The sequence below is a fragment of the Argiope bruennichi genome, chromosome 4, assembly GCF_947563725.1.
Source record: "Argiope bruennichi chromosome 4, qqArgBrue1.1, whole genome shotgun sequence".
NCBI classification, from domain to species: Eukaryota; Metazoa; Arthropoda; class Arachnida; order Araneae; family Araneidae; genus Argiope; species Argiope bruennichi.
In genome coordinates this window covers 125,310,000-125,431,339 of record NC_079154.1, presented here as the reverse complement: position 1 = coordinate 125,431,339, position 121,340 = coordinate 125,310,000, and the positions used below count along the sequence as shown (strand labels likewise).

The following is a 121,340-nucleotide window of genomic DNA, read 5'->3' as shown; positions in this document are numbered from 1 at the left end:
TCTCAAACTTAATTGTCGTACTCAACAATGTAAAAAATTTAGAACAATGCAACAGCTGGATAGATTCTGAAATATTAATACGAAGTGAAATTCTAGAACATCAAAACTTTGTGGGCAAAAATTCTTGTGAGTATTAATTCAAATATTAATACATTTGTATTACATTGTTTTGTAGTACATTATATTCAGGCAAATATATTTTTAAAAGCAAAATTTTATTTAGTGTTTATATAATAATTGAACTGTTTTATTCTCAGTTTATCTAATTATCCATGAACAAAAAATTTCTCTTCTCACTACTGAAAAATTGTTTCAAGACGAAATACTATCGATTGCTAAATGCACCCATTATGGCTTTCATTTACATTATTTCCCGAAAAGATTGTAATTCTCCAATATTGATCATAAACAAACTGGAAAAAGATTACATTTGAGCTAGGTTTTATTTTTTACCGAAAGAGTACCGAATTTGAGAAAAATGTCTTCTGCATGAGTTTTTTCACCTCTTATGGAAAAATTTAAATTATTTATTTGTCGTTCAATATTTTTACCATTTAATAGTGGTTTAAAAAAATTTGCCTAAAACTCAAAAGTGGAAAAATAAACTTTTACTATTTCTATATTTATTTCCAAAATTCCTAACTTTTCAATATTAAGAGATTACTTTAACATTTAAAAGTTCAATTTAAATACATAATGAGTAATCCGTACGTCAGGAAAGTTCCAAACGCAGTCAAGAGGAAACTTTTTTGAAAATTAACCATTCCACCTGCTGAAAAGTAAATTAAATCTTTTTTTTCTATTCTTTCAAGAATGCGGATTTCTTTATCTCTATTTAACTCGCTGAGTTGACACTCTTCGATCATAAGCGCAGCTGTATTCTTGATTTCTGAAATGTAATATGGAATTTCTGAAGCAAATGCTGTTAATGAAGACAATAGAAAAACACCAGAAAAACCATTGCATCCCAGTTCTACCACCATATAAGGGCGAAATTTTTCATTCAAACAATATGACAGAACAGTATACAAAGCAAAAAAGCCGTTCAACAAAATTATGAACAGTGGTACAGATAAACTTCTTTTCAAAAGGCATATATTTTCTTCAATAATGTTGTAATTTCTTAATATCTCTTTGCAATTCGAAAATTTACCCTGTACATTCATATTTCTTAAGTAAGCAGTAAATTGTCGAAGGAGAAGACCATAGCGATGTATTAGAACACACAGCGATAAAGCAATAAGACAGGGAAACTGCAAGAATATTGTACAATAGATGTATTCACCAACAAAAAGTGCGATGTTAATAGTTCTTTTTTCTTGAAGTTTTTGCCCGAAGCTGTAGAAATCAATGACTTCTTGTACTTCTTGTGTAACGAATGTAAATACAGTTGCAAGAAACATGGGTGCGATAAAGTATAAGAAAAGCGTTAAATTGACCAGCGAAATGTGATTTCTCTTCAAAGAATGTGGTGTTAGAGTTGGATGAGATCCCAAAGATTGAACTAGATTTGTTAGATTTCTTTTCTGATGTAATACAGAATACCATAATGCAAATGAAAAGATATTTGTAAACATATAAGCAATTTTTAATTGAAAATTTCTTTCATAATATACGGACATAAGTCCACTCAAAAGCATATAAACTACGAATGGTATAAATGAGATTGCTAAATAGTAGGAAAAACACTTTATGATAATTCCACGCAGCCTTCCTTTCCCTATAGGATTGAGGGATGTAATAATCCACAATGGAATGTCAATAGAGGTTATTTTTGATGGCGTTTTCTTTTGCATTGTCAGATTTCAGTTGATTTAGTATTTGAATCAAATATATGTATTTATTTATTTTCAGTTTGGTTTTCAACATAAGAATTTATTCAGTCTTGATTCTTATCCGAACAAAACCTCTAATCTGTCTTTTAACAACTTTCGTTAGAAAATTCGAAGATTATTAAAAGTGTTGCGCATTTAAGAGTAATGATACAAGCCAATCTCCCCTGTTTCTATCAAAGAACTGCTTTTAGTTTCATAAGTTAGTCTGGAAATAAATATCACGGATGATTATGCGTAAATGCAATTTGGAACCTTTTATTGACATAGAACGAAAGCAAATGGTTCAGGTTACAACTCAATCAATATTGGATTTTGTGAAGAATCACCAAGCTATAATCCATTCAAGCAAGTCCATTATCATTATTTGATCTAAGAAAAAGGTTTTAGAAAAGCTGATAAACAAGATAGAAATTGCCTTTACTGGTGAAAATTATAGTGAAAATTGATCAATCAATGTTCAGAATGGAAATTTTTATTTAATTTAAGACTGGAAATTCAATACCTTTTAGAAAATTGCTAAAGTTTTGTCCTATTATATCATAACTATAGATAATATAAAACTATTATAAGGAAATAAAGTAGATAATATATAGACATTCTTGTTTTATTATTTGCTTCTAATGTGTTTTATTATTATAAGAGAAATATATAATTCAGAATAGCCTTAAAAAAGACCCAGAAAGGATTGAAAATATTCTGTTGTGTATCTGAATTATATTTGCGAACGCTTCTTCTGAGGACCTCATGTTTTGTCCAAATTAAAGAATTAATTTTAACAAAACTTATGACATTTTTTTCAAAAATTTGATAGAATAATTTTTTTTTATTTGATTCTGTATTCAGCAATTTAAATATTAATCCTTCTTATGAATTTAAAAAAAAATATATATATTGTTTTCAGTATATTAAGTGCAAGTTTTAAACTGAAAAATTGAAAAGAAACGTTACTCTCGATGACTTATCATCAAAGCGCACACAAATAAACCCACATCTCTAATTGAATATAATACTGCGAAAATAAAGACTAGACGTCTTTCAAGCTCTCATCCAAGCAATGTAATTTTTACTTTCTTTTATACAAAGCATAAAGAAAGTATTGTAATCTTCAAACAATTCGAACTCGAGATTTCGATGAATCTCTATGCTTTAAAACCACCTATTTGACATTATATCTGTCTAGCTGTGAAAACAATAATCCAAAAACACTTTAAGCCAGACGAATGAAATTTGGTATTTAATTTTTACGCCGTATTTGTAGTTTACTATCAAGTTTTGTCTGAAATCCCTTCTGATGTAGTTTGTGTGCATTGTTTCCGAATATAATTTAACATGATAACTATAAAATGATGAGAGCTAGATGGATAAAATTTGGTGCATAGATTTAACATTTAAGTGTAGATGTCTTTCAAATTTGGGATCAAATCCGTTAGGCGTTGACTTTCTATCTATCATGTAAACGCAATAACTAAAAAACGCTTTGACTTAAAAATATAAAATTTATTATGTGACTTTTTTAATCACAATTGTCAATTTAATCACTGTGTCAGATTTTAGTTTAATATTTCGGAAATTATTTTATTGTGTACTAGCGTCCTAAATAAAATTCTGTCAATTATTCTTTTGTTAAAGATTCTACTATTATTTAAAAAATAATCGAACTCTTGCTAAATGTAACTTATTGATCAAATTTCTTGGAAACTCTTCTTCTAACTTGTTTATTAAGGTATAGATATATGATTGCAACAGTCTTCTATTTATGATAACATTCACTTCATTTTTAAAACAGATTATGTTTTTCCGAATTCGTATGAATAAACTTTTTATTGGACTATTTTTTAAGAACTGTTTATAATGAACGATTGAAGAAGAGAAGACTTTTATAACTGATCAAACAGGACAGAAGATTCCTTTTGAAAAGATCTTTTTCTTTTCTTATTTGCATTAAATCGCCACTAATGTGTTATCAAAATGATCGAAGTCCATTTACATGGCAGGTTTGGAGTCACCACTTTATCAAATAAAATTTTGATAAAGCAGGCATCTCATAATTTAGCGGATCAATTTTTATCGAAACGATGTTTATTTATTCCTTCAGAATAAAACTTAACATTTTTATAGATATATAGGAAAACATATGAAAATGAATGTATATATGTTTTAATGTACCGAATGAATAATATTAGAACAATACTATAGTTTGTATACTTTTATGAAGTTAATATTGTGGAGTGAAATAAAAGGATATTTTGCTGTATAAAATCACGAGGTAATTTTGATAGATTTTTTAGTATTATTATACAAATCATAAGTTTAAAATGATAAGGAATGAAAATATAGTTAAAATTTTTGATTACACGCGCACAATAAATAAAAGCGCACAAAAACATTGATAAAAGAAAAAAAAATAAAGATATTTTGCTCTTTGGACAATTCTCTTTATTCAAAATAAGAAACTGAAATGTGGCTCACGAATTTCTTGCGTTTTCCTATCTATTTTTCCTTAATTACTTTCTCTTTAGCTTTAGGGTTCCTCTCATTTCTATATCTTCATTATTTCTTCGGTATCTTTTATTATTCCTATAAAAAATTCTTCCAATTTTGATATAGATATAAAACGGAATTTTTTTTGCCTTCGTTGTCAGCAAATTTAAGGTATATCGTTTTATCTTGATCTTAACTTGAAATGCTAAAAAGGCATTTTAGACAAAAGAACAATTGACTCTCTAATGTAGTATTAATTCTTATTTTTACCGTCCCTGTGGGTTTTGCAGATCTTTATGCATATCTTGTTTGCGCAATGGTTTTATATAAATGATATGAATGGTAAAAGATGTAGGATATAACTGTGAATTTCAATTATTCCAATTATTCTTCCTCATATTTTTCAAATTATGTACAATCCCTCTACTTCATAACTTGCTTTCTGATAAAACATTACGGCTGTTTAAGATCTACATGGCTTAAGAAAAAAAAACCATTAAAACTTTTTCTACTTTTTAATGTATCTATGCTGTACAAAAAGTTTTTGAAAGATTGAGCATAATGGAAGACAAATTTCATGTTTTTCGAGATTCCTTAAAATTGCCACTGCTTTTCCTATGGTCAGAATTTAACAGTCGTGTCGCTTTTGGTTTAAAATCACAGCTCATCATATATTTAACGATATAACAGTATTAATACGGATACCATCTTTTTACTTCCAATAGTCTTCTTTTGATTCAAAATACTAGATGGAAAGTTGCAAATAAAGGCAACACTTGTACTGATCTATATATCTCAATTTAGTGTACTTGAAAGGGGTAAGGCATATGTACTACTTTCTTTATCCAGTTGAAAAGAGATATTTCACTTATCTGCACCTTGAATAATTGATGTTAGACGATGTTTTTACCTTCTTATATTCAAGCTTTGTTCACTTGTTGCTTACTTTTTAATTAATTTTAAAGCTCATGCTATTGTATGTATTGTTATGAGCGAGGATCGAACCTAGGACCTTGTGGTTCGCAGCCGAGTAACAAGATCACAATACAAAAGCAATCGTCCGTGTTTCGTAGCTGTTAACTGGCTAATAAGAACTTCACCACAGTACTCTCCCTCCAGTGAGTCGGTGAGACGAACGATATGGTTGGTGAGTGGTGATGTATTAGCTGTTGAGTCTATGTGCCTGCACCCATTTGAGTAGCGCCAAGCGTTATGGCGAGCGTGTGTGAGTGAGTGGTTGCTGTTGCGCCAAATGAGTCCGACGACTTTGGGTTGTTGCGTCAAGTGAATCTGACGACTTGTGGGTTGCTGTGGGTAGATGGCGCCATAACAGCTGTACAAAGGTTGAAGGTTCATCGTCCGAGCTCACCAATGTAGAGGATTGTTATGAGCGAGGAAAGAACCTGGAACCTTGGGGTTCGCAGCCGAGTAACAAGACCACAAGACAAAAGTAATACTGTGGGGAAAGGCAATGACCAGAATTAATATGAAAATATATTTATTACAATTAAAGGACAAAACATTACTATATTAACATAAAACATATAAAGATACATGAGCGGGAGCTGTACGTTTTACCAGACTCACTACCCAACTCTCGCCTGCCAATAATGGCGGGAAAGCATTACGTGATTAATGACGTGACGCAACATGGCCAACATGGCGCCATACAGGGTACGGGATCTGTCAGCAGTTGCTACATCACTCATGTAACTGTTATCTGGCTTATAAGGTTCACCACACTATCAATCATTTGAGTATGATTATAAAAAATGCAATTTTAATCAATGAAAATAAACGCCTCTCGTTTGACATCACCTACATTTTAATCACTTCATAAATATGTAAATAAACAACTGTGTTAACTCGTTTCAAGATTAAAAGTAATAGAAAAGCATCTTATAAATTTTTCATAAGATTTAATAAAATGAGATTTTGAGATTTTTCTTAATCTTTTTAGTAGAGATATTTTATATATTGAATCAAAATATATCGAGAAATTTCTCGTTAAATATCAATTAATTATATATATACACTTATCTATTAAGATGGGTGAATGCATTGAAAAGCCGATTTTTCAGAAATTATGATTTCTTTTTAAATTTAATATTCTTAATGTTTGAGCGGGTTTCTTAATAAAATCGTTAGAATTTTGTTTATAAATCTATTTTTTTTTTTTTTTTGGCAAGATGCATTGATTCTTATATTTGAGAAGTATTTTCGGCAGTGGAAGGATCGGTGGGCTACTTGTGTGTAGGCGCAAGGGGCCTACTTTGAAGGAGATTAGGTTCCCAGTTTTTTTAACATAATTAGTTTTTTTTTTTTGGCCAAAGGTCGAATACTTTTTAGACAACGCCTCCACCCCCTCTCTCTGTCTATCTATCTATCTATCTATCTATCTATCTATCTCTCTATATATATATATAATAAAAGGAAATAAACAGAGACATCCTCGATGAAGGTCTCATTATGAATCTTTTTCATAATATATTTCAAATATGCATTTTTGTACGAATAATATATTTTGAGTGTTTATAAATACGAACAGTACAAATAGTACAAACAGTACAAATACGAATAATTTAGTACAAATAGTACGAATAATAGTACAAACAGTACAAATTTAGAAGTATTTTTTCTTCTTTTTATTTTCTTCGAGTACAAGTTTAAAAATAAAAATATATAAACAGCTCAGTATTTTGACACATTTTTTTAGTGTTTTTCGTAACGATCTCTCTGTATACGCGCAAGTGCCAAAAATACTTGCTCCAGCGATGTATCACTGATCAGATATTCCTCTAAATCGTATTCTTCTTTCATCCCTGACATAAATTTGAAGAGGTGGCTCAAGGTAATAGATGGATTTATCACATGATACTGTAATATACCCTGGAAATAGAGCATAGGTGAATATTCAAAGTTAATAGAGGAGAGAGATATACAATAGATATTAAAAATATATTTTGTAAATAACAAAGGCATTTTCCAAACAGAAAGAATGCATTCAGATGAATGAATTCTGAGCTTGCACTTTCTGTGTTTACGATTTGTGACAGCATGAATAAACATTCCACGGGTACATTCCATTTTCAAGCTAACTCCTTTCCAGATGCCTTCTTCTCACTCTGCTTTAGAGCATTGTCAATTAATATCTCCACTTTGAAGTACAGCTGACCACTCAAAATGCTTTATCATCAATACTCAAATATAATTTAAAATAATGTGATTGTAGTACAGTACATTCCCGAATATCCGGTTCGTGACTATTTTCTTTATCGTGATTAAATCAGGAAAGCAAGGCTTCGCATTGGAAACTTTGCCAAGGCATTGGAAGTGGGCTTCTATTACGATCTTCTTACGTGTCATGTACAAAATACAAATTGTGACAGGAAAAGAGCAGCGTTCTGCTCGTTGTTCATTGTTTCGTCAGTAGGTAACAGACGTCAGTTGTTGCCGTTGTTCTTTATTATAATTGCACAATACGTACAGCATTCGTAAGTTGTTCTTCGGGTATACTTAATGTTTTTTTAAGTGCACGACAATGAAGATTTCAAAATGCCTGATAAACAAACAAACAAAAAGAAGTTGTAGTGACTATGAAAGAGAAATTACGTGCTATATACCGACTAAACTCTGATATAATAGCAAAAAATATAACTTCGGAGTTAGGAGTTAGGAAAAGTATAGTGGGGAATTGAAAAAAAAAAAAAATCTAGCAGAAATTGAAAAGTGGTGTGTTGCGCATGAAAACTTTGTCTTCTGGTATTAATGGGCAAAGAAATATGTACATAGAACTACGGCCTATCCGGCGTTTTTGTTATCTGGCCTATCCTTCCGCCACATTAGCCTTGATATTCGGGTGTGTACTGTAATATGGCTTTTTTTTCTGTGATAAGATGTAAGTTATCAAAATTGATTTACATGACTAAACTAATCTAATTAATATTTGTTGCCTGTGGCGATTATTTCAGCGTTAATGTTGTGTCAGCTAATTTTGATGCAATAAATCTTATCATAACAAGGAAAAAGAAGTAAAATCAATTTTTGATTTTTGAACATCTTAGAGTTATATATTTTTGCTTTCTAACATTTACTTATATATCTCTCTGCTATGAGAAAATTTTGATTTCATAATTTGTTGATTCAGCTTTTAATAATTGATGAAAACTTAATGCTAGCAATTCATATAATTTAAATTATTTAACTTTACGTTTTAAAGCTTTTTATTATTACTAGCATAAATGCAAAATTATATGGCGAACTCAAAAGAATCACGACGTGATTCATGAGTATTGATAAGTGGAGTGAGCTTGGGGGAGGGAGACTACCCCTCCTAATATTTTTATATTCGCATAATTTATATTTTAAGTGCAGTCTTTCGCATACTTTTTACTGTCATTTATTTTTAATAGCTTGTGGTGGTTTGGATTGAGTGAGGATAGAACCTGGGACCTTGTGGTTCGCAGTTCAGTAACATGAGCATGATACAAAAGCAATTACTCGGGCAGCGTAGCAATTAACTGGCTTATATGCTATTCACCACAGACTCTCCCTCCAGTGAGTCGGAGGCGAGACGAACGATATTACGTTGAGTGGTGATGTATTAGCTGTTGATTCTAATGCGTCTGTACCCATTTGAGTAGCGCCAAGCGTTATGGCAAGCGTGCGTGGGTGAGTGCTCACTTGCTGCGTCAAGTGAGTCTGACGACTTTGGTTGCGGGTAGATGGCATCATAACAGCTGTACGAAGGTTGATCGTACGAGGTCACCAATGTGGCGGATTGAATTGAGCGAGGATAGAACCTGGGATCTTGTGGTTCGCAGTCCATTAACATGACCGTGATACAAAAGCAATTGCTCGTGCAGCGTAGCAGTTAACGGGCTTATATGCTATTCACCACAAGCTTAAAACACATAAACATTCATGAAATTTACCAAAGAACTTGTGAAAGATTAAAATTAATATAAAATTTTGATCGCGTGTCCGACCTAGTCTTATTGGTGACTGCATTCCGATATAAAAAAGCATTCAATTGTTGATATTAATCATAGAAATCGTAAAGGTTTTCCCAACGTAGTGCATAGTGTACTTTAAGTAATATATACATCTTTTTATAGAGCACATGAGAAAGGACCTGTAGGAACGCCTTATGCTTATGGATTCATAAGCATAAGACGTTTTCAAAATTTTCAATAAAATACTATATAGTCTTTTTAAAATTTCCAAAGTAAATGTGTTCAAATTTTCTAGCTACACAATCTAGCGATCGGCAATAAGAAAATGTCTGTTCCTCATCTTATGGCGCCTCATGGCAATTAAATTGGAAATAGTGTTTAAAAAAAAAGCTAAAAATATTACAAGAATTTCGCCATCTAGATTTATTATATATATATATATAAAATTTCAACGATTATTCGCTATCGTTGTCACTACTCTTATATTTCTCACCTTCCAGAAAACGCGTGATTTCACCGAATTAATGGCAAGAACAAATGTGTATATAGAGATGATTCAAAGAGGAAAAGAAATGCAATGATATGAAAGTTAATTCCTAAAATATCTCTGTGCTTATTTTAAACATTTTTATATTGCATTTCTAGTTGCCACAGGCGACCAACTGGTTTTCCAGGAATATTGATTGTATTTGTTGTCAGATAAATCGTTTAGATATAACTTTGTGCCCAGGATTCTACCAAATTATTTGACATCAAAGTTTCATTGTTTTTAAGTATCATTTGTTGTCTACATGAACTTTTCTAATGGTGACAGTCCCATAACATAACAGGACTATTAAAAACGTAAATGCGCAGTTCATCCTTCCTCTAAATTTCGCGATATTGTACATAGCTTCACTATTTTTTTTATCTGTTTTATAAGCTTCATAAACATTAAACAAAATCCTTCTTCTTTAGCTTTCAACAATGGAAGAAAATTATGTTATAAAATATTTAACAAAACAATGAAAGCATTTTGAATTTCTGACCAACAATGTAGAAATTAAATAAAAAAACATAAATAACATTTCTAAAACTCAGGAAAAATTCACACAACTATTAAACTGACAATATTGAAAATACAATTTTTTATATTAAAACCATTATATTGGTATCAAATTCGTTTTTGTACGGTAGTGTGTTTGGATTTTATCACGGCAAAATTCAGCTTAATGTTTAATTAATTAAAATTTCAAAAAAATAGTTCCGAGTTACATATTTCCACTCTTCTCCACACACACACACACACACACACACACACACACACACACACACATACACACACACACACACACATCTGTATTATTAATAGAGATTCCTTTTGTTTATTGCATCATTCTTAAACTAAACAACTTAGCTTATTCTTCCATCACTAATAAAGTGAATAGCAGGTCTACATCATTCTGAAATCATTTAGTATTTGGACTCCAATACGAATTTTTTTGGACCAACCCATGCATTATAAAACTATCTCCTTTACTTTACCTGATATTCGTCCTTCAACTTTGCTCCATTCAGGTTGGAGTCAATATACGTTTTGATTTCCTTGATGAACTCCACATCTTTCTGGTTTTTGCTTTTCACTTTAATTATGAGTGTGTATCCTTGGCCGAACTTGCTCTTCAATCGCCGAGTGGAACCGAGGCACCGAAGACGACCATTTACCATGATACCGAGCCGGCCGCACAGCTCCTCACATTCTTTTATGCTGGAAGCATATAAAAGTGAACAACGAAATTCTTTACTGTACAGTAGGACCCAATAAAGTGAAAAATTGTCCTATGATCTTCGGGCACTGGGGTTAGGCAACTATAGTACACATTGTCCTATTACAAAACCCTTTTTTAACCGGTTATTTTATAATTTTTATCGACTTTACTAGTTTCTGATGCTGTATAAATACATTTTCAATCATTTGTTAGTCGTATCTTGTATTCATAATTAAGATGTTAAATCTAACTATCGTTTACGAAGTATCACCGCTCTTGGAAATCATAAAATGGCTACGGTAAACCGAGGATGGAATAGTTTAATTCCGTGCTCTAAATTGCTGTGCGTTGATCTCAAAATGTATAACTTAAAACGAAGGGGAAATTACATTGATGGAGTTGTATCGGAATTAATTGGGGAAAAAAATAGCACTTCTAACCTGTTTCTTTTCCTATCTCATCTTGGTTTTTATTTTCATACGTTTATTCTGTGGCTTTTACAGGAAGAAAATATTTCAGACTCAGAAAATTCATCAAAGTACTTTTCGTTTTATATTTTTTTTGTCAAAAATTACAGGGTGTTTATAAAGTCCTGGACCCATTTTGATGTTTAATAACTCATAAAATAATAAAGATAGATTTAAATTAATAACATAAATGGTTAAATAGACTCAAAAAGTTTCATGACCCTTGTCAATGAACTTCCACGTGTGCCCACTTCGTCGCACGGAGAATATCAAGTCGATAGTCAATTTCACGCCAGGTAGCGACAAGCATGTCGGCATCCACAGAGCCATTTGCGCACATTATGGCGATTAACAATGCCAGAAACATGAAAGGATGCTTCATCGGAGAACATTATGCTCTTCAGAAAATCAGCAGCATCTTCTATCCTTCTTAGCATATCTGTTGCAAAGGCCATCCTCCTAGGCCTATCGTTCGGTTCCAAAACTTGAGCAATTTGAACTTTGTATGCATGCAGTCTTAATTTTTTCTTAATAACCTTGTACATCGTCGAAATTGGCATATCCAATTCTGTTGCCGCTGATCTCACAGATATTCTAGGATTGTGTAAAAATGTCTCTCTGACACGCTCAACATCAAAATCATTTGTGCAAGGACGTCTGGAACGTTTCTTATCTTCGATACTTCCAATTTCTAGAAAATTCTTTTTCCACCGCAAGATGCTGTTTTTGAATGGAGGATCTTTTTGGTAAATTCTTCTGAAATTTCTCTGTGCATGCACTATCGATTTCATTTCAATGAACCACCATAAAATCTGTGCTTTCTCTTGTGGTGTATGCATTCTCCTTAATATCCGCTCGAATAAAACATCACATACAAAAGTACTACATAGAACAAACACATCAAAAGTAAACATAACATTACAATAGTTGCCAAAAACAAAAGAGAGAAAAATGCAATTAATAAGCAGACAATATTTAGAAATGTACAGATATTTAGACTGGAAAATGAAATTATCTGAAATTAACCACACGCGCAGACGATATTTACAAAAGTAAAAATATTCAAACCTGAAAAGGAAAATATATGAGTTATTCCATCAATAAATGCCATAAGTTTGTTTATATCTTTATTATTTTATGAGTTATTAAACATCAAAATGGGTCCGGGACTTTATAAACACCCTGTATTTAGAATTGCTTTTTAAATTAAATAGAAATAAACCTATTATAGAGAAAAGACTGAATTGCCAGCCTTAACTTATTATATACTTGTGAGGATACACTGAAATATAATATTTTTAGCATAAATGGGTCGAATAGGCATTCCATGCTGCTTGTTTTATATTTTAAAATGCAGAACACTGAACAGATTACCTAAAAATACTATTAATAACATAATCTAATAAATGTAGTGAGTGAAGCTGAAAAATTAATAAAATGCATGTTTTGAAACATTACAGAAATACGTCACTCACCTTTGAGTAGTCAGTAAGATCGCAGCATCCGGCTTACTCCGAATTAAGGAGACAATGTTCCACATTTTTCTTCGAGAAATGGGATCTACACCAGCTGTGGGCTCATCTAATAAAATCACCGGCGGTGATCCAATCAGAGCAATAGCAAAGGACAATTTTCTCTTGTTTCCACCACTGGAACGTGAAGAGAATTTTTTAAAATCTGAATTTCACTAAACAAGTATCCTTAAGGAATGCTTAAGATCATAGGAATTCAATCAGAAAGCCACTCAGTACGATAAGAAATTTAAAATTCCCATATCTTTGTATAAACTAAATTTTGTTAGAGGTTTTAGTCTTTTCTATGATTCCTTCTATATAATGGAACCGCGGTCAGGGCCAAAAGTCCTCCCGCTGGTGTGGTGTGGAGACGGGGGTGACAGCTCAGGTGTCGTCCTCGTCATCTGACCGCGGTTCAAAATGACGAGGTCCGTCCCAAAATAGCCCTAGTGTTGCTTTACAACGGGATGTTAATATAACTAAACTAAACTAAACATTACATGTCTAGAGGTAATCGGGCCAAATATTAAAGGCGATATTTAAATGTAATTAGATTTTCTAGAGTATGTATGCTATATAATGACCAAAAACAAGGATTTTTCGAACACTTCGTGATTATTGCATAAAAAGAATAACTGTTCTTCGTTTTAAGATAAAGTAATAATTTCCTCCTTCACAGCTGTAAGCTGCAAATTTTTGCTCTATATCATCAATGCTCCTCTCTATCTGAACAATTATGAAGAGCATTTAATAAAGGGTTAAGAGGGGATGCTTTCAGTGTTTATGAAAAAAAAAATCTTACTTCAAACAAACTTTTTAAAGTAAATTCTTTTAATAAGCGTATCCTTCTCCTTTACACAGTAGTCAAAGAAGTAATTTCTGGTACCGCCAGTTACTGGATGTAGAGTTATGCTTCTAGAATGTTAGAATAACGGTCTAAATAAACTTGAAAACTTTCTATATAATAGGTAATCTCGTATTAACAGAAACATATGATGACAAACCTTCCACTATAGTTTACACACAGCATAATCCAGAATGTTGGACATTATTGTCACAAACACCATTCTTTGAATACATAGAATAGAAATTTCCAATTTGATCTTCGATTATTTTTAAATAGTACTGAAAGGTCTAATCAGTGGCCCCTTGAGAATTTTATCCATTTCCTAAATATGCTTTTATATAATAATAAAAATATAAATTTAACTTTTGACACACCTGTAAAACTGAGTCTCTTTATCGGCGTCGTCAACCAGATCGATTGTCTGTATCAGTTTGTTTACTTTCGTCTCCACGTCGGACTCACTGAGGCCCCTGAGGCGGCCGAAGAGGGACAGCATCTCTCTGCCAGTGAGACGGTCAATCAGTGCGTCAGTCTGCGGGCAATAACCGAGACGCGACTGGAACTGTAAAAAGAAAATGGAAGATCTTCAGTGAGGGATCGGCTCCGTTATATAGAGTGATTCTAAATTCATGGCACAAGCTTGGAGAGGAGGTAGAATTTTTTGCATAATATAAAATAAATTCATGGATTTTTGAATAAAGTACATAAACAATAGATCCAAAAGATAGTAAGCTTAATGAAATATGAAATAATTTGTAATTATTATTCTTTATATGGATTATATAAATGTCATTTTTCTTCTCCTCTTTGCTATGAACTGCTCAGTTATAGCTATATTTTTTTCTAGGCACTGAAATTTTGAAACAGTTTAAGCAATTAAAAATCTCAAGTTATATAATGAGCTTTTCCAATAGAGTTTGTATGTTAAAATTGCTGTCCGATTATCATTTTAAGTAATAAATGATTTAGTCATTTGCATCATGAATTTTGTTATTGTGTTTGCCATGAATAATAAAATGGAATGATTCACCATTGATAAATTAGCAACCTTTGATGACCAACTATTAATAGTACAGCAAACGTTTCTGGTTGCTATACTAATTATTAATACAAAATACATTAAAATTTCACCTTGTTTATTTAATAAAATTGAAATATATAAATTACATGGAATCTTATACAACAAATTAATATTTCGGTAAATTTATATATATATATATATATATATATATATATATATTAACTGTAATAGTCATTTTATTTCCTAAAATGTTTAGTTATTTTATGAAATATCAGTTCATAAATTGTCACTTGTCGGCGTCCTGGCATAGGGGTAGTGCGTCTTCCCCGTGACCTGGGCGTCCTGGGTTCGAGTCTTGTTCTTCATCTGTTCTATCTGTGAGATGCGTGAATGTGCCCCCCTATAAAAATGGGTTGCGCAAGCGTGTGTGTGTGCTATCTTCATTTGAGCTAGAAGTCAGACTTCTGCCCTCGGGTGCTCAGGGGTCTTTACCCTCAGAAGCTACTGCACAAAAATTTGACTTAAATAGTCACACGACCAAAAAAAAAAAAATAATCACTTATTTCATAGAATTTTTAAATATTTCATGGATTAACAGAATATTTATGAAATAACGGATTTAATGTTTTAATAATACAAATCATAGCAATTATCTGCCTAATGACTGATGATCCTAATTCCGCGCTAGATTAAAATTTCTATTTATGGCCTGAATCTTGCTTTCGTTTTTATTTCTTTCTTCTGGTTGAATAGAGGTTTGATGACCCACTGAATCCTTTTTCGGTCATTTTTACTTTCTCCTGTGCAAATTGTAGAGAAAAAAATTGGAATCGTCAAAAAATTCGAAACTTGAGATTTTGCCAGGTGTCCACGCTTCAGACCTACTAGATCCGAAAAATACATTTTTGACATCAGTGAACACGATAGCTCAAAAATGCTTCGATCTAGATGGCTGAAATTTAAAATATGCAATCCCGACCAAATTTATAGATTTTTTCAATTTTGAATGAAATCCATTCGCAGGAAGTCTGTCTTTCCGGCAGTTCGATTACAAGTGAACTCATTTACTATAAAACAGGGAGCTACACAGATAAAATTTAATATACAGGTTTAGTATCTAAGAGATATATATTTATTAACTTTTGAACCAATTTTATGAAAAAGCTGACCATCTGTCGGTCTGTACTTTCGCACGATTATAAATGCGATAACTCATAAATACAATGAAATTTGGTATGTTATCTTGTGACTACAACTATAGTTTTTTCTTTCAAATTTTGGTGTCAATGGGCTGGCAAAAAGATGTCGAAAATACATATACTGGCGACAAATACAGCAAAAATGCTAGATCAACGACAAAGACCTAGATTTTGCAGCTATCGTTCACCATTGCCATACAACAGTTAACGACACATGTTGCTACTTACTTATGGCACTTGCCACGGACAAGCCCGATGTTCGAAGCCGATTTAAGCCAGAAGGTGAGCGCCTCTTGTTTTTATCGTAGAGCCAACTACGGCCAAGGGTACGACTTAACTACGCACGCTACAACCCTTTTTACGGTGTGGACTTCATTCACGCATTTCATTCACTCATCCACAGACCGTAATTTAGACCTGAATCAGAGAACGATCACCCCTGATCCAGTACCCACAGTGGTATTACTTTCGACATGGAGGACTTTGCGACCACGACAGATTTATACACGCGTCAGCCACCAAACACGCGGGAAATCTTCGGCCGGCGGGGTTCGAACTCGCAACCTAAGGGACACGAATCCAACGCTCTACCAACCAGGCTATCCCGGCCCCTGAACGACTTTACAATTCTTGGCTGCACCTAAGAACCATAATTTTATGGAGGAAGGGAGATAAGATCTTTATTGGAAATTATGTAAGAAAATTTTGGAGCTGCCACTCCTGCTGGTTAATAATATTTTGGAACTCCGCTGATAAACTAAATGAAACACTGGATTAAGTTTAGCGGTAAAGGCATTCAATAAATTAACATCAATTAAAAGGCATCAATTCAATTAATCTAAAATTTCCTTACGATTGTTTATTTGGATTTGATCGTTGCCATTCTACAGTAAGCAATGACTGATTTTTATGCCACTTGCATTTGCATATTATATATGTAGATATACTTTTAAGAAGCAATTTTCATTAATTGGTCCATTTATTAAACATGTTCGATTTTTTTTCAAAAGAAAGAAAATGATAATTCAATAATTTTACCTCTTTCAAATTCTTCCTCAACGAAACTTCCTCTATGTACGCATTTCCCTTCGATGGTTGGATGTCTCCCGTCAGCATCCTGAAAGAAGTCGTTTTGCCGGCTCCGTTCACACCGAGAAGACCGAAGCACTCCTGCTTGCGTATACTGAACGATAACTGATTAACGGCACAGCACGGTTTGAACACTTTCGTCAGCACGCGCACTGACAATGCTTCTTCGCCAGAGCCTGACTTCTCCACAATCAAGTTATGCACCCTTTCTTCTTCTTGGAGAACATCAGAATCCTCGACGATGTCCCTTGGCAAATACTTGTCCACATATAGTTCACTTACCTTATACCTAATGGCACGGAAAATGTAGCTATTTACAAAATACTCTACTAAAAACAGGATGGCTAAATAGGCGAGCCCAGCTATAGCAAGGGCAAATACGTCACGGCCGCAGGCATTTCTGTCCCATGTAATAAGTGGTTTAAATTTCTTGCATTTGTTCTTGCAAATGTCTGGAAAATAAATGTGTCTAAGTTTAGAATTTAATGCAGGCTAAATATAGTTTATGAAAAGTACGAAATAATCTTATCGATAAATGAGCTTCTAGTGATCAAAGAATGAGAATGAAGTTCAAGATATTTCTTAGATTCCTGTCTGGAGTGAAAAAAAACAAAAATTCGAGCTTCCCAGACCGCTGCAACAGCAACGAAAGTTATAAAAATTATAAATCCCAACCCTCAATTTTAAGCATGACAAGCTAGACAAGATTGGCACTAGAATTGTATTTATCAATGGCATGCCATTGGAAAAAAAATTACTAAACAACAACTTATTAGTGTGCTATCTTCAGCGTTTAATGGCTGGAATACGATTAATACACAAATGCGTGAAAACCGAATGTGTTTTGTTTTAGCCAAAATGTAGCATAAAACTATGATTGTGAACTCAAATCACAAATCATATTTCATATATTTAATCATTGGCTTTTCTAGCTATCGTATTTACATGTATACGAAAGTACAGACCAAAAGTCGATAGCCCTTTAGCCTATTTGGTTCAAAATTGAATAAATATTTACACTTTAGATATTAAATATGTATATCAAATTATATCTGTTTAGCTTTTTAAGTTTTGTAGTGTCATGTTTACCTGTATTCGGATAGCTGGACATATAAATGCCCTCTGAATGGATTTAATTTAAAATTTGATGGAAAGTAATTTAATTTAAAATTTGATTTAGTAGAAAGGCCATATACCAAATTTCTTTCATCAAGCTTAATAAGTTTTTGAATTGTGATGTTCACAGATAGACAAACTTAATTCCGAAAATGTGTTTTTCTTACTCGGAGGGATCTGAAAAGTCGAAATTAGTTAAAATCTGGAGTTTGAATGTTTTGAAGGCAGCAATAGTTTCTCCATGTATATATCATACACGAGAAAGTAAAATCAGAAAAATACCTTCGCAACATCCAAAAACGGGATTTCTACTGTCGATGGTAGACTGATTGCAGCTCATTGCAAGAACTTCAGGAGACAAGCTTTCACACAGAGCATTATCGAAAGCAAGTCCATGAAGATTTGACATTCCTATGGTCAAGCTGAACATTGGGAAGACACGGAAAGCCCAGTTTGTTTTGTCTACTTTAATATTGTCTTGAGTAGGATTTTCTGAAACGAGTAGTGTGATCATCACTATGGAAATGGAACCTGCAATTAAGATTTGATAATTTTGAGAAATGCAATTTTAATGAAGGAATTAATAAAAAAAGAGATATTAAATTCGTTTCATAAAAATATGAAAACATAAAACTTTCCTAGAAATGGTTTGTTGTGTATCTAAGAATTAGTAAGAAACTATTACAGCTCCTCTCATCAAAAATTATTTTCTCACTTTTACCAACTCCTTAATCCTATAAGAGTAAAGATTATGTATTTTGTCTATATTTTTTATACTTTTCAGGACAATTCGACTATGTCTTTTGTGAGATTGTAAATTAAATGGATGTGAATCCAACTTAGATCATCAGACCATTTAATTTTGGAAACTATCAAGTTTCTAAAAGAAGAAAAAGAGACATAATCCAGTTGAATTGTCATAAAAAACTTTAAAGTATGGATAAAAAATGCATAACCGTAATTTTATAGGTTTCAGGTACTGAATTGGCTGTCTAAAAGATACCCAGTTTGTTTTCGGTTATGTTAACAAATAAGAAGATGACATAGATTTTCACATTTTAATAAAAAAAAAAGATTAATTTTAGAAGGAATTAATTTTAACTAATCAATAATTTTAATTAATTTTTGGAGGAAATTAATCTTAATTAATTAATTAGTTTTAGGTATTGAAAAGACTCATAAAAAACTGTCATAAAATAACTGTTTGTTAGCTTAATTTGGTTAGAAATAAATTTCAAAAGTAAAAATTCTGAAAAATCTTTTTTTCATCTTTTGAAAATTTGACCTGCTAATGTATGGGTTGTAAGAAATAACTGTTTAAAATTTCGTGTTGATATCTTTGAAGGGGAAAAAAACCCCAAGGTGTTGAAAAAGGGACTATAAGTCCTTTTTGATCAATCGGAATTGGCGGACAGAAAAATAATCATATTAAAACAATATTTTTTTTTATCATTTCAGATCATAATGGACAATTTTCTAGAAAAAATAAATTTGTAGAAAAGATAAATTTTGATTGTTTAAATACTTCTAACCTGATTAAATGCACATGGCATTTGAAAATTCACTTTATAAGTCTCTTTAACATCTTTTACTTTTTAATTTAAAATTTCTCTCTTCGATTAATAGTTTTTTTATTTTTTATTTTTTTAGGTGCAAACGTAGAGGTCTCAATAACTTTAGCCAGTAAAAAACTGCTGTTATGTATTTTTACATGTTAAAATATAATAGTGTCGAATAATATAGCTTCATATCACAGAATAAAGCGACATGCAATTAGATATCAAATAGAAAGGGTAGTTATATTTGTCCTGCGATCGCAAGGATGTATAAATTGATTCCATTGTTTAAAAAAATTGCCTGGTATATATGATTGAGACAATGAATCAATTATTTTAAATCATTAATTCTTCATGGTTTTATTTCGATTTTAACTAAGACGCTATTCAGGTGCAGTTTTTAATGGAACTTTTGATGGATATTTTCACGTATAATCTATTATTCAAAAGAAAAAGATTATGCCAATATAATTTAATCCAGTCAAGATTAGTTGTTTGGATTATCTATTAATACTTTTCAACAGACGATCATGTATAGGGTTTGTTTTTTCACTCTTTACCTAATATATTAGGTGCTTGCAGTATTTTAAACAGTGACATCTGTTGGTAAACATGCGAACTATCTATATAAACGATAATGGTTTTGGGTTTTACCAATTTACTATTATTTTATTGTTATCACTATGAAAGTTTTCCATTTAGTATTATTGAGTTATTCAGTGTATAAGGACCCCAATCGTGGAACGCTCCAAATTGTATTTTCGACAATCATCACTTTTTTTTTTTGTTTGCTTTGAAGAAATATGCTTCCGGAGCCCATCAGAGATTTTTAGAAGTTTATGATGCTGCTGCTTCGTCATATCCCAATAGTCGGTTTTGGTTTCAGCGATTTAAGAGTGACGATTTCGATGTCAATAACAAAGAGCGGCCTGGAGGACCCAAAAAAAATTCGAAGACAATCAATTGCAAGACTTATTGGACGAAAATGGAAAAAAGTTCTAGAAAAGGATGAAAAATATTTTTATTGATATATATTGTGCCAATTTTTCTCAATAAATGCCTTTTTAAAGTGAAAAAAAGATGATCAAAATACATGCAAGCAATATATATAGAGTGATATTCGATAAATCGGCAACTTTGAGCTGAATTAATCTTTGAATTATTACGTATAGAACTAGAGGTAACATAACAGCACAATATATCCAAAGATTTTTCAGACACAAATTTATGTGTCCCTTTTCTTGTTGTACTTGAAAAATGAATCAGTGATAACATTTCAAGCCAATAAGATCCTTTTTTTTTTTGTTCTTTTTCACATAATCTCAAAAATAGAAACCATATGAATAAATACCGGATAAGATAGTCAATCGAATGCTCCATGATTATTTCAGTATTCATAAGTAATAACTCTTCTTCCATATTTACTGCTACTAGGTTAAATCAGTTCTTGAATTTTGAAGACCACTTCCGTAAAATATTGTTTATAATGCGTTTTCCCCATATAAATACCAACTTTTAACAATAAAAGTCACATCTTCGTTTGAAAAACATTTTGAAAAAGAATGGAATGACATTTAACAATTTTTATGCCCCTTCCCACTGCATGCATTCATTGTAACATTTATCGAAGACAGAAATGATTTCTGTTCAACCCTTTTGGTTATTTAAAACTCACACGGCGAATGTTAATATTATTGTTGAATGTAGATACATCTATATACGTATTAAATATAAAAATTGTACTAAATTCATGAATATAAAATTATGAAATCTTTATTAAATATGAAAAAAAAAGAAAGTATAAGCAAATGCATAATTATTTTATATAATATTTTGCTTTTAAGTTAGGGTTTCTTCCTCTTTTAAAATAAGGCAATTCTTATTTAGGCTTGTTTCGCCTAATTTAATTATGCTTAACGAAATAGGATCAACAACATATTAATCGATTAATACTGACCGATAATTATGCAAATTCCTATAACAGCAAAGAAGCCGGAATTTCCTTTCCTAAACAAAAGCGAACACAGATAGCTGAAAGGTATGGCGGACACGCCGTAAAGCAACATCAGTAGAAAAGCTGTACCTAAAAGAGAAAAAATAAAATTCAGTAACAATGAATTAGATTCGGAAACGAATTTTTTTACTTTAATAGATTCTGCTCGGCATAAAACGATTCAATCTTTGTTAATAGTTATTGCTCAAATTCTGAAGCCTGAAATTTTATTTAAAGTTATAAAGATTTATATTTTCTTTTCAAAATTTGAGGTAGTCTTTATAGAGTCTCTAGTCATTTAAAATCGCATTATACTGAAATTCAGACAGAAAATATCAAATTTTGGCTTAAGACATTGATTAATGAAAACTATGATGAACTGACGTTTCTCCCAGTAACTCAAAATTTTCTCAAACGTTTTGCTCTATAAGGATAGTAAAATTGTGGTTTTATTTATGAAAGCATGGATCTACAATATAAAGCAGAAAATGTATATGTGGCTGTTTGTTTGTCTGTCGGAAAAAAGAGCTCTTTCTAAACATCGAACAATAGGAATGAAAAATTTACACATGTCTTTCTGGAAGCCATTTCTAGGTCAATGAAATTGATTTCAACTTTCAAAGTTAATAATTTATTAAAGTATTTAATTAAATAGGAGAAGTCAAACTATCTATAAATTCTGAAATAACTATCGCATGAAAGAGATTTATATATTATCTTAAATAGCAAATGATTATCTTTTTAATGATACTGCTATAATTGCCATGCAATATGTCTTTGATTGTAATACACGGTTGAATGTTCATTTTAAATATGATTTGTATTAATATTTTCTTTTATGTTAATCAAATTCAACCCAATTTTTATTGTTTAATCGATTTCTTCGCTCAAGCGTTTTTGCCTCTGTTTAAGTCATGATAAAAAATCTTAGTCTTTGGGAAAAAAAAAAAAGTAGAATTTTTACTTTTCTGTATGTAGCATGTATCCTTTTAATCAATTCGCGTAACAAACCGATGGCGACTCTCAAAATGTGATGTTCCAATTAATATTCACAGATTTTTAAACGGTCGTAATGAATTTATAAATTATTTAAGATTTTCGAATTCCATTCTATCAAAAGAAAAAGGGCTTAAGAAGATACCGCTTCAAAAAGATTTGGAAGGAAACTAAAATTCGAGATTTATTAGACCCATAGTAGAGGACTCAAAGCACAAAGATTTAAAGAAAAGTGAGGCTTATGAAAAGTGGCTGAAGTTTTATTAACAAGAAAGACGATGGACGAAAAAAATCAACGAAAAATGTTGAAGAATTTTAATTAAATTCAAAGTATTATTAGTACTTGAAAATATTTTTTTCTGAGCAATGTCTAGCATATCAACTAGTTTATAAAAATTAAAATATAAAAGAAGCCGATGAAATATCTCTGTTTTTAATTTTTAAGCTCAATCTTTTGTTGAACAAAGCTTTGTAAAGATTTTGATATTATTGTGGACGTAAAGTTAAAAAAAAATTAATCAAAATTAATCAAATCGTAAAGTTAAAACACTATTTTATCAAACATTTCCATATGTTTAACGCTATTTTTGCTTTCTTTAGAATACAGGACGATTGTAATCGTGAGTGACTTTGAATTGCAGATTCTGAAAAATATTCCCGTTTCAAGCATCTTTAAATTAAAAAAAACAAAAACATTTCTGTAATTATTTTGTGTTCGAGCATAATAATACAAAAACATTTTGAGTTTGACGGAAGAAATTTACTATATGGAATTACGACCAAATTTGTAGGTGTTTGCCCACTTATAAAATTTTGAACCAAATTCGTTGAACATTTGATCGGCTGCCAAAATGTACTTTCACAAACATGTAAATGCAATGACATAAGTAAATGAAATTCGGTATGTGATCTTTGGACTACAATGCAATTTTGTGTATAATTATCTCAAATTTTGGTGTCAGTCGGTCGACAAAAAAGGGCGCCAAAAATGCATATTTTCGAGATGGATTCATTATAAATGCTAAATTAATGCCAAAGATCTGTCATTATTAACTGTCATTCACCAATGCCATGCAAGGTATTCGTGGCCTTTCCCAATATCCATAATTTTATATGGAGGAAAGGAGATAAGAATTTTTCTGGAGAATACGCAAGAAAGTTCTGGCCAGACCACTTATTTCAGATAATGAAGTGGAAGAAAACATATTTGATTTCTCATTGCAGCAATCCATATCAATTTTTCATGCAACGTATCTTATTCCAAGTCGAACAGAAAATTCTTTCACTCACTCTTTCACACACGCACACTCAATACGTGCCAGCCTAACCAATGCGTGATGCGCCAACCTCAATATATCGCAAAGAATTTTCAGTAATTACCTATGGCATTCGAATGTATTCCAAAGAAAGCGTAGTGCACGAAGATAGCATAAGGTATTATCAACAACAGACAGACAACACAGTGTATCATAAAATCCCAGAAGAACATCGCACTCCAGTACAAGGCGCTCGGCACTCCACACATAAGTTGCAGCAATTTTGCCTTGGTTGCTCTCTCATGAATCGGCAATAAAGCGAAGCTGGCTGTCAGGAAGGCAAAAGTCAAGGGAACGAACACCGCAGCGACAACCCTGGGTGCGGCGGGAGCTTCAAAAGTAACCCAGTTTCTTTCCGGAAGGGGTGCATTGGTCAAATCGATTACTCCACTGTTCGTCACTTTTAGCAATAGAGCGGTGTGCATCAGTATGAGAGATAATGGTGCCGCGTGGTAGGGTTCTCCATTAAACCAGGCGGTGAGGTTCAAATTACGATTGGAATCTTCATCGATCGTCCCACCTACCATCAGTCTTTTAAGGTACTTAGCTATGTCTCCTTTGCCGTAATCCAGCACATACTTTACAGGGTCGGAAACATTTTCCAGTCTAATATTATTTGAAATGAAAACATTTTTGTATGCCTTTGTAAGAGCAGCAGTTCCTGGCTTCTCGCCGTAATAGAATCCGTCGGTGTCGCCGTAAACAGAGCTGATATCAAGTTTCAAGGGATCGTAGTCAGTGGCGAACTTGGAAATATTACTCCGTATCATGGAAAGACAGAAACACATTAGAATGAACGGAAGAGCAAGCTGGGCGACGAGGACGCTCCAGTGTCGCTTGAAATATTGGAAGCGTTTCAGCAACAAAGCGGAAAAAGACAGAAGATAAGGACGCAATGGATGTTCATTCAGCTTCACAGTAGATGAATCGCCGTAGACATCTGCAAACACAATGCATCCAGTAAGGAAAGCAAGCAATTCAAAATAAATCTTAATATATATAAATTACGTGTCACGTTGTTTGTCCGCGATGGACTCCTAAACTACTTAACCGATTTTAATCAAATTTGCACACCGTGTGCAGTTTGATCTAACTTAAAAGATAGAATAGCCCTTTTTTTGAATTTTTAATTAGAATTTTTTTTATTAATTAAAAACTAACTTTCCCGCCAAAAAAAATCTTTTCATTTTTTCCCATCGCCAAATGATACGGCTTCAGTTTTTTTTCCCAACAGTCATGAGGCTAGGCTTAAGATTTTTCGGCTGATTATTTGAAACGATTCTATTTATTTTCTTAATGTTTGATGCATTTAAAATTAAACATTGTTAATGAATCGATCTTTCAGATTCATTCTTAAGTACTTTTGAATTAAAATAAAACAGAATAAAGGAAATTAAAAATTTCTAATCTGCATAGCGTTACCCCAACTGGCGTAGAAAAACTCACGCATTTGCGTTACGTTTCGAATCCGAATATTCGAATTATTTAGGATTCTATCCGAAAACGTTTCTCAGGAATAAGATATCATTTTCCACAATTATTTTTTAATGCATACAATAAATTTGATACGTTGCAAAGGATAAAGTATCACGATCTTATGTTTGAATTTTGTATTACTGTGCACGGTGGCAATTCCCAGAAATAAGATATTTTATTTGAAAATGATTAATTACAAACGTTTTAACGGATCATTGATTAATATAAAATACTAAAATTCTGATTTTTTTAATTATAAAGAAGTTTGGAAAGATACTTGGAGGTGCACACGGATAATTATTACTTTTCGTTTTGAATGAATTCCGATTCTTTATCTGACTATTTACTAAGAAAAATGTTGCACGGCAATAACATTTGTTACCTTCATTGAATTTTCAATTAAATCATTTTATTTCTTTTGTTAAGGATATCGTAAAAAAGGTAAGTGAACGAGCCAATAATAAGTTCCTCTAATCGGATAATAAAAAAATATTAACTCATTTGTATGCTAAATGAAATTTAATCTTTTTTTATATAAATTATTGAAGATATGATAATAAAAAATGGTTACAATAATTGTTTCAGTTTTTCATTTCTTTACTAATAAACTGCATGTACGTATCAAGTTATGTCAGCTATCATCAACTCAGCTATCATTCACTTCAGCTACAATGCTTATCATTATTTAATAAATGTTTCTGAAACTGATTTCATTTTGTAAATGAATTTTGAATTATTGCAACAGACAAATGTATCAATGACGGAATAAATCTCATGGCAACTTCATGAGTGGAATATATAACTTTTTTTTTTTTTAATCTTTCCTTTAAGCTGAGGAAGCCAAAATCTGTATCATTGAAGTTAGAGGATTTATTATACATCATAAAGGGTTTATACTAAGAAAGAAGGTATTTTAGAAGGAACAAATTATTTGTTCATTATTTGACAGTCACAATTATCTGTTAGCTCCAAGCGATTCTAACAGACGGCCATATCTGTTAACTGGATTGAGTAAGTATTCTAACAGATGGCGCTGTGTTAAAAGTACCAACGTTTCACATAAGCTACAATTTAATGGCATAACCATCACGTGTTGCTGAGGCTAAAGTATAAGATAAATTTATTTCGTAGTAAACGCAATACAATGAAATTCAATTGTTCTTACTTTTTCAATTTTTGGTATTAGCATAGCCGACCACGTGTTATTTAGACTGAAGTATAAATTGAATTCATATTATAGTAAAAGTAATACAGTGGAATTCTTCTTGCTTTTTAATTATTAGTGCTTCATTGTTCAACAATCTTTAATTAAAATATATACATGTAAGTATTATCACATAGTTATATTATTATATATTTGCTATCCATCAAATCACACTGTATAATATATGTATTTTGATGGTTATGAGGTACTTAAGGCTTCAGGATCAAAAATTAATCTTAATATATATAAATTAAGTGTCACGTTGTTTGTCCGCGATGGACTCCTAAACTACTTAACCGATTTTAATCAAATTTGCACACCGTGTGCAGTTTGATCTAATTTAAAAGATAGGATAGCTTACATCTCATATACTTATAAATAAAGCTCAATGTGTGTGTGTGTGTGCGTTGGCTCTCTACAGGCCAGGTCATTTGACCTACAGCTACCAAATTTGGTACATGTATACCTTATAGTTCGGGAATTTTTCCCTTTTTTTGAATTTTTAATTAGAATTTTAATTATTAATTAAAAACTAACTTTCCCACCAAAAGAAATCTTCCATTTTTACTCACCGCCAAATGAGTAAGGCTTCAGTTTTCTTTTCCCAACAGCAATGAGGCTAGGGTTAACATTTTTCGGCCGATTATTTCAAACGATTCTGTTTATTTTCTTAATGTTTTGTGCATTTAAAATTAAACATTGTTAATTAATCCATCTTTCAGATTCATTCTGAAGTACTTTTGAATTAAAATAACACAGAATAAAGGAAATTAAAAATGTCTAATCTGCATAGCGTTACCCCAAAAATTCACGCATTTGCGTTACCGTAACTGGCGTTGAAAATTCACGCATGCACATTGTGTTCTGATTGTTGAAAATATTATCAACGGATGATTCTTGATTTAAATTATTTTTAGGTTAGGTGCATGCTTTTGTAATTAAATTGTATTTATGTTAGTTATATATTTTTTGTATATGCTTACAGTTTTAAGTACATCGTTTTTTAAGTAGTTTTTTTAAACCTGTTTTCGACCAATTATTTTAAACGATTCTGTTTATTTTCTTAGTGTTTGATGCATTTAAAATTAAACATTGTTAATTAATCGATCTGTTCAGGATGAATCTGAGAAAATTTTGTTGAGAAATTCTTGAGATATTACATAAATTAAGAAAGATATTCTTTAGTTCCCATAAAGTTTAAACTCTTAGTGACTCTGTTATCAGTAATCATATTATAAAAAAAATTCTTTGTTTCAGCAAAAAATATTATTATATTAATTCTTTCCACTTTATTTTAAAGCATAATTTCTACGGGATGTAACAGAAAATGAGAGAGATACATATTACGTTATGACTGAAGGCTTTTATAATATTATGAGTGAATTATATGACTATCAAAATTTGAAGTTTTAAAATATTTTGCTGAAGAATCTATTAAAGTAGGAATTGCGTAAAATATTTAATTATTAAAATTTAAACGAACATTAAGATTGGCGAACCAGCTGGTAGCCAAAGGCGGCTAGTAAAAACTTAAAAACCTCTTAGAAATAATAAGTTGCCAAATATTTTCAAAACCAATTATCTCGACTTATTTTCAGGACAACAGAGATGCTGTACTAATCATTTTTACTCCTGTTTGTGGACTGGTAAATGTTAATAAGTTATAAGATTTTCAGTTCCCTCTTTACTATAATCTAAGGAATTTCTAATGACCGTACATATAATATTATTATTACATTGTATTATTGTATTGTGACATGCCTGCACCACTTACAATTTAAGAGTATATATCACTTCTGGTCTAAAGGAGCAGTTATCTTTTAATGACATACAGAAGACAGAAATATTTTTTTAAAATTTCTATTTCACCAAATTTTAGGTGACTAGCAATTTTACCATGCATGTTTAAAGCGGTTGGAAACATTTCTATTGGTTATGTTAGGGCATACCGAGCAAAATAAAGATTCCTCTAACAGGAAGATTTCATTTTGTATCCATTGCTAATTTACAATGTAAAACGAAGCATACGTAAATAAATCACGTAAAGTTTAGCAAGAAAAACATATTGTAGTTCGTAGCAACCATTATGACAGCTACACTTCCTCAAGGAACGTATATGGAGAAAATATCAACTATCCCTTTTGAAACTAAAAAGGTATGTACGTTGTCATTTGTTATCACATTTGAGATACTGAGTTATTTCTTTTATTACACTAACTTTAAAAAACATTTACACACACACACACACACACACACACACACACACACACACACACACACACACACACACACACACACACACACACACATATATATATATATATATATATAAATTTAATTAAAATCCTAATTAATTTCCTAATTTTTATATTAATTAAGCTTCTATTAACTTCATTCTAAAATGATCTCTTTATTTTCTGATCCAGTTCCACTTTTTTTTATTTAATTAATCCAACGGGAGCTCTATATAACTGCTTTAATCAGCAAGTTCCCACGCTCCGAGTGAAAATCTGTCACGCTAAGCAAATTCTTTTAAAATATACCTATATTTCCCTGGCCTAAATCAACGCGTGTCAAAGAATCCCTATCAAAATCTTGTAGAATAAAATCACTGGGGAAAAACATTTCACTCGTTTGCTCTTCTCTTCTGCCAGTATCTCGTTGCTTCCTTCTTGTTCATAATTTATGCCTCCCGGGATAGAATAAATCGAGTTTAAAAATTCAACAATGTTTTCTATTCGATCATAAAAACTGCTTAAAAATATTTTTAACATTATATTTATATATATAAAATTCACCTTCAGTTTCTACATTTTCAACTTCTTCGTCGACATGCCCGTACTTTTTACCCGAAATTTCAGCAATTCTGTAATTATAAGTAATGTTAAAATATTAACAAAATGTAATGCAGCATAAATAAACAAATAAAAAAAACCATTGCAAATTATATTTTCACTCAAAACACACTGATCAGAAGTTGTTTACACGAATTTATATATTAATATATGGCATTATTTATTGAAAGAAAAAGCATCCTATAGAAATCCCAATTATAGTGTTACACAGCATACATTTTATTAAATGAACTGAGAATGCGCGGTGAAACTAGTCCAACAAACTGGATAATGAAAAGTGATGCTTCATTCCACGAATATTCCTGAAAGCACGAAGCGCAGATAATAAAGATGTAGATAATAAACAGGTCTTGTAGAAATTAACAACTCAAATAATTAGTGAATTATTAAATAAAGTTAACAGTAACAAATTTATACTGTTACAGTAACAAATTTATACAGTGAATTATTAAATAATGGTAACAGTTACCTTTATTAAATAATGGTAACAGTTACCTTTATTAAATAAAAGTAACAGTAACAATAACAGCTCAGCGTCTCCAGGGATGTTAGCTCCTTCGGACACTTTAGATTTATTTGATAGACACTTTAGATCTTATAAATTCTCCTTAGACACTTAGATTTTATGTCTTCCGGACAAAGCATGATGTCACACGCTGTCTGGACTTTGATTCTTGATAAATATAAGGCAATAATTCTTAAATTTTCCAGAACTTTTATTTTATCATTAATTTCCATTTCCAAACGTCGGAGGTTATTGGCTTAGCATCCATTAAGAATCTCCCCAAATCTCTCTTTCCTCCCATAAGATTAACACACACACACACACACACACACACACACACACACACACACACACACACACACACACACACACACACACACACACACACACACACACACACACACACACACACACACACACACACACACACACACACACACACACACACACACATTACCGAATGACATGTAAACAAACTATCGTACGAATTTCAGCAGATTGCTTCACTGACCTTTTTTACAGCTGTATTGAATTCAATGCTTCGATTAGAACTGCAAAATATCATTAGAAGTTTTCTAGAAGGATTTCGTCAAGTCTCCAAAAAGCCGATTTAGTCAAAGAAAAGAATATGCAAAAGAAATAAAAAAGAACAGACCTCGAACAGAAAGTTTAATCAAGCTTACTAATAGGCTGGATCGTCGCTAGATGAGGAATCGCTATGACTGTCTTACAGAAATAGAAGTTCAAATGTTTCAAAACAATTTTCTTTTTATTATCTTGCGATTCAAAAATTACCTTTCGAATAATATCAATTCTATTTCATACAATTTCCTCGTAAATTTTAATAATATATTTTAATTCAATTCGACACGCTATCTGTAACAAAGTTTTTAGATGTTATGATGGAATTCAAATTCATCCATCAAAACATTCAATCAGTACAACTAAGTTATAAGTTTTTCACTCCCGCTTTTATTTTGTAATATTACGCATTTTAATTTGCAGTAAACTAATTCTATTGAATTCATATTTTTCAGTCGTAGGAAATAACATGGTGAAATTTTTAAAAAATGCATTACATTACTAAATGGCCTAAAAAGTCAATAATCATGACGCACGAAATGGTCTCCAAAGACGGCTAGTATATAACATTTTCGAGTCGCATTGTATTTACAACCATGAATGAATCTTCAGAATTCAAGCTACCGAAGCATTTTTAAAATTGAATATTTGTTCTTACTTTAAGAAAACATCCTCCATGGTTGTAACTGTTACTCCAAATTTCACTTTTTTTTCTTCCAACTTTTCAAATAAATTTGCGAACTCACTTTCGGTGGTCTCGGTGAGGTGGAAAGAAACTTCTTCAGCTGTTTCGTTCGTGACTATGGCTTCGGGGATGTTTTTTGTGACGAGTGAGGATATATTTTTCAAACTTTCATCTTTCACGATATGTAGTTGGTATCCAATACCTAAATAAAGTTATAAAATTCTAAAAATGTATTGATATCAATATTTTTCATGTTTTGGCTGTTTTTACGGTCGTTTTATATTGGGCATTTACTTAACGATAGTAAATATTTTAAAATTGCTTATTTTCTGAGCAAAATTTTAAAAAATCATGATTCCAGTCACGAATTGCTGTTGCAATTCCAAATAAAATCTGAAATTTTTATTCATAAACTGAATTATTGATTTTTTCACCAATCTCCTCGATATCTGATTTTCTTAGAATAGCTTAGGAACTTATAGAGTTAATATTTTTCTTGATGACACTTTGTTTTTTGCAAGGAGGCCTTGCAAATCCCAACAACAGGTTAGCTACAAAGTTAAAAATCAGAGATTTTCACATCAAGATTGGCATCCCAACTGAGTCAAAATAAGAATTTTTTTTGGTGATTAATCTCTGGCATACGGTTAATAACACCTGTAAATATAATGTGTGCTTCAGACACGTTTTTCTCAATCGGTTGAAACAAAGATTTGACAAAAACTGCATTTGTAGTCACAAAATTCCATTCTTAATTTGATATATTTAAATCATTGCGTTTTTGAATTACTGTGTTGACATGTTTCTGGAAATACAGACCGACAGACAGTCATTGTTGCTTGTGGCCAAAAATTTGAAAGATGTCTACATTCAGATGTTAAATCTGTGTACCGAATCTTATCCATCCAGCTCTCTTCGTTTTGTAATTATTGTGTTAACTTATATTCGAACAGCCGGACTGAAGAATTTGCACTGAACAGATTTTTCTCACAGTTCGGAAGAAATCTCCAAATTTGGTGTAAAGATAATATTTTAGCCATCTAGTTCAAAGCGTTTTGGGGTTATCTTTATCACAGAAAGACGGACGGACATTTTTCAAAAATGTGTTTTTAGATTTCAGGGTCTAAAACTGGAGATTCGTCAAAATCTCGAGTTTGATTTTTTTTTTTTTTTTTTTTTGACGATTACTGTACTTTTGCCATACTACGTATACGAGAAAATAAAAGTGAGTTTCAATATACATTAATGGGAATTTTTAAACACTGTTTGTTAATAGAGCATCGAGCTAGAAGCACGTGCGGCCGGCGTCCTGGAATAGGGGTAGAGTGTCTTCCCCGTGATCTGGGCGTCCCGGGTTCGAGTCCCAGTTTGGCCATGGTTGTTTTTCCGTTGTTCTATCTGTGAGATGTGTGAATATGCCCTCCTGAAAAAAGGGGTCGTGCAAGTGAATGAGTGATGCGTGAGCAGCAAGATCGTACTCTTGGCCCTAATTAGCGCTACTATAAAAACAAGAGGCGCTCCCCCTCAGGCTTAAATCGGCTGTCTTCGAACAGCGGGCTTGTCCGTGGCTAGTGCCATAAGAAACAACAACAGTACATGCTTCTAGGAGAGTACTAACAATTTTTACGCCATTCTACGTCTGATCAAAGCGAATCTTACCGAATTTGCTTTTGAGAAACATAGGCGACCCGTAACACTGTAGCTCTCCACCTGCTATGATGGCAATGCGATCGGCTACTGCGTCCGCCTCCTCCATTTGGTTGGTGGTCAAAATGATGGTACGCTCCTGTTTTAACTCCATTAAGGCATTCCACACACTTCTTTTCACTTCCACGTCCATGAAAACAGTTGGTTCGTCCAGTAATAATATCTGAAAACAAAACAAAGGTTATTGCAGTGAACACCAGCCAGTCCCAATGAAAATAATGTACTTTCTCTTCCATTCAACTGTTCTCTATACGCTTTTAGTTACTTCTTTCATTTCATTAGCTGCAAAATTCGCATTTTACTGTGAAGCTAAATGTTAAATATGCAAATCTAAAAAGCTAAATTTGCAAATTAGACTCAGTATAAGGGGTGGGCATAAAGTCGATTGTGATAGACAGAGGGACCCCCAAGACATTTTGGGATGACCATCTTTACTAAGACTTAAGATGTGTATACTAAAAGAAACTTATTTATGGAATACCGATATAATATAATATATTCTCTTTATCCCTTGAAGAACAAAAAACGAAGTTTTCCTTCTTCAAAATGACATAATTTTAAAAGCACGCAGTTCAAAACCTAAAAATAACTTTTGGAATCTGACGGATGAAGTAAAGTATCATAATTTTTTTTAAAATTGCATATAATTTAACATCGTTCTTTGGCTCTACGTACCTGTGTGAATCTGCATTTTCAACGATGCATATAATTAAGGCAACATATCTTCCCGTCTTGCAGATGACCACTTAGAATCCAGTGCAAGATTAGCAGTTAGTAATTATATGCCGATATATTCAAAATTGGCGGACAATATGTAGACTAAGTCTTCTACCAACCATAACTATGAGAACTAACTTTAGATGAAAATATTTTTCGTATATATTGTATTTCGAATTGTTTGATATTAAATGCTTCATTTGATATTATTATATTTTTGGCTATTATTATTATTATGTTTGTATCTTGCTATTATTATTATGTTTGTAGTTATATAAATAAGTACATATTCCGTAATTAATTATTAAGCTATAATAAATATAGTAGACCATCTTTCTAGCTCACCAAATTTACACCAATGGGTGGACTGCAACACCTTGAAAAAATTAGAAGTAGCCCGTATCTTGGAAAAGTCTGCCCAGCCCTGTTGAATTTTATATTCCATCCAAAAAAAAAAAAAAAAAACCTTTCCGTTTTTCTTTACTGCATTCTTCATTACAAAACTCATGTTTCTTCTGCTGTATCGTTATTTTGAAGAATTCGGTGTAGTAGTTGGATAAAATAGTTTTTTAAAATACTAGGGGGTTTCAACCCTTGTTCTCTTATCCTCGATGATGTCCGATACTATATCCTATGTTCGTCAATTCTTGTTAGCAAGTTTTTAAATTCCACTGCCCATTCGTTCAACGTTGGAAGCTAAATCTTTCTTCAATAACAACATACCTTTGCTATTGTCCTCCTTCCGATTCAAAACTCAAAGCCCCACACTGAAAACATTCTTTGCTCATATCGCCAATACCCAAATATTGATTCAATTTTTCACGTCAATGTTTTTCATCTCATTTACTTAATTTAAATTATTATTTCATTTATTTTAAAAGTATTCAGAATATTATCAATAATTATATAAAATTAAATATTTTTCTGAAAATAAAATACACTAGTTATTTAATAAATTTTGACCATTTTAATATTTTTTTCAAGTAGCGTTTTTAAACTAAAAATAAGCAATGATGCTGCCATAAAATAAATATAAAGCGTGAATATGAGCGTAATAAATATAAAGCGCAGTATCAAGTCCTTATTTCTCCTTGGAGATGCGATGTGGATTTCCTTTCAATGCGATGAAATTTAAACGCCAGCCTAAAACATCTTTCTAACAATAGAATAAGTCCCTTTACCAATGCTTGTATCAAATCGTAATTGTTAACTTTATTTGTTACTCTAAGAATGCAATAAATCATTTCCTTTGTACAATTTTTTTTGGTGTGGTAATTTGCGTTTACGAAAAAGAATATAAAAACAGTAAGTGGTATAGGTGATATGCTGTGGCATAAATGCACAAAATAAAGAGATAATTTTTCTCCAAACATTTTTTACCAAATATTTCAAGATTATATTTTTAATACTTATGGATAAATATAGCTTACTTTTGATCCACCGACTAGTGCCATGCCGAGATTTAATTTCTTCTTCATTCCAATCGATAAATTTTTCGCCAGAACTTTTCTTTTGTGAGTCAGTTTCAGGATATCCAACACTGGATTCACCTCAGATTGAATATTCTTCCAAGGTGTTCCTTTCATCTGGTTTGGGAATAACAAACATTTTCAATAAGAGATTACTTTCATTGTAAAGAATGTTACGACATATAGGAAAATACTAAGTAAAAACTCCAATTCAATTAAATAAATTAAAAAATTCAATAACGCGAAATAAAGATTGCTCATTTAAGAAACTTAATTATAGGATTGAAGTTGCAGAACTTTTTTCAACAATAATAATAACTATTAATAGAATATTAGGTAATATTGTTATATTTGATGATATTCTGTAGTCAAAATTTTTGGACTTAAACGAAGTTTTCGAAAATTAATTTGAACACCGCAAATTTCTTTTATTAACAAATTCATAATTTTTTTCGAATTTGTTGAATAATTTATTAAAAATAAATCAATAACCGTTTCAAAATAAGAATCTATTGTATTTCAAATGACAACCATTCTAAACGTATTAATTTTTCTTTCGATTTTTTTTTACTTTTAACGTTAACAACAGATATAGAAGTATTCAATAACAATAAAAAAATATTAAGGTTTTGTAGCATTGAAAATATAAACAGCATATCAGCTTTTGAAAGTGGCAGAATGTTTTTCCAACTCTTTTTCTTATTTAAGCCGTGCCAGTATATTTTTCACGAAACGTATGCACAAAATAACTGATATGTACCTGACTGATATATACCAACTGAATCTGAATGATATTTCTAGGTTCAAAATACTTACAGCAGCATAAATTCTCAAATGTTCTTCCACTGTAATTGTATCAAACAAAACATTATGCTGAGGACACACGCCAAGACTTCTTCGTATTTTGCTTTTTTCTTTTAGGATATCTAAATTATTTACTAAAGCTGAACCACTGGTTGGAGCGTGAATGCCTAGAAAGAGATAGAAAAATTACCATAATGTAAATTAATTATTAATTTTAGTCTATGAATTTTATTTTTAATATGAATGTTGTGAAAGAGGGGTTCAAAAATGTTCAAGATTAGCTCCTTTGTATAGAAATTAATTCGTTCATCTATGCGAATGCATTGTCCTCTTCAAAATAGTTTTCTTGTACATTAATGCATCATTCTTACTATTTCTGGAATGTATCTTTGTAGTCTAGAATACTTTTCAAAGCTTCTTCAGCATGATTCGGGTTGGATCTTCGCTATGGATCTCTTATTATTTTTCCAATAACACTCTTCAATTTTTGAAATGAGTGGGATACTTAAAACATTTGGCACGTCTCATTGACAGCAGCATCGTAAATTTGCTGCGTCATATGTAGTATCGCTGTATGCAAAGTTTTACTTTCGCTATTTTTTCATGTAGAAATCATGTTCATGTTGAAGAAATGGTTAACATGTGTGTAAAAGCACGACTTACAAATACCGATGTACCACAATGCTGTGCTTGATGATGCATTGATTGTCGGTGTTGCCTGTAGATATGAATGTGTAACATGAGATGATATGTGTTATGATATCTATTGGCATGTTATAGAGCTAGTTTTTTGTTTTATAGAGCCCCAAAGTTTTTTGGTATCATCTCATGTATTAAGGTTATATGTATCATTTTAATAAATGAATAGTTTCCCGATTTCTTTAAGAAAATATTATGAAAAATTAAGAAATGTTGTATCATTTGTTGATTTTTAAAATTATATATTATTAATTTATTCAAATTAGTTGAAAATCATCTTTTTTAATTTGTAAAGTTGCACCTTCTTCAAATTTCTACATTTCTCTAGCGAGAAGATGCTTAGCCCCAACGAATTGAACTTGTATCGTAAAGCCCTGCGGTTCTGAAGCCGAGACTTTATCACTGGGATACTACAGCCAATAATATTATTAATAAAATTCAAAATTGCAAGCAAATTATGGAAGAAATACCAGCCTAGCTTTCTAAATGTAGAAATAAGGAAAAAATTGTGACAAGTTTCATATAGTGCTTTGATAGTGCTTAAAATGATAGAAAATGTTATGGACCCCGTTTGTATAACTTAGAAAAATCTTAAAAAGATGTATCAAAAAACAAATTTAAGGGGGGGGGACCTAGCAAAGAAAATTATTTAATACATACCTGTAAGCATATTGATAGTAGTAGTTTTTCCAGCTCCGTTGTGACCAAGAAGTACCGTGATTTGCCCTTCGTACACATTCAATGATACATTATTCACTGCCAGCTTCGAAGTAAGACCCGTATGGAATTTCTATGTTTTAAAAAAAGCGTTGAATGATTCCATTACAGTATTCCCTAAAAGTTTATCGTATACTAGATTATACATCCGGCATTATTCAGAGTCAAAATTTTGTCAAAGAGAAATTATTTTTTTTCTAAAATTGTCACTAGTTTTTAATATAAATACATTCATGTTGAAGACATACATTATGTATTTGTTATTTTTTAATCTTAACGTTTTAATGCTAGCCTGCTTATTTCCTACTATGGTATGCCGTGATTGAAGTAAAATTGATGAGAAATGATATTGAAGAAGTAGCATAAACGTTTTAAATTCTCAAACAATGTACATTACAATAGTACATGCTGCCAAATAATTTTGTACAATAAACTCACATACAAACAGCTTTCCAACTACTGAAATTAAGACTGTAATGAGCATAATTGAATACTAATGAGCAAGCAACAATTCTTTTATCTTCAATCTTTTAATCGCATGTTTAATTATTTTGCTTTTTTATAACTAATTATAAAATTATCATTAGTTAAATTGTCATTAGTTAAATTACTAATTATTAATTATCATTAGTTAAATTACTAATTATTAATTATCATTAGTTAAATTACTAATTATTAATTATCATTAGTTAAAATTATCATAATTATAAAATTATCATTAGTTTTATAACTAATTAATATTATCATTGCCTTATACTATTTCTTTTATGCCTTATACTATTTCTTAAATTTTTAAGTAAGTGATAGGGGCTGGTCTCCCCGATACTTTCTCGTATACTCTTTAATAAAAGCTTTATTCTCCTCATCCAGCATAAAATTGTGGATCATGGGACAAACCTCAAATGCCATGACGGGGCTTAGATTTTTATTTTAAATGTACCGCACATGAGTGTTGTATGCTTCGTAATATAATAAAGAAAAAAAAATTGATATTTGCTTATTAACCGTGTGTCGCTGCTGAAAAATAGTTATGAAAGAGCTTATCAGCACATACAATTTTAGCGACTAATCACTGGCATATGTTTAACACAAAAAGACCAGAAAAACCAAATATATGTTTTGGACACTTTTTTCCCTCACAGTTTAAAATCAACATCTGATATAGAACCTCAATTGTATTCACGAGACCACATGCACAGTGAAAAAGAAAAGTTCGAAAAGAAAGTACAATGCACAGTGAAAAAAAAATCAAAGGTGCCAAAACTACAACTTATAGCCAAGCATGAAATGTCTGAATCTATCTTATGAAATTGTGGCAAACATAAATCAACCCCTTTCTGAGCATGCGCTGCCTACTGGCAGAGTGTAAACCCGGCATAAGTCTAGCCTCCACCCGAATATGACATGGGTATGTCAAGCAACATCAAACTGACATAAAAAATATATTTAGAAATCGTCAAAAATATTTACAAAACAATTTTTATAGCACACATTCAGAAATATTTAGATTGTTAAAAAGGCAAAAAGTAAGTTATGTTCATAGACAAAGCAATTCACTAAAAATATACAGTAGTAAAGCCGTTTTGAAATTTAAAAATATACAAATAAGTCATTGTACCCACTGTTCCACACTTGTTTATCAACTCTGTATAATCTGATATGAAAATAAAATTCAGCTTGCTTCATAATATTTCTTGGTAAACTATATTGGTTGCTTTTCCTCCTGGTGCCAAGGCAAAAAGATTTTGCTTAGATGAAACTCTGGAAAGTGCCACATAAATTTGTCCAAGCTAAACTTTGATATACAGTCATTTGGCGCCTTCTGAGGTTGGCAATTTTTCGGAGGCGCTTTGTTTGGGGTTACATTGTGGTCATTTTTTTTATTTACTATTGTTTGTTTACTGTATTTTGATCTTTCCTATTTATTTCCTTTGTTTGTTAGTTTTTTGCTGTGCATACTTCTTCTACTTACTTTCATTATTTTCGATTAAACTTTTTTTTGCGTGCATTCTATTGCTGCTGCTCACGCCACATTCGACCATTTCGATAGAATTCGACGAGAAACTATTTTTTTGGGCGAAAATGATTGTAATCAAAGTTTTTTCTTCAGGCAGTACTTTTAACTGGCCCTGGTTCAGGAGAATTAGTCTTAATATCAAAGATTTCTCTCATTCCAATAGATTTACCGTTTTCCTTTAAACGTGTTCAGTTCCCAGTTAGGCTCTGTTCCTCCATGACAATAAATAAAGCCCAAGGACAAACGTTTTACACTGCTGGAATTGACTTAAGAGAAGAAAGTTTTTCTCATGCACAACGGAACAACTTTGATATACAATCATTTTCGCAAAAAAAAAAAAAAAAAAAAGTTTATCGCCAAATTTTAGCGAGATGACCGAATGTGGCGCGAATGGCAGCAATAGCGTTTCCAATCGTAAGGTTCCGATGAACCAAAAAAAAAAAAAAAAATGGTGATTTCCAAAGAAAATAGTGACAATGTAACTCCAAATAAAACGCCACCGAAAAACTGGCAACCTCACAAGGCGCCAAATGACTGTATATCAAAGTTTAATCAATAGGAGCAACAACTTTTAAACTTAATTTGTGTGGAGGAAGACCAGATAGATTAAGAGATTTTAAAATTTCAATTGAATAATGAACAGCTTCTTCACTACCCATAACTGTGTCAATTGAATAATAAACTTGGCTTGGGATATCGAGTAAAGATAATTTTCATTAATAAGAAGTGAATGTAATGGTTCAGGTGGGGGTTGGAAGGATTTCTTCTAATTTAATTTTCCCTTGTAATCAACAAATATCTTTTTATTCATCTTTTCATTTTAAAGCTGAACAATATGGAGATTATTCCTATTGAAACCGAAGCATCATTTCTGTAACTCACACATGGATCGTAATTCAGGGCGGAGTATTCCTTTTTGGACTAAATGTCGGGAACGTTTGTTCTTTCAATTCTTCTCCTCTGTCTCAAATTTAAATGTCTTTCTCTGTCAGCAGATAGGCGATCACTTCGCTCCTCATGAGACTGTCTTCTGTCTCTGTAATTCATTTACAGTGCGATTGAAAGAGAGACGGATATTTCTCTCAAAAGAAGATTCTCCTTTCCTAAATGTGGACATTCTTTGATGTTCGCTAACTAAACGTTTCTTTCGTCCACATTTTTATCATCGCGCAAGAAATGAAGAGTTTTTGGCATTTAATTTAAGGCTGGATTTTCTGTTTTTTTTCGGCATAATGAGTTTTGAATCGCTGTTAAAATAAGGCGTAAACAAAGAAATATATTGCATATGCATAAAACAACTCTTATTATTTGCACATACGCCGTTTGAAGTTTTCGTACATGCGCTGATAAGTGTTTTACGCATGCGCGAATCGTAGTAGGAAAATAATTAAAATTTAAAATAATTATAAAACTCTTTTTTTTAATTCTGATATGATTTCAATATGCTATAACTTCCCCCAATAAATGCCGTTCAAAATGGTACAAATATCTCCAATGCAATACATTTTAGTGATACTTATTGTGCCTAATTTGCTACAATTTAAATTACGTAGACAGATTATAAGTACAGGTATGTAGGGACATTTGGAATATTTCTAACCTTTAGACGATTTAATATGACTTCTGAAATTCAAATTTAAAAAAAATTGTGAAAATTCTTGAGTCATTTAATTTTTTTAGACAATTATTAAAAATTTTCTAAATTCAATGCCGATTTTAATTTTTATACATGCTTTTCTATGTATATTTAGCCTTGAAATTATGATTGAAAAATAGTCCATGCTTCGCACATTCGTAATTAAAATTTGTATATTACAAATAATTATGTTTTCTCGGACACTGAAGGTTTTATTTTTAATTTTTATATAAGCAGGTATATTGTCATATATTCCTTAGACTCAGATAAAAATTCTACACTATAAGGGGAAAAAAAAAACATTCGGAAAAGTTTCGAATTTAAAACGGTGAAAAAAAGTTATATCTATCGGAATATGCATTCCGAAATTAATATAATTAATTAATTATTCAAAAATGGATTTAATAAATGATGCATAGCAAAAAAATGATGCAAGTTCCATTTTATGAAATAAGTCCAGATCATTTCTTTTTTCGCGAATATTAGAGAATTCCCTTTAATGCCTCCATGATCAAATCCGCACTATAAAATGCAAGTTTAAGTTAATTATGTACATCGTTAAAGTTCAGTTGGTCAAAGTTTATATTACTATGCAGACTTCATGGAAAAATTCTGAAAAAAACTTGTAAATCTTAGAAAATCCTCAGATATTTAATCATATAATGTCTAGCTGTGAATTAAAAACGTTAAAAAAATCGTTTTTATCCACTACTGTCAATTTTTTAACATGCATATGTGATCTAAATACTTTTAAGCATAGATTATTAATTTGAAGATTGAAAATCTATCAAATTTGTGTCCACCTTTTATCTACACATGTACAGACAATAATTCTACACTCAATCTATAAAAAAGTAAGAAAATATGTCACTGTTAGTAATTTGTAAAAATTTAGCGCTTTTCTAAATTTTACCTTCGACAAATTCTTTATGACGATCCCTTTGGGGAGATCGGTTGGTTCTTCCTCAAAAAATTCGGAACTGTGTTTCTTTTCAATGAAATCGCTCTCTTCCACGCCTTCTTTTCCACGTTTACGTCGCCAGCAACCCTTCAGAAAGAACAAATTATTAAACTAACTTCTCAATTTATTACAGCAGAAACAAAGTAATTCTCGAACATCTCATTTTACTTTACCAGTAAGAAGAAATAGAACGGCTTGGGCACGCCAGGTTGCCATGGCCAGACTGCGCCGACGTACCAAATAATGATGATATAAATAATGCAAGAGAGCAACATTATTAATATAATCCTTTGCATGTTTATGTTGGGCGCGATCAAAAACTCGGTTAAATTGTTCCAATGAACTCCTTCACCTAAAAATATAAAGCAAAACTTTCAATAAATGATTAAAGCGATTGATACATGTACCAGATACATATACATACCGACCACAAAATTGCAAAAGTGTTCTGCCTGCTTTAGCGGACGACTGGCCGAAATACATGGTGACTATAATTAAAGTACAGGTGTTTATATATTAAATGCTACGAAAACATATATAACACAAGACTATAATTCTTTTCTTTTCCGAGTCATTTCCAGAAAAAGTCTTGATGCTGTCTTCGAGAAAAAATCCGTACAAGCATTAAGGCGATAAAGAAAATTTAAAAGTATTGCCATCGTTTGTTAAGGAACTTTAATTTGTAATGTCCTTAGTGGATCCATATTATTACAGGAATGAAAATTACAACGATGGAAATTAACGGTTGAAAATGTTACAAAAATTACTGAAAATGATTGAATCAATTGAATCTATTTTAGAATTTTAGCAATATCGCTAACTGTGGAAAATATTATAATCGTATGCAGCTATTGAAACGTCAGAATGGTAATCGTAACAATTAGCAATTAATTATAAATTGTGCCATGTATTCTCAAGAAATATTATAATTTCTGTTTCATAAGAAAATTAAACCTTGATTGATACACATATCCTGGCATTATACATAGGTATTATTGATTTCAAATTTACAAATTTTCTATTGATAACCTTCCCTTTTCTTTTGTAGTAAAAAAAATAAATAATAGTAATTAATATTTCTTTAGAAATCAACTGAATGTTCCATTGTGCATATAAATTGGCTATCTTTCCTCCAAAATTTTAAAAGCTGGAACATCTCAACTTACTTTGCAATCATCTTCTGTGTAAAATTTTTTGAAGAACGCTCAAGTTTCGGTATGAAATATTATCATTTTTATTGATACAGCCAAATACTAAACTAAATTACCGAGCCGGAAATGGCATTCTATTTCACCAACTACCTTTTAAAAGCAAACAAATTGCTAACGCGGCAATTTTTGGAAAAAATATATGGCTCGGTTGGCGATCAGTCTGAAGTTTGAATTTCATTGGATGCTTTTATCTGGTGTGAGTTGTCATGGCAAAGCATATTTAAACGAAATAAATTTACACTATTCTGTAATAAACTTTGAATTTTCCTAATGCATTTTTTTTTCTTAAAATTCTATTTTTTTTCGACTTATAAACAAGATCATAACAGTCAAGATCATTTAGAGAAAATATTTCACTAATGTAAAGTACATTTACTGAAAATATTTCACTAAAAGTACTAAAACTGCGGTTTGCTTTGAAAGGGTCATGACAGTTTTGTAATTTTCTTTAATTTCATTTTTATTGTCTTTCTCAAATAAGAATGAAGTTATTTTGTTCTCTAAACTTTAACTGCATCATGGAATGAAATATGCGGATGTTTCCAGAGCAGCTTTAAGAATCAATAATTGAAAACGACAGAAAAAATGCTTTTTCACAGAAAACATGGCAATGAAATGAATTTTTATTTTTAACAAGAAACCACACTTTTTCACAGTCATTCGGCAAAATTTCTGACCTTATAGCTTGGAAAAGGTATTTAATTCTGGGAAAAGTGTGGTTTTCCGTCTGATGACTGAGCAAGAGAATGAGGAAAGAAACTCTAAGCATTTGAAAGCAATTTCTCCCAGGAATGTCTTAACGTATCGTTCTTCCAACAAAAGAAACAAGTGCTATTTTAAAATATGAACTACCCTATTAATAAGTTGTTGTTTTTTTTACAAGAAAGATGCTGTTTCATTTCATTCTTTCTCTATTCACCATTTGATCTTCATTCACTTGCAAATTATTAATTTTTAAAATTTCTCTAGATCTCTGACCCATTTTGTATATAATAACAGCATTTTATAATAAACAAAATCCAAAAGAAAAAAAAATGAAAGAAGCACTGACTTTTAAAATGTCTAGAATAATACAGAGTGTCTCAAAAACCTTGACCACGGCTTTTATTCCTGAAATATTGATCGTAGACATATACTGTAAATTACAAAGTTGCGTAAAAAAAGGTGCAAAATGTTATGAAATTGATTAAAACTTTCAGGGTATAAAACTTTTAAAAAACAAAATTTCAATTTTTATACGGTCCCCGTACAAAAAAATTCTCCAATGAGTAAAATATGCTCCATCCTCTAATAAGGTCATGTAAGAAATTTCAGCAATTTATCACAAAAAGTCTCAAAGATATGAAACTACATAAATGCTGACTTAAGGCACTTTTTGATGCCTGGATATGAGTTAGCAAAGAGAAAAATTCAATCTGATGTTCGTGTTTTAGGGATCGTACACAAATTAACAACGAAAATAATGATCAAATAAATAAATAATAATTTACTATTTATTGATTCAAAAGTATTAAAAATGTGTAGAACTAATTACTTAAAGGAAAGATTACATAAAGAAAGATTTCTTTAATGAAAGATTACATAAGATTTTTCACAAGTTCACTGACTGTGCTATTTTTAAGTTATATTCTGTAATTCATGATATGCAATTTGAAAGTATTTTTCTGGAAGCATATATTTTAAAATTTGTATTTAAAACTAAAGATATAAAGCATATATAATTTTCTTATTTAATTTTCGTCATCTGCACTGAAGCTGTAAACATTTGCATTTTAATTTGTGATTGATCCTTCTCCAACTTTGTTTTAACATATCTTTGAGAATTTTCATGATAAAATTCTGAAATTTTGTACGTTAGAAAACGAGGCACATTTTACTCTTTGAGAATTTTTTTCTACGGGATCTGTATACAAATTTAAATTTTGCATTTTTTTAAATTGCCTTCAAATTTTAATCGATTTTATAACATTTTGCACTTTTTTTACGCACCTTTGTAATTTACATTTATGTCTACTATCAATATTTAAGGAATAAAGGCCGCGGTCAAGGTTTTTAAGATAAACTCTATATTGAATAAAATAAAATTTGATCCAGTTTGTTTTATACTCACCCCCTGCTTCATAAGCTGATATGATATTAAAAGCAGTAATCAAACCACCTTGGGGAAGTAAACAAATAGCTACTTTGTAAGCAGTGGGTAAGAGGAAATAGTTTGTTTGACTGGCATCCGATAAGAAGAATTTTGTTGTCAGAAGCGAACAAGCAGGGACATAGATCAGCAGTAATGCAGTAACACCAAAATAAGCTGCAAAGAGAATGAACATTGTATAGAAAACTATAACATATTCTACAAACTACGTGTACTATGCAATTGACAGGTACATTTGGAATAAATTCACTAAAAGAATTTTTTCAGCTCACAGTACTTAAGTACTTTCAGTACTTAAATTTGTAATTTTAAAATCATTTTATGCTTTTTAAATTTTAATTTGTAATTGATTATAGTAAATGTTATGGAATCTGAAAACCAGTTTATCTCGCATTCATCTCTTAAAGATGTTATTTCTATGCAATTAAAATTTATTTGAATCAATCAATAATTAAGCTCTGCAAATAATAAAATAGAGCATTGTCATCAAGAATACACATGTGTTCGAAATTTGAAAATCTGCCATATCAGGAATTGAATCAAAAAGGGATTATTGTCGATTCAAAGCAATTGCATTGAACTCGTGCCAAGCTGGAAATCAAAAAGTAAATTTCTTATAATCTAAGTTTATGTTTCAAATTTTCTTTCAATCCCAAGACGAAAACGATGAAATATTGCATATTGAACAGACCATAGATAATGATTTTATTGATATCGCATAGTTCAGCATTTATTACTAAATTTTTATCATGATCTATATTACTACATTTAAGTAAATAATTAATTATAAACAAATACATTCAAAAGAACGAAAACTCACTACTGGAATTTTCTGAAGTTGATTTTTTTACATAACATTGCAATAAGTATTTCTATTCCTTTAATTTTATTGAATAATTTTTTTTTCAAATTACCAAACTTTGGTTCAGGTGAATTTAAAAATTTTATATGGCAATGTAAATTATGTTAAAAATAGTTGAAGATAGGGATTGAAAGTCAGTTATTTAAAAACTGTTAATACAAAGGTTGTTCATTTTAGTGACACACTAATTGATCTAATTCTGATTTATTTTTCTATCTTCAATCGTAAAGAAGTTATTGGGAAATGAAAATTTCAATAGCCCATCATTTCTAACCCCTTTGGACTAATGGACCTTCTATGAACTCATTTGAACTCTCTTTACAAGATATCCCAAGGAAGCTAAAATTTAGTTAACATTTTTCTAGTTATTGTGGAAAAAAATTAATATGAGCAAAGCGTTATGTGCATATAGAGGACATTTCAAAAAAGAAGAACAAACGTTTATTTCCTTAACTATTGTAACTAGATATACTTCCAATTGCAAAATTCCATCAAATGAAGTATTCAAATGTGTGAAGATATTTTAATTTTTGTAAAGGTTTAGTATAAAAATTACAAAAATTAAATTTTTACATGGCCCCAAAAGCGAAAAAAAAAAAAAATGTGAATGAGTGAAATGGTTTTCTTACAATCGTTTTTTTATAATCATACATAACACATAAAGTTTCATTTTTTACCAAAATTTTCCGAGGTATTAACAGCCACATTTAATGATTTAGACTATTTTTCCCTACATCAAATTGGCGTTTGAACGAGATTTTCCTTATTTTTTTCAGAAATGATATAAATATCTCAAAAAGTTATTAAAAAAGCGAAATCATAATGCATTTGCATGTTGATGTATGTATTAACCTTCATTAAATTTTGAAAAATTGTTAAATAATACATTTATTAAAATGCATGAAAACTTGTTCAAAATTAATGCCTTCCACATCTATACAAAGTTGTATTCCTCTAACGTTACATATAATCTAGCTCATCACTTTCTGGCTGCTTGAATTCTAATCAGATTAATTTGATTCTAATTAATTAATCATAATTAGATTCTTATTAGACTAATAGAATTGAATACTTTCAAACCATATCTCTGGCTATTGGCGCCAGTTATAACCAAGTTCTTTGAATTTATTTCACAGAAGTCTTCAATCCAGATCTCCTTTCTTCCTCAAACTGAATAGTACAGGTTCTTGAATGAGAATCTAATATTAGTAGCTCATTGCAAACAATGAGAATATTGTAACAAAACTTGTACTAACGTGGCACAGTCTGCATGGCTCAGTCGTAGAATCCTATGAACTGAAAGTGACAGTTTGCAAGTCCGTATCTCACTGCAGGCGAGCTGCCTAAAAATTGTTTTGTTATTGATTTATTTTCAGTTATTTCTTGTTTGTTCTAGAATTTTCTTATAATTTCTGTATCTTTCTAAATCTGGACGATTCGAGTCATTTCGTCTGGTGGATAAAAACAGATTTAACGGTTTAGCTCTTTGACTAAAGTTTCGAGTTGAGATTAGAGAGTGTTATCTTTGACTTTAGTTAATATACGGTTCATCTACGTGACAATATGAAGCACAGCACGATAAACCTGAAAGCATTTGTGGAAAAACTTCGAAGCAATGGGGTTTGATTGGCTGATGGTATGGGCAGGATTAATTCTGAACGGTCACATTGACTTATTAACATATCTCACTACAATTGTTAATTATTAATACATGTACGAGGTTTCATTCTTATGCCAAAATATTTAGAAATACTATTTGCAATTTCCTCCTTATGACTAATAAGGGATATCTCCATCTCTTTGCATTTACGTCGTATTATTTTGAGGGCAAATGAATAAAGTAGCAGTAATTTTTTTTTATAGATTAGAATTTTATGGAACATATGCGAGACGTGCAAGTATCCCGATATGCTTCATTTCAGTTTCAACGTACTCTCTAACAATTTCAAAACATTCATCATTATTAAAACATTTTACCACGGCAGATATTTTTGAACACTCTAATACTTTACTTTAGTTTCGTTATATTAACGTCCTGTTTTAAAGCAACACTAGGACTTTTTTGGGATGGACCTCGTATGTTCAACCGCGGTCCGATGACGAGGACGACATCTGTAACGGCACCCCAACACCACTAAATGGGAGGACGTTTGGCCCCGACAGATTCAACGTGCACCAGACCCACTTACAAGACGGTTCTTCTATGGAATAGGGTCTTGAATTTGAAACCCTCCGGTTCCGAAGCCGAGACCTTACCATCAGGCCACTGCGGTCCTGCACACTCTAATACACTCCATGGTCTAATTTATTTATACCAACTATCTGTTTTAAAGCAATTTGAAAGTTATTTTGAACTGAGATCAGATGATGGGGATTATACTTGAACCGACAGCTCCTCTCCTAAACTTCAGCAACACTTCATCGGAACGCATCAGCCCATTGTAAAGCCCTATATATTATCCCCTTTTATGGTATCTGGTCTGCAACCAAAAATTTCTCTAAATTTTCTACGAATGAAATAAATATCTGTCCTCTAAATTTTTCATGAATAACACCATAAACCCCAAATATGGGATTTCATCCGCTGGCTACCTTTGCTTCTAATGCAGGACATCGTAGAATAAATGTATAGCTTTCGTTTTTTTCTCAAGTGACCACATATTTTATTAATTATTTTTAGATCAATTTTCCCATTACAAATTTATATCAGATTTTATTCTAAATTATATTTCAATTTATTCTATTTTAATTTGTTTAACTTCTTTTATTTTTTAGGCAAATAGAAATTCTACATTTTGAAGATAATTTAAACATGACAAAATGATAATTTTATGCATATTATGTATTATTTTAACCCGGATAGTCTTTTCAGTTACCTGAATTTTACATAGTTTCTGTACCAATTTTTCTTTCCAATGTAGATACCAACCCTTTCATTACTGCTCCGCCCTAACAGGCCGGTTGAATTCTATCCGGATGTAATCAGAAAGAAATAAAACCGACTTACCTCGATTGAAAAGCACACTCAGTGCCATGCAGGACAATGTGAGGCTGACCATGAACATCACCAGAATGATGAGCAGCAGTAAGAAGTCCGTATTCTCCACAAAAGCAGTTGCATTTTTAAAGGGGATTTTAAAAAGGATCGCGATAATGAAGATGGTGATGAAGCCACAAAGAAAGTAGTTTGCAAACGTGCTTGCCCAATATGTGAAGTCTGTCATTCCCATCATTTTTAGAAGTTCCTGTTTGAACAAAAATGAATAGTCTTAGAAATAATTTTAAATTGATTGATATCAAATCGAAAAATTTCACCTCGAAGTGCAACCAATGAACTTTTGGCTTATTTATTGAGGTAATCATAAGTTCAGTTATACTAACGTCCCGTTTTAAGCAATAGTAGGGCTATTTTGGGACAAACATCTTAATTTTGAACTGAGATCAAATCCTAAGAACAAGTCTGATGCTGAGTTGACACCCCCTCTCCAAACTTCCGCACCACACCAGCAGGAGGACGTTTGGCCCCTACGGATTTAACATACATTAGACCCGCTTACAAGACGGTTCTTTGGTAGAATCGGGTCTCGAACCTGAATCTCTTCGATTCCGAAGCCGAGATATTACCACCAGCCCACCACGGCCCTCTGAGGCATTTATAAAGCCATGATTCTAAAATCACATACAATTTATCAAGCAATCCTTACAAAGCTTTAAAAATTAATTAAAAATTAATAGATAATTACAATTTATCTATTAATATGATAATTGTAATTCTGAGACTAGATAAATAAAGTTACAACACTTTTTAAGAATATTGCATGATATTTTCTTTTTACTAAATATTAGTTGCGCGTTTAAAAGCAATTTTAAATGTACCTTTCTAACAACAATATTTTAAATGCTACTGTTATTTCTCTTGGATTATTATTTATGAAAACTTACATCGTCTGTTCTGTTTTATATAGGAGGAGAAAAAATATGAATTTACTTTGTACTGCTGACATGCTATTTTATCCATTATTCTTTTGTCATGGAAGCAATAATAATAAAGACCAATGGGAGTAGTATCTTGAAACTTTTTCTAAGTATTACCCCCTGACCTTGGACAAGGTCATGACGATTTAGAATGATTACTTTTTTATTTTCACATTCTCATACATAAAAGTTGGGTGTATGTATTTAATTATATAGTAAAGAAAACGCATGCTTGTGTATTAATTGCATGCCATTAGTAAACAACAGTGACGAAATATCAAACTTTGGCATTCATCTAGAGTTTTTATTGAATCTAAAGAGTGATTTTTGAAAATTAATTGTTGGAAGTCGGTTAATACATACAGTGGCTCAAACAATTGAGAGTACACCTTACTTTTACTTGATAAATCCGACTTTCAATATAAATAACGCATTACCGAGAAATGAAAACATGTTTTTATTTTTACACACAACAAATGATTTAATTTACGAAAAATTTCTAAATTGGAAAGTTTCAGAAACATTTTAAATAAACATATAAAGATTTTTGTATCAAAAAATTGTGAATACACCAATGAAATTTTTATAATATCTCGCATAGAAAGAAAGTGTCAGTATTTAGTTGCATGTGTTTTGGCTTTTACAATGACCTTTAAACGTCGTGGTACCGAAAAAGATTTGGTGGTATCTGAAGATATTTTACCCCATTCTTCTTACAACACTTGTTGTAAATGAGTTTTGTTTCGAATTTTGTGTTTTTGGACCACTTTTTCGAATGTGACCCGCAGATATTCAATGACACTGATGTCGGTGGACTGTGGTAGCATATGTAACTGTTGCTTATGATGAAAAAGACACCACATTTTGACGTTACATGCATTCTGTTTGGGGTCGTTGTCCTACTGGAAAGTGAATGTCCATCCAAACCCAAATCTTTAGCCCTTTCCTTTACATTGTTTCGAAGTATATACAGGTAAAAAATATGGTTTATAATGCCATCTATAAATTTCCAACTCGGATGGAATCATACAACCCGAAATCATGACAGAGTCACCATATTTAACTGTAGGATGTAAATTTTTTTGGATCCAAAGCAGTATTAGGCTTTTTCCGTACGGTGCGACGGCTGTCACTGCCAAAAATGTTGAGTTTTCTTTCATCACTAAATATAACTTTCTTTCGAAAGTTATTGGTTTTCAATTGATGAGTTTTTGCAAACTTCAAACGCTTTTTCTGAATTTGCAAGCTGATGAACGATTTCTCTCTAATAATTCGACTTTTACATATAGTTTGTCTAATTACATTTCACACAGTTTCAGCACTTATACTTCTACCTATGACTTGAGAAATTTCTGCAGCAAGTTGGATGAATCATATGGTCGCAGCACTCTGAAGGAAAGTGCTAAAATTTAGGTTTCGATGGAAATTTCATTTTCCAGCAAGACAACGACCCTAAAAAGAATGCGGTGTCAAAATGTGGTGTCTTTTTCATTATGAACAGCAGTTATAGACACTACCACAATACGCTGACATCAGTGTCATTGAATATCTGTAAACCACACAGTGGTCCAAAAACACAAAGTTTTTAACAAAACTCATTTACAACAAGTGTTGCAAGAAGAATGGGGTAAAATATCTTTAGATACCACCAAAACTTGGTCGAATCGGTACCACGACGTTTAAAGGTCATTGTAAAAGCCAAAACACATGCAACTAAATATTGACACTTTCTTTCTATGCGAGATATTATAAAAATTTCATTGGTGTATTCACAATTTTTTGATACAAAAATCTTTATATGTTTATTTAAAATGTTTCTGAAACTTTCCAATTTAGAAATTTTTCGTTGATTGTTCTTTGTTTTTACTTTAAATTAAACCATTTGTTGTGTGTAAAAATAAAAACATGTTTGCACTTCTCCGTAATGTGTTATTTAGGTTGAAAGTCGGATTTATCAAGTAAAAGTAAGGTGTACTCTCAATTGTTTGAGCCACTGTAAGTACCCAAAAATAGAATATGTAATTGGTCACTTTTTTCCGAACTGATTGAAAGTAAAATTTAATAATGACCTACAATGCTAATTAATAGATTATACACCAAATTCCATTTATTTCAGTCATTGTGCTTTTATATTATTCCGTTTACATGCATTCGAAAGTACGTATTGACAAATTTGTTTAAAAAATTCAATAAAGATCTACACTTGGCTAGTTAAACCTGAGAATCAAATATCATTTAGCTAAGTTGTAACGTTTTAGAACTGTGGCATTTGCATGCATTCAAAGGTACAGACTGTCAAAACCTCGACGGATTTAATTCTAGATTTGATAAGGTTCTTCATTATCGGTGCCAAACTTGTCAATCTAATTTTATCTATCTAATTCTTTACGTTTTGTAGCTACCTGCATTCTTGCCACTAGACTTCTTATAGACGGATTTCTTCCAAAATTTGTTAGAAATTTAGGAATTCTGTGTTCATGTACCAAAGTACAGACAGAAAAACATAATTCCAAAATTGTATTTTTTTGGACTCAGATACTCAGATTCGGATTCAAGGACTTCGAAATCGTATTTTTGCAATATTCTTTGTATACTACATACACGAGAAATTAATTATGGCTACCGAAAGGGGGTTCTAGCTTAAAAAGAAACATTCTCCTTTAACTTACTTTAGACCTAGTAGTTTTCTCTTCAATAATTCTTCTCACCATGTTCATGACGAAAATTAAATATCCGAAAGACAATACCCATGGGGTAATAACAGTTAAGGTTACAATAATCTGGGTATCTTTGCGCTGGGGATAAGGAAACTTCCGCATCCAGATCTAAAAATATGACGGCCAAAAGAAGAAAAAAAAGAAACGATGGATGATTTTGCTGAGAAACTATAGAACTTAGCTTTCAAGATATAAAATGGGAGACACTCACTTTAAAATTCTTTAGTTCTGTGACTTTACCATGCTCCGTAGCCTTCCTTTGGATGAATGTTTCCTCTATCGCCGACTGCCAAGCAAGAAAGTAGGTTGTAAGGTAATCTGGAAATGTAAATTCATTTGAGCTTGTAAGAACACCAGCGAGGGTGGTCCCCCCACAAAGTTTCTCACATCCTCTCTAATAATGGTGTTATTCCAGAAAACGCCTATCCTGGCTTTACCGTGCAACAATTACGAAATATTGAGCTTTCGCTTGAATTTGGCATATTTACTGAATCTATGGCGTGATCCTTGGCGAGGTTTTTTCGAACTCGGGAAAGTCTAAAAGATGGAGATTCATCAAAATCTCGAATTTGGCGATTGCAATTCTTTTTCTATATTTCGAATGTAAAATGATCCTTTATTCAGGAGTGATTATGGTCCAAATATGACCAGAAATCTAGCTCCTAACTTTCTGTAGTCGAGAATTTCTGATTTTCCGAAAAACAGTCTAATTTACTTTCTTAGGATTGGAGCGATTCTCAGGATCTCCCCTTCAGGATTTACCGATTCGAAACTTTAGATTAAAGATCCATCGTGTCCTAAGGCATATTAACCAATCGTTCAAAACCAAGTAAAAGTTGAAGCAAAATGATATCTTTTGACACAAAGAAATAAGTTAAAAAATAACTATTGCATTTATTTTAAATAAATATCCATATACTAAATATACAAATAATTTTTTTTAAATACAAATGTTACAGAGTCATTCGTAGGCAAGAAAAGTTTTAAGGACTTTCATATAAAAGGGGTGGAATGAGGAGTGGAAATTTAACTATTATTCTCAATAAACTGCAAAATTAAATGAAATAATGCATCAAGGGGGTCGGGACACATTAAAAAATGATTATTAATTTAGAATCTTGACATTTTTTGTACTATTTGTAAATTAACCATTTAACTTATATGAAAAATTACAACATAAAAATATTTAAAAAATTTCAATTTTAAAATTAATTTTTTAAAGAAAAAGCGAGATGATTTTAATTCTCTAAAACTCTAAATATTATTGGTCAATTTTTAAGTTTTAAAAAAAAATCGGACACAAATATAAGAGATTCAACAATTAAAAAATATATTACTTCAATAGAAAACGAAAAATATTTGAAGGGAAATTTCTAAAAATTCTAAGATACTTTTAAAAAAGTCATATTTTTTTAAGTAAACATTTTTTTCAAATTTGCTGAATCGGAATTAAAGTAAAATGTTTAAAAAAGATATGTTCCAAATTTTACTCCTTAATCTTTATAGGTTCTTGACTTATAACAATTCGAATGCAAGAAATCTTGGTTAAAACGCATGGTTGAGATAACCATATTTAAAATTTGAACACCTTTTTAACAGATTACTTGAATCTAGCCTTTAAAAAATTGGCATCATTTTGGCGATAACATCTTTGCATTGAAGAGTTTTAATGGCTGTCTTGTGAGTAGCAGGGTTTTGTTACAGAGCCGGGGCTCGATTAAAGAAGCACCAAGATTCAGGCCCATTAGGCCATGTTGTGTGTTTTCATTTAGATTTTATGTAGCTGCAGTGTTGCAGAATAGTATTAATATCTCTATTCTGTTTTTATTTTTAATTATGGAGATACGGTAATCTTTCGTAATTTTTTTATAGTTGTGTCACCCAGGCTTCCGTTCTTTTTTCCAACCGGCTGTTACACCCCATTTCTTTCCATTGTCTACTAGTGTTCGTAGAGCATGACAAGACTTGTCTGAGTGCTAGATTTTCAAAACAACACATCACAAAATAATTATACCTCTCGTTATAGTTAAGATAGAAACATCATTCAAAAGTCATTTTAACCTTTAACTGGGGAGGTGCGGTCTAGGTCCTAGGTCCTTTATGCTAAAATTAAATTTTCTAATGAAAGTATTAGTATAAATATCAGCCAATATATTCTACAGATATTTTTCTTGATATATAAATATGCTTTAGAAATTTTTCAAAATATATTATCGTTGAAAAAAGCAATTGCATTTGAACATATATTTTCTTCTCTAATATCATATTACAACAAATAATATTCTTGAAAAAATATATTACTTTTTAAATCATATTTATTTTTTCACTACACAAAGGTATATAGAAAACTATCTGATGGAAAAATCAACAATTATGTTTGACAATGAGATTGACTCTCTTTTCATGGCCATCATTTCTACGCAGAAAGTTGTGAACATTGGTTGCCCGGTTTTCGAGGACATTTTAAACATAAGGTGAAGTACTAATATAAAAATCAGCTTGTAAATTCTGTAGACATTTATCTTGGTATATTAATATATTTTAGAAATTTTTCAAAATAAAATATCACTAGAAAAATTTATTATATTTGAATACACATATTAGAGTCAGTGGAATGCGAACTTTCATCGAAAAATCTTCTGTACAATTATCCTGATAACCAAAATCATTTTCTGCTTTATTTAAAAGTCTCTGAAGCTTTGCTTCATAAGGAGATCAGTAGGTTTGGTGAAATTTCGAGAACCAAGTTCTAGAGCCATCTGCTAAGTCTTGTGCAATACTGGAACACTGAAAAGGAGGTACGGTCTCACAGACGTCGAGCAAAGAAATTGCTGATATATTTTTAAAAGCATCTTCCGAAACCGGTTGAAAAAGTGCACGTGCAGTGAAGGCCACGAAACAGGAACTTACCGGGTCAATTCATTCGATTGAGCTAAAAATAGAATAAGGGTGACCGAAAGTCCATCCTTAGTGGTCTGGGATACCGCACTTCCCTAGTTAAGGGTTAAGCATAAAAAAACAGAATTTTTTTTGGGGGGGGAGGTAAAAAATCTTTTATTTAAAAATTCGACAATTTTTGTGCCCCAGACACCCTTAAATTACATTTAAAAAATGTTAACGTTGGCGTTAAAAGAATAATTAATTACGTATAAAGATTTCAAACATATAATACCGTTTTTGTCATGAGGGCCCTTCACTCTGTACTTCATATTCGTTGAAAACTTTGGCCCAGAATAGCCACCGCCATATCGAATCTTATAAGTCAAAGATGTAGGGAAAACATTCTGAAAATTTCTCAGAACTGTTCCAATCGTAAGGTAATCAACGTTGTCTCCTTTTTGATGGACGTAATAATTCACCATCTCTTCTTCTGTATCAAAACCTTTCGGAGCTAAAAGTTTACAGAAGGATTATCATTGAAGATATCAAACTAATTATTAAATGCGGTGCATTGTTACGGTAGTTGTAATATAAAGTCAAATTCTTATATTTCCTTACTTAATTTAAGGTGAATTAGCCTTAATAGTCATTTCAAAAGAATGTTTGTTTGTATGGGATTTTCTGGCTCAAGAGCCCTTATGCTAGCTGTTCTGTTCCAAACAATAGGTAAAATTATAACATTTTCAAACAGTTATCGAAGGGAATTTGAGAAAAAACTCTAAAAGGTAATTAAGATTTAAATAAAGGGATAAAACTTTATGGACTTTAAAAATGCAAAGAGTTGGATATGAGGCATCTTATCAAGCAGGAAAGATAATGAAATGCAAGACTTTTGAAAAAACAGTAAACGCTGGGTATTGAAATTCGGGCAATCTGACAATATTTATTGGACAGACATTTGTCAATGACATTTCGAACATAGAGGTGGTTGTTCACCTAGTAACAAGTGAATATGGCTGAATCTAATGCGTAAGCGAGTTGCTTTTCTGTTCGGTAATAACGGCCAAGGTTGCACATGGGATTCGATAACATGAAATTTGTAGTTTGTCTCCAGGTCCCACTGCCTCTGCCATTTAGAATAAAGAGGCATTTTAATGGGTTTCTTTATGTCGCTCGCCGGAATAGTAGTAGCGATTAAATTAGTCGCCAGTTTGGCAGCCTTGTCTGCCTCTTCTTTGCCTAAATTTCCGACATGGGATGGTATCCAACAGAATAAAATAGTGTAACTACGAAGAATTAGTTTATTAAAAACATCTAAGACCTTTAAAACCAAGGTATGAGGACTAAGATGAGGATAACATGATATTAGAGAATGTAAAACATTCACAGACTCCCCATATAGATGATAAAATTTTTATCCGGGATATTATAAATTTCTTCTAAAGCATATAAAAGACTACTTATTTCTGCAGTAAAAGCTGAACAGGATGGGTGAAGTTTAAAAAAAGAAACTGTATGAGGGAAAACAACAGCAAAAGAGACATGAGCAGCTGATCTTGACCCGTTTGTATAAACAGGGAATAAAATTTTGGTAATGTTGTCTCTGTTCTAAGAAAATTTCTTGAAAAATAATATCTGCCGTATCAGACATGATAAAAGTTTTAATATTGCTAGTTAATTAAAGTTTTAAGGATTTAAATATTGCACTTCAGGGATTTTAAAAGGTGGAGATGTATTTTCCTTCATTTCAATAGGCAGTTTTCATTTAATACTTAAATTAAATAATAGGAGTAAAAATTTAATAGGATCACTGAATCATATTTTATATTCATCACTCAACATTAGAAGAGACAAATGTACTCTTAAAGAATTTTTAATTAAAAGTTTCGTAAGGGAGCTTCTATATATATTGAAATAAAAACAAACTTCAAAATTTCACACTTAAACCTCCAGTTTTCTCATAAAATTTTAAAACTACGCCAAAAGTTTTTTCCGGAAACCAATTTTTATTAATCTTGGCTAATTCGTTTCGAAATTATCAGCCAACAAACTTTTGACTTTCTAATGTTAAAATTAAATTTTGAATTTTTATTTAATTTTAAAAAGTAATATTGTTATTGAAATAAACTTTTTGTTATTGACTTAAAGTGTTTCTACATATTTTGCATACATATTTAACTTGAGAAATTAATCTTTAACGCGTAAAAAAAGCAAAATGAGAGTTTAAAATTTTTTTAATTGCAACATACTTTAATTTTAGTGTAAATCGAATGAAAAAAAAACAATTTTATTGGCGAACTGCGAAATTTCCTCTTATACCTACGAGTGATTTTCCCTTTTCATTAATTTTTATGTATTGCGCCTAAAATGATTCATTTAGGGGTGCATTCTCAAATTTCAAAATATCAACAGCTTTTTATTTGACTTTTGATATATTGAAGTCACTGCATTTTTGTGCTGTTGCTTCTGTATTTATATGCTTCTAGAAATACATGACAAGAGATGTTCAAGCCCTTGTCGTATTGATTAAAAATCCAATAGATGTCTTTATGAAACTCTCTTCGATTTACAATTATCGTGTTAACCTATAATCGGACAGCCGGACAGACAGACTTTTTCTGAACAGATTTTGCCCAAATTTGATTAAAAAATCTGCACATTTTGTGTAAAAAATTTCATTTATCATTTCATACCAAATTTCAACAGTCTAGCTCAAAGCATTTTTGAATTATCTTTATCATAAACCGACAGAGATAGCCATAATGCCAAAAATATGCTTTTGAATTCAGGGAAGTATAAACATGGAGATATATTAAAATCTCAAATTTGAATTTTTTTTACGATTACGATGCTTTCTCTGTACTTCGTAAACGAGAAAATAAAAACAGATAAAATCGATATGGTGACTGAGGTTGAAGAATAGTGTCGTATTTTTATTTTCGCTGTATAAACATTGAAGTAATAGCTTTCATATGAAACAAAAATTAGCGAAATTGTTGCAGGAGAATTGATTATATGGCTTTACTTATTATTTTAATTATATGAATGATGGGTAAAGGTATAGTTACCGAAGGCGTTTAGTATCTAATTATTTTATTACATATTTTTATCATTAATTCATTAGGAGTCTTTTTTACACTACTTGTTTAAAAACTACACAGCTCGTCATTAAAATTGCAACACCATGAAAGAAAGCAAATACAAAAAAGATATTTACTGCACTTAAACATTATGGCACGAAGACAAACAGAATAAATTTGTAAGATATTTGGGTGTGAAATTAGTAGAAACGGCTACCACTCCTGGAAGCTAATACTGGCATTACCCGGTTAGGCATGGAGTGGATCTGGGCTTGGATGACAGAAACGAACAACTCATTCCATGCTGCTTCAAGTCTATGCCGCACTTCATCAACCGCATTATCTAGAGATGGGTGGCGGGCCGGTCTCTCAGCAACCTATGACCAGATATTTTCAATCGCTCACAGATCTGGAGACCGTGGAGGCCAGGACAATGATCGAACACCCTGTGTATCGAGGAAGGTCAGAACACGACGTGCAATATGTGATATTGCTTTATCTGGTTGAAACTTGGTGTTTAGCTGACCTCGAAGATCGGACACAACCACTGGTCTTACGATGTTAGAAATGAAATGCCTTCGATTAAGATAATTACGAAATTAGAATATGCCTTCAGATTACCGTCGATCCAAATTAGAGATGTGCGTGTCGTGTACTCAATGGCTGCCCAAACCATCACACCAGGTATTGACCCCTATGCCGATATCGAATGCACACTGGCGACTTGCGGTCTCCTCGGACCCACAAGACACGTATACGGTCATTAAAATACTGCACGCAGAGCCGAGACTCGTCTGAAAAGACGATATCGTGTCACTCATGTATCCAGCTTTGTCGTTCAGTGCACCAGAGCACCGTCTCTCTCTATGCTGCATTGCCAAGGGAAACCGAAGTAATGGTCGCAGTCCATGCTGCTGCAAACGTCTTCATACCGTGACAGTGGATACTGGGCGTGCTGCGAACATGCCCATTTCCTGACTAATAGTCCGTGATGTGGTTTTACGGTTTTGCAGGTCAGGCTTCACAATATGTCTGTCCTCTTGGGTGTTAGTTATGGGAGGATGTTGTTATACTGCATGCCGCCCAGTAGGACCCTCAACAACCCTTTTTTTTCTATATTTGCATGACAGTGGTTGGATCTCGACCAGTTCGATTTGTGATATCACAAAACTATAATCCACACTGTCAATAGGCAACGATCCTGAATCTACAGAATTTTGAAACTGGCTGATAAGCATCTCTTCTTATTATTCGAGGCCTAACACGATATTTTGTGCAAACTTCAACCTTACAAAGCACTTTCTCAATGAGGAATTCACTACACTATTTTTCTTTTATGCAGTGCTTCAAATGTCGTTTCTCCCACCTCCGTAGTCTAAGTGCGCTGAAATACCAATCATTTGCATATCCCAGCCTCTTCCTTTCATGGGATTTTGAAGTTCGTCAGATCATTCTTTCCTGGTGTTGCAATTTTAATGGCCAGCAGTGTATATATCATTATTCTTTTAATATAAAACACTGATTTGAATATGAAAAAAAAGTTTTACTCACTCAGGATACCTTGAAAATTTGTTTTTGATTTAAAAGTCGCTATAGAATCGTTTATAAAAGGGCTTGTGAGATCACTTGAAGGCGCGTAGAAAAAATCCAGACTTTTACTTGTGAGGTTATGGGTTCTTTCGGCGATCGTGTACGGATCAAATGCAGGATACGTAGTCTGATTAATCCAATGGGACTCGTTAGAATCTTTCTCCATGTATGAAATGGATTTTTCTGATTTAATCATGCAAGGTATGGAGGCAATGAGAATAGGGAAGATTGTTTCGAAGAACGTCACGATAAAATGACGCTTCCGGAGAAGCAATCCTTTGTACAGCAGAACAAGGAACTGTCGCCATCTATTAGTTTCTACCATTTTGCAACGCTGACAGATGTAAATTGCTGAAAAAGAAGCAGCCACAGTTAAATAATGAACATTTACAGTATATTTTTAAAATTTATACTTTCAAAAAACATTCTGTATCAGCAATATGTTCATTTGAAAATGTGTCCAAAAGTTGTATTTTAAAGGAATTTCAAACCTCTAACCAGGCGAAACAGCTTTTACATTATTGATATCAATTTTATGCTAGCTAATTCGGGATTATATGAAATTTTCTTCTAATTATTCATAGTATTCCTGAAGGGCATTTACAGACTTTTAGTACTGGCCAAGTTTACAGAAATCATTTGTTTTTACATAGGGGTCGGAAAAGAAAAAGAGTGGGGTGCTACAATGAGTTCTTGTAGTGAATTAAGTGAAACTTAAAGATACCCCAAATATAATTTAAAACAGATATTTGAAGAACACAAACAGTAATACTACAGTATACCAACTCAGCTCCATGAATATCAGCATTGCGTGTCGTACGCAGCACGACAGAAATGATGGTGCCAAGTAGGATTAGTTTAGTTATATAAACGTCCCGTTTTAAAGCAAGACTAGGGCTATTTTGGGACGGACCTCGTAATTTTGAACAGCTGTCGGACACCTAAGCTGGCAACCCCTCTCCATACTTCCGCACCACATCAGCGGAAGACGTTTGGCCCCGACGAATTTAGAGTGCACCGGACCAACTTACACGACCGTTCTTCGTTGGAATCGGTTTTCAAACTTGAAACCATACGGTTCCGAATTTGAGGCCTTGTCACCAGGCCACCATGGCCCTGGCAAATAGGAGGTAGCATCGACAGCGAAGGTTTGTAATAATTAATGAAGGTGTTCGAAATGTTGCCATCTGAAGCTATACAAGTTTCGCATGCACTTGTGTTGTTTTGTTATTGTAAATTTGTATTTTATTAAATCTATGTAGTGTAATTTTATGTGCATCCTATTCTTTTGCTTGAACTCTCTGTTATAAGTAAAAATGGTATATTTCAATACGCCCGATTAATTTTTTCAATTTTGCAGAGGCCTTTCGGAACTCATTCTATATGTAAAATAACGTTAAGAACGCAAAATTTAGTCAGATATTATAAATTCATTGAATTCAGTGGCTAATTTTTCAATTTAGTGACCGTTCCGTATAACTGCATATGTCATTACATTGTCATATATATATGTAATTAAAATTTTAAAATCTAATTTAAATGTTAATTAATTTTCTAATTTTTATCTTTATTTAACCCATATAAACTTAATTCTAAAATGGTCTCTTATTTCTTGATCCAATTCCACTTTCCTGGTCCATTTTCTAAAAATGTATTCTGTATATCGGAAATATTTTTCCAACACTTCACTTTCAATGTTCTGTATTTATAAATGGAATTCACCTTCTTAAAGTGACGTTAAATATTTATAAGACTAATAATAAAAAATAAGGCGCAGTTAATGGGCGTACAAAAATGGAAAATTGATCCAAAAGATTTCACCATTTTGCAAATATTTATATAAGCACATGCCACTTATTGGCAATAAGGAACCAAAACTCTTTGAAATATTTGTAGTATTTTAATTACAGTTTCATGTAAATTGCTTTAATATAAGAAATCAAATAAAATTATAAATAAACACTGAAATTTAATTAAATAGAAATAAAGCTATTAGGATTACAGTAATTTTTAGAAATATTTGAAGAAAAGTAAAAACTAATTCCTATGCTTATTAAGCATATCATTAAAGTATAAACTTCCAAAAAGTATAAGCAATATTATTATGATAATTAATAAATGAATAATGCTTTTATTTTAGATAAAATTGTTGTAAAATAAATGGTACATGGCAAATTCTCTCATACTAGTTTTTGTGAGCAATTATATTTATAAAACCACTTCATGCAGCATGAAATTATTTTACAGAAATAAAGTACTTAAATTCCTAGATTCTTAATTAGAATGTTTGGTTTCCTGAAATACCATGTTTCGAATTTATAGGTCAAACATATTTTACATAACTTGCCTGTTTTACTTGAGTACTCCTAATTCGTCATATCTGTTCGATTAATATTTTGTCATTGACAGTGTTTGCAAAATTGTTTCTCCACTCTGTCAACAAAAATAATAAAAACCAAAAATTCACCCTTAATATCTAAACAGATATAAGTCTTAAAGTTCAATATTTCAGATTTTCAAGCTCCAAAATCCTGCATATGAATAAGTTTGATGATACACATTAGATTCAAAATATGCATTAACTTTTTCTGTTTATCTTCCATTCCACTGAAACAAACTTTTGCACGAAGAAAAAATTTTTGTTTTTTGTGACTTGTGCAAAAATATTAATGAATAATGAAGTTATTTTCTTTTGATCGCTAGGATTTGAAAATGATATATTTCATTTTTTTAATTGCATAGTTTTGGATTTAAATAAAACTTTAAGCGTTTTTTTTTCAATGCCTGCAATAGTTGTTTTGCCATGGTGCTAATTTCATTATTTCTTTAACTAATTTATTGTCTAAATCCATAAACTCATCTGTCTGTATTTATTTTTTGCCGTGAGTATGTTATTATATGCTAATATGAGGAGCATTTTATTGTAGCGAGTTCACAAATTGTACAGACTAAGTCTATGGCAAAGGATACCGACGTGCTCTGATTGGTTTAAGCTGTTGCTACTAGCGATAGGCGAGGATCGAACTCGCAACCTTTGGGTTCGTAGCCGAGTAACAAGACCACTAGACAAAAGAAATTTCTCATGTCTCGTAGCTGTTATCTGGCTTATAAAGCGTCACCACAAAGCCTTGGCATCTTTTTGGCAATGTTTTGCCAAAAAGATGCCATACCGAAATATATTTTTATAAAAATAAATGAAATATGTAAATCCCCCCCCTCTATTTTTTACGGTTTACATGTAATATTAATCTGGAACACATATACAGCAGAAAAGATCAAATCCTGAAACCTTAATTCAGGAAATATAAAAATGACAATTTATTAAAAATATTTTTTTTGTATGTGTTTCTTCTTAATATTATTTTGATATAACTAAAAAAATTATCAACGAAATCACATATTTCGTTAAAGCTAACATATTTATACGTTTTGGGCATTAAGTAATCATCTCTCCATATGTAGTTGATGGGAAAGTAACAAACGTTCAGCCACAAGTTTCAATGACTGCATAAATTATCTAATAAAGGCACGAAAATCATAGAAAAATAAGAATTATTTAATTGCTGCGTTATATGTTGAGTAATTACTTTCATATAGTTTTTATACTTCTGTGCATAAACAACATTAGTTACTTGTATTACTAGTATTATTAGTAATATTTATTATTATTAATAATAATTAGTATTAGTAGTATTACAAGTAATATTTAGAGAAAATAATTATATTATTAAAAATTAGATCGCCTTGATATTCACTCGTATCTTCCATACAACTAATGAAAGGTACAAGGTTTGAGCCAAATAAGCGAAAACATCACTAATATGAGTGCAAAACATTGTCGAAAAGATGCCAAGGCTTAAACCAATCAGAGCACGTCGGTATCCTTTGCCATAGACTTAGTCTGTACAATTTGCGAACTCGCTTTATTGTGCGTGTGATTTGTAAAATGATCCTTACTCCAAGTCTTCTTCACAGGTTCAATCTCTCAGGCAACTCCTTGTGCATCAAATGCAACGAAGACAGCGATATTTCCCACATCTTGTTAAAATATTCAAAATATACAGTCTACAGAGATGCGTTCTGGAAAAAACTCAACATCGAACAGCGGAACATTTCTTTTGCCTTTTTTTTGTCTCAAGCTCTCGCAAGCAAACATCATCTAAGCATGTTTATTCAAGCCCTCAAGTATTTTGATATCCATTAACTGTAACTTTTTCGCTCCATTGGGATAACAGCCTTTGTCGTTATACCTCTCACTGTTTATATTCAAGTATGAAGGATATTATGGAGAAAGATAATATTCTGATGAATTCTTCACGTTTGCAGTAGAGAATGATTTTAATTTTCCTTTATACTGAAGCCTATATATATATATATAGGCTTCATCTGATGGATATATATATATAGGCTTCATCTTCGAAAATTATGTGCTAGACTACTTTCATCTGATGAAAAAAAATCAATACTATTCCTTTTAATTAATTAAGAATTTATTTTTCGTTTCTTCGATGATTTGTATTCATTTCCTTTCATTTCCTGAGAGTTCGTTAAGCATTAGTATCTGGAGTGGTAAAGAGTAATATGTGATCCTAATTCACACAGGCTCGATACTCACAAGGTAATATTCAGAATTTTTAAAAATGCCGCTTAACGAAATGGCGAAAATTTTAACAAAATCCTTTTTTAATACATAGGTTGAGGAAAAGCATATTATTAAAAGTACTTAAGTGAGTATCTAAATTAAATCAAATTGTATTAACTCTGACAATACGGAAATAATTTTAAATCTTAGCTTCGAAAATTATGTGCTAGATTAAAAGATAGACTGCTGTTTTAAAAAAGATTTTCATAATTCATTTTTCTTAAGCACTAACTTGAAATATTTATAATCATTCGATGTAGACACCTGTGTTGTACACAATACATTTACACACCGAATTATTAACAATATTGAATTGCACATTACACGTTGTGCACATTTGCTTTTAAAAATATTGAATTCTCACAATTTTGAAACGGTACGAATTCTATTGATGGTCAAATGATCTTCTCCTTTAAGAATCTCTGAAATATCGAATGCTATAAATTGATTCCTTCTTCTTTGGGACCAACTCATAATTACAGGGTCGTAGAACATTTCCCAATTCCAGCGAGAAAAATAAACACTTTATCTGTCTTTAAATCAATTGACTTATTTGTTGTACAATATCAAATATCCTACGACATCGCTGGAAATTTGTTGTAGACATCATTATTGTTCATATGGAAAGACTGTCAGCAACTCAAGCTCATAGTCATGTTGTGTCAGCTGTAAACATATATTGTGACTTTTTACTTCCAACTACTGAGAGGCTGGGATAGCTTGGTTGGAAGGGACTACTGAGAGGCTGGGATAACTTGGTTGGAAGGGCGGTGGATTCGCTATCTTTGGGTTGTGAGTTTGAACCTTGCCGGCCGAAGACTCTTGGCGTGTGTGGAGGTTGGCGCACGTATAAATGCGTCGTGGTCACAAATTCCTCCATGTCGAGAGTGATACCACTGGGGGTACTGGTTCAGAGGTGATCGTTCTCTGATTGAAATCTAAATTACGATCTGTGGACGAGTGAATGAAATGCATGAATGTCCTCCCCGTGAAACGGGCTGTGACGTGTGAGTAGCTAAGACATACTCTAGGCCCTAAATGGTGCTACTGAAAAACAAGAAATGCTCTCTTGGCTTAAAATCGCTGATATCGTCAGCGGGCTTGTCTATGACAAGTACCATTAAAGACAATAACTTCAAAACTATTATAAAATTTCGGAAACGAAATCAGAAATTGTAACCTCCTACTTATTGCTTAAAAACTATCAGAACCATTTCTATAAGACTTTTTCTAATTTTAATTAATTAATGGTTTATTTTAGTAAAGCGTAATTTTTCTTCCTTAATAACATTTTTATGATTCTCGAAGAATTTTTATAAAGGATAAAGATGGTTATTTTGCCTGAAAAAATTAGCAAATTCTTTGTTATAGCATTTGCTTTTGAGCGCTTGAATTTGCTATTTCCTTCAAAATTAAATACATTTTACTTTTCACTAACGTGATGTTATGACAATGGCAAGGCAATGAACGATACAGATTTTGCGTATCAAGTTGCGTAGTAGTTGTTAGTGAAGAATATTAAATTTAATTCGAGAGTATCAAGTATAAAAAAAGTTTCAAGTATCGCATGATTCCTTCCCATGGAATGCAATCAATGATTTTAACTTTTAAAACATTTGCATCATGAATTTACAAATTTCAGCATCGATATAGTTTTCAAGAAATTGGTGGTATATTTTTATCCATATCACTTGTCTCTATATTCAGTTTATTTTCAATTTTAACAGATAATTACCATTTTTAACCAACAATTATTTTCTATGTTTCAAAACGTAGAATTTATTGACTTATTTATGTGGTGCCAGGTGCCTCAATTCCCGCCATTGAGCAGTGCCTCTGGCGGAGGAAACGAGAGTTGCTGGTAGTTGACGCCAAGACAGGCCGATGTGAAGACGAACTATTACGATGTGTTGTTAAAAGACGAACATTTATGTTAGCTCTGAACCTGATTATTGTAGTGTCATCCTGTAAATTTGTCATCTTCAATTTATTTATCATAATTTGTGTATTCATCATTAACTAATTATATTGTCACTCATTAAATTCTCAAATATCAACTAACTCGAATTTGTTATTGCTTGGCCATCACCCCCACATTTATTTGTATTTTGAGAAGTTTATTCACTTATTATGTTTATAAAAATATATATTATGGGGATTTAGATGATAACTTTGTTATGATTATAATTTATCGAAGATTATGCAATATCACAGATAATAATTGTTTTTTTTTATAAATTTTTTAAGAGAAATATCACAATTTTAACATAATTCTCATTTATATTAGCACAGAATATTTCAATTATAACAATTATCAAGAATACAGAAAATAAATACAAATATCACAGTTTAGAAGCAGGTAAAAGAGAAAATGCAAGATTTTATAAAGCTTTCGATTACATTTGCAGTAGTTAAATTCAAATAATATTAAAGAGATATTATTACAATTTCTGAAGTTAAAAGGGAAAAAAAAGATTCTGAATAGTTTTATCTTTAAATTTGCAAATTATAGGCCTTTGAGAGAATGAGAGAATATATTTTGCAAACATTTTTTGAAAAGAAAGCATTCTATTTGATTCTAAATATTAACGTAGAGAATTTTGGCATTGCATGAAGTATTTTTTACATATTAATAGCATTCAGGTTGTTGTTCAATAAATAGTGGTGTAAATAAACATGATCCTCTCTTTATGTATAGAATATATATATATATATATATATATTCATATCATTACATATATATATATATATATGTAATGATATTTTAAACTCTTAATTTAATTCAAATTAATTTCCAAAACTTTATCTTAATTTAGCCCATCGTAACTTCATTCTAAAATATTCTCTTATTTCGTGATCCAATTCCACTTTCGGTTTAATTTGTAAAAATAATGCGCCATCAGTACTACGTATCAAGAGAAAGTGATACTTTTGCCCTTATCAGAGGTCAAAATATGTATTTCATCTGGAACGACCGGATGAAACCTGTGACCGGAAATCCTATCTTATATAAGACTAGTGATCATTTTTTCGTCCCTTTTTGCCTTCTGCTTTTGTGCCGCGCTGCGCCTTCTTGTAAATAATCATGTTTGTCTCCCGGGAGAGAAGAGAGAGAATAAAGCGAAATTAAAAATACAAAGTCTCATCTATGTCTTCAAATCTTTCTTCTGCTTCAACCAAAAAAATATTATATATAAATATACAATATTGCAATACTTCAATGATTATGAAACAGTAATATTTATCACAGTCATAGAACTAATTATTAGGATCTAATCCTGATTTTTTTTTCAAGGAAACCTTTATTACAGTAAATTTCAATCAATAATTCATCAATCTGAAAAAACACTCTCAGAAATCAATTGTGAATTTGCAAACTGATATAATATAATCTTCGTACTTACACAGAAATTGCACCATTATATAATTTAAAATATGTTTTCGTTTTTATTTTAAACAAATATTTTTGTGTTGAAATTCTTGATGAATGTTTATGATTCTAGCATAAAGGTAAAACGTTCTGATACCATCTCTCTTATTAAAAGTTTTTCAAAAAATTATATATATATATATATATATATATATATATATATATATATATATATATATATATATATATATATATATAAGATTTTAAATTCTCAAGCATTTTTTACCTGATGAATTAAAAATTTATGAACTACTACTGCTCTTTACCTAAGATCTGGCAATTGTAGATCATATTTTTAAATGGAGATTGAAAGAAGTCACCTATATAATTATATAATTTAAAGCTAATACTATTTTTTTAAAATTAAATACACTAATAAATTAAGGATGTTACTTTGATTTTGGTTTTAAATTGTATCTATTATCTCCTATGTTTAAGTTTTTATTTATTTAAATAAATATATACAAATCTTGCTTGAAGCAATGAATATTAGGAACTGCAATGACGTTTTAATAATACTCCAGAAAATGTAGATTCCACTGAAAATTTAGAAATAGAATATTTCTTAAGAGAAATTTTATAACAATGACATAATATCAACTACTTTAATTATAAAGTAATTTCATTAAGGTTGTCACTGATGATGTTTATAATTAAACTATAACTTATTCCATTTTTTGTTTGCTTTAATTAAGATATTTCAAATTACAGCTTAAAATTCCATAAATTTTGAAAAATGATAAAAGTCATGTAATAAACATAACAGCATAACATGTATTTATAATTAATTATTATTAAAAATTGAAACATGCATTCAATGACAAATCATTCAGTTAGACATTAACAAAGTGTGTTAAAACCATTTATTAAGTAAATTGAAATTTCCGAAGTTTTATGTAATTTTTGAGAAAATAAATAACATTAAAAATTTCTTATTAAAAGAAAATTGCTTCAATAAATAGCATATTGCATTTTATACATATATACAATAGTAATACTGGGAGAAACACAGGAATACAATAATGGTTCAGTGCAGTCTTAAATTCCGCTAGAAGAATAACCATTTCCTTTTTATAAAACAATTTTTCTTCTTGGCAATCTCCGATTTATCTGCTTATTCACTTGAAGCTCTCTGGGCTCGAGCAAAAGTCAAAAATATCTGTTCTAAAGAGGTGTCGCTGATCAGATAATCTTCCAGTGCAAAGTTTGTTTTCATGTGTGACATGAATCTGAAGAGGCGGCTTAAAGTAATGGAAGGATTCACCACGTGGTACTGAAGCATACCCTGAAAAAGCACAGAAAAAAAATAAAAATAAATTAAAAGAATAAATTATCTCGATTGATTCGTTTCAAATCAAAACGAATATTCTTGATAAATTCTAGTATTGTGAATTCAAAATATTATATTCTAGTATTCTTGACTAATCAGGGTCAGGTTAAGTCTTCTAAGATGCTCGAGCTTTTTAAAATTTGGGGCCCTTTTTCCGCTGAAAACAAACATTTTTTAATTGATTTTAATTTAGAATTTATATAAGGCGCTTAAATTAGCAAATTAAAATACTAAAATATAAGAATAACCTTCAAAAGAATTTTTATATTTAAGATTTTTTATATTTAAGAATCTTAAAGAATTTTGTTTTTCGCTTATATATTGTTTCGAATCTGTGATGCTGCTTCCCAGCATAGTTGGTTCCATCATCAGAAAGATAGTTTTACAGTAATCTGTATTGGACATCGGAGGTCCCAGAGCTTGGCGACGAACTTGGCGACTTTGGCGCCAAATAGATTATACCCGAAACATCGAGAATTTTCCAGATCCGTCCAGTAGGAACCGAGATACGCCTCGAACGTTCCTGATTGGTTGAGAAGCTTCTAGCCCCACCCCCTGAGACCTATAAAAGTAGGCAGTCTGCAGCTGCGGGAGTAGTCGGAATCGACGGTGAAGAACAAGTCTTCCAGAGATTAGCAGAGCAGCGACGGAGTCAAGCTAGTGCTGAACTAAGCTGTGCGCTACTGTCTGCAGTATAGTCTTGTTGTATGCACGTCTCGGCTGAAGATAATTGTCTTCTCCGTGCTGTATATAGTTGTCGTCTTTGTGCTGTCCTGTGTGTCTTCGTGTAAATAAACGTCGTTGTTTTTTTCTACTGCCGCCTGCTGATTGAGCGTTCTCCACACCATATAACTTCCACTATCCAAACGAACCCGGAAATTTCGTAACAATATATATAATTAAGCATTATAAGATTCGCAGTCAAAATTCTAAAATAATTTTGATCAAAATCGTAAAAAAAAATCAAAGGCAAAACTTTAGCACAATTTAAGTGATATTTAATTATATAAGCGTGCACTATTTTTTTAAATTTAAGAATTATCATATAACATAAACCTTGCGAACGATAATTAATAGGGAATAATATTTTAATAATGTTTTAAAATTCAAAAAATACTTGATTTGAATGGGAATAAGCTGAATTGCATGGCCTTTATACTTACAAAATTTTTATTTTTATATTTCAAATAAAATAATTTACGTTAATTTATGAGAAATTATTTAAATGAAATAAAAAAAATACATATATTTGAAGATACCGAAATAAAATTCGAGTTACCAAAGTTATAGGCAATTGTCTGATCTGCGTAGTTAACAATTGGCAGCTGTAACTAATACAATAAATGAAAAATTTACAGAAATGACTATCAAGTCTATAATACAAATCTGAAATAGAGAACTGTTTGGTTTTATCTAACCGACTCTTAAAACACCAAAATCTCTCTATTTTTCTCAGCCATCATCCTTAATTAGTTTAATTCTATGCCTCCATTCTGTAATATTTGGGTCTTGTACAGTATGAAGTATGAAGTAAGTTTATGATACATGTTTTGTATCATAAACTTCATACTGTTGAAGTTTATGATACATGTTTTGTTGATTATATCTTTTTAGCAAAGAGATATAATGAAGAATTTATAACTCTCTTTCAGAGAAAAATAACAAAACAAAACAAAAAAAATGAGAGAGTACCAGCACTTTTCAAAAAATAAAATTTCAGCTTATAAATTTCTTTTAAAAAGGCTTATAAACTCGCTTTTTTTATACTTGATATTATTATGATTTTAATTTTATTACTATATCTATATGGTATTTTAATAGAACTTTCACATATCTACCATCCTTTACATTATCTTACATTTTCGTGCCGAATTGTATGCGCCCAACTCTGCTCTTGGTGAAATGAAGTTTTTTGTCACATGGTTTTCATTTATCAAGTAGTGGAGATCGCTTCTAATGTGAGAATATAAACGTAATCCAAAAACTCGATAGAAATTAACTTCAAGAAAATATTAAAAATATACTTGTAAGTAAAAAAAAGGCAATGTTTTTAATCGCAATAAAGAATTGAAAATTGAACTATTCAGGAGAACTTGGTTATCTTGTAGATCTATGAATTCTCATCTATTCGACAAGTCATACTAACAGACCAGTACATATATTCAAGTAGATAAAACATTCTTTTTTATAAAGTACTAGCAGACCCGGCCACATGTTGCTGTGGCTAAAGTTTTTGTTATATTACATAGTAGCAAACTATTCAAGGGAAACGGTAGGAGAACACCAGTCATGGGGACCACCATGCCTTTTTACACAGATGCCATTTGTAAAAATACATGGGGACCTCCATGATTGATTTTCTACTACCGTTGATATTGAGTAAAAATCAATACAAAAAAAAAATTAAGATTTCTTTATTTTTTGTATTCAAGTTTGTAACAAATGAGTACATTACAAAGTTGTTAGTAAAAAACACGTAACACTTAAACTTATAAATGAGATAGGTAAGGCAGATAGTTTTAAATCTTTGACATTAATCTTTATTATTTTGAATTATAAATACTTTTAATTTCAATTTAATTTAGCACTAATCGGTGCACAATATTTTTGGTTAACCTGTCTTTAGCTAACACAAATAGATTTGACGGTTTTCCTACACGTGAGCATGCAACATATAGTTGCCCATGAGAAAAACATGGATTTTCCAAATCTAAACCACAAATGGACATTGTTTGGCCTTGAGACTTATTTATAGACACGGCAAAAGCTAAACGAATTGGAAACTGTAACCTTTTGAAGGGTATCGTAGATTCTGATGGTATCATCGGAACACGTGGCAACAGAACGACTTCTCCTTTAAACTTTCCAGTTAAAATGGCAGCTTCAAGTATATTTCCGGTGATCTTTTTGATGACCAAACGCGTACCGTTGCATAATCGAGGTGGATTCAAATTACGCAGGACAATAATAGGTGAACCAATCTTTAATCGAAGATTATGTGGTGGCATTCCAAGTATATCTAGTGAATTTAAAAATTCAATTGGAAAATTTACACTATCATTTTCATCAACAACAGTATCGATTGATTTAAAAGACATCAGATCGCCTGGTAACAACTTTTGTATTTGGAAGTTAATTTCGTCAACATCAACATTTTTGGCTGCCAAAATAGCCCGATCACTGAGCCAGTTATGATTCAAGTAATTACTCTGTATATCTGGAAAAATACTCTGAATCAATTCATTTTTTCCTTGAAGAACAGTGCAGAAATTGTCTGGCAGTTAAATGCATTGCGTATTTGGTTGCAGTTCTATTTTACCATTCCCAATATCTAGTAATTGTTCAGAAAATATTTGTGCTGATGGATTTCGGTGGCATTCGACTGAAAATAATAAATTAAATGTTCAAATATTAAAAAAAAAAAACTGAAAAACGTGCTATTATAACACATTTAAATGAGGAGTGCATAATAACTTTTAATAGAGGTTGAATAAAAATAATGAAAAAAAATATATTTGTACAATTATTGAAAAAGAGTGAGAAGCTTTCTACCACTTTTTTTATTGTATGCATTAAAAAATAATTATGGAAAATGATATCTTATTCCTGAGAAACGTTTTCGGATAGGATCATAAATAATTCGAACATTCGGATTCGAAACGTAACGCAAATGCGGGAGTTTTTCTACGCCAGTTGGGGTAACGCTATGCAGATTAGAAATTTTTAATTTCCTTTATTCTTTTTTATTTTAATTCAAAAGTACTTAAGAATGAATCTGAAAGATCGATTAATTAACAATGTTTAATTTTAAATGCATCAAACATTAAGAAAATAAATAGAATCGTTTCAAATAATCAGCCGAAAAATCTTAAGCCTAGCCTCATGACTGTTGAAAAAAAACTGAAGCCTTACTCATTTGGCGGTGGGGAAAATGAAAAGATTTTTTTGGCGGGAAAGTTAGTTTTTAATTAATAATTAAAATTCTAATTAAAAATTCAAAAAAAGGGCTATAATATCTTTTAAGTTAGATCAAACTGCACACGGTGTGCAAATTTGATTAAAATCGGTTAAGTAGTTTAGGAGTCCATCGCGCACAAACAACGTGACACGTAATTTATATATATTAAGATTATGACTCAAATTTTCTTACACATTTTGAAATTAAAACAGCTAGAGCAACAAAAACTGAAAAAAAAAAAATCAGAAATAAAAATTCAGGGCAGAATTCGGACACTATACTATTTGTACAAAAATAAATTATGAAATACATTTAGTATATAAAAGTGAAAACCATTTTCGGAAACAACGCTTTTAGTTCATTTTGAGTTGAAAATTTGTCTCCTTTTAAAATAACTTCGAGGAAAATTTCGCAATAATGAGCCATTCACAGCTATCATGTATAACAATTTGAACATCATTATTCTCTGAAGTTATCAATTGAAAGAACGAAAGCAGATCTTAGATTTTGAGAAACGGCATTTAGCATACACTGGAACAGAAGTTGAGATTATCTTGAAAAATATATAAACAAAAGGAGTAAAAACAAATAGGACATATTGATGGACCATTTATTTCATTTTCTAATTTGTGTTTATTTCACGAACTGAAAGAAATTAATAATTATTTTTGTTAACATGCATGCCATTTGCTGAATTTAATACAGTGTTATAAAAGGCAAATATCTCAAACAGGTAAAGATAATTAAACGCAAATTTTAAATAGGGTTTTTACAGTTCATTTTGAAAACAATTATTGAATTTAGAATATATTATCCCTTACCTGATGGTCATCTTTCAGATTTGCTCCATGCAGATTACTTTCAACATGTGTCTTAATAGCTGTAATACTCTCAATATTTTCTTGGTCTTCTCTTTTCATTTTGATTATTAATGTATATCCTTGACCGTACTTGGTCTTCAGTTGCTGAATGGAGCCAAGGCATCGAAAACGGCCGTTAACCATAATAGCCAATCGGTTACACAAGGCTTCGCTTTCCTCCATGCTGTAAACACGAAAATATTCTTATTAATTTTTATCGAAACGTCTTGCGCTAATATATTTTATCTTTATTTCTCTTTTATCATAGTTTGACCTGTTTCAGGTTTGTTACAATAGAATTTTTTTAATTAATTTTTCAATCAATTTTTTATATACTAGATTTCTGAAAAATCATAAAATTGAGTCAATCATGATAAAATATTTTTAGATTTTTGATTTCTATTTAATAAAAATTTTAATTAAAGTTGGATTTCATGAGAAAAGTGCTCTGCAGAATTAAATTTCAGAAAAAAACCCTGATTTTAAGCTTCCATAGTTTTTTTAACAATAATTTAAATACGGATGGGAAAGAAAAATACCAAGAATGCTTTATTTAAAATACATCTATACAAGATATCGTCTGAAAACCTTTATAAGAAATTTTTATGAATTCTATAAACATACTGGCAATAGTCAGGATTTATTTTTCATCGTTTAAAAATTTAATTTTATAGATAGAAGAATTTTTCACTTTATTGATTACAAAATACATGAAAAATTATTTTCGCAATTAAATTTCTGCTCCAAAAAAACAATTGTGATGTTGCAAAAAAAAAAAAAAAAAAAAAAAACTTTTAAGAAGATTGTTTGTCAAAAGTAAAAGCATTTGATTAGTATAAAATTGTTTCAAAATTTTATTCCATCGTAGGTGATCCGCGATCTGGTAGATCATAAATTGACTAGCTATCAAAATATCGATAAAGTCAGAGCATTGGCCCTGCGCGATTATTGTCTCACAATAATAGATTTATTGAGCGAGTTACTGTATTATTTGGGTCTTGTAAAGCAATTTTAAAATATTGTTTTAAAACTGGGACCCGTCGAATATCGAGTTCTTCCAAGAACTTTGACTTTGTTCCAAAAACAACAAGCTCAAGTAATATGAGAGATACTTTTTCAAGAAGATTCCTTTGATAAATGCAGTATTACCGGTAATGAACTTTGGCGATAATCTTTAGATTCGAAACAACTCAACAATCAAGTGAATGACATTTGAAAAGTGAAAAACCGAAAAGACCACGACAAATTGGCTCAAAAATTAAAGTGATTTTGATTGATTTCTTTGGTTGTCATGACGTTATGAAATCCTACTAATGTTATAATGAATTCCTACTAAAGTTGCTCAAAAAACCCAATAAAGATCATTATTTTCTGTGTATGCTTGAAGAAATTCGTCAAAATTAGCCTGAAATGCAAAGAGAGAACTTATGAGTTTTACATGTAATTGTTATTCATAAATTTTAACCAAACATTCAAGAAATACTGTTCTACAATCTTCGTATTCACATGATATAGCGCAATGTGATTTTTTAAATTTCCAAAATCGAATTTGCCTCTTCATGGACGCCATTTTGAATTCTTAGTTTGGTAAAAGAAAACTCGCTATGGACTTTGAAAAGGATTAACAAAATCGAACTTAAAGCATGTTACGATGATCGGAAAAATCGTGGGCAGATGTGCATTCTAGTTGGAGGAGATAACTTAGAAAGGTACAAAGATTATGTTGATGTTTTGACCAATAAATTGAAGTATTTTGCTTTATGGTACCATTCCGATCATAATCGTATGAAATAATCGTTAAAGTGCAAAATATATATGTTGAAAAATAGAAAATTATATAATACCAATTTCTATGAGTATTAAAAGGTAAAAAAATCATTTCTGTTATGAATAAAAAAATAATCAATATAAATTATAAAATCTTGAAATACTGAAAACAGTGTGATAGGTAAATTAAATCATTATGAATGTATAATCTTAACATTTCATATTTTTAAAGCAAAACCATAATAGTTACTTCAAAGTTAGAAATACACAAGCTTTTAACACTTTAATTTTAAAAACAGAAGAAAAAAGGTGTGATTAAAAACTTTAGAAAAGAATACGAATTGAATGATATTACAATATCAACCATAATTATTTAACCATATTAGAAAAATATATGAATTACATATATATATATTATACCAAAATCTTGATTTCATATGCAAGCTAAGAAGAAATGTTGATTTATGTACAATGGATTGCAGTAAATATAACACAACACAATATAAATTTTAAAAGATACTCTCAAATGAAATAACAATTTTACAACAAATTCGAAATATAAAAACAATAATAAAAAGATTTATGATAAGCTAATTATGACCGTTAAAAGTACTAAAATATGAGAAAATTAAGCTGCTGTTTATCACAAAATAACAAAAGAAATTCAAATAATTTCAAAAAACTGTGTTTAAAAAGGAAATTATAGCGTTGCTTATTTAAAAAAGCTTAATAGCATCTTCATATTAACATTTGTTGACCATGAAATAATAAATGATAGTCTTACTTTGGAGACAATGATCAACGGAATTTTTTACCATAATTTTAACATGCAATAAATTAAGCATGATTTGATGGCATAAAGAATTTGGTTGAATTTCTCAGGGGAAAATTAAAAAATTGCATACAACATTAATTTTGAAAAAAAAAAAAATGAAAATTATAGAAAAATTGCATGGAAATTAAATTGTTATCACTGAAAAACTAACTTTGTAAATTTTCAGATTAAGTAAAAACCGTTTTTATAAGGTAAAATTTTTAGAAAACACAGTGAAAAATGTCAAAAACTTTCTTCATTTCCAAGCAATCTTTTAATTCACTTTTAGACTTTGAAAAGTTTACAGTAGTCTTTATCTCGTTGTGAAGAGCATGTTTACTAACCTTTCAAGACTGAACGAAAGCATTTGTAGAAGGAATTCTTACATATACTCTGCTTTATATACAAAAAAACATTTTAATTGTATCATTTTATTGAAGTAGTTCTGTGCACACGTGTGTGTGTGTGCGTGCGTGCTTGCGTGTGTGTGTGTAGTGCATATATATGTAAATATAAACAGTTACGAGGATTATAATCTCTGTTCAAAAGAATTTACCTATGAGTCGTCAGCAAAATGGCTGCTCCTGTATTATTTCGAGCTTGAGCGAGAATTCCCCATATCTTGCGGCGAGACACGGGATCCACCCCTGCAGTAGGCTCGTCCAACAAAATCAAAGGCGGCGATCCAATCAGAGCGATAGCTACGGACAATTTTCTTTTGTTTCCTCCACTGAAAAGATAAGTATTGCCTTATATAATTTAAAACATACATCTTTTTTTCCGCAATCACTCGTAACGAAGACAATATCTAATTTTTAAAAATGTTATTGCTTATTTAGAAATTGTTTGGGATTTGTAGCAAAATTAAATCTACTCCATGATGATTATATAATTTTATAGCAATCATTTATATTTAAGATGTTACGCAACAATAAATGCGTCGCGGTGGTCTAGTGGTGATGTTTCAGGTTCGAGATCCAATTCCACCGAAGAGCCGTCGTGTAAGCGTGTCTGGTGCATGCTAATTCCGTCGAAGCCAAACGTCCACCCACTGGTTTGGTGTGGAAGTTTGGAGAGGGAGTTGCTAGCTCAGGTGTCGCCTTCGCCATCTGACCGCGTTTCAAAATGACGAGATCTGTCGCAAAATAGCCCTAGTGTTGCTTTAAAATGGGACGCTAATATAATTAAACTAAACTACACACATATAAAGATTCCTAAATTATTATCCTTACATTTAATTTATAAGGAAAAAAAATTAAATAGTAGTATTAGATGAAATACAATTTATATTACTTAGATGAAGTAGATAGATACAGAATTTGAAAACCTTATGCCATGCAGAGCGCAAGATAAGTAATAAATAAATGATGCTGACTAAAAATTTAATTGCGACTTTTTACTATTTGCACGTTTCCTGTCTTTTGAGGAACTATTACAAACAATGGAAAAATGATTAGTTTTGAGATTTATTATTACAATTTTAAAACTTATAATTACAGTACTTAAATTGAAATATTAGGAAAGGAGAAATGTATGTGGAACAAATTTAAATTATACATAAATTACGACACAATTCTTGCGTTTAGCTCAAAGTCTAATCACATAATAAATGAAATGAATTACTTTTTCCAAATGCGAAAGAGTAAACAATCGCATTTCAGTCCAAAGAAAAACAAAAGGTATTTTTGAAAAAATCGAAGTCAGTTTCGTACCTATAAAATCGAGTCTGTTTATCTGCGTGCTTTGTGAGATCTGTCATTTTAATCAGTTTGTTGATCCTCTCTTCTAGTTCGGTGCTGGTCAAACCTCTCAGCTGACCGAAGAGCATGAGCATTTCTCGGCCAGTCAAGCGATCAATCAGGGCATCAAATTGTGGACAGTAACCGAGATATGATTGAAACTATAGAAATAAAAAAAATTCAAATCAATATTTCAAACACTACTTTATAGCAATTTTTGGGAAATGTTGTACATATTCCTCTAGATTCAACATCAGCACAGTAATACCAATTCTTAATTTTAAAAATCACATTTCACTTAAGAAAGCAAATATTAAATTCTATAAAAAATTACCTTTTTCAGATTCTTCCTCACGGACACATTCTGTATAAAAGCATTCCCTTCCGTCGGGTGGCAGTCTCCCGTCAGCATCCTGAAAGTGCTCGTCTTCCCAGCCCCGTTCACACCAAGCAGGCCGAAACATTCCTCCTGGTGAATGCCGAACGTCAAGTGATTCACGGCATAAAAGTTTTTGTACACTTTCGTCAGCTCCGAGACCAGCAAAGCTTCTTCGCCGTATACAGAATGAGCCTCTATCACATTCAGAGTCCTTTCTTCTTCTTCGAGCACATCTGAATCCTCGATAATGCTCTCTTGAGTCACCAGGTTATCGACAGTCTTCCTGAATTTCCGCATTTGGGACTTCACAACACGATATAAAGAGGCTAAGGCCCCGACTTCCAAAAGAAGTAAAACAGTGATGAAGAGGCAGCCGTCGAAAGACAACATGAACATGTCTCGACCGCATGCGTTGTCGGTCCAACCAAAGGGATTCACTTGATGCAGGCACTCGTCTCCACATTTGCCTTTAAAAGTAGAACATATCTTTATATTGTTTAAATATGCTTTCAAAGATGAACTTAAAAATAATTTAACTGATATTTTATGAAATAAAGCCAATACGATACATTATTTTTAGCGAATCACAATAATTATTTATAAATAATAGCCTGGATTTCAGTTTATTCTTGTTTCGTAATTATTGTTTAAATACAGGCGTAATTATTGTTTAAATAAGGCAAAACAAAGTACAATCTTAATTTCCATCCGAAATTATAAAAAACAGTTAAAAGTTTAAATTCAAAGAAGTGATAAGTGTTCAATCTGATCCCTCTCGAGAAATGTGAAGGATATGGAGGCAGTGTTGTAAATCGTCCCACAATTTTTTCTGCCTGCTTGGTGTGAAATTCTGAAAGGATGCAGACAGTTCTGTGTGGCGCGTGCGTGGCGATATTTGATTTTTTTTCTGGTTCTATATCAAATAACAGTTGTTTGCTTTCTCGCTACCAACTTATAATTTTAGATATGCATAAATAAGATAAATTTAAGGCATGCATACCTGCACCATATCAGAGATGCTGAAAGAGTATGGGGTGAATTATTGTATCGTTCGTAATTTTAGAGATGCTTATAATGAACATTTATAACTGCGTTGAATTTAACAACAGTTATTTGTAATTTCTGATGAACAATAAGGTTATATTTTCTTTCTATTTTTCGTTCCATGCCTTACAAAATTGGGATATTCATTTATAAATACACTGTAGATTTAAAAATGACAAGTAATCAAAGATATAAGGATGTCTTTTGTTATCTTATGTAAATTAATAGTTACAAATTTGATGTAAGGTTTTGTCTCGAGAAAACACCTAATTTTTCTTTTACTGACATTTTTTTTAGCTATATAATTCGCCATAAATATATACTCCCTGTATGGATTAGTCAATGGTAAATTTGTTATGCTCGAAACAGCAGCCGTAATTTATTTTTTGACTAAGTTCATCATTTATTTTTATTATTCAGTGATTGTTCATCTATCGTGATTGTAATATTAAATAATAAAATGATTTCATGCCATTATATGAAGGCTAAAATACAAAACGTAGGGGATATATTAACAATAGAAACACGTGCATAATTTTTCACAGATTTATAGCAACATATACACATTTTCTGCTGATTAAAAGCGCGCCTCTTTTGCTTTAAGAAGAATAGAGTTTCTTTTAATTAAAACTAGATTATATCTTTTTAAATGTGAAACACTGCAAACGAAGCATATTTGAAAAAACTGTTTTCCTATTAATTGAAATTAACTCCTCAAGCCTATCAATGCAAATTGTTTATTAAACATCTCTTACAAAAGATGAATTTTTTTTATCAGTATTCGATTAGAAAATGAAAAAAAAAATAAAAAAAAATTGAACATTGTTTGAGCATTATTCTGCTGCTTAGTGTGACTGAGATGATAATCATTAAAATATCGGCAAAATATTGCATCATTCAGTAACTTCGAACCATAAAGACAAAATAAATTTGCAAATTTTGTAAAATAAAATAATCAGCGTCATATACTATTAAGATTTTTTAAAATTAAAAATGCAGCTTTAGTTTGAAATATTTTTTATTTATTGGAAAGTTTCCAAACGAAAGAATGTATTATATCTTTTGATTATAAATACGTTTCCTAATAAATTGTACATAACTAATTGACACACAACCAAATTTTTATTTAAGAATATAAAATTATGCGTAGTTATAAAAAATTAAATTATTGAATTACATTTCGTATTGTTACACTCCAGGGTTATCTGAAATAAGAAAGCATAAAATATTGTACATGTCTGCTCGTGCCATTAAATCGAAACAGATTTAAGAAAACTTACTTTTGCAACATTTGAATATCGGATTATTTCTGTCGATAGTGGACGAATTGCAATTCAGTTCAAGTGCGTCCGGCGGCACAGTTTCGCAAAACGCGTTATCAAAAGCAACTCCGAAAAGATTAGAGATTCCCGAAGAAAGACTGAACGCTGGTACAATACGGAGAGCCCATATGGCTTCATTTATACGCCTTTTGGTGACCTCCGCAAATGGAATTGTAAGTAGTATAGAATTCAGTATGGAAGAGCAACCAACACCTAAAAATAATATTTTGCACATTTTAGATTTAAAAAAATTACTTATATAAAGATTTGTTTATAGTATGACTGTGGAATTGAATTGATACTAACCAATAATTGAGCACAAAGCTACTACAGTAGAGAATGCAGTGTTTCCTTTTTGAAATAAAAATGATATTATATAGCTAAGCGGAATTGCGGCCCAGCCGTAAAGCAGCATAAGTACAATAGCTGCACCTAGAAAACAAGGAGGGAAATTCAACTTGATAGATATAAATTAAAGTAGATATAAAATAAGAGAGGTGAAACATTAGAAAACTATTCGGGAGGATTAAATCAGTATATGCAGAAAATAGAATTAATAAGCTTGCTTAACTAAAATACTTATTCGAAGTGATTAGTATAAATAGTACAGATTCAGTTTTCCTAATAAATCTAAAAATAATATTAATGGTATGCGAGAAAATTAAATATTTCAGGAAAAACTTTTAATTCTGAAAATTTTTGCATTACTTAATAACAATGTAAAATGAAAAAAAAAAAACCCGAATAAATATTATTTAATAAAAATTTAAATTTTTCAAAGAAAAAGAAGATGAATTTTTTAGTTGATGAATTAAGAGCATTTGAAAAGTTTTTTGGCTGCATGGAGGCTTCTATATGAAAAAAGATTTTTGACACCTTTGGAATTCTAAATTGATAGCTATTAATAATAAAAACAATTTTCTAAACAGGTGATCAGAGCTTTTATATAAATGCATGGAATAATATAATACTTTCCTAATTATCTTTCATGAAGGATTTTTATCATTTATATTACAATAATCTGACGATGGATTGCAGTCTTCTACAGATTGCGCCATCAACTTTTTATAAAATGCCAAGATTTAAGAATACTGAAAGACTTGAATGTCTCCATTAAATCTACATTGATTGTTGCAGATTAATTACTGATTTAATATATTCAAACTAAAATTATAATTAAAATTGAGCGAAATAGACATAGCAACCGTATATTTTGTTTCTCTGGATACAAACAATTGAAAAGTCATGAAACAAGTATTCAAAATCTCTTAAAAGTGTCTCAAAAATATGCACATATTAATGAATATCTTTAATCAAATAATTTTATTGAAATACAGTCCATCAGAAAAATATCCGCACACCGCTCTTCAATCCTAAACTAATTCCCTCACAATAAAGCTGTAATAACGCTATGCATGAAAAACATTTATTTTTTCTTAAAGAAGAGTTATCATACCAACGACTGAACCGAAAATTTGAATGGAGAAAAGTATGAATAGAATGATTTATTTGATATGCTTGCATAGATTGAAACAATTTCTTAATCTCTTTTCTCCTATGTCTTCTATTATTTTTATTAATTCTTCTAAATTTTTATAATTTTTATAGTTGTGAAGTTATCATTATGCAGAATTAATTACAAGAAGAAAATTAGAGGTTGCAATTACAAAATGCGAAAATATGCCAAAATAAATATGTAGATGAGATTATATGTGAATGCCATTTATTAACTTTAAAAAAAGGCTGTAATGATTCAGCTTCTTCCCTGATGACCATGGTGACGTTTCTTTTCCCACGCTCCATAATTAGCATCCAGACAGCAATATCAGCAATGGCGACGCCCTACCGTAGTGTAAGTGCTTCCAGAAGTGCCAGGTGGTCAACTCCTTTAAAGTAAAGACATCTGGGCAATTAGTGCGAGTCCAGATAAGGGACCCCACCTGCATTGTAATTGAAACAGATGTAAACCTGCATTCTTTACATTGTGGACGGTGGCTCCCCAACGGATTCCCACGGTCGACGGTAGACCAGTGAAGTTGTTGCTGAACGATTATTGGATAACCGGTAAAATGGTCCGATGTGAATGAGGGTGGGAACAGGATAAAAGTGCGAGGAGATCGGAAGAGAAGGATTGTGGACACTGAGGCAGAAAGCGGAGTGTCCGACTAGAATTCCACCCGAAAAGATTCGGTGAATCCCTGGAGCTACGCCTGTTTGCGAGAACGCTACGAGTCGGCTAGCTGTTTTCTTAAGAGGTTTCACCGAAGTATTCGAGGAACTATCCTTGTTGTGTCGAATAAAAATCATTTAACTTAGAACTCATTTAAACTAGATGATGAACTGTAAATTTATGTAAATAAAGCTGTAAATAAAGAATTTGATCATAACGCTACCTTTTATTGGATCGAGATTTTACGAGGCATTCTTTCAAATCGAATGACATTTTCCCTTGAATTTAAATTGCAGATTGCGAACAATAACCAGTGTCCAAATATTTTTTGATGGACTGTGCAAACATATAGTTAGAATATAGGATAAAAAAAAATTAATAATGTTTACCTATAGATTCTGAGTGCTTCCCGAAGAATTCAGTGTTTGCGAAAATGGCATAAGGAATGATGAACAACATGGAGATAATGAAAAACACTACATAGTCCCAGAGAAACATGGCGCCCCAGTACATCGTTCCTGATATGCCATTCATCAGCTGCAACAATTTTGCCTTCGTCATTCTTTCATGTACTGGAAGTAACACAAAACTAGCAGATAAATAAGCAAAAGCCAGAGGTATAAAAATACCGGCCAGTATTCTGGCCATGAAGCCTTGCCCATTTGAATACATCACTTTGAGAACTGGTAATGGCGCATTCGTCAATGTAATACTGCCAGTATTTGTCACGTTCTTCAAAAGAGCAGTATGCGCCAGAAGAAGAGACATTGATATTGCATGGTAAGGCTCCCCATTGAACCAGGCAGTCAGATTCAATGTGCCATTGGAATATTGATCAACAGCTGCACCAACGATCAAATTTTTTAAGTACTTCGAAATATCTTTTTTACCATAGTCTAGAACATAATGAGTTGGCTCAGGAACTTTCTGGACGGTTATCCGATTAGATTTGAAAACATTTTTTACAGTATCTGATAAGTCAGAAAGTGGAGGTTTGTCGCTGTAATAGAATCCATCAGTTTCTCCGTAAACAGAGCTAATATCGAGCTTCAAGGGTTTGAATGTAGTCTTGAACTGAAAACTGTTGTTCTTTATGAGGTAAAGGCAGATGGTGGTCAGAAAGAGTGGAAGAACCACTTGGACAATGAGGATGCTCCAGAAACGTTTGGAATAATTAAATCTCTTTTTAATCAAGGCGAGAAATTGATTAATGGGATGGCGGTGAGGCCTCATACCAGGTGAATCTCCGTAGATATCTAAAAATAAACATAATTTCAATAAACAATACATGCCATACATTCACAATACATGAATTAAGCTTATAAAATTAGATTATATATTTTGAATTATTTTTCAAAAGGTGCAAGATGCTTTTCTACTTTGATCATAAATTTCCATAAAACTTGAGATATCAATATTGATTAGAATCCAATGAAATAATGCTATTGAAGCGGTATGGCATCAGAAGGTTGCATGTTCAAATCACGTCCGGGTCACCAATGAAGCGGTATGGGATGCGCGCAGGATAGAACCTGGGACCTTGTGGTTAGCAGTCCAGTAACTAAACCATTTTACCAAAACGATCATTCGGGTAGAAGAGTTATTAACTGGCTTATATGCTATTCACCACACTATCAAATTTTAATTAATTTATATCGACACAATTTTAAACTTATTTATGTGAAATCGTTTCAAGATTAGAGGCTAATTTACTATTATTGCATAAAGATTCGATATTATTGCCTACAGACAATAATAAATCGAGTAAATGAGAGGTTTATTATCATGAGTAGTCAATTAGTTCTGATTGTCATCAGATGTATTTGAACGTAATTTAATTTTAAATAACATTAATAGATGTTAATTATGCCGTAAAATTCTATATTTAAAACAGAAACAATTTAATTTCATGAAATTCCTTTTCTTGTTGCAAAAAATTCAGTAACACGTTTAACATTTAATAATAAATGATGTGGTGGCTTGCCATTTCCTATTAGCTGTTAGTTTTATTTTGTCATTGGTTATAAATTAGTTACTTTAAAGCTAGGAAAAAGTAACATGGCGCTACTTCAAATGAGAAAACTTTAAAAAAAAGACTTATTTGTTAAATTTTGTTTTTAAAATTTTTTTGATAAGTAAAATTTGATGTAATATCGTTTGTTGGAAAATGCAGTCAGAAACATAACAAAATAAGAAAAAAAAAAATTGAAGAAGATTATTCTTACCTTGGATCTTATCGCTCTGTTTATCTTCTTCAGAACGGGCATTATACTTCATGTCAGAAATATTCGAAACCCTGTTAAGATAATCAAAACTTAAATAAATATTTAAGATATGAATCAAAATTACATACAGAAATACAGGATAATAATCAAAATAAATAAATAATAAAACCGTTTAGTTGCAAAACGATGTGATAAATAAAAATTATTCCTAAAATATTAGATAGAAAAATCTTAAAATGTAGGCATGTAATGCAAAATATACTTTCATTAAATCCAAGAAATTTGGGGAGCATGTAAAAGACGAGTCCTTGAAAGACGAGTTCTTCACCATCGCTTCCGACTACTCTTCGACTCCACTGGTCCACGACTCAATTCACCACCCCCCGGCAGCTGCGGGTGCTTCCTTTTATAGGTCTCAGGAGGCGGGGCTAGAAGCCTCTCAACTAATCAGGAACGTTCGAGGCGTAACTCCGTTCCTAATGGACGGATCGGGAAAATTCTCGATGTTTCGGGTATAATCTATTTTGGCGCCAATGTCGCCAAATTTATCGCCAAGTCGCCAAATAGTCGCCAAGTGTGTCGCCAAGCTCTGGGACCTCCTATGGAACCAACTATGCTGGGAAGCAGCATCACAGGTTCGTAACAATATTTTTTGGATAAATTTAAGTACTACCCAACCCAACTGAATATCTGAATTTCTAGACATATTAGAAAAGAGATTTTTTTCAATTAATTCATTTTACTTTTAAATTATTTACATCATCACTCACTTTAGGAAAACATCTTCCATAGTTGTTATTGTTATTCCAAAAGACAGCACGCCTAATTCTTTTTTACGATTTTCCAGTTCTTCAAACATGTCTCCGAACTCGTTGCCGGTGTTTGTGGACAAGCTGAAGGAGATTTCTTTCTCGAGCTCACTTCTGAGACTCGCTTCGGGGATGTACTTCTGGATGAGCAAAGTCAAGGCTTGCAAATCAAAATTTTGATCCTTCACAACGTGCAGGTGATACCCAGTACCTAAAGGGATGGAAAATATTTACAAAAAATAAGGTGAAATTTAAATTTATTATGCAGATAAGAGACTTAATAAATTACAATTTATAATCTGATTTTAAATTCTTTCTTTCCTTTCTAAAATTGTCAAACAATATTATTCGGATTCAGGCTGCGCAATGCCTAATTTCAATTATTCAAAAGTAAAGCTGGCCCCAAAATGCGAAATGTATAAGAATTGCTGACTTGCAGGTTATTTTCTGTATAGACTGTAAAAACTAAATGCGAAAAAAATTAACGTTATGATTCAAATTTAAGAGATTTGGATATTTTTAGGAATTTCTCAAAAAATAAGTACTTGATAAAATGCAAAATTAATACTTCCAAATAAAGTTTAAATATTTAGAGTTGATAATAAAAACATTTATGTATTAGAGGAATTGTATAAGAGAGGCTTTACGAGCACGTATCAAAAATCTACCTTCGTACATTTACAAAACTAAGCAAATTTCGTATACATTGGTAGTATTTAGATATATCCAAAAATAAACAGTTACATCAAGACATCCAAAAGAAAAGATTGGCATTTAAATAAAGAGACGGAAGAACAAATTATTGAACGACAGATAGCAATGCAATCTACAGGATGTCAAATACTTAATGGTAATGTCCAGCAGCGGACTTGTGAATTCAAAGTAAGGATACAAGTTCCGTGTATAAGCCTGTGGCAGCCAATAAAAATGGATTCACACAGACAGGAGTGCCATACATTTCCAACTCTCATACTTCCAGAATATTTTGAAATATGGCGGTTTTTACAAAACAACAGAGAAAAATTTTAATGCAGCAACTTCTCAAAATTAATTATTTGTATCGTTAGTAGTTTGTTCTACGGTGCATTTTGGACAGCTCTTGGTCTCATGACAATCTTAACACACTCGGATATAACTTTCTGCAGTTATTCCAATTGATTGATTATTGGTTTGGAATTACAAAATTGAGTTTAGATGCATTTAAATGAGTTTATTAATTTTTTTTAAAAAATATTTCATGCTTTTTTACTTTCTCATATACGTGGTATAGCGAAAATATAGTGATTGCCAAAAAATTCGAACACGAGGTTCGCCGGTTCGTCAATCTTAATGCTCGTTTAAATTTTATTAATTAAATAGGTTGAACCGGAGTTTAACCCCCTTCTTCGCCAAGTTGCGATAACGCGCCAAAGCTGGCAATCTTTATTATGCACTATGATTAAACATCTGCTCCTTTGCATTTCAACATTTCGCAAGGCCGTTGTTGGCGTTTTTTAAAAATTTCGCCAAAAATTTCCAGTCGTAAAATTAAATATTTAACGCAATTCCAACTTTAATAGATTCTTCAGCAAAATATTTTAAAACTTCAAATTTTTATAGTCATATAATCCACTCATAATATTATAAAGGCCTTCAGTCATAGAGTGATATGTATCTCTCTAATTTTCTGCTACCCCTCGTAGAAATTATGCTTTAAATTAAAGTGTAAATGATTAATCTGCAATTAATATAATAATATTTTTTACTGAAACAAAGCATTTTTTAATACTATGATTACTGATAATAGAGTCACTGAGCGTTTAAACGTTATGGGCACTAAAGAATATCTTTCTTAATTTATGTAATATCTCAAGAATTTGTCAACAAAAATTTCTCAGATTCATCATGAACAGATCGATTCATTAACAATGTTTCATTTTAAATGCATCAAACACTAAGAAAATAAAATGAATCGTTTAAAATAATCGGTCGAAAACAGGTTTAAAATAACTCCTTAAAAAACGATGTACTTAAAACTATAAGCATATACAAAAAAGTATATAACTAACATAAATACAATTTAATTACAAAAGCTAAGCTATTAAGCTAAAAATAATTTAAATCATTGAAAACAGGTTAAAAAAAACTACTTAAAAAACGATGTACTTAAAACTATAAGTATATACAAAAATATGTAACTAACATAAATACAATTTACTTAAAAACGCATACAATTAACCTAAAAATAATTTAAATCATCCGTTGGTTGTCATGTCAACAGTCAGAAAACAATGCGCATGCATGAATTTTCTTCGCCAGTTGCGTTAACGCAAATACGTGAATTTTTCTACGCCAGTTGGGGTAACGCTATGCAGATTATACATGTTTAATTTCCTTTATTCTGTGTTATTTTAATTCAAAAGTACTTCAGAATGAATCTGAAACATGGATTAATTAACAATGTTTAATTTTAAATGCATAAAACATTAAGAAAATAAACAGAATCGTTTGAAATAATCCGCCGAAAAATGTTAACCCTAGCCTCAATTCTGTTGGGAGAAAAAAATAACTGAAGCCTTACTCATTCTTCGGTGGGGAAAATGGAAGATTTTTTTGGCGAAAAAGTTGGCGGTGGGGAAAATGGAAGATTTTTTTGGCGAAAAAGTTGGCGGTGGGGAAAATGGAAGATTTTTTTGGCGAAAAAGTTGGCGGTGGCGAAAATGGAAGATTTTTTTGGCGGGAAAGTTAGTTTTTAATTAATAATTAAAATTCTAATTAAAATTTTAAAAAAAGGGACCCCAAATTTGGTAGCTGTATGTCAAATGACCTGGCCTGTAGAGCGCCAACACTCACACACACACACACACACACACACACATTAAGCTTTATTATAAGTATAGATTTGTTTAAAATTTCAAAACTGAGTTTAAGTAGAGTTAAAGGAATTTCTTTATTTTTTTAAATTATATCATGCTTTTCTACTTCTATCGATTGCGTGACATATTTTTTAAATGATAGCACTATAAAAATGATTAAATACAATTTTCCAATTCTTTAAAGAGTTACATTCTTCTCTTCAAAAGGTCTCACCGAATTTTTGTTTGAGAAACATGGGCGATCCACAACATTGCAATTCTCCTTCCGCCATGATGGCTATACGGTCGCCCAAAATATCAGCCTCTTCCATATAGTGGGTGGTCAGAATGATGGTCCGTTTATGTCTCATCTCCAACAATGCGTCCCAAACATTTCTCCTCGCTTCCACGTCCAAGCCTGAAGTCGGCTCATCCAAGAACAAAACCTAGAAATAGATAGTACGTATTGAAGTGATAATGTTTAAACAATTGTTTCAATTGTAGCGTCATGAATTAATCTAATACTTATAATGATTGGAAACAAGTCAGAAAATGAGTCTACTTTTGATCCACCAATTAAGGCAATCCCGAGGCTTAATTTTCTTTTCATTCCACCAGACAAATTCTTGGTCAGTTCAGATTTCTTGTCGGCCAGTTTCATGATATCCAAAATTTCAGTCACTTCGGAATTCAGATCTTTCCAGAGAACTCCTTTCATCTGTAATTTAGAAGAAAAAATAGCACATCTGCATGTTTAGTAATGCCAATTAAGTTTAATGTTTCATAACAATTTAAGTAATGTATGTATAATGTAAAGAATTGATTCCGGTTGCGAACAAATCGGATAACGAATGCTTTTTCGTAAAATATTTATATCCTGGGAAATAGTATATATTAGGACTAAGAATATCTCATAGAAAAAGCATACATAGTAAAGATTTAATCTAAAATTAATATATTGTCACGTAGATACTATGGTATAGAACTCAATGACACAAGCAACAGGTAGAGCTAAACCAATTTATTAACTGAACTCAGAACTGAGAATACAGTGACTGACAAATCTACTGGAAAGTTCCAAAATACTTTTCTGGAGACAGTAAGAAAAGTCGAGAACACTTGTCTGGTAAACTAAAGAAGAAAATTGCAGGTAAACCAATGTAAATCTGCTAGCAGAAAGATTAAAAGGAAAAACTGAACAAAATGAATCTTATGAACGGATACTGGAGTGAATGGAACTGCGTACACATCACTTTCATATGCTACATATGTGATAGCTCTAAATTCTTCAATTGAAGTTGGCCTCTCTGAATTTTTGCAACCGAAATGTTTTTCTAAATGAACATTTTTATTTAAAAAATTAATAATATTATGGGCTTAAGAATAAAAGAATGTCAAGAATAGTGTTCCCGGAATCAAAGAATAAGATAGGTAATACTGTTATTACATGCTAGTAAATGCAGTTAAACTTCATTTATAATATTCATTTATTTATTTAATATTAAGTTTCAGAAATCAACGAATATTTCCATAAAAATCTAAGATAGATTAGAAACTAATGTTCGATATCAGAATTAAATGATTTGGTTGATTATATTCGTCTTTGACTGGATTATGTTTCTGAAATCGTAGTCTGTTGTAATGTACAGAATGACTGATTCAACGAAAAAGAAAATATCCATGATTTCTAAACAAATCTGTTCTTGTCCTTTACGAAATTAATTTCTTTTCAATTAAAATAAAAAAAAAGTTATCAATGCATAGTTTATCTAAAACTCTCAATAAGTATTATTTTTGTTGAAAAGTATTCTTTACAAAAAAAAAGATATAATAATACAACAAAATAAATACCCACAGCAGCATAAATTTTCAGATGTTCCTCCACAGTGAGCGTGTCATAGAGGACATTATGCTGAGGACAAACACCTAGGCCTCTGCGAGCTCTTGTTGTCTCTGTCAGAATGTCCAGACCACTTATTAAAGCAGTTCCACTGGTTGGTGTATACAGACCTAAAATTATCAAAAAAATACCCAACAAAGCATTTAAGTTTGAATTTCACATTTTATTATATACATCAAATCATCGAATATCTAAAAATATTCTTTAGAAGTAATTCTGTAATTCGCACTCTAAGATGAAGACACATTCGCGTAACTTTCAAAATCCGTCCTATGCAAGAATGAGAGGTGTGAAATTTTGGCTGTTTATTGTTTGATATGCCGGTTTTGTTGCACAACATTTAATTTACTCTCAAAATACAAAACAAACGCCTTTAAATCAATTCCACTTTAAATCAATGATACGACATATATACACATCCTGTTTTGTGAATTTGATTCATTTTCTCTTAAACAGATGCATTGATTGCTAATAGATTGATTTAAAATTCACTTAGCGTGAAACTTGCCAGAATGCATTTAAGGTGAGTATCGCAAAAATATTTATGTGTTCTAATTAGTAATGATGTTATGCACTATTACAATAAGCAATAAAATTATTCTAAAATATTTTGCACTTCTTATACTTTACGAAATAGCTCGAACAATTATAACTCAATATGGCATATATATAATACTTCCTTAAATGATTTTTCGCCCTTTATTATATAGAAAATGCCAGCATGCTGTTTATCCCCTCAGAAATGTTACTTCATGATCGACGTTTATTTTTCGAACGTCAAACAAAACATTTAAATATGGGTTCGTATGAAATTCGCTGAACAGCGGACTCTAACAATTCAAGAGTTAAATCTGTGATTTTGTATCCAACAGGAAAGGCGGCAGGCAAAAAGCCATAATTAGGTTCCTTAATTAGCCACATATATGAAGATTCATTGATGTTTGAAATGAAATAAATATGTGTTTGACTGTCTTCATAAACTTCTTAGAAATTCACCGGCTGGATTTTATGTTATTTTAAAAAAAAATTACAAAACAGTATCAAAATTAATATTTTGGGGATGGTTGATTTGGATTTTATAACTGGGGTAAATTAATTCTTTTGATCGTACTATTCTTAATTGTAGGTGAAAAATTTCATTTGCAAGTCTACAGACGTATATTCCAATGTTTAATTTCTAATAATATTAAATCGAGTAATCTATGCAAATACCAGTGAGTATGTTAATGGTGGTAGTTTTTCCAGCTCCATTGTGACCTAGTAGAGCAGTAATTTGCCCTTCGTAGATGTTTAAAGATACATCATTCACAGCTAGTTTTGTAGTGAGTCCGGAACGGAATTCCTGCAAATAAAATGAAGTATAGAAAAAATATTGCAGTTAAAATATTTACGCTTGAAAATTTTAGATTCCATTTATTAAAATTTTTCCATAAGTAATTTGCATTAGGTGAAAAAATTATATTAAAAAAGTTTTTAAGGCAGCATTTTGATGAATTAATATATAATTATTTAAATGCTGCATGTGTGAATGAAGAAAAGAAGAATACCGAAATATTTTTCAGTCAGCGTCTTCAGTACAACCATAAAAATAATATACTTTATTCAGTTCATAAATAATATTAAAATTAATTCAAAATGAGGGTAAATGAGGAAATAAATATTACAAATGAAAAAGTAAAGTTTTTGACATACACCCTTTTATTAAAAAACCAACAAGTGAAATTTTTCTAATAAAAAAATCGAATAATTAAAGCACAAATCGTAAAACCATGCGATGATTATAAAAGTACTCTAAGATAAATTGAAGTTTAAATCACATTTATAATATACACTCATGTCCAAAATTAAGGTCACAAACATAAAATCTGCGAAAAATGAAAAACTATTCACTGTGTTGCCATGAAATTTGGCACAAAGGTGCACTACAATAGAAGAAAGAACATAGACACATAACAACATGGAAAAGATTTTAATTGGGTATTAAGAAACGGTATATCAAAAAGTGTTACATAATGAACCAGAGATAGAGCATTTATCTCGGGGAAACCCTGTCTAATATGGAGTGTGACCATCGTGCACTGCTACACAGGCTTCACAACGAGCTATCATACTGTTTATGAGGGTGTCAATAAATGCTTGGGGCAACAAAGTCCATTCTTCCAAAAGCGCGGCTTTTAACTCTTGGAAGATATTTATTAGGAGGGGGGTTACGTTGTGCAATGGTTCTTCTGAGACCATCCCAAACATGTTCAATTGGATTAAGATGCGGAGACTTCGAGGGCCAGTCCATACATCGAATATCCTCTTCCTCAAAAAAATCATCAACGATCTGGGCTCTGTGTGGACACGCGTTATCGTCCATAAACATGAAGTCTGGACCAAAATAACCCCGGAACAACCTCACATAGGCTTCAAGGATCTCATCCCTATATCGATGTGCATTGACAGTACCCGCATCGAAGACGTGCAGGGGTGTACGACTGCTCAACATTATGCCACCCCAGACAAGGATTTCTCTGCCATCAAATCTGTCAATTTCTTTTACGTAGGAGGAATGATAGCGAGCTCCTCGCTCTCTCCAGATGAAGATTCGACGAGTGTCACTCTGTGTGGTAAATTTCGACTCATCGCTGAAAAGAACATGCCCCCATTCTTGCTATGCCCAAGACTGATGTGTTTGTCACCACAACAACCGGGCTTTTCTGTTGGATGCAGTCAAAGGGAAGCACTCAACTGGTAGCCGGGCATAAAGGGCCCTCTCTTCTAGATGTCTGTATATTCTTTGTCTGGAAATTCTTATTCCAGACGCAGCAGCAAGGTCAAGAGAAAGTTGAGGAGCCGTTGTCAGCCTATGCCATCGTGCGCTTAATGCCAAATAGCGATCCTGTGCAGGCGTCGTTGCTCTGTGACGGCTTTGGCCAGCTTTCCTGATAACAGTACCACTTGTTTGGAATTGATTCCACAATCTGGATACCACTTTCGGTGTCACTTGTCATCATCGAACCACCTCCGCTTGAGACTGCCCAGCTTCAAGCCTGCCAACGGCTCTCCATCTCAAGGAATCGTCTAAACGATCATGAGAACTCATTCTCACTGGAAACAAGCTAAATTTTTTGTTTTAATGCGATATTCACAAAATTTCAGGCAAAACTCCTAGATGCCTAAACGGTCAAATTTCAGTAGTTCCTCAAAAACTAATGCTAAACAACATTTTTTCCCACAACAAAGGTTAATGTGTTTCCGGTCCTTCACAATATATAAAATATAATTTGTTTAAATTTTACTGGTAGCCATTTAGAATTAGTTTTGTGACCTTAATTGCGGACATGAGTGTATTTCCATTTTTTTATGAATTTTCTTTTTCTCCTAATCATTCAAGTTTAATTTCGTAATGGAATTGTTCTCAATAATCTCGTCTGTTCAATTATTTCTTTTGCCTTTACATTATTGATAAAAAAAATATTTTGAATAAAAGAATAAAAGCGTGCTTTTTAATCACCTGCTTTAAATTTTTATTTCCCTTTTTAATTTTTCAGATATTTGTAATATATTATTAAAGCGTTATAAAATTTAAAAATCAATTTTTTTGAAAATCACCACCAAGTGGCGCTCCTCATATGAATTCAAAATTTTATTAAAATTAATCGGTCGATTAATAATTAAATCCTGAAAGTATTATTTTGTTATTACTGATAATATGCAACTGTATAAAATTTCGAATCTCTATTAGAGCAGGAAATGAAATTAAAAAAAAATTGATTATAATATTCCATTTTTAAAAACTCATAAAATGGAAAAAAGGGCAGCGTACTTATCTTTGGACATTATTAAGATAAAATTTAATGATCTATTAGAAAGTAGTTTACATTGAAATTCTGTAACCAATTCTAATATTTTGGATAACTGACCCTTTTTCATTTTAAAAAAAATCTTTCATACAATCCTCTGATTACCTTTGCTAAATTCCTTATGATAACACCTCTGGAAATATTGCTTGGTTCTTCTTCAAAAAAGTCAGAGCTATATTCATTCTTGACTAATTTGTTTTCCTCTGTGTCCTGAACTTGTCTGGCACCGCACCAATAACTTCGCTGGATAAGGAAAAAAAAAAAAAAAAAAAAACACTTCATTAAAGTTCATTGTTTTTAAAATTACAAGTTCTAGCAAGTCGAGCTTTAATGAATCAATGTGTAAATCCAGGCAAATGTTAATTCCCAAATTATTAATGAAATGAAATGATGAAGGTGTTTTACAAAAATGCCAAATATTTAATATCAAGGACTGGACTATTTTGGAATATTTTGCACTGGAAAATTATATATAATGTGTAGGTGTTTAGAGTTCAGTTACCAAGAATATACTGTACCAAATACAACACCGTTTCTTTTACTGGCCATTTTAATCAAGATAAATTTGTTTATAAGGAAAAAATAGTAGTAAAATAGAAAAAATAATGTTATAAACAGAATTGTGATATTAAAATAAGAATAAAGAAGCAAAAGTTCTAAAAAGATTAATTAATATTTAATCACTATTTTAAAACAAAATATTTTAAAGATCACATTTTTTTTCATTTAATTTAATTTTTATAATTTGCAATTTACTTATTAACTTTACAATTCAGGGTTACTTATTAACTTTTCAATTCAATATTAACTGTACAATTCGATTATTTTTACAATATTTTCCTAACGCTTTGCTACATTTATTTCAATATTGTTAACAAAATGTATCATACGTAATATTGTCGACTACAGAATGTAGCAAATCTCTACCGATCTATCCTAAATGCGGTGTTATAAGTTTCTTTAAACAGGATAAGTCCTAGTTTCCTAAATAAACAAACTGACTTTAAAAAACATGTAACTGATATTAGCTTGTCTTGCAGAACAAAAATTGTAAATTAGGAAAAGGCGAATATGACTGAAGAAAATTTATTTATGTGCGATAATGCATATTGTAGATAATCTAATAAAATATTTCTTCGCTCATTTTGACGCCAAAATTCAATCTGCAGAGCTGCTTTTTTTTAAATCTTTTTTTATGATGGTCTAAAATATACGTATCGAAAGTAATATTGCATTTCGCAGAGCATTTTTTTTTAATTCGATCTTTAAACATATATACTTTAACCCTTAACTGGGGACGTGCGGCCTGTGAGACCGCTAGCGATGGATTTTCGGTCACCCTTATTCTATTTTTAGCTCAGTTGAATGGATTGACCTTGTATCTTCCTGTTTTGTGACCTCCAATACACGTTTACTTTTTCAACCGATTTCAGCTGATGCTTTTTTAAATAATTCAGTTTTTCTTTAAGCGCGGTCTCTAAGACCGCACCCCCCTGTTAGTGTACCAGTGATAAACAAGGCTTAGCAGATGGCGCTAAAACTGGGGGTCCGAAATATCATCCAGTTTACTGATCCTATTATGAAGCAGTGCTCCAGACACTTAAATGAAGCAGAAAGGGATTTTAGTGATAAGGATAATTGTACAGAAGAGTTTTTGGATGAAAGTTCGAGTTCAGCTGATTCTGATATGTATTTTCAAACATAATTAATATTTCAAGTGATAATATATTTTGAAAAATTTATAAAATATATTAATATACCAAGATATATATATATATATATATATATATATATATATATATATATATATATATATATATACAGAATTTATAGGTTGATTTTTATAATAGTTCTTAATCTGTATGTTTAAAATGGTGAAGAAAACCGTGCTATGAAAATTACACAAGATGATAAAAAAAAGGGCCCATTTTACCCATTGTCATTTTTTTTCATATAATTGCTGAATTTTATATTATATTGTCTTCTATATACCTTCATATACTGTAAAATTAAATATGATTTAAAAAGGAAAAGATATGTTTTTTCAAGAATATTATTTATTGTAATATGTAATTTGAGAAGAAAATGTATGTTCCAACGCATTTACTTTTTTCAGTGATAGTACATTTTCATAAATTTCTAAAACATATCTAAATATCAAGAAAAATGTCTGCAAAATATATTGGAAGTTTTTCATACTAATGCATTCATTAGAATAATTAATTTGAGTATAAATGAAATGCGGTCTAATAGACCGCACATCCCCAGTTAACGGTTAACTATGATAATCCTGTAGCTTTTCGTGAATTCGTCTTTTTTCTCTTCTTTTATATATTATTGCATTATCACCTTTTCACATTTATACATTATTACATTTTCACATTCATATATTATCACATTTTCGCTTCAAATGTTTTTAAGTTGCTTCTGTTCATAGAAAGATATGTATAGGTAAAAGAAGCTACACAAACCTATTTATTTAGTTATTCATTTTAATTATATTCACTGGTTATATTTAAAAAATTAGGTAAAGTTGCTTCAGAACACATAAGAATACCACTTCATTACATTTTTTTAAAGCAGAAATTAGCCTTGTATGCTAAAACATCGTCTTCAAATAAAGTGTCTTCTAAAGTGATCTTGCTACAAATTTCGTATCTGCACACTCAACGAAATTATTATAATGGCGAATATACTTAATTTTACTTAACGAAATAATAATATTGGTATTATAATAATAATAGTACAATATTTTATACTATATGCTTGCAAATAGTTTTGTATCAGAGAATAAAGATACGAAAGGCAAAGCGAACTGAAGGTTTTTTCGAATTCGAAATAGAATAAGAAATTAAAATTTGAAAACAACGGCAGACGCAAATGTTCGTGATCTTATTTTAATATTCATTTAAATCCAAAGTATCTTTAAAAAATCTAATTCGAACGGATTTGTGGCAAGATTTAATTCAAATGTACTCTAGATAGTGCTACAGCTTACATATTAATAAAAATAATGATTAAAGATTAATAAAATATTTTTAATAATAAACCGAAATGTGCGTTTGTGTGTGTAATAATATATACAGAGAGAGAGAAAAAATAATAAACAATCAAAAAATAGAAGGTAAAAATAAATAATAACAATAAAAATGTAACAAGGAAAAAATTAAGGTAAACCCTAATGTGCAAAATAATACATTTTTTTGCAAATTTTGCAACAGTGTTTCCACTTATATATATATATATATATATATATGTGTGTGTGTGTGTGTGTGTGTGTGTGTGTGACACGTAATTTATATATATATATATGTATGTATACGTATATATGTGTGTGTGTGTGTGTAAACATATGTATTTAATGATATCTCTTAGCGTAATTTATATCCTAATTAATTTCCTAATTTTCATCTTAAATTAACACATATTACTTTATTTTAAAATGTGTTCTTATTTCCTGTTCCGAATTTCACTATTTTTATTTAATTATTTTTAACATGCGCTGTAAAAATTGTTCATTTTGTAATTCTCTCTCTGCAAGTGAAGAGATAAAAATCCTACTTGTTACATAAGTCCCGAAGATGAATTTTAGTATGCTAAAGTACATAAATATGCTTTTTTTTTACTCTTGTGCAAGTTGAGGTTCGAACTCGCAACGTGAGGGTTCATAGCCGAGTAACAAAGCCACTAGACAAAAGCGTGCACTCTTCTCCGGAAGTTGTTAACTGGCTTATAATGTTACCACCACACTCTCTTGCATGAGAAGTAAACACAGAGGAATAGTCGATTGCGAGATTTTAACAAATCTCTAGGCTTTAGGCTGAGTTCAATAAGAAATATTTTTTGAATCATGTATGTGTGTATGCGAACGAAACTTAAAAATGCTACATGCTAGAATGGTCGAATATGTGCATGTCGACCTAGCATCAATTTCATAGACATGTTTCAACTTTTGAACTAAATATTTCAACAGAAGAAAGAGCATTTCCTTATTAATTTAGCAAGTAAAATTCATATTCATAACCTAACTAGCAACCAGGAACGTCGACAAATTAGGCTAAAAATAATATAAATTTACCGTTAAGAAGAAATAAAACGGCTTGGGCACTCCCGGTTGCCATGGCCAAACAGCATCAAAGTACCAAATGAAAATGATGTAAATGCCACAGGAGATGAGCATTGTCACTAAGATCATTGCCATGTTTATGTCAGGAATCAGTGAAAATTCATTTATGTTATTCCAACCAATTCCATCACCTGAAAATAACAGCATTCAAACATCATTGTTAAAAATATTGCTTCTTCAAAGATTGCAGTGCAGAGATTTACTGCTTCAAAAACAACCAGTAGAAAAAAACATATAAAATATTCAAAAACATTTCTTATTTGATATAATAATGTTATTCAACAAAGCAGATTTATTGTCTTCATGTGGATAAGTAGATATCCAAATATTCACGAAGCATTTTATGGACAATTAAGATAAATTCTCAGAAAAACACCACAATAAAATGAAGAAAAAGGCAATGAAAAATAACTCAATGGCGAATGTTGTAAAATAAAAACGAAAATAATTTTCCAAACCGGATATCATAAAAAAATGAATAAGTTATTCAGTTTGGAGTCAACTCCGAAGATTTTGGGTTGAACGATTTTACAAGACTTTATAGAAAAAAAATTCTAATGTTGTTTTTTAAAGCAATTATTTCATGTAATTTACTGTTTTCTTTAAAGTTAAATTTCAGTTCATAAAGTTTAAACTCATCTGATCAGTGGCCCTTAAATCTGAATTTATTCCACACAAATCATATATATATATATATATATATATATATATATATATATATATATATATATATATATATATATATATATATATATATATATATATATATATATATATATATATATATATATATATATCACAAATTCTGCAATTAGGTTGTTTGCTCGGAAAATGTAAAAAGTTTTTATGGAATTTTTTTTTAACTAATCATTAGAATATGTTTATTAATAACTTTGCCATCCAAGAATATATATATCATCTTATTATTGTTTATCTGGTCAATTGCTTAGTATATAAGATATCGTTGAAGAAATATCTGTGTGTTACGGTAATTCAGTTAAAAATCGATAGGGTTTGAATAAGATCTACAAATTCACACGAATGTGAAATCGGATGATCATTAATTCTGTCCCATAAAACTTATCTACATCACCTACATCATTTATATATTTTATGTCTCTGTTTCAACGTGAGGTCAAAGAAATATGGATTATGATTAACTGAAAAACATCCTTTAAGGTCCCCCACCCCCCAAGACCATCTTGAAAGGAATATTTATGAATCCACAAACGTAATTTGGTTTGCGAATTTCAAAATTTTTGGTGCTTTTACTAATTTTATAATTTGGTGTCTATCAATTGTTTATTTAGATAGGTGTTCAAATCTGTTTAATTTTTTTTTATTAATTACGGTTTTTCGAAATTTCCATTATTAAAAATCTTAATATTTGAATTTAAAAAATTTTTTAACTAATTTTGTTTATATGATATTCTTAAGGATTGATTTTACTTTTTTTTGTATTATATATACTGACTTTTGTTTTCCAAAATCTCGATTTCTAGGAATTTTCTAGTCACAAAATTCTTTTTCTTGGATGGAAGTCATTCCCTCACTCCCCCCCCCTCCCCCCCAAAAAACTCGTTTGAATCTCAACTTGAAGGTGACAATAAAATCGTAAAGCCATATTTTTAATTTTTTATAGTTTTAATTAATGCATAATAATCTTAAGGCATATATAATATTTCTATTTAGATGGGAAATTGTGTTATTTATTCAATTAAGGAAATCGGTTTCCTAATTTGGACAAAAACACAACTAAAAAAAAAGACTATTTTTATTATAAAATTCACACTATTAAACAATATATGAATTAAAATGTAGTAATAATTTACTTTTACTTTTTTTATAATCACACATGATGCAAAATTACATAGTCTTAGCTTTTATTCTTTTTGAATAAATATGTTCTACTTTTAATATCCTTTTATTTATTTATTTATTTATTTGTCTATGGATTGTTCCATTTTCAATTTCTGATGAATTTTAATGTTTTTAACTGCTTTCTTGACTAAAAGAGCCCGAGAGGTCGATTATGATCCGATTTGAGTAATTTTTGAGCAAAATTATCAATTCACCGAATCTTAACTTTATTCTTTTTTTAATGAATTCATTATTGTAAATAGAAGACAAATAATCTTCTATTATGAATATATAATAACATATTTACTAGCTTTTTACTTATATATTTTACTACCAACTTTAAGACATTGTAAAGGCTCTAGGTTTTTTTTTATTAAAATAATTAATTGATAATATCTAAAAGCAAACAGTTTTTAACTAATTGCAGTCATGTAGTATTTTTTCTAAAAATTAATTCTATAAACCTCATTTAATTCATTGCTATGAAAAGTTTCTACTTTTTAAAATATTGTATTAACGATGCAAGTCCTTTATTAATATGACATCTCACCATTGCAGGCTTATTAACATAATCGCCCCTCACCGGAGACATGGGGATGAGCGTACAGTATAGTGGTTGGTTCTCGCTGCCCTGATGGGTTAGAAATGTTGTGAGATCAGCAATTCCCTACAAATGATGGGACGTTCCTCCACGGGAAGGGTTGTATCACGACCGGTGATGGCTCTAAGGGCTCAACATTATTTCCAATTAATGCTGTCGCGGCGGTCCGGTCGTTCAGATCTTTCCGTGTGCCTTCGGGCGGATTGAAATGGCTTTTCGTGGTTCGCACGACTACCTGGTGTCTGGACACAAATGTTTACGACATCTCACGATAATTTCAAAACAAAAATTTAGTTATAAGCTGAAAATACGCTCACCACTTGCTTCGTACGAAGATATGATGTGAAATGCTGTGAGCAGAGCACCTTGCGGCAGCAGGCAGATGCCTAGTTTACTGGCCACCGAGAGCGGATAATAGCTGACTTCGCTGTCCGTCATGAAGAACTTAGTCATCAGAAGCGTGCAAGAAGGAATATAGATTATGATCAAGGCAACAGTGGCAAAATTTGCTGGAAAAAATAAAGAAGTGATAACATAAATTTCAACATATTCATCATATTAATAAACGGCCTATTAAAAAAATTGCTTTTAATATTTTATATTTAATATTTTCTGCAATTTTATTCAATAATGCAATGAATAATTAATGCTCAGTTTTATTCACAAGTTTTTATTATTACGTATTATAATTATTTTGCAGGCTAATGCTCCTTTAATAAGCGTAAAGATATTTTAGAAATATACAGTAATTTTCGAGATTTTATCAAAAGATTGAAGCCTTTAACAGTGGGAGCACCATTTTGCAAAACCTTATAACTCGAAATTTTCATCAGAACTGCCTAAAAGTTTATTTGATATCTAATTTCATAACGAATCGATCCAGTGAAGGAAATCGATAGACACGGTGGAAAATTTTTTAGATAACAGTTAATTAACAATGTTAATCAGCTCGGTTATTCAGTTTGAGAAAGTCCATCATTTAGTGTCATTTTCACTGACACTGTTTATCGAATATATTATAAATACTTGTGTAAAAAAATAACCCTCTTTGCGTGAGATTTCTTTAGTGTGAGCGCTAGAGACAGTGAGCACTTCAAAATTTAGTCCCAAATTTTTATTCACATTCTGAAAGGGACACAGCACAAAAGTAAAACATAAAATACGAAGAAAGTACTCTTTAACTCATCATAGTCGTCTTAGGTTTCAGACGATCTCTCTCTCTCTACCCTGTCCCCCTCGCCGTTAGGAAAGCAGGGTTGCTGGAAGTGGTAAGCGGGTAAAAGTGGCGTGCTTTACAACTTGAATTATAGAATTACCTGATCTTTTTGTTGTTGTTGTCAACGACTCGGAAATAATATTTATAAATTTTCAAACTCTAAATTTGAGAAAATTCAATGCAATATTATTTTAATAATTTTATTGAAATGCGAAAGTGACAATTGTGGTAATTACTTCAAGAGAATTGGCTAGTTAAAAAATATATATATGCGCTGTCATTTATTGTTATAAAACATTTGTATATGGCTTTGAAACCAAGATCCATGCTACATTAATTTCAATACCCTGTCTCGACAACAGATGCTTTAAAAAAAGTGAGCATCTTATGAATTAATTCAAGATGACAAAATTACAATTTTAATGGCAATGATAAAACTTACAAAATTTTACCTCGATTGAAAAATATACTCAAAGCCATGCAGAAAAGAATGAGACTAGCAATGAATAGAAGTAACACGATAAAGAGGAGAAAAAAATTCATGTGTTGCAAAAATGCTGTCGAAGTCTTCATGGGGACTTTGTAAAGGATGGTGACAATAAGCATGATGACGAAAGCATAGATGAAGTAATTCATGAAGGTGCTTGCCCAGTATGTGAAATCCGTCATTCCCATCATTTTTAGCAATTCCTAAAAAAAATAAACATTTTTTTCAAAAACTGTGTCATGGCTTCCCTTAGTAAATATCTTTAAAAATCAGTATTAATTCTTGAACTATCCAGACAATCAATTATATGAATTTAAAAGGATAAAGCCCTTTTTTCGAACTATTCAATATTTGAAATCAATCAAGCATTTTCAATGATAATCACTAAATTGATTGTAAATATTTACATTGCGAAAATTGGAAATAAAAAAAATTGGCCCTAGAGATTGACTTGATATTATAAAAATAGATACTATCAAGAATTCGTAACATTAAATATTGAAATATTTTTTCAATGTGCTCTGTGCAGACTTATATTAATTACTTAACCCCACATATTTGTTTGAATATCTTATGTTTAAAAATTTTAATTAGTCTTTTCTGTTTTGCTTTTTAAATTTTTAGTACATGCTTGTTTTGATTACACATCCATCATACAACTTTCCTATTATTACTTTAACTTTGTTTTGGAAAGATACAAGATTAAAAAAATCATAATTACCACTTTTATAAAATAAATATCTTAGAAATTCTTATAAATCTTCTGTAGAGTTATAATTTTTTAAGAAACCTCAAGGTGTATGTACACACTTGAAACTTCGAAAATCGTTCAAAATATCGAATATTTTTTATTGTTTAGTAATATTTTTTGATCCTTTAGCTTTCAAACGATACCAAGATGTTGTCAATATTTGAAATATTTCTCAAGTTAAAATTATTTTTCTTGAGGTGCTTTCATTAAAAACTCTAGTTACGGTTTTTTTTTAAACTCATTTTATGAAGAATGATATTTTTTCCACTATGTTGCTTCATCCAAACAATCATAACTCAGCAAGAAATTCACCAAATACAATTATTTATATATCAAAATAATCTGTTTGAAATATCGAATATTTTGTGCCTCAATCAAAGTTATATTTATATAAATAAGTTTTTAATAGCTATTTAAATCTTAAAATTACAGAAAAAATCTCGCTTTTTCTATTCATTATTGATGAAAAAATTGTTAAAAAAGACTATATATTTTTATAACTTGATTGAGGCAGACAACATGAAGACTAATATTAGGCATAATGTCCAACTAATATTAGGCATAGTGTCTGTACAAACTAGAATTTAAGATATCATGTTTCAAAAAATATGCTAATTAGCTCATTAAATATTATTTAATTAATTAATAATTAGTGTAATCTGTTTTTTTTTCTCACTGAAATGAGTTTAAACATATATTTATGACCTACTGTGAAAAAACTGGATTTTTAAAGTTAAAATTTAAAAACAATCTTCTAGTGTGTACGTATACCTTTTAAACAAAGAAAATTTTACTCGGCTTACCTTAGATCCATTAGATTTCTCTTCTATAACTCTTCTCATAATATTCATGATAAAAATTAAATATCCGTAACATATGAACCAGGGAACAATATTAACAACAGAGAAACTATTCTTTGTATCCTTGTGTTCTGGGTAAGGAAATTGTTGCATCCAGACCTGTAAAAATAATATTTTTATATTTCAAACTATACAGTGTATATTTCATGAAGATTCAGTAAATATGCAAAGTGAGAATACTTGATGGAAAGGCATGAAATCTGACTAAGGAACTATCTCTATACAACTCATAACTAACAACTCGTAACATAGATATAGCTTTAGATCTGAAAGCTTCGAAAATACGCTTAATGAGAACTAGGTGAAACTACAATATACGTTTTTTTTACAAATATTAGGGACACACATAGAAGAAAAGTAAATTGAATCTCTGTTTAATTGAAGGAGATTATGTTCATATGTAGCCACTACTAGTTGAATAGTATGCATGCTGCCAGTGAGAGGTCTTTCTGAATACTTTCTTATGTAAGCATAGGTTAGATACCAGAGATGCTCAAATGAAAACAAGGCTTTACTATTGCATTGCTGTATTTAATCGGAATGAATTTAATGTAACAAAGAAAAAGCAAGAATGTTTGTATTGGTTTTCCTCGTCCAAAAAAAATATCAATCTGCCACAAAGGCTAAAAAAATTATTTGCCGAAGAAGGACTGACCTCTGATAATCGACTGGTAGAATGGAAAGAAACACTTAATAGTACAGTAACTTGATGCTGAAGTTTAAAGGTGTTGTCAAAAACAAGTATAGATACAAAAGATCTAAAAGAATAATGTTACTGTAGGGTAACGTTAAGTCGCATGTGATAATTTCATGGGCAATCTTAAAGTATCTTGAGTAAAATTCCGAAATCTTCCTGTGCAACTCTCATTTCCATTACTTTAAAAGAGTTACTGAAAAGCTCTCATTGTACCAATGACAAGAGAAAATAGAACACTATGCAATATGAGATCCACCACCAAATCAAAAATTTCTACATTTTTAGCTTTCACCCCCCCCCCCTTATAGTCAGAAACAGATGCCTTGTTTCAATGCTGTCAAGGGCGATGTTATGGTGCCTTGTCAGTCGTGTAATTTAACCCTTTCTAGGGCCGTGGGAAGTATGCTTCCCACCAAATTTATCAATCTTTGTATGAAATTATGTAGGTTGGCATAAGTTCTGACAAGTTTTTTTAGTAAGTCAGAAACTTAGATGCTTCAGTTCTTTATCTCAGACAAAATTATGTGTCTTGATTTGTTACTTAATTATTAATTAACTAAATTAATTAATTAATCAAATTAAATTTATCTAATAAGCAAAATGAATCCCTTGTCTTATTTTAATTTGAAGCCTAAAAATATTTTAACATAATATGACTAGAAAAAAATGGCCCTTTAAAGGGTTAAATCTTATTTAGATGTAACCGTTATCTCCTTTTCATTTGGGTTATCAATAAGCTAATTCTTTTTTCATTAAAGCTTATTTTCTGATCATATTGTTCTTTCTCATATCTCTCATAGGCTATACATCTTTGAAATGCTCCTCTAATCAAATTTTTATATAAGTCAAACACTGTCTCTCGCTCTCTTTGTATATTTTATGCCATCTTGATGAAAAATCTTGTATTCTGAATGTGCTCTAATCTCAACTTTTTTTTCCTTCTGAAAACTAATCATAAGCAAAGTTTCATATTAAAACTTTTAACGGTTAATTTTAGTAATTGAAGAGAAAAATTGAAAAAATTATTTACTTGGTATTTCCTTAATTCAGCGTCTTCTCCTTGTTCCGCCATTTTTCTGTTAATAAAGGTTTGTTCCACTGATGCTTGCCAAGCAAGGAAAAGGGAATCTTCATAAGCTGAAAAATAATATAATTATCATTCATCATTCACATAATACTAATGTAAAAGTGCATGTGAACAAGACTTGAAAATATTGTTACGAAATTTCCGGGGTTCGTTTGGATAGTGGAAGTTATATGGTGTGAAGAACGCTCAATCACCAGGCGGCAGTAGAAAATAAAACAACGACGTTTATTTACACGAAGACACACAGGACAACACAAAGACGACAACTATATACAGCACAGAAGACGATTATCTTCAGTCGAGACGTGCAGCAACAACAGCAGCATATAACAGCATAAACAGCAGCATACACAAGTCCCTACTGCAGACAGTAGCGCACAGCTTAGTTCAGCACTAGCTTCACTCCGTCTCTGCTCCGCTTATCTCTGGAAGGCCAGTTCTTTACCGTTGATACCGACTACTCTTCGACTCCACTGGTCCACCACTACCGACAGCTGAGGCTGCTTCCTTTTATAGGTCTCAGGAGGTGGGGCTAGAAGCCTCTTAATCAATCAGGAACGTTCTAGGCGTAACTCGATTCCTACTGGACGGATCGGGAAAATTCTCGATGTTTCGGGTATAATCTATTTTGGCGCTAAGTCGCCAAGTTTGTCGCCAAGCTCTGGAACCTCCTATGGAACCAACTATGCTGGGAAGCCGCATCACAGATTCGTAACAATATGAAAGGTATTCGTAATTGGGAAATAATAGAGACAGGCAAAGTCAAATAAATAATTTATATTGTTCTATTTTTTCCCCTATAAGTTCAAAAGAATAGGTACTAAAAGTAATGCCTTAATTACAAAAAAATTAATAAATAAACGCATGAATTGCCTTAATTTAAACAAAGATCTTGAATATTTCACATAAATTTCAGAAGTGAAAAGCAATCCTTCCACTAAATTTTCAGTGGGATTTTCTGAAATTGTACTCTTCTGGTAAAAATGAAATCTGATGATACAGTACTTTCTATCACTTTAATGCACCATTTCTGCCTACAGGTTCAACCCTTTTTATCAAGTATTTCATTTTTGCCTGGTATTTGCTGCTGCTTTGTATATATTTGAAATATGTAATATTATAGAAAATTAGCATGCATATTTGGGAAAATATATAAAAAAAAAAATTAATTCCAAATTTTTTGGCGGTTTTTTTTATTGATAAAATGCAAAATTTCAGATAAATTATATGAAGCTATTAAAATGTGGACAAAATATTATTAAACTGCTATATTAAATTTAAAAAGAATTCTACAAATATTCACAGAAATATTATTGTTTTAATAAATAGCTTTTAATGCACATGCGCGAAAGGTGACATTTTTTTTTCCTTTGAAAGCATCAAAATCAGATATACAGAACAACTTATTAAGGATTCTAGACGACTTAAGATTCAGAAAAATATCGACATTTCAGTAGACTAAATTTCAATTGCTTTCTTAGTGAAGATAAAAACTTTTCCACACATTAAAAAAAAGTAAGTTATACCTCTGGGGTGGGGGCACCTCGAAATGAAGATGAGATGCTTCCGGCATGGTGGTTGGATCTCACCACCCTGGAGGGTACACTAATAGGTGGGGGATCTGACTCCTCCCATCGATGACGGGACGTACTTCCGTCGGGGAGGGTTGTACCGTGTCCGGTGACGGCCCTTAGGACTCAACCACAGTTCCCGCCAATGTTGCTGTTGCGGCGGTCCGGTCATTCAGTTTTATGGTTTAAATCCGTGTGCCTTCGTGGCGGGTCGGAGAGTTAGATAGTTGACTTACCCTTTCATATTTATAAATTGAGAACGTAATACAAATCGCAGTAAATTAAAATTAACAAAAATTTATAATGCTATTCCTAATTATTTTTGAAGACATTAAATTTTTAACGTTCAGTAACATTATTTAAAATCATCCCGATAATCATCTTTTATGTTTTGTTTACCGTATAGATTCGCCATTACTAAATCGATATGGGGCCACATTTTGTTGCAAAGACAGCTGCTACTCTATGAAAAAACTATCAACTAATGTTTGAATATTTCTGCTGGAATTGTAATTGGAAAACGGTAAGCTCTGTCATTGGCGTAGAAATTGTGTTTAATAACAACTCTAATTCGATGTTTCAATTCATCACATAATCACAGTAGACATGTGTAGAGCTGATCTACCATCAAATCAGCTCCACACATCTCTACATATTTCAAAAATGAGCAAGTGTTTTGCCAAGGAGAAAATTTAACTACATTTGAAATGGAATTTAAACAGATTTCGAATCATAAAATACCTATGATGCGTATTGGGATATCTACCAAACTGCATTTTATTTGTATTGAAACCCCGAGGAAAAAATTGGATTTAAAAAATATATATATTTTCCTAAATATGCATGCTATTTTTATAAAAAAAAAAATTCATGCAAAGATTGTCCTCTGCATATAAAACTATTATCAGAATTTTCAAATCATTACCAGCTTTCTTGAAAACTGGGATAATCAAAATCATTTTCTTCTTCCTCAATTTCAGGTTATGGAGAGTATCTCTAAATACTCTCGGGACCGAATATCCACGGGAATCGGGAATTCAAACACATTTTTTATAAGGCCAAAATTTAAAAACAGCTCGTCCAGTTTTTCAGAAGAGATTCGTTGAAAAACGCAAATCCAAAAGAGTTCAGATACTCTTGATCACATAGTGTAGTAAAGCAAATAAATAAAATTTAAAAAATCAAGTGAATTAGGAAAAAAAAAATGGAGATAAAAAGTGCCAATTTAAGGTTTCCATACGATTAAAGATGGGTTAGTCCAATAGCTTTAGAAATATCGTTCACTCCTAATTTCTCCTTTTATACATTGATGGATTCTCCTACGATAGAAAACAGATGGCGCTACAAGCAAATGTCTGTTGCACGTGTAAATAAAAATGGAATACGTTTTAAATGAAAAAGAGTGAATTTATATGATATAAATTTTATTTGTTTCCTTCTATTTGGGTTTGTATAATATTTCTGCGTTTTAAACAAAAAAGTTTTTAAGCAAGATGATAATTAATTTGTCTCTTTGATTATTAAATATTTATATCCGAGAACTATATAGAAACTGTACGTGTAATAAGCGATTTTGAGCACAAATAGAAGTATTCCGGGTGAAGAATCCGGCATGCTTTGAATTTCCTCACTCAGCGATATTTCGGGGAATGGAAATATGTTTTCATATCTTAACAACAATTTTAAAATATGACTAATGAATTATTTAATAATAAGCCTTTTTTTTTAAAAAAAAAATCATCAACTATAAGAGAGAAAAAGCCAATAAATGTTACGAAATAAGAAATTAAATGAAATTTTAAAATAATGCAAGAAGTGCTTCAGTTTTGAACGAACCGTCACGGTATGCAGATCAGAAATTGTTTTTAAGTAAACTAGATTAATTACAAGATCTAATATTGCATTGCAATATTCCCTGATTCAATATTTTAATTTCAAGAAAAAAATATGAATTTTAAATTTCTAAAATTTTTAATTTTAAAACTAGCATTTCATTAAAATAAAAAATATATATATGTATATAATTACCATTGTTATAATGAGGACCATTCACCTGATACTTCATGTCCGTATGAAAATTTGAATAACGTGAGGTGCCATAACGAATCGTGTAATCTAAAGATGCTGGCAATTTGTTGTCGAATTCTTTGAACACGGTTCCAATCACGTTGAAGAAATCCTGGTCCCTTTGCTTGTAAACGCAATAGTCTTCTAACTCCATTTCGCTGTTCACTCCTTTCCAAGCTAAAATTTGATGACAGAATTTACAGTTATTAACCACACATAAGCAGAGTTGTATAAATACCAAAAATATACTTCAAGAAAAATAAATATTCTATATTGAATATTTTGTAAGTTATTTTTATTTAGTTTGATTTGCTTCATATTTGTAAAGATGCCATTTTGCTATTAATTTTACGGTCATATCCTGAATGTGTTTAAATTTTTAAATTCAGTATATTTGTGCATACTAGTGTAATGATTCAGCTTCTTCCCTGTTTGACCATGGTGACGTTTCTTTTCCCACGCTCCGTAATTAGCATCCAGACAGCAATATCAGCAATGGCGACGCCCTACCGCAGTGTAAGTGCTTCCAGAAGTGCCAGGTGGTCAACCCCTTTAAAGTAAGGACATCTGGGCAATTAGTGCGAGACCAGATAAGGGATCCCACCTGCATTGTATTTGAAACAGATGTAAACCTGCATTCTTTACATTGTGGAGGGTGGCTTCCCAATGCATTCCCACGGTCGACGGTAGACCAGTGAAGTTGTTGCTGAACGATTATTGGATAACCGGTAAAATGGTCCGATGTGAATGAGGGTGGGAACAGGATAAAAGTGCGAGGAGATTGGAAGAGAAGAATCGTGGACACTGAGGCAGAAAGCGGAGTGTCCGACTAGAATTCCACCCGAAAAGATTCGGTGGATCCCTGGAGCTACGCCTGTTTGCGAGAACGCTACGAGTCGGCTAGCTGTTTTCTTAAGAGGTTTCTCCGAAGTATTCGATGAACTATCCTTGTTGTGTCGAATAAAAATCATTTAACCTAGAACTCATTTAATCTAGATGATGAACTGTAAATTTATGTAAATAAAGAATTTGATCATAACGCTACCTTTTATTGGATCGAGACTTTACACTAGATAGCAACAGAGTATTTAAAAATTTTTGGAACTTAATTTTCAGTTAATTGATTATCTTGCCTAAATTTTTATCACTCATATGCGACGATATTTGGTATCAGAATTTTAAAAATCTATTTCCAAAATATTTATAAACAGCACCAATTCGTTTGCCAAATTTAATGGGTGGTAAAAATTTTAAATAAATATTTTTTTTAACTTGGTCTTTCGTAAAACGTTTATAATCTTCTAACCTTAATAAACATGTAATTCATTCTATTTTGGAAGCCTTACATCCCTCTATTCATTGTTTTGTGAATTTCCTTAATTTTCTGTCAAATTTGGGGAAATTAAAATTAAAAAATTGATCTAATTTTCACTAAATCTCTAATTTTATTACTCAAACTAAATATATTTATTAATAATATAAGATAGAAGATGAAATAATTTATCATTGAAATTTTGTGTTTATTATAAAGTATGTATCAAAATTTGCATAATATTTCAAAAATTTATTTAATAAAAAATTCTATCTTCTTTAGTAAGAAATTAATTTTCGAGATAAAGCAAGTGCAATGCATTTTATACATCCAATTACATTACAATAAAGAACAACTATTTTAAAAATAAAGAGACTTTTTTTCATCAATGCTTACTTCTGAAGTTAAACCTTACTTGTAATTAGAATTTGAGAATATTATTAATTGCCTGGCTTAAACAAGAGCCTACTGAACATGAAAAAAATATATCATATCTTCATATCTTCACTAACAGCATTTGGAAAAAAAAAATCTCTGGTGCAATATTTGTAAAAATAATAAAAATTATCCGAATTTTATTAAAACATTGAGGATTTATAGTTGTAAAATATGCAATACTTTAAAAAATTAATTAAAAATACTAAAAAGTATTACATGATAATTACATTTTTATCATCGGAAAAAAATGAAAAAGTGCCGGCGTCCTGACCTAGGGGTAGCGCGTCTTACCCGTGATCTATGCGTTCCGGTTCGAGTCCTGGTTCGGGCATGGGTGTTCGGGCATGGGTACTCTTCCTTGTGTTCTCTCTGTGAGGTGCGTGAATGAGCCCCCCCCCTCCCTGTAAAAAGGGGTTGTGCAAGCGAGTGTGTGTGTGCTATCTTCATTTGAGATAGAAGTCAAGCTTCTGCCTTCGGATGCTCAGGGGTCTTTACCCTCAGAAGCTACTGTGGAAAATTTGGCTTAAAATAGTCACACGACAAAAAAATGAAATAATAATTTTTTAATTATATAATTGGCGATGTTATAATTGGTTATTGCCGATGAGAATTTTTTTCCACCAATTTTTGTCGATTCAGCTCAAAGCGTTTTTGTGTAATCACGTTCAGAGAGAAATGCACATTCCAAAAACTGCTTTTGTGACCTCAGGTAAATGCAAAAGGTGGAAATTCTTCAGAATCTCGGGTTTGAATTGACTATTACAATATTTCCTTTTTGCATACTTCATATACGAGAAAGTGAAAAGTGCATCGAGTTCAAACTGGTATCATTGAATAGATATATCATTCTAAAAACTGTTATATTTTGATAATTATTTAATTTGAAAATTGTTATTTTGTAATAACTTTTTATATTGAAACATTTGGTTAAAAAAACAACGATAAGAAAACAACAGAAAAGACATCTTTGAATATTTTCAAAAATTTTAAATTTTTATTGGCATCAGTTGCGAACATTATTCGTATTACGATAAACATATTCATTTTTCACCATAGATTATGAATAAAACAATAATATTGTTACGAAATTTTCCGGGGTTCGTTTGGATAGTGGGAGCTATAGGGTGTGAAGAACGCTCAATCACCAGGCGGCAGTAGAAAATAAAACAACGATGTTTATTTACACGAAGACACACAGGAAAGCACAAAGACGACAACTATATACAGCACAGAAGACGTTTATCTACAACCGAGACGTGCAGCATACAACCAGACTCTACTGCAGATAGTAGCGCACAGCTTAGTTCAGCACTAGCTTCACTCCGTCGCTGCTCCGCTTATCACTGGGAGGCCAGTTCTTTACCGTCGATTCCGACTACTCTCCTCAATTCACGACTCTTCGACTACGACTCCACTACTGATTCACGACTCCTCTGGCAGCTGCGGCTGCTTCCTTTTATAGGTCTCAGGAGGCTGGATTAGGAGCCTCCCAGCCAATCAGGAACGTTCGAGGCGTATCTCGGCTCCTACTGGACGAATCGGAAAAATTCTCGATGTTTCGGGTATAATCTATTTTGGCGCCAAAGTCGCCAAATGGTCGCCAAGTTTGTCGCCAAGCTCCGGGACCTCCTATGGAACCAACTATGCTGGGAAGCCGCACCACAGATTCGTAACAATATATATATGCAGGGTAATCAAGAAATAACAGGAGGTGTTCGGAGCCTTGTAGCGTGTTATGTACTGGACGAGATATAGCAAATTTGGCCACCACACACATAAAAGCATGCGGTTTCGATTTATCAAAAATAAATAAATAAATAAAATAAAATGTGTACCAAAAAACGCCGATAGGGGAAATTCTGGCGCTGCAAACGCATAATGTGAAACGTAACTGCCAATGGAAACAGTAAATAGCAACACACCAAACACCAATGAAAAACGTTTACTATAGCAACTTACACGAGGTTTTCGACTGTTGCTCTCAGCGTATCGACATTCATTCGTCTGACATGTAACGTTATTTGTTCTTTTAACGTAGGAATGTCAGGAACATGTCCTTAATACACAATGCCTTTCAAGTAGCCCCATAACCAGAAATAGCGTGGTTGCACACCAAGAATTCCTGTTGCTTCAAATCTTTCAAATATTCTTCGCAAGTTAGTAATTGTCATAGATCCTCTACGTAACTGTTTAACAGCCGGTATTCACGAAGAGCAGCACTGGCATTTTCATCCCGCTGATGAAACAGCTTGACTAATAAAGCACGTTCACGTAGTGACGTCATCTGCGGGTGAATTCTTTCACAATAACTTAAATTCCAGCAACCCTTCCTTTTATCCTCGAAATCGTGTCACAAAGTACCCATACATGCAAATTGCATAATGACCAGAATTTTCACTATCGGCGTTTTTTGGTACTAATTTTTTTCTTGATAAATCTATACCTTAATATGCATAGGTGCCTTATTACATTCCTTATCACATACCTTAATATGTATGGTGACCAAATTTTATTATATTTCGTCCAGTACATCACACGCTACAGGGCTCCGAACACCTCCTGTTATTTCTTGATCACCCTGTATGTGTGTGTGTAAACATAATATTTTTTGAAAGCAGAGTCATGAAGAAGACAGTCAAGACAGAACACACTTTAAAATTTTAACTTCGTTTTATTCTCTCCCAGGGGGCATGATTTATTTACAAGAGGCGCAGACAAGGCACGTCCGCTCTCAGCGCGACACAAAAGCAGAAGAAGGTAAAAAGGAGAGAAATGAATTATCCCTGGTCTTATATGCCATGAGATTTTGATAGGGATTTCTCTACACGCGCCGATTTAGACAAGGGAAACAAGGGGATCTTTTAGAAGAATTTGTTTAGATCAGCAACATTTTATCCCTTCACATGGAGCGTGGGAATCGCTGACAAAAGCATTTTCACAGAGATTTTGTTGCATTAATTAAATAGAAAAAGTGGAATGGGATTAAGAAATAAGAGAATGAAGTTGATATCTCTAAATTAAACTGAAAGTTAGGAAATTAATTAAGTTTCAATTATATTTTAAAATATCATTATACACGCACACATATATATAGATATAAATTATTTTAGTACTTTCACCTTGGAGAAATGGTGTAGTTCATCAAAGAAGATTGACTAATTTTTATCATATCGACTAATTTTTATGAAATATCTCTACATTTTATTTAGTAATATCTCTTGAAATGGCGAAGGGGAGGACAGATGACTACTTAAGAATCCTGAGCTTTCACATGAAATAAAAATTTGTAAAATCAGTACATTAAATATTTTATTTAGTAGTTTTGATTGGGGAAATCTGTCAAGGATTTTTCCTTCAGAAAATGTACTGAGAAATAGGTACAACAACATCCACCCATTTTCTAAAAAATGGGTGGATGGGTGGATTGATGGTGTAATTAGGAGTCATTAACACATTCACATAAAATAAAAAACTGGCGAAATCGATTGAATGATTATCATGGGAGACCAATAATTTGGCTTTGTCATTTATTAATATATATAGATTGAGGTCAAACTATTTTTCGTTGTAGGGGGCTACTACTTCCATTATAAAGAAATATGCAGTAACATTTTTCAGTCAAACAAATTAAAGTAAGATATCCATTTACTTAACAAAAGAACTTTTAACTTACTTATATTGCCTGTATAATCTTCTCTTCTTTTAAACATCGCCATAGATTCATTCATGAATTGATCCACAAGCGGATTGGAAGGCGTGTACACAAACAGTAAATCATACCATGTACCTGCATGAGATTTGAATGGATCGAATGGCCTGAACGTTGTGTAGTTGACCCAATCAGACCTGAACTGTCTTCCAACATTTTTGCCAGATGGTGGATTGTAAGGTTCCTGTTGGATCATACATGGGATAGCTGCGATGATGATTGGGACGATAATTTCGAAGAAAGTTACGAAGTAATGCCGTTTCCGGAGAAGTAGACCTTTGTAGAGCAGAATACTGAACTGTCGCAGTCCATTCGTATTTGGCATTTCTGAAGATTCTGGAAAAAACATTGTGACGATTGAAGACTGAAGTGGTTTTTGATGATAAAGATTAGCACAACACTGTACATTAAGAAATTAAGAAATGATGTGCCATTTAGAGTTTCCGAGTAAAATAATAAAATAAAGATAAATATCATGATATTAATCAAGAGAAAAATCGATACAAATCAAAAACGAAAAACCGTATAATTCAAAAAAAAAAATCCATGAACCCATACAAATAAACATAAAATAACAACCATAAAAAACTGTATAAATATTTCTAAAATATAAACACGAACACAATAATACATAATTATTAATGTATAAAATGATATCTCTTAATCTAATTTAAATCCTAATTAATTTCTTAATTTTATCTTTATTTACCCATACATATTAACTTCGTTCTAAAATATTCTCTTATTTCTTGATCCAATTCCTACTTTTTTATTTAATTAATTCTACACGTGCACAAGAAAAATGACGACTTCAGCATTTTCTTACTTTCTAAACGAAGAAATAAAAATCCCTAATGCTTACAACATTCTTTTAAAGATACCTAAAATTTCCTTCCCTAAGACGACACGTGTCAAAGAAAGGCCTATAAAAATCTCATAGTAAAATCACAGAAAGGGAAAATTTTGCTCTCCTCTGCTCTTGTGTTGCGATTTAGACTAACGCATTTCTTATTACAGCTTATTCCTTGTAAATTATGCCACCCGTGATAAAATAAATCGAAATTTAAAAATTTCAAAAGTTTTTTTCCATTTGGCCACGCAACTGCTAAATTATGTTACATTTTGTGTCTTAAATCATAATCATTTAATATCTTTTTTACATCATAAAAAGAGCATCATCTTAGGTTTTTAAACAAAATATTATTCTAAAATAAATAACAATTTTAATATTCTTGTCAATTTTGGCAGCGTAATAGTTGGAATTTTCGTATAAGTGTTTTAGAATGCATTGTGATTTTTATATCATGGTTTTTTTTTTCTTCTTTTTTTTTAACAGTATACTTGAAAAAAAAATGACTGAATTATGGATAAAAATTAGAACTAAAATTTTAATTGACCGATGTTAATTTTTGAATAATGACAATATCATATTTACGATTATAAATTTAAAAAAAAAAGAGATTACTTTTCCCAGCAGTCTCAGATATGTATTCGGACATCCTAGATTTATTTATTATTAATAAGAATTAAAACTTAGAAATTGGTAATTTGAAATACCATTATGTTGTACATACAAAACCCATTTCGATTCAATATTTTAAAATTACAAGCATCGTCTATAACTTACTTTTTTCACTCCAGTATTTTTAGGTACTCCCCACCTGCGCTCGTGCATCTGTTCTGATGAAGCAACGATAAAAATTTCTGTTTCCGCTTAATATAAATAAAACAATCCGTTCGTTTTCACTGTGACGTAATTTTTCACTTATCAAAACATAAAAAAAGATTGCCAAACATGTGATAGTGAGATATTTTCTTGTGAACTGTCGACTCGAATTGCTGCGGCATCTGAAATTCATTGCCGGAATTGCAGCGAAACGAATCACATGGGTGTTTCCATTGTTTTGCGTTTTTTTTCACCCTCCTCCAGTGACGTATTTTTGCCAAGGCTATCTGAATCGGATGAATTAGAATTTGAACGGCAGCAGCGCCGCTTTCGTTCATATCGGTGGGAATTCAGCGTACACCTGCTTGCTCCGTTTACTTTTTATTTGCGTGTCGCGAAAATGTGAAGAACAAAATCATCAAGTTTGTACTGTGGCGATCGTTCTGGAAACGTCTATCTTAGTTTCCTTTACATTTGGTTGATGCATCGAAATGGATAAATTTAGAATCGCATTTACAATTTGTTACATCAATGAATTTAAATGCATTTACTTTAACTTTATGATGAATGCTTAGAAATAACGTATGCATATGCTACGGTCAATGTAAATAATCGGTTATTATTAATTCTATCCTGCAATTATTAATAACAATCAAATAAGCCTGCTAAAGTGAATACTTTATGAACATTTATTACATTAACAGGTTATTATTAATAATATACCAATGAAGCTTGATCAGTGTGATTAAACGGTTTACATAGGATTGGAACATGGGTGTTGTTGATTTAATTAAGGATTTAAACGACTTAGAATCAAAAGAATGCACACTTCATTCTGGTCAGACTCAAAATAAAGGAGTATGATGACAAATAAAGAAATGCCTTACCTCATCCAAGTCTAGATATTTATTCGGCTGCGACTCATGGGCATCCAGAATAAGAATGTGTGGTGAAAGCTTATAAGCCAGTTAACAGTGACACTACCCGAGCAATTGCTTTTGTATTGTGGTCATGTTACTGGGCTGCGAGGTCCCAGATTCTATCCTCACTCGTAACAATCTGCCACAAAAGAATTATGGATTTAAATACTGCGAATAGAGTTTTTGCATACAGCTTTCAGACTACACAATTTCGAGCGCGTGTACAGAAAGCACCCGTTACATCCAAGCATCCCCTAAAAATGCCAGTCTCTAAACAAAAACAAGAGTTCAACGCTCTGGTTTTTCACTGCGCCATCTGTTGGCGTTCAAGTGAATCACCAGGTTTACCTCTTTGTATATGTTTGTTAAAATTTGCCATAAAGGTTTAAAATGCTTCGAAATATCTTTTTCTTCCCTTCAAGAGATAGATTTTGGGATTGTTCAATGACTTATCCTCCACCCCGCCCACATAAAAAGGCGAGATTAATTAATTATAAAATAAAGAAAAAGAAGTTAGAAAAATGTCATAGAAAAACTTCATAGTAAGTTTAAAAAATATATACAAAGAGGCACACTCATGTCCCAATTCTATATGAACTGTTCAATCACATTGATCCAACTTCATTGGGTCACTTTGACCAAAAGAAGCGGTTATTATTAATAATGACTGGTTAATAACAACCGATTGTACATGTTGACCGTAACATATACAAGTACAAATGAATGTATGCACAAAATATCCCAATTTTGAAAATAGAATTTATGACAGAAACTTGCCATAATCTTTAATCACACTCTTCAAATAATATTCCCCATTTTATCAACTCTTGCTTTTATTATATGAATAAAAGGATTTGTATCTCACAGCACGAGATTAAAATAAATTCGAAAAGTAGGCTGCGCGGTCGTTTCTTTGTTAGAGAAAAAAGATAAAACAGTGTATTACTTGGAAATGGATGACTCTCTCTAAAGTAGGTAGAGGAGAATACATGATAAATTTATCTTGCAAGTAAAATTATTCCCAATTTTCTTTTCTTACGCATATCCTCTTTTTTTAGAGTAACAAAATAGCTGCTGTATTCAACATTATTACTATTTTTTTTATATTGTTGAATAATGTTCAACTCACCACTTACACAAATTGATTTTAGCCTAATAAATCATGGTTAGGAGAGCATTACATGTGACGGGCATCATAATACAGAAGTGTCTTACAATCTTACAGATGAACGAGTTTAACCTTACCTTTCAATTTATTATTTCCTTTCTTCCTTCTTCAATGGCACGAGAAAGGTTTTTTGTTAAGAGCTCTATTTAAACTTTCACACTGGTTATTATGTATACCACATATTAGCCAGTGTACTGTAACCAGCCAGTTAACTAAAGACTAGATATTGCAACTAACGATCCAGTGAAAGATTTACTTTCTTTGCCGAGGCGGTCTCTATCCTCGGAGAATGGCGTTGAGCATAATAAGTCATGAAAATATCCATGGCTATAATTGCCTTCCCTTTTCGAGCAATGGCGTTTGAGTCTGCATGGGAGTAAAATAGATAGAGAAAATGGGAGTAGCTAGATTTGAGGAGTTTTATCCAATGAACAATTTTTGCAACCTTTTTCCTATTTATTTTTGCAATTCGACATCACACACACACTCACACTAAACATCGACGAAAATCACATTTAATACAGCACATAGCATTTCACATTTACAAGTGCTGCTAACAGCAATCGAGCTACTCCAAGTTGCATCAGTTTATTCCAGAACAGAAATGGAAGTGAGAAGCACAAGTTCTCGCCAATCATTCGCCAACTACTGTTTAGAGAGTACATGTAGCGCCACCTATTAACAGTGTGCTGCAACGAAGAAGCAGAAAAACATTTTATTAATGAACTTAGAAGCTATGTAACAACTCAACTCTACCTTATTTATTGGCTTGTATTCTAAAGATTTGAAATACGCATTAGCGCTACCTCTGGTAATCTACGATCATTATATTTAAACGTTTTAAAATGCAAATATTGAATTGGATTTGGATTGAATTACTTTAACAAGAACACACCAAATGTATGACAGCACAACTTCTTCATTTTCACTTCAGTAATGCCATATCTGGTGACCCGGACGTGATCTGAGCAAGCAACCTTTAATTAGCCTATTATTAGCCATTAATTAGCCTATTTAGCATATGAATAATCCCACAAAAAATAATAATTACAAATAATAGAATTACACGAAAATCTTCATTAGTAAATATTTCGAACCAAAA

At 31.4% G+C, this 121,340-nt stretch overlaps 2 protein-coding genes across 2 annotated transcripts; both read right to left on the bottom strand.

The window, feature by feature from the left end:
* Positions 1-7,028: 7,028 nt before the first annotated feature.
* On the bottom strand, positions 7,029-66,153 carry LOC129966434 (phospholipid-transporting ATPase ABCA1-like). The gene is made up of 23 exons (XM_056080858.1): positions 65,967-66,153; positions 60,701-60,982; positions 56,254-56,472; positions 53,293-53,399; positions 53,034-53,189; positions 49,397-49,634; positions 45,489-45,683; positions 42,341-42,519; positions 42,120-42,254; positions 37,497-37,626; positions 36,150-36,304; positions 35,295-35,450; positions 33,100-33,310; positions 31,414-31,642; positions 29,612-29,679; positions 24,198-25,073; positions 21,786-21,911; positions 18,555-18,803; positions 17,106-17,608; positions 14,222-14,409; positions 12,962-13,135; positions 10,796-11,018; positions 7,029-7,205 (listed from the first exon to the last, which is right to left on the bottom strand). The coding sequence occupies exons 1-23, from the start codon at positions 66,151-66,153 to the stop codon at positions 7,029-7,031; spliced, it is 5,163 nt and encodes a 1,720-aa protein (XP_055936833.1).
* Positions 66,154-69,562: 3,409 nt separating this feature from the next.
* LOC129965771 (phospholipid-transporting ATPase ABCA1-like) lies at positions 69,563-118,341 on the bottom strand. The gene is made up of 23 exons (XM_056079946.1): positions 118,112-118,341; positions 116,449-116,820; positions 110,987-111,202; positions 107,331-107,437; positions 105,547-105,702; positions 103,958-104,195; positions 102,607-102,798; positions 99,781-99,959; positions 95,808-95,945; positions 93,067-93,196; positions 91,810-91,964; positions 90,517-90,672; positions 90,190-90,400; positions 87,082-87,331; positions 86,312-86,382; positions 84,476-85,342; positions 82,223-82,348; positions 81,875-82,129; positions 79,506-80,017; positions 79,145-79,332; positions 77,989-78,162; positions 74,813-75,035; positions 69,563-69,988 (listed from the first exon to the last, which is right to left on the bottom strand). The coding sequence occupies exons 2-23, from the start codon at positions 116,807-116,809 to the stop codon at positions 69,818-69,820; spliced, it is 5,076 nt and encodes a 1,691-aa protein (XP_055935921.1). The 5' UTR covers positions 116,810-116,820; positions 118,112-118,341; the 3' UTR covers positions 69,563-69,817.
* Between the last annotated feature and the right edge of the window lie 2,999 nt (positions 118,342-121,340).

What these genes read in the sequence shown, in the direction of transcription:
- LOC129966434 (XM_056080858.1), bottom strand. Translation starts at nt 66,153, where the DNA reads ATGGAGGAATTTGTGACCACGACGCATTTATACGTGCGCCAACCTCCA. An exon ending in AATACATTCGAATGCCATAG is followed by an intron (nt 21,912 to 24,197) that starts GTAATTACTGAA and finishes TTTCTCTTTTAG; the next exon opens with GTACAGCTTTTCTACTGATG. An exon ending in ATCTTACTGACTACTCAAAG is followed by an intron (nt 11,019 to 12,961) that starts GTGAGTGACGTA and finishes ATATGCTTCCAG; the next exon opens with CATAAAAGAATGTGAGGAGC.
- LOC129965771 (XM_056079946.1), bottom strand. Translation starts at nt 116,809, where the DNA reads ATGCCAAATACGAATGGACTGCGACAGTTCAGTATTCTGCTCTACAAA. An exon ending in GAGTATATTTTTCAATCGAG is followed by an intron (nt 102,799 to 103,957) that starts GTAAAATTTTGT and finishes TATTTTTTCCAG; the next exon opens with CAAATTTTGCCACTGTTGCC. An exon ending in ATGGAAGATGTTTTCCTAAA is followed by an intron (nt 86,383 to 87,081) that starts GTGAGTGATGAT and finishes TTATCTTAACAG; the next exon opens with GGTTTCGAATATTTCTGACA.